The sequence below is a fragment of the Cynocephalus volans genome, chromosome 8, assembly GCF_027409185.1.
Source record: "Cynocephalus volans isolate mCynVol1 chromosome 8, mCynVol1.pri, whole genome shotgun sequence".
NCBI lineage: Eukaryota > Metazoa > Chordata > Mammalia > Dermoptera > Cynocephalidae > Cynocephalus > Cynocephalus volans.
Genome location: NC_084467.1, coordinates 78,515,242 through 78,659,420, shown reverse-complemented (window position 1 = coordinate 78,659,420; position 144,179 = coordinate 78,515,242). Strand labels below are relative to the sequence as shown.

The following is a 144,179-nucleotide window of genomic DNA, read 5'->3' as shown; positions in this document are numbered from 1 at the left end:
CTGTGGCGCACTTGGTAGAGTGCTGCGCTGGGAGCGCGGCGATGCTCCCGCCGCGGGTTCGGATCCCATATAGGAATGGCCAGTGCGCTCACTGGCTGAGTGCTGGTCACGAAAAAGACAAAAAAAAAAAAGTTCATGAAGGGCCGGCCCGTGGCTCACTCGGTAGAGTGCGGTGCTGATAACACCAAGGCCCCGGGTTCGGTTCCCATATACGGATGGCCGGTTCGCTCACTGGCTGAGTGTGGTGCTGACAACACCAAGTCAAGGGTTAAGATCCCCTTACCGGTCATCTTTAAAAAAATTTAAAAAAAAGAAAAAAAAAAGTTCATGAAAAGATTCATATTATCTTTTAATTTTATTTTTCCATGAACTTTTTGAGGTACCTACATATTGCATTTCACCCAGATAACAACACAATGACATAGGAACTTTCATTATCCCCATTTAACAGATGGGGAGCCTGAGGCACAGATAGGTAATGCCACTCTCCCAAAGTCACACCACTAGTAAGTGGCAGAGCCATGAGTGGAACCCAGACAGCCTGACTTTAAAGTCCATTCTCATATCACACCCTTTTTGTCTTATAACATCAGAATTTTAAAAACTGCTGAAAATGTCATTTGTTCTGGAATGCTAAAGAGAAACATAAATTATCTTGCTTTTCTGGAGTTTTATACCTAGATTATTATCTTCCCAGATGTAATGTTTTAGTTTTTATTTCTCTGTAATAAATATACAAGTATTTCAGGATGATTAAGGGTGAATTAGTGGCATCATTAGCCCATGTTGACTGCAAAGGGAGATTTTGTATAGCCCATTTTGAGAAGGGAGACATACATTCTAGTTAAGCCACCTTGAAATGTTCCACGTTAGGTTTTAATGTATCCCAAACTCCAAACATAAAATGCAGTTGAAAAATCTTTTAATAACCTAAAACAAATACACAATAGATATTGAGTGATTATCTTTAAGTCTGCATCCAAAGTAGAAGGAAAAAGCTAAAATATATATATATATATATTTTTTTTGTCTTTTTGTGACCGGTAAGGGGATCGCAACCCTTGGCTTGGTGTCGCCATTCCTATATAGGATCCGAACCCGCGGTGGGAGCGCCGCTGCACTCCCAAGGGCTGCATTCTCCCGAGTGTACCACGGGGCTGGCCCGCAAAAATATTTTTAAAGTTACTATTTCTTTACCTAAGCAAGTTCCCATTTTTCATGATCAGGAGGATGTTACTGCCAGCCCCCAAATTGCCCCCCAATTGCCATAGTCCCCCAATGGGCATATTGTGACTCTACCTTGACTAATAGGCACATCACAATGTTTCTCCTCAGGTCAGACTGGCAGCTCAGCCTGGTCCAGTATCTCAGGGAAGGTGGAGGTGGGGAATGGTGGGGGACTTCTGAGTCCTTTAAGGCAAAAAGAATTTTAAAAACCTTGGGTGACTATTTCTTAGGATGATGGGGAAATTATTTAATATACAGCATTTATAGAATGCTGTCAGCCTCTGAAACTCTAAAATGTTTTCTAAAACTAGTGATAGGAAAATTTCATACAAAACTCTCTGCAGTGTTAGATTTATTCAGTGTTCTGGCCTCTGAAGACAAAGAGTATCATGCAAATTTCAGATACAAAGGCAAGATGAACTTCTGGCATCTCCTACCACCATTTTCACAAGAAAATGAGTCATCATGGTCTTTGCTGAACGACTTTTGTGGAAATTGGTGGATACTTTTCTCTCTTCCTGTTAGGACCTTGAACAACAGAGTTGAGTGGAACTTTGTACCTTTGTTTCTCTAATCAAGAATGAATCTAGGGGTTGAAAAGAAGCAAGTATGAATCTATCTCCTGACCTTTGTGAGGCCTCAAGTATCTGGAAGGAAGTATTGAAATTCCTTAACTGAAAGTAGTTGGATCTATCTTTATTTTAACCTGTGCTAGCATGTTTTCATAACTTATATGTGATGACTGAATTCCTACAGACCTAATGTTTTGTGCCAAAACTACCTTCCTAAACTGCAGTTTTTCACTTTGAGGGACACTCTAATCAAATGTGCACATGGCTTTGCTGGGTTTATAGTTCTTTACAACCTCCTTGATTTTGCACATGTCTTAATATCATCTTCTAACTTCTTTTACATCCCTTTTCTCCTCATCTCTCCACTGTCTTTCTCTTCAAATTCCATCAGTTTCTAAATGTCCATTTCAGATTCTATATCCATAAAATTTTTTCTAACACTTTCTTTTCTGTAAACTTTTTGCTATGGTCTGAATGTTTGTGTGTCCTCAAAATTAATACGTTGAAACCTAATCTTCAATGTGGCGGTGTTAAGAGGTGGGGCCTTTGGGAAGTGATTAGGTCATGAGGGCTTCACTGTCATGAATAGGATTAGTTCCCTTATGAAAGAGGACTGAGGGAGTTTGTCCCTCCCTTTTGACATATGAGGACCCAGCAAGAAGGCACCATCTATGAGGCAGAGAATAAACCCTTACCAAACACTAAATCTGCCGGCACCTTGAGCTTGGACTTCCCAGATTCTAGAAGTGTGAGCAATAAAGTTCTGTTTTTTATAAATTACCAAGTCTAAGATATTCTGTCATAGGAGCGCAAAGGAACTGAGAAACTCTCATTCCTATTTATTACTATTAATTACCTATTTATACTAATTATCTACTATTTATACTGTTAATTATCATTTTAATCTTCTATAGCTATGAGAGCTAGTACAAGTTGCTTAACCTCTCTTTGAGCCTCAGTTTCCTCATAGATAGATGGGGGTAATTACAGTGTCTATAATACGGTTGTGAGGATTAGATGATTTAATACACATGAAGTATTACAACAGAGCCTGATACACTGTAACATAAGATAAATGTTAGTTTTTATTAGCATTTAACAACTAAATGCTTACTCTCTTTTAAAATACTTTATATTTTTTCATATTTCCCATATAGTACAGGTTAAAAAATTATTTGTTAATTTGATTTAATTATTTTAATATAATGCCAAAGGAGTCTTTCTTTTAAGTTTTTAAGTATATTGCCAAACATGAAGAGCTTCCAGTTGCCAGTTTTCTTAAGTCAATATACTGTAGCTTGATATATAATAAAAAATGTTTAAAAAATAAACACAAGTACTTATTAGCTAAATTAACTATATGTAATTTAAAAAACATTTTGTTTTTATTTCAATTTAACATATTAACCATAATACATTAAAATAATCATTTATCTTCCCCTCTGCCCAAATTTAAACCCATGAAATTTTTTTGAGAAATTCTTATCTAAAATTTATGTCATATTGCAGAATTTCTGTGGGTATGAATGATTCAATGTCCTAATTACTTTTGTGGAAAAGAAACACACAGAATTTTGAAACATGACATTTATTATTTACTGAAATCTGCATAAAGGAAGAAATAGCCAGTTTTAACATGATTTATACAGAGGCACATCCCAAGATTCCCCCCAAGCTCCTTTATAAATTTGTGATCTACGGGGGAGGGAGTGCCTTGTACTCTAAAGTGAACAAAGATTAAAAGGTTGTTTAAAAGATAATAATGAACATTAATTTAAAAATAGAAAAAGGTCAGTCATTTGAAGACAAAGGGAGTTAATGTTTTGTTCAGAAGAATCAATGGGAGTATGGTATGAAAGATCAGGACAGGGGTACTAAGATCTTTTCAGTTAGTTGAGTTTTTAGTGTTTAGGACACAAAGCTATGTAAATCACAGGGGAGCCACTTTCTTTCTCAATATTACTTGAATATTTTTAGAAAGTAGTTTTAGCTCTTCAAGCAGTTTTAACACTTCTATCCATTGTGTAATATTTTGTTATGGAGATAAAACTTTAAAGAAGTTGAAATGTTTCTTCAAAATCTCTCTCAAACCCTCCCTATACTCCCTTTCCCTGTCCATGTCTGCTCCTCCACTTTCTCTCATCACTTTATGCCTAAACAGTGGCCACTGCCTCTTTACCAGTCTCCCCCTGTCTTAGCTTCATCCAGACCACCCTCCATGCAATTGCCTGATCTATCTTCCAAAAGTTCTGCTTTCAGAACATATACTATGAATGGCTGGTCCATAGTAGCTGTTCAATAAATAATTCCCACTTGCTTTAAGTGACTCCCCACTGCCCAAAGGAAAAAGCTTAAACTCAAATCCCTGATAGTTTATAAATCTTAATAGGAGACTGTGTTATAATAAAGAACATATTTGGTCATTTTCCCTGATTCCTAGCACAGACCTCCTAAAACCCTCAGAATTTTCCAAGTGATAGGAGTGTCTATGTTATGCTAGTGAGGTTACTCACGGTGTGCTTCTGGACAGTTTCAGGATAGGGGCTGGTTAACAGAAAGACCAACCATGTGATTAGAGTGTTAGAACCTTAGACCAGCCAGACCTGAGTTAAAAACTCAAATGGGAGGAGGAGGGAGCTGAAAATTGAAGAGTTTAATGAGTTTAATTCTGTGGCAAATGATTTAACCAGTCATGTATATGTAATAAAAGCCCAGTGAAAACTCTGGACACTGAGGATCAGTGGAGCTTTCTGGTTGGTGAACAAATAAAAGTCCTGGGAGGGGGTTGTTCCCTGAGTCCCTGGTAGTGAAGTTGGGTATGGAAGCTCTGTGTTCTCTCCCTGACCTTGCTCTATATGTCTCTTCGTTTGGTTGCTCTTGAGATATATCCTTTATAATAAAGCTATAATCACAAGTACAGCGCTTTCTTGAGTTCTGAGTCATTCTAGTGAATTATTGAACTTGAGAGGGCCATAGAAACCTGTGAATTTGTAGCCAGTTGGGCAGAAGTATGGGTGACCTGGGGACCTCCTGAGACTTATGGCTGGCATCTGAAGTGAGGGCAGTCTCATGGAGGACTTTGCTTTTAAAGTGTGGAGTCTGTGCCAACTCTGAGTAGCTTGTTTCAGAATTAATTTTGGGTGGAAACAGAACAAAGACAGTATTAAGTAGTTATTACTGGAATCTATAGAAGAAGGTAAAGTAACCAGAGCACAATTTTTAATAGCATAGCTATAATGGAAAAACCGATTTACTAAAGGCCTCTCCAGGACCCCAAATGATAGTACTGCTTCCTCTAATCTGGTTTACATAGAACCTGATAGGATAGCCTCATGCTAATCATGCCCATGAGTCATTTGAAGACAAGAGGAGTCAAAATATTTTCACTAGCCTAGGGCAAGGCATTTGCAAATGCATTTGATGTGTGGTCTTAATTCCTCAAGGTCCCACTAATGGTTTGTTTTGGAAAAAGGCAACACGAGTATCCTTTTGCCACTTAGTTTCTCTGAAAAACATTCTCCCTAGGCAAGATAACCAAGCCTGGCTGATGAGTTTCAAGTAAATGGGTTTGTTATATGTGAAGATTTGTGTCCTCTGCTCTGTCTACATCCTAGATAGCAATTCTGAGAAGAATCAAGTTGCTGGTACTGGTAATAGTGGTGTGTGGGGAAGAAAGGGCACTGCCTTTTATTGCTCACTAAGCTGTTTCCAATTTTGGCAGTAAAACCTAGCAACACAGGGAAAGAAAAGAGAGGTCACAAGGCACTGAGCGCCTACTGCCTACCAGGCTTGGGATGAGAGCTTTTACTTATGTCAGCTTATTTAATCCTCATAACCTCCTTGAGGGATGGGTATTATCCTCACTTTGTAGACACTCAATCTGTGGCCCAGAATTCCCTGCGGTCTTATAACTAGTAAGTTAAAGAACAAACGTTAGCATTCAGGGTTGTCTGAATCCAAATTTAAACTCTCTGCTCCTTTTTACTGCCTAGTTTCCAGCTTTGGGCCTCACTATGGCATGCCTGAGTCACACTTTGGTTTAAGAAAGCAAAGAAAGGTTATCTTTCCTTTCTCAGCTTGCAAGATGGGGTGGGTTGGTATTTATCAACCCCCAAGTTAGGCTAGAGTCAGCTCCTGAACCAATTTTCCCCACACAAGTCAGAGATTTTCACTGGCAAGATAACAATGAAATCTTTTTGCAGCCTCCTCCCTCAAGATTATCTCTTTAAGGCAAATTGGTGCTAATTCTGGGGCAGGCAGGAACAGGTAATCATCACAGCCTCCTAGAGTTATCCTTGGCACAGTCACCCCAGGCACATTTGGCTATGTTTTATGAAACACTCTCCCAACACCCTCAATTAACTCTGGTTTTACATAGCCAGCAGTGACAATTCTAGCAAGAATCCTTGATGGTATCTCTCCTCTGTCCTCCAGAAGACCTGCTAGAGGGCTCTAAACATGCTGAAACTGCACTGGGAGGATGAGGCTGGGGGTCCTACGTTACTAAGTATCTATTTGTCATTAGTAAGAGGCCCACCCCAGTGTGGTTTGTTGAGGACCCAACATTGAGGGCCTGCAGTATAGCACCCAGCCCCCTGGTAGTGGAAGCTCAAAGAAGTAGGACATGACAACTGACCTTCTCAGTCTCACGTGGCCACCAGTGGGGGAGGAAGCCCAGGACAGCATCTCATCTGGGCCAAAATCTGGAACAGCCTGTGGACTGGGACCTGGGTTGCAGGCAGAGTGCATCTACTTGCCAGAGAACACCTCTGACTGAACATACTCTCCCTTTCATTTTGTAAGAATTCACAGCAGTTGATTTTCCATGGAAACAAGCAGAAGTCTGTTTCAATCATCTGGCATTTTTAGTTTCCTAATTTGTATGGGAATGTGGGGATACAGACATATGGTACATCCATTATCCCAGAAAGCTACAGCCGAAAGAAAAATAGTTAAAGCCAGTCTTAAAACTGGAGAGCTTCAGCAGATGCCTTCACATTACTTTCCCTAATCTCAGTGACTGTCAACAGTGCTGCCAAAATGTTGTTTCTGTTTCAGCTCAGTACTCCCAACAGGATTTACACTTGAACCTTGGTGTGTGCTTCCACCACAGCATGTCACAGCCTGCCAGCTCGGTGCTTGGATATCAGAGCCCCCCTTTTATCTCCTGAACCAGATTGAGAGAGTGGAATGAGCCCATGCTCAGGAGCCAAACAGACCTGAGTTCTAATCCTGACTCTTCACCTTATTAGCCCTGTGACCTTGGGCTAAAACTGAGCTTCCTCTTGCCTCATTTTCCTCATCTGAAAATCTCATTCATTCATTTACCAAATACTTTATTGAACATCTATTTTGTGCCAGGCACTGTTTTAGGAACTGGGGAGATAGCAATGAATAAGATAGGATTCCCACCTCTGTGGAATTTATATTCTATTTGGGGGAAGATAAATAATAAACAAATGAGTGGAAGACATAATATATCAGCTAGGCATGAGTGTTATGAAGAGCAATAAAGCAGAGGAAGGGAGTATTGGGGCAGAACAATGACAAATTTTTAAAAGCCTGGTCAGGGAAATCCTCACGAGAAGATGCAGTTGAGAAAAGGCCTAAAGGAGAGGTGAGAGTGGGCCAAATGGCCACTGGAGGAAAATCATTTTGGGTGGAGGCCCTGAGGTGGGAGACTACCTGGTGCTTTTGAGGAACACTAATGAGTCCAATATGGCTGGAGTCAGTGCGTGTGGGGCTTTGGGCACCACCCAAGAGAATAGACTGTGGCCGCTCTCGTACTGGTGGGTTTTGAGCAGAGGGGTGATATGATCTAAGTTGTACCATGGCTACTCTGGCTGCTGTGCTGACAGTAGACTGAAGGGGACAAACTTAGAGTGTTATCACAGTAATTGAAGGTAGACCCCATGATGGTCTGTGTCAGGGCAATTGGTGTTAAATGGTGAGAAGTGGCTGAATTCTGCCTAATACATTATTTTGAAGGGAGATCTGAAACTATACACTGACAGATTGGATGTGGGGGTGTGAAAGGAAGAGAGGAGCCAAGGGCTACTCCAAAGTTTTTAGCCTGGTTTCTGGGAAGAATGGAGTGTCCGTTTTCCAAGACAGAGAATACTGTAAGAAGAACAGATGGGAGGGGAAGGGAAATCTGGAATTCAGTTTTAAACATGTTAAGTTTGAGGTGCCAATTAGAAATCCAAATGGATAAAATGAAAATATATTACCATTCAAACAACAGATCAAATGCAATAAATCTAAAAGGACTACTGTTTTTGTCTTCAGAAAAAATAAGAGTAATCTCTGCTGATGCTATCTGGTGAGAAGCTGAGCTGGTTGAGAAGTAACTCAGTTTCTGAGCCTTTCTACCATGGCACTATTATCTCCTTGTAGTTCATGATCTAATAAACTTTCAAAGGTTCACAAATTATAAGGTCCTGGCACTGGAACATACAATGTAGAAAAACACACATCCACTCACCTACTTGACTTTTTTTTTTTTTTTTTTTTTTTAGGATAGTTACAGGCTAGAGTCAGAAAGAGTGTACTTATGACTAAGGGTGTAGAAAAGACCACAAGGAAGAGCATGCCTTTGCTCATACAAGTTTGAAGAAGCCCCAGCGGAGGAGGCCTTGAAGGCTAGAGGTGAGCTGAGTAGTAGAAATTATAATACTAGCCTGCAGGGATGCCCAGGGCTGGGCTCATAGTAGAGCTCAATGAATCTTAGGTTGCTTTCTTTTTTGTAAGGACAAGAACTCTGTATCCTTAGTTGTTACATAATAAATGTTCCTATTTCCAGACTTGAATTTAGTCACTTTATGTATTAATGTTACCAGAGACAGTACTATAGACATAAGGGTCAGGTCAAGGTAAAGTTTAGGCTTTAGAGCAGCACTCCCCAGTGGAATATAATGTGAGCCACATACATAATTTTAGGTTCTCTTGTATCCACATATTAAGAAGTAAAAAGAAAACAATAAAATTAATTGTAATAATATATATTATTTAAACCAATATAGCCAAGATATTATTCTTTCAACATATAATCAATATAAAATGTTGATATATTTTATTCTGCTTTTAACTAATTCTTTGAAATCCAATGTGTATTTTACACCTATCAAACATCTCCATTCAAACAAGCCACACTTTACGACCTTAATACCCACATGTGGCTAGTAGCAATCATATTGAACAGTGCAGTTCTAGAGGCATTAGAGAGGTATTTTCTTTTCTTGGTTTATATTTTTGTGAGCCTGACATTCGACCACAGAAACATGGTGTTTTCACTCAGTCAGGCTCAGATAGTACTTGTTTCTTTGCTTTATATAGTGAGCAGTTATGTAGTTGCTATTCCCAAACATGTTGGAGGCAGAGGGAGGATCTCAGACTTTTTCTGTGCTCCACATGCTCTTGCCTCCCACAGGTAGAAACACCACTCAATAAAAACCACAAAGCAAAGATCCAATAGTACCAATAATGTTGTACCCACAAACTTTGCTTGTGTAGATAGTCATGCCAACAGGTACATTTTTAAAATGTTACCTTTCTCTGATTGTTATGTTAAAAATCTCTCTCTGTGATGGAAAAGCATGAAAAGGGTGGGGAATGGGACACAAATAACTTGGAATTAGTGGCAGGAGGTCTTCTAGGAAGTGGCATATATGGAAAATAAAGCAAAGGGAGAAATATCTTGAAAAATGCAGAGCTTTTAGTCACAGAATAAATGGGACCTTACATTTCAGTTTATTAAAGTGACTTCATGTACTTTTGTTGACTCAATCATGTTTCTAACTTACAAAATGCCTCCCTGACTCCAGAATGTTAATGCTGGCACTTAGTGGGGAGGCTACCATACCAATACTGTTCTGAGCATTTTGTATGTATTAATTTATTTAATCCTTTTAACAGTCCCATGCCTCTTATAATAAACCTATAATACAACAGATTTGAATCTCAGCTCTGTCACTTGCTAGTTAGGAAACTCTCTGAGACTCCATTTTTTAATATGTAAAATACAGATAATAACATGATTCATCTTATAAGGTTGTTTTGAAAATTAACTTCAAGTAATTGTGAAGCTACATAGAACAATGCTTGACACATAGAAAGCTGTTGGTATATGTTACTACTATTATTGTTAACAAATAGTTACTTTGCACATCTCAAGGAAAGAGGTTATAAACATTCTATAACAAAGAGGCCACAGAGTTAGAACCTCCTCTTCTGGCTCTGACAGTGGTTTTCAGCATCAAGAACCACAATCCTCATGTATTAGAAAGTTCTGGAGGCTATACTAATCTTTAAGGCATTAGGGAACTCATACTGGAGTGCCTAAATCAAGAACTTACTACATCATCACTAATGTTTTTAAAGCAATTGATACTTGAATAGGAATACATGCACAAAAATAGAGTGTTACTAGTTTTCCGTGCGTCCACTAGAGATATTTTGCAAATATCCAAGCTCACACATACATACACACACACAAAAATCAAGTATTTTCAAATACCCAATTAGCAAAAATATTCAATGAGTCTTGTTTTTATTTATTTTTGGTGGCTGGCTGGCACAAGGAACTGAACACTTGACCTTAGCGTTACAAGGCTGCATTAAGCCAATTGTTTTTATTGAGATACCTCAAAGCTTCAAGCATTTGTAAAGACCTGGGTCAAGAGTTTGAGTTTAGGAACATTGACTAATGTTTCTCTAGGGACACATTGTTATAGGCTCACGTTAGCTACGGACTCTGTTAGTGATCACCTTACCAGAGGCTCCAGGGAGGGATCAATAATCAAGTATAGTGATTGAGAAGTGGGTAAGAAGAAGGATCAAGGAAAGGAAGGTGAAGCTGATGAGTACCTACTGGGTGTCAGATATGACTCTAAGAATTTTAAATGTGCTGTATTGTCTTAATTTTTCAACCACCCTGGATGATGGTTATTATTCTTCCCCATTGCCTTGGGTTGAATATCCCTGCCAAACAATTCCCACTGTAGTTGTTGATGGTGGGAAATTCTATTATGGTAATTGAAAGGTGGGGCCTTGAAGAGGTGATTAGATTGTAGGACCATGCCGTTGTGAATGAATTAATAATGGTGGTCAGGGCTTTAAAAATAGAGTGAGTGAGAAGTTTGCTCTCTCTGCTCCACCATTTTCTGAAATATGCGACCACTGGGTCACTGTCACCACCACCAAGACCCTCACATAATGTGTTCCCTGGATTTTGGACTTCCCAGCCTCCAAAACTGTAAGCAATAAATTTTGTTTTCTTTATAAATTACCTAATTCCATGTATTTTGTTTTAAGCAACAGAAATGGATTAGTACACCATTTTGTGACGAGAAAACGGAGGTGTAGAAAGGTTACTTAACTTGCCCAAGGTAACACAGCTGGAAAGTTGAGGAGGTGGGATTCAAACTTATGTCTGCCTGGTATGAAAATCCCAAGCCCAGTGATTTCCACCCTAGGGAAAGGACAAAGGGGATCAGGTACCCAGGAGGGTGGCTAAATTGCCAGTTGTTTTGAATGCTCTAGGAAGGGAAGGGAGATTAAATCCGAAAAATTAACATTTACAACATCTAAAGCAGTTCCCGATAGGCAAATCAACAGCACTTCTGTGTCTCAGCGGCTCCCCAGACATGCTGGCTCTTGACTAGGACATGTTTTAAATGTTCACAGAGGCCAGATCTAAGACAAGCACTCAGAGATGATAGTGCTTTGTTGGGGAAGGCAGACAATCTATGCCTGATGCTACCTTAGTCTATACAGGGAATCCTTACTTTGTGGCTAAGTGGAAATCAGTTAAAATTACTTGAGCATATCATGAGGATTTTCGTAAGTGAAAATTTCTAAAGAAAAAAATGAGATGGCACTACTGCCACAACCCGGACCATGAGCCAACACCCCCCCACCAACAACTCCGCCACCATGGAGGACATGAACAAGTACAGCAACATAGAGGAATTTGCAGAGTGATCCAAGATAAACTCGAGCAAGAATCAGCAGAATGACGGTAAAATGTTTATTGAAGGCTTGAGCTGGGATACAAGCAAGAAAGATCTGACTGAATATTTGTCTCAACTTGGGGAAGTTGTAGACTGCACAATTAAAACTGATCCAGTCACTGGAAGATCAAGAGGATTAGGATGTGTGTTTTTCAAAGATGCTGCTACTGTTGATAAGGTTTTGGAACTAAAAGAACACAAATTGGATGGCAAATTAGTAGACCCCAAAAGGGCCAAAGATTTAAAAGGGAAAGAACCCCCCAAAAAGGTTTTTGTGGGTGGATTGAGCCCAGATACTTCTGAAGAACAAATTAAAGAATATTTTGGAGCCTTTGGAGAGATTGAAAATATTGAACTTCCCATGGATACAAAAACAAAAGAAGAGGATTTTGTTTTATCACATACACAGATGAAGAACCAGTAAAGAAATTGTTAGAAAGAAGATATCATCAGATTGGTTCTGGGAAGTGTGAAATCAAAGTTGCCCAACCCAAAGAGGTATATAGGCAGCAACGGCAACAACAAAAAGGAGGATGAGGTACTGCAGCTGGTGGATGAGGAGGTACTAGGGGTCATGGCTGAGGTCAGGGCCAAAACTGGAAACAAGTATTTAATAACTATTATGATCAAGGATATGGAAATTACAACAGTGCCTGTGGTGGTGATCAAAACTGTAGTGGCTATGGTGGATATGATTATACTGGGTATAACTATGGGAACTATGGATATGGACAGGGATATGCAGACTACAGTGGCCAGCAGAGCCCTTATGGCAAGGCATCTCAAGGGGGTGGCAATCACCAAGACAATTACCAGCCATACTAAAGGAGGACACTGGAGAAAACAGGAGGAGATGCTAAAGTGACTCATCTTGCAGGACGACATTGAAGACTGGTCTTCTGTTGATCGAAGATGATTATGTTGTAAAAGACTTTCCTAGTGTAAAAGGCACAACTGTGTCCAACTGTATATAGCCACCAATTAGTTTTTCTTGTTTTTACTTTGTCCCTTGTGTTATGACTCTATGTGGATTTGTGTTTATATAAATTTTATTTGTATGATTTCATGTTAAACCTCAAATAAATGCTTCCTTATGTGATTGTTAAAAAAAAAAAAAGAGATGTTTTTCAGTTCTGGTGTTCTTAATAGTCCTTAGTTCAGGCTGTGATAACAAATGTAGACTGGGTGGCTTAACCAACACGTTTATTTCTCACAGTTCTAGAGCCTGGGAAGTCCAAGATCAAAATACTGGCAGATTCAATTTTTGGTGAGGGCCCTCTTCCTGGCTTATAGGAAACAGCCGACTTCTCGCTGTATTCTCACATGACAGAAAGAGACCTGTTAATCACTTCTGCTTATAAGGACACTAATTCCAACATAGGGGCTCCATCCTCATGACCTCATCTAAATGTAATTACCTCCCAATGCCCCATCTCCTAATACCATCACATTGTGGATTAGAGTTTTAATGTATGAATTTTGGGGTGACACAAACATTCAGCCCATAGCAGTAACAATAGTAAACAATGCATACTTACAGAGTTTAGTAGTTGGAGAAGTAAATTCACATGAATCACCTCATTTGAAACTCACAGTTGTTATCTGTGAGTGAGTTGTTTTTATCTTCCATTTTACAATAAGGAAGCTGAGTTGAGAAGCATTTGGTGATTTCCCCAGGGTCATACAACGGTAAGTGACAGTGGTGAAGTGCAAAGTCAGGTCTTCTAATTCCAGATCCTGTGCTCTTTCAGCTGCATCAGGAATCAGGCCATTCTGCCTCTAGTGTTAACAGCACCAATAACAAAATAGGAACAGCAACTGATGTTTATTTAACACTGTATTATGTGTCAGTCTCTTTGAAAATAATATCTCTTGGGGTACATACTAATATTCTTTCTACTTTACATCCCTGAGAAAACCTAAAATTATCAGGGTTAAGTAACTTTCCAAGATCACACAGTTAGTGTATGTCAGAGTACTTGAAGTATTTGAACCAGGTCTGGCTGAATGTAGAGATTATGTTCTTATTAACCACTCTGCCACAGTGGCCTTTGAAATGCTCTTTGAAAATATTCTGTTAGACGTACTTATTGAAATTTTAGTCAGAAATGGATTTCTTGCCCTTTAAAGCATTAGTGTTCTACAAAGTACCCTATTGAAAGTCCTATTTTTCAGGCACCACAGAAGACAGATGTTTCTTTATGCTCTGAAAGGTCCACTCTATGTAGCTGACTATAATGAGTTTGTATCTTGTTCTGAATGTTTCAGAAAAATGGCATTGGGCAGATCATTCCAAATGAAAGTCAAATCAAAGGAGTTATTGCGCAGATTTGACGGAAAACAAAACAACAACAACAAAACCAACAACCAAAACAACAGGATGTTATTCAGTGCTATGGGTGGGAACTTTTCATGTCAGAGTTCATTCTGAACCACACAGACATTTTCAGATGTGTTCCACCCTAAGATTCAGCCTGAAGTCAGAGACTTGTATGTATGACTGACTAAGACTTAAGTGATGGGGTGAGGCAGGGGTAGGAGGGAGTGCTACAGGTTTGGGGGAGGGAGTGCTACAGGTTTGGGTAATGCAGTGCTTAACTTGATTTCAGTGAGATTCAGAATTACCTGGAGATTGAGTGGACACTTTGCTGTGACTGAAGCAGACTACTCAGATAAATAGACGCTTTCTGTGAGTTCAGAAAAGTTATACTTTAATGCCTGAGCATATTTTAAATACTCATTTGGGAAGAACAATTAGACCCCTGAGATAATATTTCATAACTTTTGTTATGTGTTGGAGTCATGATTGCAACCCATGAAAAAGTTTTCCATGGCCAATACACAAGTGCACTTAGTTTTGACTGAGTTGAATTCTGGGTTAGGAAGTCCATTTGTATTCTACATGGACTCACAGCATCTCAGAGCCTAAAAGTGGCCTTAGAGTCACGCTAGCTCAACGTTCCTCATTTTACTGAAGAGGAAACTGAGGCACAGTGAGGTTTAGTGACATTCTGGAGTCAAACTTAACACAGCCAGGAGAGTGTTCTCTGAAGATCTAAAGGATCCCAATTCCATGTGGTGTTTGCAGATTTGACTGAGTTTTTGCACAGTATTTAAGAACACAAACTCTGAAATTAGATCTGGATTCTAAGCTAGATTCCTTTACTTATTAGCTGTGTGCCCTTTGCCAAATCACTTAATTTTCCCAAGTCTCAGTTTCCTCATCTATAGAATAGGTTTAAGACTTTTTTCCTTTAATCTCATCATACCCCACTATGCCTACAAAGAATGTACCCAAATTACTCCTTCCTCATGCCATTTCCTTGCCCACAAGTCTTGAGTGGCTTCTCATTGTTTCAACAGTCTGTCCATAAAAGTACCTGCTAGTAGTTTCTGGCACATGCACTTGCCCTTGGGCATTCTGGCTGACCCACTGTCCAGGACACACCTTGCCAATCCTGGAATTTCTGCCTTTCATTCGTTCTGCACCTACAATGTGCTAGGCACTATACTAGTTGAAGGGAATAAAAATATGAATAAGATTTGGTTTTTGTCCGTTTAGTGCGGAGAAAAATCCAAAAATAACCTTGCTATGTTCCCATAAGGGTTATGATTAAAAGCACCTAACTCCAATTTAGAGGAAGGCAAGTGGTCAGAGGCGTTACAGGTAAAGTGATAGTTCATCTTAGTCTTGAAGAATGTATTGAGATTTGACAGATATTTATATAAGGAAGGAAGGGACTTCTGGCTGAAGGAACAGTCTGAGCAAAGACATGAAGGATGGAAAGGCTTGGCATCAAGGACTGCCTTGTAGTTTCATATGGTGGACTTGCAGGAATGATGGGGGAAGTGCAGCTCTGAATTTTGGCCAAAGGAAAATCACTGGGGTCAGGTCACATTGCTGCTTTGTTAAGTCCCACAGGGCACAAAAGGGCAAAAGCATTCACATTTCCAGGGAGTCACATTTAAATGGCTGTGTGTTTGCCAAGATCTCATCCTCAAGGTACTGATGCTGGGGGCATCTTTCTCACGGGGTGACAGAGTGAAACATCAACATGGTTACATTTTTGCCGCTGATATCATTCCAGTCTTATGGCCTTGGCTTTCATTTTTCCAGGCTTTTACTATCTATGGTTCCCAGAGACAAGACCTCCTCCTTTCAGTCATGCCCCCTGGCTGGTGGGGAGAGCAGATGAGGATGTGACTGTGGTACACGGTATCAGAGAAGACCCTGGCTGTCCTGTTCTCAGCAGGCCGGCCCCTGAGTGGGTGCTGGGCAAGTGCTTATTAACACTGGGGAACCAAATGTGCCATCCTTTGTACCCTGACTTGGCCATCCCTTCTCTTCATGGTAGGAGAGAGAACAGAAGGAAGAAAGAAAGGACCTGTGCATTCCTGGTGGGCCAGATTCTTTTTTTCTGGTCCAGTGTAATTATCTCATTCAGAAAGGAACACCCCTTCAAATGTGAGCCAGTCAGCTGGTCAGATATTTATGGAGAATCTCAAAGCTGGGCACTGAGACTTCAGGTACACATGGATGCTGTCTACACCAAGTTTAAAATCTAGTCAGGAAAACAGATTAAACAAGTAGTGGGTACCAAAGTAATGAATACCTCAAATTATAGTGCCAGTTGCCATGAGAATGCACAACGGGGGACCTAAACTTGGACTTGGTCTGGGAAGTGCTACCTTGAGGAAGTGATCATTGATACTGAGAACCAAATGGACAGGAGTTAGCTAGTCCAAGGGAGCGAGGAAGAGCCTTCTAGGCAGAGAAATGCACGTGCACAGATCAAGGTGGGAAAGGGCATGCTTTTAAAGATTTTCAACCATCTTTGGAGGAAAACTCACTAGAACTAACAAATAGTGAGCACCCACTTTGGTCAGACAAGATGCTAAGCATACATTATCTCATGGAATCTTCCTAAGACCTTGTGAGGTTTATTTCTATGAGGGCAAGGCCCTTCTTGTCCCCACTGTCCTCCACTGTGTCCTCAATACTTAAGGTAGCACTTGGGTAGTAGCAAGCACAAAATATTTGTAAAGTTTACATTTTACAGAAGAGGAAACTGAGGCTCAGAGATATAAGGTTACTGAAGAGTTACTGGTGAAAACAGGACTCCAACCCACATTGTAGACAAGTGCTTGCCAGGCCACCCGATGACAGCCGGCTCTTTCCAGGACAACAGCCTTTCCTCTTCTTCTTCCAGATACAGCAGAGTCTATGCCTAGGCCTGGAGCAGTCCAGGGCTGGGCATGGAGCACAGAGGAGGTGCACAGCACACAGCTCCAGATGGCCCCTGCATATCAGGGAGCCTGATGGGCTCACAGTCTGTCCGTGGAACTGGCAACTGAGTGGGGCTGCCCCCTTGGTCCAGGCAGAAGCCGACACTTCTCAGCACATCCAAGCCTAGAAGTATGTCTCTCCAACCGGAGCCTGTTAGTTGACCTGACACTCAGGCCCAGAGCCCCATGGAACTTGAGAACTTAGAACTGGCAGGTATCTATTTGCCCCAGGTCACACTCTGGCTGGATGTCAATGGTAAAGGGTCAGCCTCAGCTTTCAAGCTTTGGCTTTAAAGCCCAAGAGGGCCAGGTACCTCCCAGGTCACATTTTATCTGTACAACCTCAGGACATTTCTCCTTACTGGGAACTGTAACCTGAGCATCGTGAAGGCCCTGCTGGGAACGTTCCTATCTGTGCTGCCCTAAATAGCTTCTCTTCACTGTAGCTCTGGCTCATCTGACGGGGAGGCACTGCAGAACAGCCCTTTAAGATAATTCTACCCACTTTCACTTGCTGTTATGCTTTAGGTTCTTTAGTGAATAAAAGTCTTGTTCATGTGTCATAAAATTGAATCATTTCAAAAGCTGAAAAAAGAAATGACATACTCAAGTGCTTAAGAAAATTACTCAGCTTTAACCCTGACCAACAATTCTTATTCACTCAGTATTTTACGTAGATCAGAATATTGGAATTGGAAGGTGCCCTGGGGAACATTTAGGCCAACTTGCTGCCTAGGCTCAGTTAGGCGGGACCCTGTGCACACAGATATATGGCAGATCGCAATGGAAATGGCAGGATTCCAAGGGCTGGCACTGAAGCCCAGAAGCTACAAGAACCCCATTTTCTTTTCCTCTGTTAGACAGCCTCCAGTATCTTCAACATCTCCAAATGCCCTGAGCCATGGCTCACCCTGAGAAGCACGATAATTTCCCCAGGCCCTTCCAGTTATCAGCTCAGCTGGGGCCCTCACTGGTTATCTGAGACAACACCCAAGCCATTTGGCTCACTTCCAGCCTTGCAAAACATTCTCTGTGGATACTCTGCTAGGCTGGAGGAATCACACTCACCACCAGAAAAAAAGAAAAAGGGAGAAGGGCCAATTTCTTTCATCTTCTAGAAGAAAAGACAGCTGATGTGATTGTGTAGAATCCTGGCAAAGTCACTTGGTAAGTCATCTTCCTTCCAGTAGCAGGCTCAGTGGAGGGGCAGGGGGACCTTGAGAGCTGCAGTCCCACTTGTGTGAGTGGGCCTTGGAGACAGCTGAGCTGGGTGACTTGCGGTGGGCCTGACATGCCACATATCTTGATGGGAGCATCCCGAAGAACCCAAGGGGAAATGCCAAGTGAACGAGCGCTATAAGGCAGTGGGTTCTTAGAGCTCGGGTTGAAGCTTTCTCATGCTTAGCAGTGCGTTCAGCCAGAAGGCAAAGCCAGGGTCACAGCATCATCTTGGGCGAGGAACACAGCTTCTTATCTGGAACATGGCATGAATTCAATAAGGACAGCATAACCCGTCCCTCCTCCTCACTCTCCAACTGTCTAAGTCAGCTAAGGAAGAATGAATGCAGCCCAGACTGTGATTGGAAGTCATTGTGCATGTCTAAACTGTCTGCCAGAATTTTCCTGTAATAAATCAGTACTCTAAAGAAATTAAATTTGAACTTCAGTTCTCTAATAAAACTCAAACTGTGAGCTTCATGTGCAACTTGAAACAAAAAACATAAAATATTAACTATTTTTAATAGGTTGGGGTCTTTGGCCAACAGTCACCTACAGGGTCAGAAATGCAGCATGACACTCCGGGAGCAAAGGTGCTCATAGATTTAGGTAAAATATTAAAGTAAAAACTATGCATTTTCAAAAATAACCATGAAGTTTAAAACTAAATTAGCCATTTGGACAAAATCATATCTAAAGTGTGTTTAAAACTATGTGTGTATGTGCATGCACATGTGTCTACATGTGTGTCAGAGTCTGCACATTATAAAGGACAGAATACTGGATTAGATGTCAAAATCCTAGGCTGTGCTCACAACCCACCTCTTACTAGCCATATAACCTTGGCAGTGTGCAGTACCAAGAATAAAAAGCAGAGCTTTGGTGCTTCAGAGTCTCCAGTTAAAAACCTGGCTCTACTATGTACTAGCTATATCATCTAATATATAATCCAGTGTGTTAATTAACCTTCCTGAACTTACTTTTCATCTATAAAATGGAGTTAAAGCCTACTTAATATGCTTTAAGCATTAGTGAAGTTTACAAAATCTATGGCAGGTGCTTTAGTAGTTCTCAGTAATACTAACTATTGAAGGTGTCTCTTTCAAAACCTAGAAATGGGGACAAAAGCCTTAAGTGCTCTGGGCACAGTAATGCACTGTGCACAAGGAGGGGTTATTTTTAAGATGCAGATCATAACTAAAATAAATGCAGTTTGTTAGAAAATGCCCAGTACTTGGAGTTAGGTAGGAGTCGTGAGTGCTAGTCTTGGCTCTTCTACGAGGATTTGGTTAAATGTAGATTATCTGTGTTCCTCAGAGCTGGCCCAGCAGAGCAAAAAGTACACTCAACACGGGGGTACCGTGTTAGTGGGGTTGTGAACTCTGACACGCCATTTTAACCTTCCCTTCTCAGAGAATTCTACCTGGTTCCTTCCCACTGGGAAGGTCTATGATTCCAGAATTACATTAGAGGACAAGGAAGAAAATAAATCATGTAAGAAGTGACTCATTGGCTGAGGAGACAGAAGCTGGGATGATAGACATGCAGCAGGAGGAAGCACTAGGCATAAAGCAGACTGGAGACTACCACTCAGCTCTGAAAACCAGAGTTTTCAAAACACCAAGGTGAGTACAAAAGACAAAGTTCTGATGTCAAATGTTCAGCTAAATCTTTGTAGAAACAGGATGTACTGATCTGTGTGTTGAATATGGTTTCTCTTCTGAACAGTTGTGAGACTTTGGGATGGTTATAATTCTTGTCTGCTTTCTCACCTGTAAAACTGGAATAACACATCAAATAGAGTTGTTGGATGGATTGAGATAGCACATGTAAAAAACCTAGTAGAGTACCTGGTATGTAGTAGGTGCTAAATAAATTATTGTTGTATCCCACTATGTATCTCCCTTCATCTCCTACAGTGATGGTCTCCAAGCTAAATGAACACGAACTATATGGCTACATATTTTCTTTCAATTTGAAGCCATCATGAAGTTTGTGGTATGCACTGTTCTACCCTGACATCACAGGCCCGGTAGATTTTCCTCAGGCCTCAATGTCAGCTCAATCGATGCTTCTTCATTTGTCTGCTTCTTTAGGCTTTCCCTTTTCACAGAGCAACTGAGAAATACTCGATTATGAAAAGGGAGCCTTGATGAACTTGGAAAAGTGACAGAGAACTGCTCTTTTCTCCTCTTGAGGATTTGGATCATTTCCCTATGTATTGTTATGGAGCTGACAAGGAGGATGCAAATCCAGCCCTAGTTCAGGGAAAGAGCCCGTGGCGCACTTGGTAGAGTGCTGCGCTGGCAGAGCGGTGACGCTCCCACCGCGGGTTCGGATCCTATATAGGACTGACCGGTCACGAAAAAACGACAAAAAAAAAAAAAAAAAAATAGTTCAGGGAAAGACTAAAAGGAAACTCTCTTCACACAGGTGGCACCCCCTAGTGGTCCAGTTTCAGAAACTCCAGGAGGGAAACCTTTCCCCCCGACTCCTTGATGACTGAGAAGCATTTCAAGAGGGAAACAGCATTGTATACCACAGTAGTAACTAGCTGACTCCTGTGGAGAAGAAAATCGTCATGGCCATTCACAAGGCACCCACATGCGAGCCTGAACTGAACTAAAGGTTAGGGCATTTAAACAGGTACTTCGGGTATTAATTTACAAGGAGCACCAAATGTCATTGTAATAACTGGAAATATGGGGCCAGTTAACTCAGGTTTCCACATGCAGTTTCTTAGATTACCAGCCTAAGGAATGAAAATGGGCCCTGCTCTCAATGAGCATACTGAATAAGGCTCTTATTTATGAATTTCAAAAGATAACAAGAAACTACCTTCTAGGAAGGGAGAATCTTGGAAACAGAAATACATATTTTGGTGAGCACAACCTAAAGTATCATCTTTGGAATAATAGGTATTTAATAATCGGTAAGGATTTGTAAGCTTGGAGTACATGGTTGGGGCAATGCTGAACAAGAGAGAGAGAGAGAGAGAGAGCGGTGGTGGTGGTGGGGTCAGAGGGAGTAGGGGTTGGGACAGTAGGGTGCTTTGAGGGGGGAAAAGTGAGGGGAGCCCCTGCAGCTGACAGGCTTGCTCAAAAGGCCTGGGAGAAGAGCTTGTGAACTGGGATGTTCGACAGAAATGCTATGAGCAGTGGGAACTCTCTTTCTCCCTACAGCCCCCATTCCCACCTATCTTTCTGCTCAATCATCTTTAAACTCTTCCTCACTTCTCACTAGAGTTTTGTTTTTAGAGAAGGGAATAAAAAGACAGTTGACTTAATGGTTCATGATTTTTACTAATAGAAAAAAACCAGTTTCCTCATCTCTACCAAATGCATGTTGAATAAATATTCAAAGCATGTTTTTTAAAAGGGGTGCCAAATTCCTACCTGCCCAGGCCACCCACTCATAGGGTCTGGTCCTGGTGCCAGGCTCTACATGGGGCTTTCTATGTGTATCTCATTTGAGATGAAGTCACTGAAATTGAGGGAGGGCCAAAGAATTCTCACAATCTTACCTTATGGGGCTGCATTTGATAAAGGCAGGGGAAGGCAAGGAGAAAGTCAGTGCAAGGAGTAGGAAACTGGGAGCTGTGGTGGTGTGGTTTAAGAGCAATATCAGAAAGGAGAGGCTGGGCTCCAAAATAGCTGTGCTAGTGCTGGGGACACTTCATAACTTCAGGCATTTTACACTGGAGTTGTGAGGCCCTCATTCCAAGGTTGGCCAAAAGAACTGCACATGCTGATAAACCACAGGAAAGCATTTTTCCTCTGCCTACAGAAGCTAGGACTGAGAAGTCACTGTACTTGACAAATAATTGGCAATCTGCTTAAAAGAAATTACCAAGAGGAGCAGAACCTGGGACATATGGAGAACTGGATAGAAGTGGGTTAAGAAGTGATTAGTCACTGAGGAAATGGAGCTGCCCGGGAGGTTTGGTGCTAAAGGAAAGCAGAGATAATCTGTTTTGGCTTGGCAGGTAAGTAAGGTAAGCATGTTATATTCCCCAAAGAAGTAACCTGGAGCTATATTTACTTAACGCACTTGGTATATGCGTCTGTTGGATTTATTCTCCTCTCAGCAGCAGAGGGAGATAGAGAGTAAAAAATGATGTGGGTTGAGCCCTACATGAACAATAGGCATATGCCAAGAGGCATACAAAATTTAAGGTATTTATTATAAGAAATAATTCAAAAATACCCTCAGTAGCAGACAGGCAACTGTATAGAATCAATGGTATTTAAGAGGCAAGAAGACGTATAACTTGAGTCTGCAGGAAGATAAGACAACATAGGGCAAAGAGAGAGATTTGTATTTTTAAAAGACTACACACATTAAAAAAGGACTTTTTTCGATCCTTCTTTGGCACATACCTATGTTCTTATGTAAATATGGGACTTGAGTTCTAGGTCTGACTTCACACCCTTTGGATAAACTTCTTTTCTCTAGACCTCAGAGATGAGGAGGACAGCAAACACCAGGCGGGGACAGTGTCCAGAGGAGAAGGAAGCAGAAACCAGAAGAAAAGCTGCAGCTCCAGAGAATGAAACCCTGCTTTCCACAGCACTTGCGTGGCTTCTCTCGTCCACAGTCAAGGCCTCAACATATTTTGGAAAAGCCATTCTGAAATGTGGAAGTGAATGTTGAAGTACACGAAGGTCACTGCCCTGCCCAGGACTCAAGCATCTCAAAGCACCTACTGGTTTCTGAAAGGCTGCTAATGCCTTAAGGCAGGTGCTTGCTTCATTTCCTCAATGTACTTCCCATTCCTAAGGCACTTAGAGATGGGGTAAAACCTTTCTTCTCTCATTTTCAGGCAACAATATGGCCAGAGAACAATTACTTTCCTTCATAATCTGGTTCAATGTATATGTATATAAATTCTAGCACAGAAAAGTTCTGGGTATCCGCTTTCTAATGTGGCCCTGAAACCGTGTGTGTGTGTGTGTGTGTGTGTGTGTGTGTGTGTGTGTGTGTGTGTGTGAGAGAGAGAGAGAGAGAGAGAGAGAGAGAGAGGGAGGGAGGGAGGGAGGGAGGAAGAAAGGGAGGGAGGGAGGGAGGGAGGAAGGTGAGGAGAGGGAGATATTAAGAAAAATTTTTGATCCAAAATGTCAAACTATTATGTGCATATTTTACCCATAATTCAATTTTTTTCTCCCTTTACTAAACCTTCTCAGAATTTCCTGTCAGTTCTTTAGTTCTATCTGTTCCACAACACAGTGTTAGTGTTAAACTAACGGTAAATGAAGAAACAGGTGCCAAGAAGGTGGGAGGGTGAGAGATGAGTTGGTTTGTGAACTTTTGTCTCTGAATAATTCCAAGGAAGAACACTATTGGACGGATGCGCCCCTCATGACAGGTTCCCCTCCCTCCCCAAACCTCGCAGTGTATTCTAGGATCAATCCAGCTCTTTTCAGGTGCTTGCTTTTTTGTGACCATTGTAGCATTTTTTGAAAACTCATACTACTGTTATGAGATTCAAACGTAAATCTAAAATCTATCATTTGTTAATAACCTAATAGCACAATGGCACAATGTCGCATGGGGAGAGGAAAGGAAGTACTTTTGGAACCTGGGCACTGTTGAGTGAACACAGGTAAAAATTAGTACAGTCAACTTCCAGCATTTAATCTGTTTTTATTCATTTATTATAAAAATTTAACCTTTATTTTACACAAAAAGTACTTTATTTTACACAAAAAAACAGTAAAGTTTACCAAAAGTTACTGAATCTGAGGCAAAGGGATTTACCACCAAAATGCAGATTTACATGGTAAACCTGAGGGCCACAACCAAAAACTTACATTTTCTAATAATGCATTACCAGTAGCAAAAATCAACAATATGTATTTCCAAATATATTTAACAAAGATAAAATAACAAACACTAGCCTTCACTGTGAGGTAACAAAAGAAAATGTCTCTACTGAGTATTGGCCCATTATTTCACTGAGATCAAAACATTTGAAGAATTTTTAAAAACTTCTCATAAATGTTAATATTTAGGCTTATACACAACATATATATGCACAAACACATCCATTCTAACTCTATAACCCTTTGTATTTTAAAAATTGTCCCATCTCTGTTAGAGATAATGTACAGCATGCAGAAGGCATTCATAATTGTTTTTCTCAGCAGTAGTGTTTTATACAAGTCAAATGAAAAACTTAAGTATGAAATCATGTTCAACTAGATGCCATCTCAGCTCAGTACTTTGTCTCATATATTCTATGCTAATACTTTAGTGTTAATGAAATTGTTCATATAAGAGAAGTGGAAGAAAATGTAATCCATTACCAAAGGTACTTAGCAGATAGCTCCCAGTGGATATAGAAGCAACGGACAAGAAACAGGAAGAAACCAATTAAATGGGATTGCAGTTTTTTCACTGCTTCAGCTTTTCACATCCAGCTGAAGGAAAAGAAATAATTATATCTAGGGCATTTTGCAACAGTTATTAGTTTATCCCATTTCATATATATAATGTCTTCATAACAAACCAGGATGCAAAATAACTCCTCCCCGTTCCCACCAATCTTCCTCTTGTTTCCAGATAAAATAAACGCAGATTCTGAGGCAATGTACAATGACTGAAAACAAAGGAGACCTACAGTTATATTCTCATACTTTTGGTAGGGATGAAGGATCGTAGGATCAGCTCTAAACACTGCAAGGATGGATAGAGTAGAACCACTCAATTAGGCATAATTATAGGCACTGGCTTCCCCCCAAATAAAAACATGCTCATGTATCACTGCAAATTTTCTAGCACAAATATACTCTGTTACTACACAAGTGCTGATCAAATTTAATGGAGTGGGTGAGTGGAGAAGGAAAACAAAATGCCTTATGTGAATAGGACAATGCTAAGAGGATGGTAAGATGGAAAGATGAAAAGAAAATTTTATTGAAAACAAAGAAATCATGTTAAGTCCACAGCATAATTGTTTGATTATTTTAATGGTTTCTGAACCTATCAATATTATGCAATATTTTAATTAAACATATAAAATTTGAATCACAAAACACTTGAAGAGCAGAAACAAGTATTTTCACTATCAAACAATAACATTATGCAAATAGATCACTGCCACACGCCACAGCACACCTGTAGGAGCTAGGCCACAGCACTGAGACCCTGAGGATCTCCACTTAACCTGTTTAACGTAAATGTTTTAAGTCTGACAGTGAAGTATAATGGCATACAGGGAAAAATATAACACTGAAGGTGAGGAATGAAAATATGGTATCTATGTTTCACACAGATGTACCCTAATACGGGTTAGGAAAAGAACATTCAATGATTACAAATGATGAATTTAAAAAGTTGCTATCCTAGTATTAACCTATAACCTCTTGCAATTTTGGAAAATACTAAAAAATTTGGAAAAAGTATCAAAAACTAAGTTACAATTTGCACACATGGGGTATGCGCATCTCTATGTGTGTCTGTGTCTATCTGTGTCTTTGTGTGTGTGCAAATAAAATGAACCAAGCCATGAACTTTGTTCTGAAGTAAGCCATAAACTTTGAAAAACGAAAATAAGCCATAAACTTTGTTCTGAAAACCTCCATATTTATTTTTTGGAAAGTGCATATACATTCTTGGAAATCAGATGCCAACTATAGTCTCATAAGAATAATTTAAATCATTTTCATTTAAAATTCCCTTAAATGAATATGAACACTTGTAAAATAAATATTTGCTCAACAGTGCAGTGAAGGTGGTATTAACACCACATTTCTGTACGTCAGTCTCCTTGTGCATCACATCAGTGTTACATTGTTTCAAAAGCTACCTAAACACTGGTGTATATGATTTAAATGGGAAAAAAGCTGAAAAACCAAAAAACCAAAACCAAAAAAAACTAAACTATGGCAGTAAGAGCAACACAGTTTGCACTAGTAACTGTACCCGAATGTAAGGAAAGCAGCTCACAATCTTCACAATATTCATTATTGGTCCTGCTAGTAAACTGCTTCCAGAAACTGATGTGGGTGATAAGGAAGATTTAGCAGATGACTTCTGCAGTTGAACTCAACCAGTCCCTAGCCACGGACAGGTTCTAGTTTGTCAGTTAAATGGTAGCAAATCTCATTTTTGTTTTCTAATTCTTCATATAGGAGACGGTGGGATTTTTCATACAAATTATGGCTCATGATGTGGCCAAAAACATTTAGACACTTCTCCATGTATCACATTCACATCCAAAAGTTTAGATAATTCTACCCAACACTGGAATCAGTACATGTGACAATTTTATTGTAAAACACTAAAATAACCATCAACTCACATTTAAAAAATGAAAATAACTAAATAAACCTGGATATAACCAGAATCTGTTTTCTGAAGTCCTAGAAGAAAGATTCATCAGTTATGCCTGGCTCCCTGAGAACTTGAATGTTCTGAAAAGAAGGCAAATTTTGGTAAGAAGTATATTTTTATACTGTTCCTTCCTACTCAGAATAAACAATAATGTGTTAGGCAGCATTTGGTATTCTATATTCTTTATAGCTAATACTCAAATTTCATTTGATGTGAATAATTATTTTCTGTGAACTTCAGTCCAGGGATGTGTGGCAGAAAAGAGAAGCTACATTTGCTGCTATACTTCAAAGACACACTTTCATCTTTTGGAACAAAACAAGAAAATACATACATCATACACCACAATTACATGTTTATAGTACTCTTTACCCATAGTGTTTTCTAGTTTTGTCTAGGTGCAATTAATAGATTACTTCATAGTTACATCCAAAATGAGGTGGCATCATAATGCCTAGACCCATTAAAGACATTAAAAATGTACATTTCCCCAAAATGAGTCAGTTGATTTTATTCATTTAACAATATGCATGATAATAAAAGGCCAAACACAAAGCTCTTTATAAATAGGAGCAAAATGTATTCCAGAAGAGTAGATAAAGGCATGAGATGAATTTCAGTTAAATGGATCTATTTCTTTGTGAGCTTTGAGAACTCATTTTAGACACTGAATAGAGGCTGAGTGTTTTACATTATAATCATATTTGGAGAACATGCAGATGGAGGAAAAACATTTTGCCCTAACTCTTACAAAATTTCTACAAAGTCCTTTAATATCAATTTTAAAATCCAAATCTTACCTCTCCCCGCCATCAGTTTTTGTTAGTAATTAGGAATTGAACCTGTACAATTGCACAAAGACCAGGGAAGAGAGAGGTAGACGATACAGCCATCCACTCACAAGGAAACGCCCAAATGCTTCAGAACATGAAACACAAGGCTTTTGTTATCTAAAAGTAATTAGTTACAGAGTTCAAAAACATTTTGGAGCAGAATGCACACAAACATGAGAATTATAAATAGCCAAAACCAAGTAGATTTTAGCAGTAAGTTCTTAAAGAAATGTGCATATTCTCTGTACCTTACAAAAATTATTCTCACAGATGCTGAATCCAAGATTACACAATAAAAAATATTTGTCTTATGTTTTTCATTTAATATAAACATTCTTAACCAATAAAAAAAGGCTTTGCTGATAGACAAGAAGAAATTTTAGAGAATACATTAATTTTCAGGATGCCCCAAGGATAGCACATCTTAAGTACCCTGCTCCTGTTCTAGGCAAAGGACAAAGGCAGGCATTTTCTCAGGGTTCGTCATTGTTTTTAATAGAAAACCAGATTAAAGAAGACTCAAGCAAGCTGGGAAAGGAAGTAAAAATTAAGCCAAAAAGGAATTCTGCCAAGCACAATACACCCTGCCTAGGAAAATTTAAGAACATAAATCAAAGACAGTGGTGAGTATACATCAAGGAAATTTACATTGATGAGTTTTATGGTCTCGATAAATATCAAAACAGGAAGTGAGTTAAAACAAGTGTGCAAATAAGTAATGGAGACCGGGGGAGGAAGAGGAAAGAATACCTATATAGTATGCAAGGTAAAAACTGCAAAGGTAGGGCTTCAGTAAGTTCATGCCCTCCACTCCACGCTTGACGTGTACGTCTTACAACATCTCAATAAGTTAGTTAATTCACAAAACTTCATTCAGTTCAGTGTCAACATTTTTTACCAGTTTAATTTAGGGCTAGACATTAAGTTGCTTTAATATGACATTTGGTTATGGTTCAACATAATCATCACCCATTTTTCACCTTTATAACTTAGAACATTTTATTTCTCAAAGCCCTGGGGCATACTTTAAAAAATAATTTTGAGACATGGGTCTCTTCTCTTTAGGTCAGCATTTATCTAAACATGTCTGCAAACGCTCTGTTACAGGGAGAGGAAGAGTACTGAGCAAATTCTCCTCGACAATCAGACAGCTCCGTTTTAGAGACTGACATCCTTCCAGTTCAGGAGGAAGTGTTTCCAGGTAATTACCAATGAGCTCCAGATGTGTAAGGTTCGACAGCTCACCCACAAGAGGGGACAGATTCATCAGGCTATTTTTCCCCAAAAGTAAACACTGCAGCTTTTTGCACTGAAATAGCCCATCTGGTAGCATCTCAATCTGGAAAGGGAGAAAAAAGAAGCCGGTAAAACGGTTTTTGATATCCTGTGATAATATGTTTATTTATTTATAAGACTAGCTCCTTTTTTCAAAAACATTTCTGGAGGTTTATAGGGATACATTTAACAATGATGATAAATTTGAAGTAATGAAAAAGACAAAGGAAAAATAAGGGTAGGAGTATCACATGGAGTCAGGCCTGAGGTTACCATGAACATCTGAACGCTTGCTGCATGTGGAGGGCAATACATTTGGCTCTAAACACTCTAACAAGCAATTCCTACAGAAAACGTAGTTATATACTCATCGTCCCTGTGATAAAAAACAAACCAGTAACTTAGGAGAATCATAATTATTCTTGAGTCCTAGATCAGAAACAAATTACTCTCAAGAGGCCTCATAAAAAGTTTACTGTGTAATGTAATAAGCAACATCCTTAAAAACATCCTGAGAACAGACACAAGGTTATTTCTTATACTGTTTCTCAGTACAGACTGAAAATTTTATTCAGTTTTTTAAAAGTCTACAGAAGAAGAGACAAAAAGATATTGCATTTTATACATGTATATGCATTCACCTCTACATACACACATACCTGAGAATTTACCTTTCTTTATTCTCTCTGGCATAGATTTGATTAAATAATTCATATAACACAGAGAAATAATTTTAAATATGATAAATAGCTCGCAAATTAGGTCAACTTCTACAGCTGCTCAACCTGACTGCACCCCTGTATGGTGGGTAGGTTGTATGTGAATTTCTATGACAGCCACAGTGTATACCTGAAATAAGATTTGTTGGAGAAAGACCTCCAGAGAAGTTGAGCACACACAATCCCTTCAACTCATCCCTCCACTAAGGACTGCACACACACCACCCTGTAATACTCTCTATATTGGCCGGGGACAGGGGATATCACTAGGATATAATGAAGGCTCCTTGGTTCAGAAAGTGGCTTTGTTAGAAACAAAAATGAAAGGGGCAATCGGGGGCTTGCCCTACGTACTCTGATGGGCTAACACAGACCCCTGAGCCAGCTCTGCTGGGAGAGGAGCTCCCAGGGCCATCCCGACTGTCTCTCCTCAAAGATAAATATTCCTTACATAAACTAAAAATTGACCAAATTACATTAAAAACACTTATTATGTTGGAACAAGTCCCCTTTCTTATGAGCACCCCCGCAACAATGCACACACATTCAGTGTTGAATATCCTTGAAAATAAATCTAATCATCATTCTTGCTAAGACTAATATTCAACACATCATTATTTTACACCACAACACTAGGTATAAGCAAAGGAAAAATATCTACCCCTCTATTTCACTCCCTTCTCAAGAGCAAATGCAGACAAACCCATACATATGTAGACTTCATGTGCATGAGAGATGAGACAGAAGAACTGTAATCCCTTTTCAAAGCAACCCCTTCAACACAGAGACCTCTGTGGTTCAGAAGGAGGATCAGTGGGGTAGGAGTGGAGGTACAAACCAGTCTGCATAGTGCTCAGGGATGAGAGGGCCTGCTGGTGCCTGAGCAATAACTTAGGCAAACCAGCTGCAAAGAAGGAAGGCTTGGCTCACTTGGATTCAGTAATCATGTGCTGAGAGCCTCCTTATGTGCCAGGCTCCCAGCTAGGTGTTGGGGATAAAGTGCTGAGCTAGATAGACGACTGTTAAGAACTTTAATCCCAGCTACCACGAACACCTCAACCTTGGCACTATTAATATTTTGGGTGGGACAATTTTTGTTGTGGGGGCTGTCCTGTGTGTTGTAAGATCTTGGCCTCTACCCACTGGCTGCCAGTGCCACTCCCCACCCCAGTTGTGAAAACCAAAAATGTCTGCAGACAAATGTCTCCTGGAGGGCAAAGTCACCCCCAGCTGAGAAGCACGGGTCTGATGGAAGAGAGAAACTATTACACAAATAATTAGTCTGTAATGGGTGGTATGATGAACAGTACCCTAACCTGAGCTGCATCAGGGAACCTCATGTTCCCCTTCTCAGCCAGTTTCAGATTCCCAGCAAATGCCTTGCTTATTAATTGGACTGATTTCCTGCAGGTGACTACCGGGAAGCCACTGCCCTCACTCTCTTGTCTGGCTATCAGCACTACCATGTTCTCAGGAATCTTCTTTCAAATCTCTGAATTTGTGATTTTAGCAGATTTCTCAGCTTCCACCAGAGGAGAGGGATTTCATAAAGCAGTGGGAGTGAGTGTCTGGGGCCTGCCCTTCAGCCAGATGCCCTGCACACTGCTCCTGTGAGAGTGAGACAAGGCAGTCACCCCTTCTGTGTGCCAAGTGTCCATCTCAAGGGTTTTCCCTCCACGTCAGAGCCTCACGGGACCTTAACTTACCTACTCTAATCCAATTTTCCTAATGGAGGCTGGGGAGCTTTGTTAGAGACCCAAGTCTTTAACAGCAATTTTATCCTGAAAAATCCACTTACAACTTTAAAAATAGTTTGTTTTTAAGTTTACAAGAACACCAAACACATTTTGCCTGGGCCAATAAATTTTATAAAAATGTTCGATAACATTTATTTATACCTAATTCTTTCAGCATGCCCTTTTTTAGACTGTATCACACATGAGCCAGAGAGGAAAAAAATTGCTCTGGTGGACCACTGATTTCAAAAACCAAATGAAAAGCCTACAGACTATTAGGGAGATGATAAACTTCAAAAACAGAATGGTTTTATAGGATAAACTGTAACATATAAAATATACATATATAATACAAGTTATATAATAAACTATTAAATAAACTGAAAAAATATATAGGAAAACTAAAGGTTACATTATCACTCTATATCCTAGAATTCTCTGTCAACCAAATGTCTTCAGCAAAATGGGTTGGAGGCCCCAGAACAGGATGGCTCTCTTTATCTGTTGTTGACACTGACAGTTAAAAACCCCACTGTTTCCCAGAGGCTCAAGGATTATTTCAGAATCCTTCTCAATGTCAGGTTTCCTTTTTTTCCTGGCCAGTGACACATGCTATCTGAGGACATGCTAACCAAACTCATAAAGTCCAATCATTTCAAAAGACAAAGCTGAACATTTCCATTTCTAAGTAGTGATGTCAAAAACAACAAGTGCTGTCACACAAATGATCTTCAGAGAGAATTTCTACATTATTCATCTGCTGGCTAAAGTCTTTCAGTTAATAAAGAAATAAATGAAGAACTTGGAAGCCCTGGGTGTAAACTGGAATGGTTTGCAAGATTTGAGCAAACCTACTTAAACCATTTCCAATACCTTCTACTTCTCCAACACAATCCCTGCCATCATACCCCAATCCCTTTTGGCACTGGGATGGGGATGGATCCTGCTGCTTCTCATACTTTCCACACCGTCCACACACACTACTGTTTCCTACGTAACGTCTCTTGGATTGGTGCATCTGAGATGTAATAGAAACAGCAGTAGGGTAAGAGTCGGAACACCTGGGTTCCATCCTAGCTCTATCACCAGGAAGCTTCAGACCTTAGGTGAGTTACTCGGAGCCTCAGTTTTAGTATTGGTGGCCCAGAGTAGGGGTTGGCAAAGTTTCTCTCTAAAGGACTGGAAGAGTAAATATTTAAGGCTTTGTGGGCCCATAGGCAAAACTGAAAATAGCATATAGGTACTTATATAGCAAAAGAGAAAAAAATTCCATACACTTTTAAGTGATGAAATTCAAAATATAACAGTTAAGTATGGAATTTATTCATGGGCACTGGAATTTGAATTTCATCTCATTTTCATGTGTCACAAAATATTATTTTGATCTTTTCCCCCAACCATTAAAAAATGTAAAAACTATTCTTGAGCCTTATAAAAACAGGCTGTGGGTAGATTTGACCTCAGGCCATATTTGCCGACGCTTGGACTAGATGATCCATAATATTCCTTTCAGATATAAAACTCTTTGCCTCTTGTTTTAAGTCTATATTCCTACTTCCAAATTATAACTTATTAAACCTTCCCATGGGGTTGTGTTTCTTGGGTGTCCTCTCCCAACCCTTCTATGTGCTATAGTCAGGGTCTCCTTTGAAGGTACCAGTTCAGGCTAACTAGCTCTTTCAAGCTCAAGTCTCACCCTAGTCACTATCCAATGAATCAAACATGAACTTGACTGGCAGACTTCCAGGCACTCGCCATTCTGACCCACCTTACTAAATGCTCTCATCTCTTATTGCATCTGGGCATGCTTACTGTAATCCTCTGTGAATAGCCTCTGTTATTTTACATTTCCCTAATCCAGTGTTCTCAGGGTGTGTTACATGGAACATTCCTCTCAGGAGTTACTAGGGAAAAAAAGGTGTCTTGCTCAAAGATGTTTGGCAAATGTAGCATACCATATCACCCTCTTTGAGAGGCACAATGCATATTCACTATGTTAAAGGCTCTGAGGAATCTTGAAGCAAAACTATGATTAAAAGAAACATTTATTTAATGTTTTTTGTGATAACACCTATAACCATTCTGTGAAAAAAACTCTGGAGTGCCCTCTCAGTGAATGCCTGTCACCTGCAGGACTGCCAACACTCTCCTATGTCTAAGGCATTCCCTACCATATGACTCTTGGGAAGCAGAGCTCACTTCTTACTGGAGAAACTAACACCACCAGATTCTAGTGTTCCCAGCTCCCTAGAGTGTGGGCATTCATAAGCTGTGCCAATCAGGTGCTCAGAATTGGAGCTAATGTCACAAAGAAGTGGAAACCACAAAGAACCTATGTGGGGGGAGGACGAGGGCTGCAGGAGCTACAGCATCAAGTTTTCGGGGGCAGAACTGTTGCCCACCGCTGGTATGATCAGGGTATCCTCGCTACTTTGCTTTTGTGCTATGATTCTGGCTATGGTCCTCTGACTCACTTTGTGCTTGACTGTTTTCCAAGCTTGGTTTTGCAGCCTTTTCAGCGGTAACATGAGATACCCAACATCCTTTCAATAAATGTCTTTTCTGCTAACTCAAGAGCTAGTATTTGTTGCCTCCATCTACAAATCTGATACACTGCCCAAGCCTAGAACAGAAGTTTAAAACTTTTTTTTAGGAAGCTTTACCAAACACCATTCCAAATGGACTAATTGGCTCAGGTTTCTGAGTGTATGCATATCTAAATATTTATGCATCCAATGTGATGTTTTATTTTCTAATTTTTATAAATATTTTGGCCTACTTCATAGAATCATGAGAATTGCAAGGTTAGAAGAAACCCTGAAATTAGTTAAATCCTCACATGAAACATGAATTCTCCAAATCCTTTTAACAACATTCCCCTCTGAATGGTTGGCAATCTGTGTCTGAACAGTTTTATTAATAAGAAAATAGCTTCTCTCTCCTCAAACACTCATTCAGATCTTCGGACAGCAATAAGGAAAAGATGTGAAACCTTCCTCTGCTTGTCCTAGTTCTAACACTTGTGACTATTCCCAAAAAGCTTTGTTCTCCATATAAATCTTCCAGACATCTGAAGACCAGTATTGTGGACTATCTCTGCACCCTCCCCGCCCCCATACTTCCCATCACAAGGCTAAACTGCTTCCTCCCATCACAGAGGAAGTTTGCATCTCCCTAGTGGCTGTCTTCTGAGTCAGTGCCATTTTCCTCATATTGTTGTTAAATAGATTCTTCACAGAACTTCTTTGCCCCTAAGTTCCTTACACCTGTAAAGGTGTCATGTTTATCAGTTTTGCTCTGAGGATGCTCAGCAACTTTTTCTTAGGTTTCTGAGACAAACCCACTCTAAGACACCATTCTACTCTGGCCATAAAGCACCTTCAGCATAAGACTTTTCATGTACTACAAAGTATAAGAGAGGATGTGTCTGATATTCACTGGCCTCTCTTTCAGATATGGTCAAGAAGTCAATAAACTTGGTGTCCAAAGTACCAATAATCTTAAGGTTTGATCACATTAATCTAGCAAAACATTAACCTGCTCATACATTTAAATAACATATGACCTGGTAACAATTCAATCTGCTGCAACTTTCAAAAATCCATGTTTTGATTTAAGTGTATAACAGCTTAGTGGAATCAGTGCCTTTCAAAGTAATTATGTACAGTGTTTATTACAGATTTAACATGGCAAAAAAGTGACCAAAATATTAATTTTAATCAACTACATAGTTAAATGGTACTAATGATAAACCTTTAGACCTGTGTTTTTTTTTTGATTTTTTTTTTTAAGATGACCGGTAAGGGGATCTTAACCCTTGGCTTGGTGTTGTCAGCACCACGCTCAGCCAGTGAGCGAACCGACCATCCCTATATAGGATCCGAACCCATGGCCTTGGTGTTATCAGCACTGCACTCTCCCGAGTAAGCTACGGGCCGGCCCTAGACCTGTGGTTTTCAAAGCATGGTCACTAGGCCAGTATCATCAGCTTCACTTGGGGACTTTTTAGAAATGCAAACTCCTGGGTTTTACACCCAACCTACTGAATCAGAATCCCTGGGAGGTGGGCCCAAAATCTGTGTTTTAACAAGCCATTCAGGTAAGCCTACATTGATCCTAAAGTAGTTTTAAAACCTCTTAATCCTTTAAGACCTGGAGATTTCTCACTTATCTTAGAATGGTCTCTTTTTTATACATGAGTAAAGTCTCAGAGTTATGCAATGAGCATGAATTTTGCTCTCACCCCCCAATTTCATGGTATTTCTCTAACATCCATGGTTTTCAAAAATAATGTCTGATGATTAATATGTTTATTAGCCAATACCCTCATAGCTATATTTAGCATGAAATATGAATTACAGAAAGTGTACAAGATAATGCATTTTAAGATGGGGTAGAAGAAAACAGCAATGTCCATTTTCAAGTAGAGGAAGATCAGTTTCATCCCTTGTCAGACCTGATTTCTGACAGTTTTCTCCCCACTTCTTCCCATATGGACATCACCCTCATTCTGTTGCCCTTCAGACTAGCATGGATTTTTTTTTTTCTTTTTCTTTTTCCTCCTCCTTCACATTTTAACTTAGGAAACTACTCATTTATTTTCTTTTTTCATGTTTCAGTGAAGTTAAGTTTCCCTTAACTTGGCTTTACTGTTGCAAATTATGGTTCATTTTTAAGCATGGATGCTGGAAAAAGCTTCTAAGAAGCCCTAGTGTTGCATTATAGAGGCAGGCCTTTCATCTTGAATTGTCTTTCTAAACATGCATGCAGATTAAGTCTTTTTTTACTGCATCACAAAAATGATTTATGAATAATTCATAATCTCAACTTTTATAAACAGAACATTATTCTATTATGACAGATTCTGAAAGCTGAAAAGTTTTACCAAACTTTCAAAGTACTTAAAAACTTTCCAAAACAAGAACTAAGTTCTACCATAACCAATTAATTAGTTTAAAACACTTTGTTATGTTTATGTAGGAAATAGGGAAAGAAAATAAAGGGAACATTTGTTGAGCAACTATTATATGCTAGGACCTGTGCCAAATGCTTATATATTTTTTCATAAAATTCCATGACAGCTTGTAAGTTAGATTAAAAACGGATGTTTAGTGTTTTGGTAATTTGTCCAAGATCACATGGGATTGGGCTTGGCTCACAGAATGCTTGGTATGACTTAAAGTCCACTTTCTTTCCCTACATTACACATTGCAAGCACAGCAGATAATCAAAGGACTGGCTGAATAAAGAAAAGAATGCATTTACTTACATTGTTGTTGGTCACAGCGAAGTACTGCAAATTACTCAGATACTGGATTTCTTCTGGAATGAAGGTCAGGTGGTTATAGCTTAGATCCAAATAGTGTAGTTTGGTGCATAGAAAAAGCTGCAAGGGCAGATTCTCAATATTATTATGGTCTAAAGAGAGCTGCTCTAGGTTAGATAATGCCCCAATCTGGGCAGGAATATAAGCAATGTTATTGTGCCACAACTTTAAGCAGGAAAGATTTTGAAGATGCTGAAAGCTAATGATCTCTTCCACAGTTTTAAGGTTATTTTCCTTTAAGTCTAACTCATGCAAATTGTTCAGGCTGAAAATGGAGTGTGGAATGCGTTCCAGGTCACAGCTGATCAGTTCTAGGCTTTTCAGATTGACCATCTTTTTCAAGTTGTTCAACACAACCAGTTTGCTTCCCTCGTTATCAAGGGACAATTTCTGTAGTGAAGGCAGGAGGTCTGTAATGACTTGTGGGATCCGGGACAGGCTGCTCTTCAGGTAGAGGGTCCTCAGGTTTTTTAAGTCCTGAAAGCCTTCCAACTGCATGGTACTCAACTGCTCAGGTAGAACACAGCCTGACAGATAAAGTTCCTTGAGATTCTTCAGGTGAAATACCCAGCGTGGGATTTTCCCCATTTCAGTAAATTTCAGGCGAAGGATTTTTAAGTTCTCTTCTAGGAAGGCCAGTGCAGGGTGGTCTACCACCAGAGACGAATGGTACACATGAAGCTCCCTGAGGTTGGCCAGCTGCGAGACTGTGGAGGGCAGTTTGACCTCTGGGATAAGCTCCAGGGTTAGCACTTCCATCTCAGTTAACTCAAAGACATTGTCCGGAAGACCGCTGAGCATAAAAAGATGCAGCTCTATCTTGTCCTGGGAATTTTTCACAAGCTTACTTTTCAGTTTCTCAACCGTCCATTCATTATTGAGGTTGATCTGTTTCAGTTTGTTCTCACTGACCTCTGACAGGAATATGGAGAAGCGTTTAGAATAAAGAGGGTCATACTGATCAGCCAGATGAAGGATGAAGGCAAAGTCATTCTTGACGTCAGGGATATCACTGTAGTTGCTTTTTTCTCTTAATGCCTCAAAGGAATATTGCTTCAGGGAACTCCTCAGCATCCACCACAAGCTATAGGAGGAGGTGAGACCGTAAAGTATAACCAAAATGACATAGAATGAAGCCAGGACCTTAAATATTTCTGCCAAGGAATAGACACACTGGTAGCGCTTATATCCTGTAAAAGCCTGTACATCAATCGAACAGTCGATTTCAAGAGTGATGTAGGTTAAAAAATAAGGAACATAAGTTATGATGAGGACAAACAAAATGACTTTGACTATTATCTGCTTCAGATACACCCTATAAATGATGTCCTTCTGCTCCACGTGCATGCGGAATCTTTTCACTTTTTCAAAGATGGCTTTGGCCTGTTCACCCTCCTTCTTGTCCAGGACACTAGAAGTTGAGCTTTCTATGCCAGCTGACTCCAGGCCTGGCTGCGGGTAGGGCAATGACTGCTTGTTGGAATCAATTTCAGCTGAACACCCTGAGGACGAAAGCAAAGTCTTGGACTTGGAGAGTTTCCGGGGCCGCACTGACTGCTCAGCCACTGTTTCTGATAGGGCGCGGGTGGTCCAAGGGGAGTCGAAGCACTTGTGAAGGATGGCCACAAAATGCTCCAGCCTGGAACTGGTGCTGGGGTAGTGAAGCCAAAAGTTGCTGCAGGCTGCAAAGATGAGCGTGTGCAAGAGCACCAAGTAGGGGAAAAACTTTGCAAACCAATGGAGTTGTTTCTCGTAACAGACAGCATCAATGTAGGAGTACTGCTGTCGGTGGAGGTCATTCTGGATTCGGAGGGGGAGTGGAAGCAGTGTCCCAGGATTAGAGGATGCATTCACGCTGGCTTTCAGAATGTCCCAAGGCACGGCACAGTGATTGTCGAATTCCACTTTGCATGGAAGACAGCACAGAACCCTGCTCTGTGTAAGCTGAAGAGCTCCAGCCAGCACAGCCACTAGCAGCATGATCAAAGTGATATAATACCAGAAGACATCCCACCATGGTTTTAAGATGTGATAAGATGACTGGGCATCTGCTAAACATTTTAGTTCTGTTAGTGTAATCATGACTTCCCCTTGTAGGAGTACAGAAACTAGAAGAGGAAAATAGAGAAACACCACTGAAGCAAGTACCCTGAACAGCGTTTATCTCTAATGGTTGTAAAGGAGTACTTTAAAATATTCATGTAAACATGGAATTAAAAGATAATATGAACCCTTCCATGAGCTTTTTGAAGACCCATCATATATACATACCCTACCCAAGTAGAATTTAGCTCAGAAGTAAGACATAAAAGCCAGGGCTGATCTTTAGGCACATGAGTCTTCTGCTTTCATTTGAAACTGTAGGCCATCCCAGCTCTGCACTGTAAAGTCCCTTAGATGGGGGACTATTTGCTGATAGCCAAACTGGGCTACTAAAAACCAGGAGCCAATTTTTCTTCAACTGACATTGGAACAACTTGTTCTTATGCTATTAATTTTTAACAGTCACATTTTAAACCCTGCAAAAGGTCTGAGTAAGCTCCTTTCCACGTCCTGCCCCATGTCTGGAGTACTGGTTACAGCCTAAGAGTTGTTTCAGTCACCACCAGGAACCTCTTTTGAGCAGGCTCTGCTTTATAAAATTACTCCTTAGGCTTAGAGAAATCTACTGATTTTATGCCCAAAACAAACTGTCCCTGAATGCATTATCTCCTTTCCCTCCTAACCTCTCCTTTATAATTTAAGTACATGGGTATTTAAAAACTTACAAGTATTTAAGTTAGAAAACAACAGTAGTGCCTTAACAAGGGAAAGGGAAAAAAAACCCTCTTAGAATATCATGGGGATTCCCTCTCATGTTTAATGTTGTGATGGCAAAGTGCTAAAGAAATACATGATTAAGGCATACTCTATTATTAATTAATTTTGCCTTCAGAAAAACAAGATGAATTTTATATTTTCATATTGAAAAGCAGTCAGACAACACTCCTGAGAATTTCTATGTTTAGCCTTACAGACATCAATTGTTTAAAAAATTGCTAATTAGTAAAATCCAGACCACCTATAAGATAGCACAGGGTAAGATAAAAGGAAATATCTGGATCTTATGAAGTATCCAATAAGAAAAAGAAGAAGAGAAAATAATGATGCCCTGGTCATCCTTTGCTGGTAGTTGAGCTCTAATGTATGCCCAAGGCTCCTACTGGACTTTCCTGAGTCTGAAGTCATATCTTCTTTCCTGGGCCTGAGTCTTTCTCTCTAGATACCCCGGTACTGGTAGCACCCCTAAGGAACCCTTTTTTGCTCTCATTAGTCCTCCTTCTGGAGACTGGTGTCTTGCCTTGAACCCTATAATCCCATCACAGAGGCTCCGCTCCCTGTTAATAAGTATCTTCTCTTTTGAGTGTTATCCTCAACCTATTCCTGACCATCTGATCCTGAACCCAATTCCTTCATGCTCTCCCACTTGTTAGGGCATCCCATGATCCCTGGTTTTAACTGCTGGACTGGAGCACCACTTACTGTCTGTATCCTCTCTGGACATCGTATTATATGGATTCAATTTTCTCCTAGGACCCAAGGCTTTACTATATAATTCCCAGGGTTTCTCTCCTATACTAGTTTAGTGGGTCTATTTCTAACTCTCAATTCCTCCCATCCTGCCTTGCCCCCTCTGTAGTTAACCATGATTGTGTGACAAGATGAGACAAAAACCAAAAATAAGAGGATTACATAAGACAAATCTAAAGTCCTGGACTTAGACCCCCAAATACCATAGACATGATGGGGCGGGGATGGTGGATTTTAGCAGAAAACATTCCTGAGCGAAAGAACATGTTAAAAAAAAAAAAAAACACCCTATGTATCTTAGTTGATACGTACACATACTTTTAGCTAATCATGTGATGGCTATTATGCTAAAATAGTGATTATAACTTTTGGCCCTATTAATAGATGAACCCAGATAAAGGGACTTCCATCTTTCTGTGCCTACTTGGTGAGATCACATCTGGAACCCAGTGCTCAGTTATAGGTTAAAGATGAAATAGGCAAGAAAATAATCAGGAGCCACTGTCTACAAACCATTTCCTACAGAGGAACACAGGGTATTGGATACTCAGCTGAGATAAAAGATGACTAGGGGAATGTGGTAATTCATCCTTAGATTTTTGCGCAACAACCTCATGGATGAAAGAATGAGTGGATTTGTTCCAGAGATAGAACTAGGTGGATGGCAATTTTAGAAAGTCATATTTTGATTGAATGTGTTGGTGGAATATTTAGAACTAGCTGTCTATGAAAGAGTTCAGCTCCCTGTCCCTAGCTGGGTCTAGATGAATAAAACGACCATCTATCAGGGATGTTGCAAAGGAGTTTCTTGTAATGGACAAAGAGAGTGAGCCGGATAATCTCTAAGGGCTCTTCCAGTTCTCAATTTATGATTTTATTTGTCTTCTTAAAGGTCCTGAGAGTTAAATTCACTTAAGACATGCAACTGAAATTGAAGAAGAATGAAAACACAAACAGCTCTAACAATGATAAGGGCATTTGACAGGGAGTGAATATTTATTCAAAAAAGAATACAAGTAAACATTAACCCACACAATGTACTTTAAATATTCATACTTACTATAATGAAAAAAGTGAATCAAGTAAATTAGCTATCCTTCAATCAGGAGGTCTACACCTTTTGAAGTTTCTTAGACACACCATCTCTGTGTTTGTCTTCATTCTATAAGAAAGCATAAATACCTTGAAATAGCTACCGTCATTCAAACAAACAAACAAACAACTGGAGTAAGCCATGATACAGTGAATAGACTTTCACAGGTCAGTTTCCTTTTCACACTGGGGCACATTCTGGCAAAGCTGTATATATAAAACTCTGCCTACATATCAGATCATACTCACTCCCTGAACTCCCTTTCATTTACAGAGAAGTTTCTACAGAAATTTGAATACAACATATTTTAAACTTCTGTATGTACAACACTTAGATGAACACGTAGCTTTCTCCAAATAGTCTATATATGTTAATTTCTTTCACTCAGCCCTCACACACAGTTGGTATTATTTGCATTACAGACAGCTTGTCAAATCATGTGATTTCTGCACCCTTATTTAAAACCGCCATCTCTTCAAATAAGAAGTCTCAGTGCTCCTAAAATTTATCCTACCAATTTCATTAGAAAAAATCAAAAGTTAATATACCTTTTCAGACACAGCTCCAAAATATGGCTGAAATTCCCTGATGTTGTTATTAAATATAGCTACCCTTCATATTAGATTTTTTTTTTTACTTTGTAGGTTAATAAAAGCCATTCTCAGCATCTACTTCAATAATTTGTGATAGTTAAATTACACATATTGATAAGTTACATATATATATATCACTGTGAGAAAATTCCAAAACTCTAGAATATTTTTTTAATTGAATATGAAAATTATATTTTTTAGCGCCTAAGGAATATCAAAAAAGTTGCTGAGAAAGTTTTTATATTTGCCCTGAAGATACAATCCTTTTTTCCCCCCACTTATTAAGTACTTGAAATCCACCTGAATACTGACCCCAAGTTGCATTTAAGTTATTTTTTTGCAATAATCTTGTGACCTTGTCACTTGAAAAATCAAAAAGTTGGGCATGTCTGAAATGTACTTTGGGTTTAGCAAGCCGTGTGCAAAGCCTGCTTTATAATTAATCACCATACAGCATCAAATTGCTTTGCAGGATAGAAAGCACAGTTAGTATGTATAACAACCTAGCTGCGCACTAATTCATAAGATGGCACCACTGGGGTATGAGTTTCTTGTTCACAATTCACAACCTTTTTAAAAGGCCTACAATATATAATATATGACTGCATTTATATTGTGCATCTGCTTTTATCAGATAAAGACATCTGACATGTGAAACAATTCACATATTCTTCCACAGCATCGGCATCTGTAATGTGCCAGAAAAGAATTTTTTGCATAATTTCAGAATGCTACTCAGCCATCGTAATACTTCTTATTATAACACAGTTTCCTTAAATATCACAAATATATTTTCTACTTTAAAAACAGTATCTTTATTAAAGAAGAGAGACATAAACCTCTGATAGTAATATTTAAAAATAAGCATAATGAGAAATGACTATGAACTAATCTGTCAGAGAACTACAATGAATACAGGTTTGCCTGTATTCATCCTAACTGAAAATTATTTGTAAATAACTCTTCCTGTTCGCCTTTTTAAAAACTATAAACTTTCCCTCTAATCATCTAATTCAGATTTCCTTTGATGAGTTCTTTGTCAATAAGAGAGCACATAAACCTAATATCTGCTTTTTTACTTTCAAAGCATATTTCATTTACATTAATTTGTTTCATGCATACAACAACCCATTGAGATAAATAGTATTACTCTTTACATTTTATAAACATGGAAAATAAGGCAGGCCCAAAGAATTTACCTTGCCCAAGGTAACAAAATCAGCAAGAAATAAAGTTACAAATGGAACCTAGGTCCTCGACTCAAATCCCAAGCTTTGTTCACACACCACATGGCCTCAGTCAATCCAATCAACTACGGCACAGTTTCAGTTCCCTCGAAAGCTGAAGAAAAAGCTATTTAGCTTTCTTCCCCAATTCAACCCAATATCTGCATTATAACTGGGTCGGTTCTATTATAATCTTTTGAACAAGGATGCAAATATAGTTTTCTGTAATGTTTTCAGTTACATACTATATAATTTACTTTCTCAGCTAATCATTTTTCTACTAAATATTTTCTACTAAGACTTACTATTTAAATATACAGTACCTGGATTTAAGGATACATGAAGTCTCAAGCACTCCCATATATTAAATGATGCTAATTTTTCTAACTGAAGTGCTTAACTGCAGAGTTAGAGCAAAGCTGTTCTTTGTCATTACCCCATTTAATACTGTTTGTCCAGAAAATTTTTTCCAGACCATATTTTAGCAAACAATGAGGATTCACTCCAAATGAGATCTCTACTTCTAATATACAAACGTACTAAATCAGCTCAAAGAAATAATATTAAGAGTAACAGATTTTATGATCTTAATCCCATTTCTTTAGCTTTTAAACCTCATTAAAAAGTCATAAAAGCTTCTCAAAGCACATGAATTCATTTGACAATTTCACCCCAGTCTCTTAAGAGTGGAAAACAACATTCAAGTCAGGCATCTTTAATTCCCACTAGTCCTTATTTTACTTTCAAAGCACTTCCAAAATAACCAGTGAAAAAATAAACAAATGATCAGATGGTATTTAGAGTCATTATAGGCTGAGAATTGGATGCTACTTCAAAGATCTCTGTCTCTGACCCCAGGCAGGGATTATAGCCAAACAATTCAAAATGGGGGTTCTCTACACTACTCTCACTGAAAACTGATTTAAAATGACCTTATATCTCTTCAAAATGTTCAGTAGTATTTCCCATCAAGATGTTTGTTGGGTCTGACATAATCTAACTGATATTTAAATTCACCTCTTCGAGTTCTATCTCTAGGAAACAAAGCATCAGTACCTCTGATTAATTTGCCCCTTTTCTTTACACTAAATAACCCCTGTAACCAATCTTCAGAGATCTGATGACAAGCATTTAGCATTCTTCAAGTACCTAAACAATCACTAGCAAGAACACTTGATATACCAGTTTCCTTATGTCCCTTACCAGTTCTTTCAGATCTTGTCAGTACAGTGACTTTCAAATAACAAACACCCTTTCCAAACTTAACTGTAGTTTTGAGACCCAGAAAAAAACTAAGAGATGTATGAGTATTTACTAGGATGTTTCTCTAATATTAATGTTTATAAAAATCACTGAGAGCTTATTAAAACACAAAGTAACAGGTCCCCCACTCAGAGTTCCTGAGTCATGTCTGCACATTTCTAACAAATTCCTAGCTAATGTTGATGCTGCTGGTCCAGGGACCACTTTTTGAGAATTACAAATCTGAGATAGCGGTTCTCAACCTTGGCTTCACATTAGAACCAGCTGGGGCATGTTTCAAAGAAACCTAAACCCAGGCCCCACTCCCACAAAGCAATTCAATTGATCAAGGTGAGGCCAGATTTTTTTATTTTTATTTTCCAAATCTCCCTAAGAGGAGAAAGCTCACAAGATAGATAGGCAATAAACTATCTGGAAAAAGTGCCTATCTTTTAAGTCTTCTTGGACATTGCACTAGACAGTCTAGGATGCTCCTTCCTCTCCAAAGACTACAAAGTAACAGCCACCATCCCCTCCTACAAGAACCTTTCAGAGACTCAGGTGTGTGAGGCAGAGAACAGTGAGTCACTGAGCTATAGAGATTTGCAGGATAGATTGAAGTAGGAGGGATTAGAAACAAGGGGGCTAGCTGAAAGGCTATTTCACTCATGTGAGTGAGACATAATAAGGGCAAATTTTCTAATATGTTTGAGAAGAAACCAAAGAATAAAATAGTCACTGTAAATTAAAATTCAATACCACAACATCAGATACAGAGGTCCACAGAGAAGCAGGAGTCAGACGGATTCAAATTTTGAACCCATGCTATTATAGCATCTTACACAGTTTCTAGCACAGGGTGCACAATAAACATTTACACAATAAATGAATGTACAAAAATGCAAAAGGCAGAAAGAAACATTCAGATGTTTAGGCAGGGTGTACTAAAGGTGATAGTGCCTTTCCAGAAGAAGCTGGAACTTAGCAGTATATAGATGGAAGGATTTTGGCTAACTATTCTGCATGTTCCAAACCTTAATGGCTTAAAAAAATTAAGGTTTTATTTTTCGAGACTCTGTTGAGGTTCTTTTACTTCACGGTGTTGGTTGGCACAAAGATGGATGGAAGGTCCAAAATGTCCTCACTCACTAGGCTGGCAGATAATGCTCACTGCTGGCTGGAAACTCCTTCATGTGAGCCCCCATGTGGCTCGTTGAGGGTCCTCACATAGCATGGTGGCTGGATTCTAAAACTATGCATTCCAAGCACAAAAATGAAAGCTGCAGATCTTCTAAGGCACAGCCCTTGAAGCTACATTGCACCACATCTGCCAAAATCTATTTGTCAGAGGAGTCACAGGTCCAGCCCAGATTCAAAGGGGGAGCAAGCAGACATCACCTCTTAATGGGAGGAGTGGCAAAGATTTTGCAGCCATGCCTGATTCACCACGGTCTACTCTCTGGCTACAAGTGATTTACAATCTTTCTACATGCAAAGCACTCTAACCGTCTCCGAAGCCACCCAAAAGCCACTATGTCATCAAATTCAGGCTTGAAGTCCAGGATCTTGTCATCTAAATCAGGTCTGGGATACTGTGGGACAACACCCTTGATATTCTTAGAAGCCCTTCCACCTAGCTGACAGGAGCTAGGAGACACTGCCTTAAATCTTTTTGAAGTTTTATACAGGGTCCTACAGCTGCACCCTTGTTTTTACTTTTACCTAGATACCAAGTTTTACTGGCAGAACTGCTCTGGATCTGATCTTTGGACCTGAGGCCATTTCTTTCTTTCTGTATCTTTTACTGGGTAGAGAAGCTGGGAATGAGAAACAGTTTTATTTACGACCCTAGAAAATTCTAGATTGAGATGCATGTGCCACCACTGCAGCTAGGGTTGAGCCACTGTGAAGAGGCTGTCGCGAGGGCTAGCTGGCAGGTGGCTGGTGCTTGGACCTGGGCTATAGTAGCAGGTCCCTCTCTATGTGCTTTTGGCAGCAACATGGAGCTGAAGGAGTTGAGGACCTGAGTGGAATGTGGCATGTTTGGGTGCATCGTCTCAGGAGAGTGGCCCATGCAGCTAGATGTTCCACATGTGATCACTCTGAGACTCGTGGGACTACAGCATCAGGGTCAAGAGAGTGCTGGTATCCTAACCAGTGATGGGAGTTCAGTGCCAACACTAAAAACATACAAGAAAATGGGTCTTGTAAATCACATCTTTACTGATGACAATTTGAAGAAATTATAAGTCTCAAATCCTGGAATTGGACACACAAGGTGTTGTCACTACAAAAAAGTGTGAATTAGAAAATTATCAGCCCTTTGTTGTTGAAACACTTCATGAGAAAACATTCTCACAAAAGAAGAGCTTATTGCTAATAAATCAGAACTGATCATCTTGCACAATATCTAGGAGCAAACAGTATTGTGTGTCTGTCACTAGAAGGACTGGTATCATCTGTACAAGAAGGGAACAATTTAAAAAACATAAAAAAGAATGAAATTCTGCCATTCACAGCAACATGGGTGAACTTAAGAAAATTATGTTAAGTGAAATAAGCCAGGGACAGAAAGAGAATTACCACGTCTTCATAAGTGGGAACTAAAAAACAATAAACAAAGAAAGAAAGAAGGATACAACAATCATAATAAGTCATTTAACTTGCAAAAAGGAGTCAACAGAACTGAGGGCACCAGAGGTGGGAAAGAGGGAGATGGAGGGAGGTTAGAGAGAGATTAGGTAAAGGGCCACAAAAACTGATTACATTGTGTAATGTTGAGTATACTAATTATCCTGGTTTGAGCATTAGGTATTGCACACAGGTACTGATATTCAATGCTGTACCCCACAGATATGTACAGTCAATTATGTTTCAATAAATAAAAAGAAGGAAAGTAGGAAAGCACAATATTATGAGTCAAGAAATGGAAATGGTCTGGAATGTTTTGAAAGGAAGGGTCATTGTACAAGCTTGTCTTGCTGAAAAATACCCTGTAGAACTGTAATTGGTAGCTGTTAGGGGCAGATACATCGCTTCAAGATATAAAGTTGGTCAAGAAGTTAGAGTGGTTACATTTTATCCATTTACTGTTACTCATTTGGTATAATATAAAAAGCCACATGCTTATGTTTACCTTTGTAAGTTTTTGAGATTTTTTTTTTTGGAAAGGGTATCAAAGAGCTATAATTGAACATTGTTAATTACATATAATACAACAATATGTAGTATTCTTTTCTTACACAAACATTGGCGAGCCTTTTTCACCTGGTCAGAGAAGGCAGGTTAAGTGGCATTTGCCAAGTTCATACTTTAAAGGGTTTGCAAGAGGTTAGACTAAGATAGAAGGCATGATGCAAACAGGAGAGTTAAATAAAACATTTAATGCAAAGTTTGAATCCATTATACCCTATAGGTGACTAGCCTCTATAGTTCTGCTGTAGCTTTGACCTTGGTTTTCCTGCCTAACCTTAGACAAATCTTAAAAAAATCCTACAATCTTTTGTACCTCAGTTTCCCCACCTGTGCAATGGGGTACTTATATTAATAAATAAAATAATTAATAGGAATGTAAGTAAGTATTATACTTTTGGTGGTTAGAGCCAACATTTCACCCCTAAATTTTAAGATAGTGCATGATTATTAGCTTTTGAAAAGCTAATGACTGTTAACTTTTTTGAAGTTGAAGTTAGTTTACAATTGAGATTTCATTATGATGGAGGGATGTACACAATTTGGCAGATTTCTGTGATCCGCTATTCAGATGCTTCAAGAATGGTTGTAAAAATCTGTTTGTGGAAGTTTCTAATTTGACTAGAAAGTGTGATCCACAATATTTACTGTCCTAATAGTATAAGACCAGCAATTAATCTAGTACATCTGAAATAAAAACCAAATTTTTAGATGTTAACAAACCCTTTATTTTTAATTTGATTATCATATGCTTTTTAAATGAGGCGATTAATCACTCACAAGTGTATATACATGTATATGCATATTCATATATATATAATTGCAATTAAGTGATCAAGTAGAAACATAGTAGGGACTAATTTTGTTTAAGGATAAAGGAAACAACTACTTTTTTGGAATTAGAATACCCATATCCAAGCAGTGGCTAAATAAATCTTAGAGAGAAGGAGTACACGAAAGGCAACCTCAGGTCCTTCTCCTATACCTCTCATTGTTTATAAAATAGAGCCAAAGCTGGTCCCTATGCAGTCTCTTGTGAGTCACACACACTCCTTTCCAATGACAGGTAGGTAGCAGAGATCACCTGTCCATTTGCTTTGTTGCAGGGAACCCTAAGCATTTTCTAATTGTTAAGCTTTCCCTTTTCCACTTGAGAAACTGTTTTAGACACTCTATGCTCCACTGTAGACTCAAGCCCCTGCCATTTACCCTGCTTGCTTCTTGGGCCCGCCCTCTATGAGATAACAGCAGTCTCACACCCCTCCCCCAGGGGCCAGAGGCAGATTAGGCTCCTAAAGTGACCAACAGACTGTGTCCCACAATCAGCCAATCCAAATTAGCAGGACAGCATCCCTCATTTACATAAGAGGACCTGAATGGGAACCTGGGAGGGAGAAGGGTGGGAATTTAGGCTGTATAAGGGGGTCTTTTCCTTTGTTCTGGGAGACTCTGGTTTAGGAGTTCTTGCTCCCCAGTGCTCTCCTTGCTTGAAAGCAAAAAGAGGCACCTGCTGTAACACTGAACAAAGAGCTGCAAACACTAAAATAAAGAGCTGTGAAACTACAGCACTGATGCCGGACTTGGAGTCCTCTGTGCGTTCGCCCCACAACAGCTTCTCCTCATTCTTCCACCTTTCACAAGGGCAGAATCATACAGACTATTTAATCCAGGAAGACATCATAGAAGGCAGAGACCATTCTTTATAAATAAGGAAACTGAAGTTCATAGAGTTTAAGTGGCTTCTCCAGGGTGATAAGGTAATAGAACATGGGCTCATGACAAGAGCCCTCACTTGAAAAGAACTGGGGGTTGGTAGCATTGATTCAGGCTAAATAATTCTTAGAGAGAAGGTGTAGTTAATAATAGGCCTTCCTAACAAAATAAACAGGAAGTTGCAAATATAGTCCAGAACATTTCCATAATTGTTTTTTAAAACTGTAAGTCAAAATGAGAGAGATATTTTGGCTGTGGGACAAACAAACCAGTATATGCTAGAAATACTAAAAAACATGATTAAGCCACTAATCTTAATCCTTTCTCTAAAGTTAACATTTATATACATTCAGTTATGGAGGCTAGGCACTATAAAGGCACACCAAGGAAATATGAGGCCTTGTTTCTGCTATCCCAGGATTTATAATCCCATTGTGGAGATTAGACATACATAGTTGAAAGTTGGCACCACCATCTTACACTGTCTTTTCATGGCCCAAATGAGGGAGATGATGGGCTAAACATAACAAATACTTCATTTGGTTCTATACAAACAAAATGGCCAAAGACAGTGGTGAAACATTACCAAACAGCAGCATTTGTCAAATAGAGGTCAGGATTTTAGTCTGTTCAGGCGACAAATATTTAGCATGCCTAGTACATGCCAGGCGGAGTTGTGTTAGGAAATACAGGTGTATGAGATAAACAAGATTTTTGCTCCTCTGGATTTGACTGTGTAGTGAGAGAAGAGAGACAATAAGCAAGTATTCAACATGGTAAGATCAGAAATAATGTGAAGAATATAAAGTCAGGGAAGGCCTCTTTAGAGGGGCTACCATTATAACAGAGATCTAAAATGGACTCAGACACAGGACAGTGCTGGGGAAGATCATTCCAGGCAGAAGTTGTAGCAAGTTTAGGATGTGGGAGGCCACTCTGGCTGGAATATCAGGAACCTGGGGAAAATGAAAGAGTGACAGAGGACCTGCAGCCAAAGTAAAGCATTTTGATAATAAATAGTCCAGGAGTGATGAAAAAGCCACCGTAGGGTCATAAATAAAGGAGTGGCAAAATCTGCTTTGAAAATTCAGTCAACTCAATGAATCAGCATAGAAATGTGGATATACCCAAGAAGTCAAAGGAGCTTCACTTTCATCTGTAAAAAGAAGGGTGTTCAGAAGGCAGTAGGTGACAGATCTACTGCTCTCACCACTGATTCACCTGAACTATATGTTCAGAGCTGGGTGACACTTTCAAGGCATATGCTGTATCCACAACACCAGACAGCTGTATTATTTAATACAGTGCACAAATTCAGCATTCATTATGTCAAAGTCAAAAGCTCTGCCACAGAGCTAACTTAAGATTAAATCTTCCACAATTATAAAAGAAGAATGATATTTGCAGGAAGCAACAGAGTACAGGCCTTGTTCATTTCTGACTTGCCTACTCAAGAAGGTAAGACCATCCTTTACTTACAGAAACTTGGCAAACTGATTCCATGCATAAAAAATGTTACCTTAAACAAAAATCAGGAAAATACAGACACAGACTCTAAGTCTCTTGTAGACATTTATTATATTCTTATATGCTAAAAAAATGACAAATATTAAACATACACACACATATACTTTGCTAATAAAACCCCACAAAAAAACAGGAAGATGACATTTCTACTATAATGTATAAGATTTAATTTTCTGTTTATTAACTGGTTTAAAAAACATCAAAAGGATTTTACTCAAAACATCTGTAAGAAAAATGATTTCTTTTTACATACTAAGTATTCAGTATTTATTTGCCCTAAGCTACCAATTTCATTGTAATTATCTTTACCATGTGTTCACAATTCAGAATGTTAATCTTACCCTATGAGTGCTGGTCAACTGGAAATCCTGCAATTAGTTTTGATTTGAAAAATTCCTAAAGAGAAATCATAAACATATTGTTATATTTTACATATTACAGGACTGTAAGATAATTTATCCACTTATGTGGACCTAAAACTTCCAATATATATGATAATTTTACAAAACATACAAAAGGTAACTTTTTTAAAAAAGCGAGTGCTGTTAAAGAGCTCACCTTCTGACCTCTCACAAAAGGTGTTAACTAATACCCAGGGAGAGAAATAAATCACTGTCCCAAGTTATACACTTAATCTCATCACCATGGTAATCTATACAAGGCACAAAATATGAACATTAAATTTTTAATGGAGAATGAGGTAAATTATCTCTGAGGCACTACTGAGTTTATAAATAAAAGATAAAAAAAAAATCTATGCCACTTAAATTAGGAAAACACTTGATATTTGGGATAGTTTTCTCCAACCTGTTTCTATTTTTTTTTTTTTGGCTGACCTGCTAGTTTGTCACAATTACACCATTGTAAAATTGAAAGGTGCAATTTAAGATCTACTTTTGCCTCTTATTATATATCATAGGCTTTCTTGATGTTGGTATAGTTTCTTTAAACACTGTTTTTAAAGGAAGCATAGTAGTTCATGAATATGTCATAGTTTACAAAATCATTCCCCTGTTGACTCTTAGATTTTCCTTTGTTATTACTAATAATGCTGTGAACATCTCTGTATTTCATTCATATGATTCTTTTGCATAGACTTCCAAAAATGAGAGTATTGGGTGAAAGAGCATGAACACTTTAAGGCCTCTGATACATAACATTTAATTATTTCCCCAAAAGCATATACTAATTTTCTTTCCTATAAACAGTATATGAGTAGCACCCTCAGCAGATTTAAAAATCATTAAACAAACAAACAAGACTTTGCTAATTCCATACAGAAAAATTACCTTATTGTTGCTGTGTTTGGCATTTCTCTGAGTTGGGTTGAGTATTTCCTAGCACACTTATGAATGAGTCTTATTCCTCTTTTCTATTTAACATTTACCTAAACCAGAGGAATATTTTGCTAAGAAGATATAAATGTAGAACTTAATGAAAGCTCTCTCATAATGACAATTTGTCATCTCAGGGTGAAGCCTCTGCTGTCGAATAAAAGAAGGAACAAAATGTAGCTCAGTTTCTTCATCCAGGCTAAAACTGAATCATTCGAATTAAGTTTAGAAACTGTAGCAAAAATTCTCACCTTTCTTCCTCCTCAGAACACAAAAGTACCACGTTGGACGAATGAAATGAGAAATACTAAATGGCAATCCTTCTTAGAATAAATAGTCCATATTAAGCAGGATAAAAAGAAAACAAAGATTGTCACAGCAATTCTGACAGACCCTGCTGCTTAATGAGTGTAACAAAACTAGCTTTTACCTACTCCCCCAAGAACATTTTCTCTCCCCAGAAGCAGGACACAGATATGTGCATTTTCACTTAAAAAGTCAGTTCCAAGATAACCTGAAAATGTATTCTGAAAGGTTTGGAGATGTGCATAATGCTGAGAATTCTCTTCTTCCTCAAACAAGAGCTCCATTCAAAAGGTTTCCAGTGGCGGACACATAGGGAAATACTCTTAAGGAATGATAGGTGACAATTGGCTTTCTGATAGAAAAAGAACCCAAGGCTTTTACTTTGAAAGTGGGTAAGTCTGGGTGCTCTTATTTCTTTCTGATCAGTAAAGATAGTGGAGATTGGCAATAAACTCCTCTGTAATAAAGAACTACTATACAATTCTGGAATTTGAGAATGGTTTTCCATTTGGGTAAATTTGTCTTTTAGTGATAAATAAAATCTTAAGAGGAAAGATCTAGCAAGAAGTCAAGAATCTCTGGTCAAAGAACCTGTATTGGGTAAATGCACAGTCCTAGCACCTCACTTTGCAAGTCAACTATAGCAGGAATCAGTGCAATATCATATTCATTCACCCTGCTTTGTACAATTCTATAGATTTAAGAGTTTAGGTTATGTAAACTTAACATATCCTATTTCATCAATTTGAAAAGTTCAAAACTATTAATAATAAGTGGGCTTAAAAGAGGAACATTCCAGATCATCATCTGTCCCACTGTGGGGATCATCTCCATGAGCCACCCTAATTGCCACAGGCTTAATTCACTGCACCTTCATCTGTGTTCCCAGTGTTGTGGAAAGAACTCGGCGAGGAAACAATTCTAGTCACTCAGAGAGATGATGAGTCAGGAAGTTTATTATGCTAGTGGGACAGGAACACTAGCGGGACCCAGGTGACTCATGTCCTAAGATCCTGGGACCCTGTACATGAGTTTGACAGGGTTTTTATAGGCCGTAGGCTTAAGTTTAAATATAACTTTAGACAAACAGCTGTTGGTTTTAGTTCCTTTTTGCCCATGTGACTTAGATGAACAAGCAAAATGAGAAAGGCAAGAGGCTAGCAAGGTTACAGAAGCAGAAATGCCTGCCAGCAGTTAATTATTAGCTAGGCTGAGTTCTGGGGGCCCTGGGAGATAAGCACATTTAGTTACAAAGACATCTTACAAGTTAGCCAAAATTTTAATTTTTGAATTCCCTCATTACCAAAACACTATGACTCACATTTCTCTTAAACTGTTTTATAGGGCCAGCCCCCTGGCTCACTCGGTAGAGTGCAGCACTGGTAGTGCCGAGGCCGCAGGTTCGGATCCTTTATAGGGATGGCCGGTGCGCTCACTGGCTGAGCGTGGCGCAGACCACACTGTGCTGAGGGTTGCGATCCCCTTACCAGTCAAAAAAGAAAAAAAAAAAAAGCTGTTTTATAGTATGTGTTAAGCTACGGGGCAGTCTCATATGTATCCTTATCCTGGGGATCTATCATAGTGTCTCCTTTGGGCTAGATTAAGGTTCTGAATTCTATGGCAGCTGCCACATATTGATTCAACAGTGGGGTGTTTAAAACATCTCTGGAAATTTAACTAGATTAAACAAAAATATTATCTACCAGCACTATTCTCAGAGAGAGTATTGAATGTGGTTGAAAGGAAAGATTAGGAATCTGACTGTTATTTCCTTCTGATCAATTCAGATTCAGGGAACTGGTAAAAGGGAGATCTGGAGGGGCTCTTTTGCTACTGTTTCATACAGTGCTTGGCTTCTCCTCTTAAAAATGTTGTGAGCAAATACTTAAAGAACAATCGTCTGATGCGGCATCAAGTCCTTAGGCTGCCCAGAGTAACAAGTGATTAGCCCACATATGCTGCCCCCATGTCTCGGTCTTGCCCCTGTCTGCACCACGAATATTCAGTAAATCATTGCTGAGTGAACAAATAATACCAGGTCAGGTTTCACCACTCAGTTAGGAACCAAGGGTAAGCAGAAGGCAGCTTGGCTCTTGGAAAGATCTGTGAACACCATGGGTGCACACACATGATGGGTCTGGAAATGTGGCAAAGAGAGTGGTGGAAACAGAGCCTCCAGCCCTTCCATCACCCCATGGCAGGTACACAGATCCAGAAGCAGAGGCTAAGCCTTCATCCTTCAGGGAAAAAAAGAGAAAAATTCATACTTGCCAATTTATCCACTAAACATGACATCTCACAAATCTAAATGGAGAACTGCTGTCAAATTCAGCATGACTGGCTGCATTATAATGACTGCAAGTCATTTTGAATCAGTGATGGACCACTGGATAAATGTCACAGCATTCCTAAATGACCTTAATATCTTATCAAATTATGATTTCACAATTATTATTTTGCACAAGTTAACCTCAGTATAATGCAACCAGAATGCTGGGACCAACAAGATTATGAAATTATCACCCTATGATATTAGGTTATGTATATTTAAGTTTTCATCCACAGTTCCTGGCTTGTTCTAACCTTCCCCTGCCTTTGTCTTGGAGCGCCATAAAGAAATTCTCTAACCTACCTTATCTGATTGTAGGTCATAAAATCCCTATTTGAGAAGGGGTCTTGTCCCATAACTATGATAAAGGAATGCTGCACAGAGAGGTCAAGAAGAATCTGAACAAACAGGCATTGCTGGGTTTTCCCACCTAGTCTATTAGTGTTAGATTATACCCTTTCTGTCCAATCAGACTTTTACATGGCTCTCCATGCTTCAGTCATGCCTACATAATGAAGCTTCCATAAAAACCCAAGAACACAGGGTTTGTGAAGTTTCTGGACAGCTGAATTCATCACATGCTGGCAAGGTGGCATACCCCAACTCCATGGAAGCAGAAGCTCCTGTGTTTGGGACCCTTCCAGACCTCACCCTATATATCTCTTCATATGGCTGTTTATTTGTATACTTTAAAGTATCCTTTGCAATAAAATGGTAAGCCTTAAGAGTTTCCCTGAGTTCTGTGAGCTGCTCTAGCAAACTAATCGAAACCCAGGAGGGAGTTGTGGGAATCCTGATTTATAGCTCGTCAGGCAGAAGTTCCAGAAGCCTGAGTTTGTGATTGGCATCTGAAGTGGGGGGAGGGGCTGTCTTGGGACCTGAGCCCTCAACCTGTGGGATCTGAAGAAATTCTGGGAGGGTAAGGACTTTTCTTGTCTCCTGAGAGCCTGCCACATATTAGGTGCTCCATAAATATTGTAATTCCACAACCCTGTGAGGTATGATCAAACTGACAGTACTGTATGTCCTTGGATAGTTTCAGTCTCATAAAACCAAGAACTTCTGACAGTGATCACTGTAAACAATGATACATCTGCTATAACGTACTCTTAATCCAATGACAAAAACAAATTGCCATGGATTGCAAATCATCATAGTGTTTAGCTTAAGCTAATTTCTGACCACAAAATACAAAGGTTTAATGTTCAAGTATTAAATGACCATTAAACACAAAAGATGTTTAACATGAACACTGCTACCCCACTCGCCCCCTCAAAACAAGTAGTTACTCTGTACTGCATGCTTCTTTGGAGTACTGATACTTGCATACTTCTTAGGGAGTACTAATAGTTCTATTATACTTCTATTAAATTGCATCACAAATATCTGATTAGATGCCTTCCTGCCTCAGCCTTTGAGCCCTTAGAAGAGTTGAGTGAGCAGGACAGGACCTGACACACAACAGATTCTCAACAATTACCTGTGGAATGGAAAGGGGTGGTAGGAGATGGAAAGAGAAAGGCTAACAATTACTGTGTGCTTGATGAGGTAGGTATTATCATCTCAACTCTAAAGGTGACAAAGCTGAGGATCAGAGAAACTAAGAAACTTGCTCAAGCTCACAGGCAAACTCAGAATTCACACCAGTTCTAACAGTCATCTGCTACACGGCCTCTCCAAAGAGCTATCTATATAAAAAGGAGTTTTATATAGAATACGACATCTCTCTTCTCTTTTCGGATCTACAATCTATCTTTTAGAGAAACTAAAAGAGATAATTCAAAAATGAGATCTACATTGTTTTCCTTGCTCATTACTCAGTATTTCACCTAGTGAAACAGAATCAACAAGTGCTTCCTCCACCCTGCCTGCCTATTCAATAATTAAGATTGACATGACAGCCAGAGCAAGGATGCTTCCTGCTTGCACAAACTCTTACAGAGAAACAGTTACCCACCAATTTAATAAGAGAATAAACCAAGTTTAATCTGTATTTAAATGATAATGTTTTACATGGTTTTTCTTCCTGGCATTCCTATTAAAATGTGCTTAAAATAAATTAATACCATAGAACTTAAATGTGACCTCCTTTTTGAATGACTTAAAGGAGTATCACATGCCTTCAATATGTTAATTACTCTGTAAGGCTTAGTTCTTATTCTGAAACTTTGATAAAAATTTGAGACTTGGGAGGGAGAGTGGCAGAATGGCTAAGATCAAATTCTCACTTTGTCATTTATCACCTGCTTGATCTTAGATAAACTAGGTATCAATTTTCTCATCTGTAAAATAGGGATAATAATGGTTTCAACCTAATAGAATTGTTTTAAGTAAGGTAACTATAAATCAAATGCTTAGCACAGCCACAGGTACAAAGTAACTCCTCAAAAATAGTAATTTATTAACAGAGTAGTAGCTTTGTTTAAAGTTAATCTTTTGAAGGTTGGCTTTAATGTATTATCTTGTAAACAGAAACCAGATTTGATATAGAGGGTCTGATTTTCCACCTAAGTTCATTTCCATGCCAGATTTTGCAATGTATCATATGACTACTGTTACAAAAGTGTTGTGAAATATGATTTAACTTTCCTCAATTATTCACTATATGGCCCATAGGGAAGACTGTGTTGTGAGGTCAACCAATATACCACGAAGCAATATACCATGATGCAATATTTTTAAAAAGTTAACTGGTGTAAGTAATCTCCTTACTTTACTGTGCAATGTCTATCATCCCAGTCAAGATTCATGCTGAAGACAAGTCAGATATGACCAATGTCACCCAAGCATAGGGCCATGTCTTAAAATCTATATTCATGGTTGTACAGCAACGTGAATGCCTTAATGCCAAAGAAATGTACACTTAAAAACTGTTAAAATACTAAATTTTACGTATATTTTACCACACAAGAAATCTATACTCATGTAAAACAGGAAAACTGCTTTTATTGCTTTAAAACGAACATAAATGGATTACCCAAATTAAATATACAGTGTGTCTCAACATACTAGAAAACATACCAACACACAAAAGTATAATTTTAATGTGTTAAATTTGCTTTGTCCATGATTCATAGGTTACTATAATCAATACTAACAGTTTTGTTTGTTACCTTGAATTAGAAGGATTTGCGTGGGAGAGATAACATTGTCCCCCAAATTTGTCCAGAAAAGTCTTCTTTACTAGATAAACAGCAATATGTGAAGCTAAGGCATTCAAAAATCTTCTAGTGACTTCAGGTGAGTGCACATGAGATCATTTTTTCCTTCTAAAATAACCATTGAAACAGCCATGTTTACAAAATTCACTATCTTTAGATGGATTCACAAAGTATTTGATCCTCTTGTTAATCTTCCTTTATTAAGTTGTCAATCCATCAGAAGGCATCAAAAACAGTCTAATTGGGTAGATGAAGTGGGGAGCAGGAGGGGGTGGTAAAGGAGAGAAACTGGATGACAGTGTAGGGTGGGTGCTAGTGCAGAGAGACTGTGCGTTTGCGTGTTGGGAAGTGGTAAAAAGTCAGCAATCATAATCCTTGACCTCAGTGATAGCAGACATATTTATTGGGTGCTTACATGAAATCTGTAGCAACCCAATCAATCAATAAACGAAAATCAATTCCTGAGACTTTCATAATAAACAAACTCCTTTTTGAATCATTGCCTTGTCACTTCCTTAGGCTCTGGATATGTGAGGTTCAAATGCCCACTCAAAGCATGAATGGATGAATGGAGTGAGCCATACCAAATAAGACCAGGAATGCTGGGGTTTGACCCTAAAAGGCAGGGCAGACCAGATTACATATTCTGTGATCACTGATTACTTGAGAATAGCTGGGATAGGAAGACAGGATGCTTCACCATGTGACTTGCTGTGGGCATTACTCAGCCTCATGAGTTAGGTGTGGTCTCACTTCATCATGCTGCCTGTGTCATGGATTCACATACAGTTTGGATCACTGCTGTGAAGATAAAGGACCTTTAAAGACTGTAGTTCTATTGCTTTCTGCATGTCACTGGCGTCTATGTTTGCAGACACTGGGCATTTTTACAGAAGTTTTCTTTACTTCCTGGTTAGCAGCAGTCATTGCAATGACAGTCAGGTCTGGGTGTATAGAGAGACTGCTCTACTTGCTGATCTGTTGCTCTGTAACTGTTCTGGAGCTGCTTTAGATAAGTGCAAACTGCCTCATTTTTATTTACTTATACCTCTTGTTCCCCAAGCCCTAGGGGCCTTGTTGTTGACTGAATGCAGTCTCACTATGCTTCTCTGCTCCCCCCAATCCCCCCGAGACTAGGGCGACTGAGAGGCAGGGGCTGGTTTTCCTTGGTGGCAGTGTGGAAAATGTGCACTGGACTCAGTACCAGGCCTATCTCCACCAACATCTGCATGGGCTTAAACCACTTACTCAATCTAGGCTTCCCTCTTCTCAGCTTTAAAATACAATCATATTGGCCTGAGTAAGAGTTGATATAAGGAAAACGAAAAATGGTCAGGCTCCTTCAGCTGTTCAGAATCTTGCCAAGCATGACCTATCCTGTTTGATGTAAATATGTTAACCGTGCATGTGCGCCCAGGTGTTCCTTTGTTATCTTACTTAAGTATAAAGGACAAACGGCTCTGATCCACAGTGCGCCCAGGACACGCACCAGGCCGCCACTGCTGCTGGATCTGCTGTATGCTGCTGCTGCTGCTGCTGAGGAGGCTGGGAGCTGAGCTCGTGTCCGAACCTTGCCAACAGCTCCCAGGATCTTTCCAATTACCTAGCTCGTGACCTGCATATGAGGGGTCTGTGACCCAGCCTGCATGTGAGGGGTCTTTGAACCAGTCTGCACAATGGGTTTGAAGCGTCTGTGACCCTGCCTGACAAGTGGTTAAACCCCCCCCGCCCCATGGAACCACCTTGAAATCATTAAAGCGGCATAAATGCAAAGGGGAACTCTTAAGGAAAGCCAATTTTTTTGCTGGTAAAGTAATTTGAAAAGAGGATGCTTCTGGCTTTGGGACATTATCTTAGATTGAAACAAAATTTCCCAGGAAGTGAGCTTTATTTATACCATTTGGTTCCAGGGAAACAAAACAGCAAGTGTTGCAAGGTTACCCCATAACATTTAAGTCTTCCTACAAAGTCAAAAAGAACTTTTCAAAAAGGCCTAGGGGCCCGGGGTCCAGATAGAAATATGTGTCCCAAACACAGACCATCAGTAATTTCTTTCACTGTGATAAAACCAGCTGAGCAGAAAATGCTTCTCCAAATCTCCCTTGCAATAATGGGCCATCAATGGACTGATAACAGACCACTTGCGGTTTGTAAATTGGGGATTTGGGGCAAAAAACCCAACCATCCAACAATTTCTGGCTCACGTGCCACGAAGTACAGCCGTGTCTGTCTACACGCACTTCTGTAGAGAGAGGCCTCTTAAAACATTCCAGGTCAGCCAACAACTCTTCCAGATCCTACTTTCCTGGGAAGAAGGTGTGGGAAGTGAAGCACTGGGCAAGAGCATTAAGAGAGAAACAGGTCAGTTTTGAAAGAGCAAGCTCCTATGTCACTTATGTTTCAGGTAAAATGCCCACTTTCACCTTGGTGTTAAATCGATGCTTCATATTTGTAACTTGGTTAACAGATACTGGTGGTCAAAATCACTTGTTGCTATTTGCTCATCAGATGGAGCAGAAAACATCTGGTTTTACATTTAAGGTAAACACAGTGAGATGTCTTTTCTTCTAATACCACTTTCTCCAACACCAACTGGGTGTCCCACGATTCAATCCTATTCTAATACTTACTACGGGAAATTAGCATCAGACTCCACAGGTTTCAGGGCTCAGTTCCCCAAGACTGCCCTTGCTCCAGACACCACTTGCCAGACCCAGGAATCTAATCTACCGCACTTCTGTTTGACTTGGCTATACCTTTGGGGGTTTCCACAACCCCCTCCCTCAAGTTTGATAATTCACAAGAAGACTCACAGAACCTGGGAAAACACTTTACTTACGTATTATAAAGGACACAACTCAGGAAGAGCCAAATGCTTCAAGAGATGCATGAGGAAAGGTATTTTGGGGTGGGGGAATGGAGCTTCCGTGTCCTCTCCAAGACTGCCAGCCTCCCAGCACTTTGATGTGTTCACCAACCTGGAAGCTACCTGAACCCTGTTGTTTAGGGGTTTCTATGGAAGTTTCATTACAAAGGCATTAAGTCATTAAGTCATTGGCCTTTGGTGACTGAAAATCTTTAGCTCGTCTCCCCTCTTCCCTCTGGGGTTGGGGGAAAGACTGGAAGTTACAACCCTAGGGCCATATAGCTAATTCCTCTGATGACCAGTCCCACCCTGAAAGCTATTTACAGGCCCACCATGAGATACCTCCTTAGCACAAACTCAGGTATGTTTGAAAGGTGCTTGCTATGAATAACAAACGACACTTCTATTGGGAAATTCCAAGAGTTTTAGGAGTCCTGTGCCATGAATTAGGGGAAAGACCAAATATGTATTTCTCATACCCCACAGAGCATGGTGCTGCATAAGAACAGTCTCACGGGAGGGCTCATTCTTACTCGAAATGGCTACAATTTGAAATAGTGCCAAGTAGTACACTTGGAAGGTCAAGCTCACTTTCAAGGCCAAAACAGGCAGTCATGTAAGTCCTTAAGTCAGTGACTTATAAAGTTACTTCCTAAGGGACACCTTCCTGACACCCTGACCAGGTCCCTTCGCAACATGCTCTTGTCATTTTTATCACTTCCTTTCCATTTGTCACACACCTACAAGTAATTGTTCGATAAAAGGTTTCTTTCCCACTAAACCATAACCTTTTTGAGGTCTGGTCTACCTGTATTATGCTCATCATTGGGCTTAGCATGCAGAAGATGCTATTAAATATTAATTGAACAGCTAAAAGAGTTAAAATTAGACCCTCTTGCTTGGAGCAAAAACCACAACAGCTTCTTATACTCTTCATATCATCTCGCCTTCAATTTACCAAATTCCATGTGACAAGCAAAGGCCCCTGAATGCTTTAGCAGAGACTGAAGCCTCCACTTGAATCCCATCAGCAGAGAAGAGGGATTTACTAGCAATGCCATTAAGAATAATTTGGGGGTAGTCTGGGCACACTGAGGAGTGATAGATCAAGGTGAGGATTCTAAAAGAACCCACATATTACTAACAGGAATCAGGTAAAATGCCCATATTCCAAAGAAGGCAATGGGTAGAGTTTCTGCACATTAGGTTGGTTTTGGGCTTCACACTCAGCAGGATTCTGCAGCTTCATTTTAGAGTTTTGATTGCTTTCTAGGAGACAGAAGCCACATTCCTCACCTGGAAGTTTAACACATGACTTGTAAATTAGGGTGGGCTTTGTCATGGCTCAGTGACAAATTCAGCTGCACAACATGCCTAGTCTCTGATCAGTGACCTAAGTTGCACAACATGCCTAGTCTCTGGTCAGTGACCTAAGTTTCTCCTTTGTGCACGGCAGATGAATCTATGGTTATTTCTTAGCAACCAAATTTAAAAGGCAGAAGATTGTGCCAAGAAAGCTAATGGTGTGGTTGTTTTCTGGTCTTTTTTTCCCCTCACCCCCACATGAGAAATAATATTTTTCTATTTATATTTGACAACACCACCTGTTCTTATTGTGGAAAGTCTTATGTACTCAAGGAAGTCAACAACTTAGTCACTGTTAGTTGAACAGAGGTAGAAGTGGAGAGGGTTCGATGTATCACCAACTTGTGTCACAGCCAGAGATAGGCCACCAAGAGAAGGCATTGGAGAATGCTACACTTTTCATCCACTCTGACACCAGGTATAATCAATATTTATGCCCAGGCTTCTGCTGGGTGCTATGCACTGTTCCAGATGATGAAGGAGACAAGAAAGGTGTCAGATTCAGACATGACCCTCAAAAGGAGCTTGTGATTTGGTGAAAGAAGGCATGAATATAAGAAAGATCAAACAAATGGGTTTTACAGTTACGTCTTAAGGCAATATACACTGAAGGAATAATAGTCATGGCACAGGAGTTACAACTTGGACCAAGAAAGATGCGTGGGATTTGTATAGGTGGGGCATGAAAGGGAAGAAAGGATACAAGGGAAAGGGGTTAATGACAGGGCACATGATCTTTTATGTGGAGAAATAGAACAACAAAAAAAAGAAGGTAGGAGAAAGCCAAAGTGAATATCAGCAGTTAGTGAAGAGATATATGGATGGAGTGGAATTCTTTTTTTTTTTTTTTTTTTTTGTCTTTTTGTGACTGGTAAGGGGATCGCAACCCTTGGCTTGGTGTCGCCCGCACCACGCTCAGCCAGTGAGCACACCGGCCATTCCTATATAGGATCCAAACCCGCGGAGGGAGCACCGCACGCTGGCCCGATGGAGTGGAATTCTTGAGAAAGAAATGGAGATAAGAGTGGAAAGTAGATTAGAGTCAAATACTAAATAAAGTCTAAAATGTCAGGCTAAGAATTTTTCAAGGCATAAGTTAGGCCCAGAACATAACAAGCACCTGAGAAATTATTGCTTTGAAGGTAAAAATACCACTTACGGAATTAATAGTCAAATATTTTTATGAGCAGAAAGAAATTTAGACTTGATCATACAAGCAGAAGGAAGTCACTGAAGGTTCCTAAGCCAAGGAATGATGGAAAAAATACATTTGTTATTTGAGGAAATTAATTTGATAGCATCAGGAAGAATTCATTCATTGGAGGGAGTCTGAGATTGAGAGCTGGAAGCCTAATTTTACAGTAGGGTATATATACGATTACCTTATGAAATAAAACAAATGAACTTCAAAATTAAAATCCCAAGTAGAAAAGTAGTTATGCTTTAAAAAATTTAATTTTTGGATTAGCCCATAAAATGACACAACTAGATAAAGCAATTAGATTTGAGGAAGGAGGCTTTTCCTGAAAGTCTTAACTGACTTTTTCAAAAAGAAATGGACTTGATTAGTGCTTTTTCAGACTAGATGGCACCTAAGTACTTTGGTGAAATTAAATGTTTTATGGTAAAAATACCAGTTTCAGAATCAAGAGCCAAATATTTCGTGCAGTGTCATGACACAAAAGCATACAGATATATTACTGGCCATGTTAAACATGCTCTAAGCAAACCATCAACTTAATATACTTCGCCCTTAATCATTGGAAAAATCATTAGGCATTATGTCGCTCACCATGCAATCAAAGCTCTGTTTAAAATCAAATTATAATTAGTCTAATTATGAATCAACATTTCATTTGTTTCACAACTGGTACCTAATCAAACAGTTCTGTAGAAGAGATGATTTTACCACAAGGTAACTTAATTAATTTCAGTGCCAAAGTAGTTTTTTTTTTTTTTTTTGTAAGCGACTGATTTACCAGTTTAGGTGTCAGAAATTTTATTTCTACAAAAATTACTACATGAACTGTGTCTAAATCAAACCAAAATGCTTTCATCCATTATGAAACAATATTCTTCTCTCATAATCACTTTATTTAAATATTTTACAGCAAGAGGCTTGTGTGAACAAACCAGGAAGTGAAACCAAATATGATCATATTGTGAAAGCCCCAGTAAAATGAAAAAATACATTTGGAATTAGCTGAGACACTATTAAAATTTCACTTAAAAATCCATCCCCTTGGAAACATCAATTTAATAAAAGGAGGAACCGAGGAATTTCAAAAACATAAGTCTTCATTCTATTGTTTGGCAATTTCCCCAGTCTCCTATGCAAATGTCTCTCCTGCAGCCAGGCTGGCTCCTCTGCAACGGGAGCACTCACGCAGCAGGCCTGGTGAACAAGGTTAAGCTATTGTTTGCATGCTAGTAAATCCACTCTGATACAAAACAATCACAATCTTTAATGACTTGCTTTGGAGAAAATGTATCTTTTGCTTCCTAGGTAACAAGCAAATCTTATTTTTCCTAATTATTTTGCTGAGGTTACTGTCATTTCCTTTATTCTACTGTAAATTATAAACTCCCTAAAAATAAGAACTGTATTTGATTATTTAATTAGTTTGTTTTTTATCTAAGACTCAATGACATAGGCATAGTAGGATTTATAATAGATACCTAAGGATCATTCTTTTTGTCCAAGAATAGCACTATCAAAACCTGCTACTGTGGACTGTTTCCTTCTAAGATAGATACTAAGCAGAATCATCAACTCCTGGGCTCCACTACCCTATCCCTTATTCCTAGGAGGATGGGTGTGGGAGAGAGGGCTAGAAGACACCCATGTAAAAATAAAATACATTTCTCATTTAATGATTATTTTTTTTATTTTTAAAACAGGATTTGAATAAGTTTAATATTACATACAGTGCAAAATTTTTATGAACAGTTCTTAACAATCTAAATAAATAAAAAAGAAGTTTCTTAACTACCCATGACATCTGCAAGTAATCAGGTAGTCCCTATCAGACACTGCACAAACACAGTGCAAATGTAAATTTGAATGCTATTCTGCAGACATGCTGCTGTTATGTATAAGAATGAAATTTAAAAGGAAAAAAATTACAATATAAGCAGTAGACAAATCCATTGGCATGTATATGTGTGTATAAACATATACCTATGTAATATGCAAAGCATGTGGTTAGTGAATACAATAAATATTTGAGAGCCTATTCTGTGTCAAGAACAGTGTCACTCCTAAGAAAGTGAGACAATCTATTGCCAATGAGTAATCTGGTGAATTTTGTTCTTTAATTTTGAATCAGGGCTAATTTTGAATCAGGCTAATTATATCAAGGTTCTATACCTTTATTAAAGGTTTGTCATAGCTAAGTTTTGATGGACTTCTGCTCTCAAAAGTGAACCTAGTGTGAAAGCTGAAGAAGGTGAGCTGAAAAAGGCCACTTAGGTCCAGATCATAAAGGGACACAGATACCATGCTATGGAACCAACAGTACTTATGCAAGGGAGTAACATGATCTGGTCAGTGAAATTTTAAAAAATTTAGAATGTGCCACTTTGGTAGAAGCATGGAGGACTCATTAGAAAGGGAAAATGTACATAAGGAGGACACCAGATAGATCAATAGTCCAAGGGATAAACAAGAATGAAGGCTTGAACTGAGATGTCACAGTGTGAAGAGAGGATAAAAGCAACAAACTACTATCACTTTTAAGCACTTTCAAGCAGGCGCTCTGCTAAACAGCTTATGGGCATGGATTCTAGGATTCCTTAGGTATTCATCAGAAGGACTTGGTGGCAGTTTAGATGTTAAGGTGAGCCAGAACTCAAGGACAAGTGACCAACCTAGCTTTGGCCACAGGATCAATGGTGGAGGAGGGTAATGAGTGTGATTTTTAAAACACTGAGTTTGCAGTACCTGTGAGTCATCTAGGTGGTAAAGTCTAGTAGATGGTTGCATATACAAACTGGAACCCTGGGGGAAGGAGAAAATATGAATGAGTTTGTTAGGTTGTTCATTTTTGCCAAAGCCTCTGGCCAATGTTGGGTTTAAAGACCTGCACTTGGTAATTGGAAAAAAGTAAGTTATTTAAAATAAAGAGCTAAACACAGCCTTGGTCCATCTCTCATGTGAAGAAATTCATTTACTATCTTTCTTTCATAATATTTCCATTTAACGATGGGACAATTTAATTTTTAACAATGACAAACGAGTGCTAAGATATAAAGTTTTTATGTTATTAAAAAAACATGCACATACGCATGCACACAACTACAAAACTCCTCTTTGAGTGGCTTCTACTTGACTGCCCAATTAGAGGTAAACAGGATTGGAAGCAATCAAAGACATTTTGTTTCAAGATAACTCCCAGCCTCTTTATTGAAGGTGCTCATTGCCTTCCTGATCATGAACTGCCAACTCCCTAACAAAGCATGTAAGGGCATAGTTTTCACTATACTTCAGTATAAAAAAGCTGCTACTGCTCTCAAGATAACTTCAGCTCTAATTTGTGCTCTAAACTACTGGTTGTAGAAATAGTAAATATATTTAGCTAATCCATCGGGTTAATAGATACATGAAGGATTTTTGGATGTGATATGTTTTATATTTTTATAAATATCAATCTCCTTTCTTTGCTAGCTTTGATAGAGTTGGAAAATGTATCCTTGGGGAATCTAATTCTGAAGAATTCTCCTTGGTTTTTTTCCTACATAATTTATCTCCATTAAATATACTATATACTTATTTATCTATTGTCTGTCTCTACTCACTAAGCAGTAAGCTCCAAGAACACAGGGCTTCTACCTGTAGGGTTCACCAAGGTATCCCCAGCACCTAGCTCAGATAGTAGGGGCTCAGTAAATACTTGTTGAGTGAATAATCACAGTCCTCTGATTATTTCATTTCAAGGACTTAACATGTGCTTTTCCTTAGCAATCGTGTCTCAATCTGTGCTCTAACTTAAATATGACATGTGCAGGACCTATACTGTTGTGGGATCCTATAGGGCATTGAAGGTTATTGGTACAAAGAATTAACATGGGGAAATTTGCAGCCAAGTGTCAGCCAGAGCTCCCGGGTTCTCCAGGTGGTTTCTTAGTCCAGCTCTGTCTTATGAGGAGGAGTTGTAATGACTCTTCTCCTAACAACCCCATTCTGACTTCTGGTTTCCCTGATCTCAATTCCTGTTTGCAATATCTGTTTCAGTCTAGGTTTCTGTTTGGTATTTTGACCCCAGGTTACCTGAGTTTGACATCTGTTGTTTTCATTGCTTGAAAGAAACTCTGTGTGTGTGTGTGTGTGTGTGTGTGTGTGTAGTTGAACTTAGAGAATGGTCTAAGCCTGTATTTCTACACAAACCAGAGACTCACATAACTTAAAATTACAAGACATTATAGACGACTTTCCCCTCAAGGTTCATCTTGTGCTTCTCTGTCCCCATTATAAAACCTAATAATTTCCTCACCATCCTGTTTGATGGAACAGTCACAGTGACCAACTGCATTAATTACACAACATACATTTTTTTCTGGTCAACTGGATTTAGTTTGTACAAATTATTATTCAATCAAATCCAAGAAGAAACTATTACCATACTCCAAATTTATACTACGAATGAAATTAAAACTTCAAACTTAGAAAAAAAGAGATGTATTCTAAGTAATTAATGCTACAACATTTTCATTTGATCTCTATATGTTAAGAAAATATATTGTGCTTTTGCACTCTTTGTGAAATGTAGTTGGTATAAAATCTAGGCTATAACTTTTTAAGTCATTGGATTGGAACTAATTAAATTCATAGGCCAATAATTCCAAACACATCAATTGCATCAGCAAGGCAATATTTAGAAAGGTTCTCATCATCTGCACAGAAGACAATGCACTTGACAGCACTCCTTTCTTGAGCAATGACTCAAATCAGCTAGACTGAAAATAAATCTAAAGGGTACACAGCTGTCATGTAGCCGCAAGTAGCCTTCTGAGCAATAACTTGATTCATTTCTCTGTATTTATACATCTGGTTTTGCAAGCAGGACTGCAATCCAATAAATGCATTTTCTACCCACTGTGAAGAGAGAGCTTTTTAGTGTCCTATGGAGAGGCTTCCTTTGTCCTTATGGGTATGATAAACTGCACATAGTAATTTCTTGATTTTATTTAATGAGGAACAGTTTAGTTAAACTCAATGATCTATGTGAGCTATTTACAAAATAAGAGTTCCAAAATTTGACAATAAGATTTTGTCAAATAAACATTGGCACCAAAGTCTGAGGAACAGACAGGTATCAGGCTGGATTTCTACCTATGTCTACTGGGTATAGGCAACTTATTTATCTTCATCATAACATTCCTTATTGTTTCAATTTTACCATGGCAAATTTCAAACATTCACAGAAGCCCATGAAGCCCATGTACCCATCACTCTGATACAACAATCACAGTACATACTCTCATTGAATTATCAGCACCGCACTCTCCCGAGTGAGCCACGGGCCGGCCCTCTCTCATTGAATTATTTGAAACAAATTCTAGATATCACATTTTATCTGTTTTATTTCAGTATGTATCTCTAAAACAAAAAAATCTTTAAAAAATATACCCACAGTATCATAATCATACCCAGTAGTATGCTAGTAGATATCCAACAACCAATTCTCTCTCAAGCGAACAAACCGAAAAACAAAACAAAAACAAAAACAAAAGGCCCTGATTTGTAGTCTTTACCATTTTCCATGGTGGAAATGTTTCTACTATGGCCAATTTAAAACTACCAATATGCTGCCACTGAACAACGAGTTGAGATGTGTAGCACACCATTATATAGTAATTTCACTCTGAAGATACATTAGACATAAATAACCTGAAGAGCATAGATATATAGTAGCAAAATAAAGTAAAATAATTAGGGAGTATTACTTTCAATACTTTAACTGTGTTTGTGCAATTTAATTTTGTAATAGCTGTGTTAAATAACTGGCTTGCAAAATTCCTAAAAATATAAAAATCAGTTTTCACAAGTCTATGTGTGTTAGCTCTAGTGTACCACTGAATTACATTCAAATAATTAACAGTTCCTTAATATTATCAACTATCCATATTTCTCAGACATCTGTTTTTTCTTTTTTTTAATTGACCCATGATAATTGTATGTATTTATGGAGTACAATATGATATTTGAGTACAGTCATACTGTGGTGCGATGATCAAGTCAGGGTGTTTAGCATACCCATCATCTCATATATCTGTCACCTCTTTGAGTTGGGAACATTTGCCTTTTTTCCTCAGAAGTAGAGAAATATTTTAAGAAAGAAGGAAGAGGGAACTTTGCTTCAGAAAGCTACACCAGTGCTAGGCTTTCCAAATGGTTCAACGCTTCTTTCTGAGTATAAACTCAGGCTGTTGTTCAAGTCTGTTTTTAGGAGGTTAAATTAGATGCCGTCATGAATATGTACCTTCATATCACTGGGGAATCACAGTAATGTTTCTATTTTGCTTTTTTGCCCATTCTCAGGCTCCAAAGACAAAAAAAAAAAGTTTAAAAAGGAACAGGAAGAGACTTGAAAAAGGGAAAATATGTCCATCCCAGGTAGACAGCCATAGTTGATGAATTTTAAGAGGAAAAAGATTGCTAAGAAAATGTGAGATACTCTTCTGTGCCTGATATATTCTACCACTGACACTTGGTTTGCAAAAAGCCCTCTTTAAATGTGCCTTCTGGAACTAAATACAGCACATCAGATATGGTAGTATCCAAGCAGACGGTAAAGTGTGGTTACTGCTACCCTAGACGAAGATGTGTGCTGGACTGCAACTCCACCTTGAACTCACAGTCAGATAAAACTCTTAAGTCCAGTCAATGAACCAGTGTGTCTACCAGTTCTCACCCAGACTCTACAGTGTACACTCCTAAGCCCCCTCCCACCACCAAATGTAGTCCCAGACTGCCTTCCCACCATCATTTCCCATCATATCTTTGAACATGCCCTCTATTCCAGACAGGCTCGCCTACCCACTGTCCAAAAAACACTTAATATACCATTTTTATCTTAAACTTTTTTATTACAAAAATCTTCTAACACAAAAATTAGATAATACTAATTTTTCCATGAACTTTTTGAAGTACTTTCATATAAAAGTATAAACAATAATAGTACAAGGATCCCCCATATACCCTTTACCCAGCTCCAACAATGATCAACTCATATCACACCCATGCCCAGGTTTATTTTGAAGCAAATCCTGGATGTATCATTTTATACACAATAATTTCAGTTCTGCATATGTTCTTTCTTACACGCCTCTTCTCAAACATTTCCCTTCCACCCCCATCTTATTTCCAAATCCTACCTCATCCTGCAAGGCTCACCTCCTACATTGTTTCCATTGCACTTGTCACTGAGTCATATGTCTCCCTGGGACATCTATCTTACTGCTGTCCTGCTGTTCATACCTCTTAATTTGGACACTCAATGTCACTGGCCTAGAAAGCAGGAAACCTCTCCCACTACACATGCAGTGCAATAATTCATGCTTAATAGGAAAAGAACTAAAGAATAACAACTTAGCTTTATAAAGCTTAATAAAATTTCATGAAACAATTTTACATAGCATATTGACCAAATTCATGATGTGGGAAAAGGCAGAGGCAGACACAGTATGACAAGGTGGAAAGAACACAGAACATAAACTTAAAAAGGCCAGAATTCTTGTACCTGCCATCCTATTTTGGCTATTTTGTGACTTCTCTGAGCCCACCCATAAAATAGGAATTAACTGCAGTCATTCTTCCTCTCTCTATCACCAAATTGTCAGAATCAAATGTGATTATATATGTAAAGATGGTTTTGTAACTGACAAAACACATCGCCAATGTACATCATTACCTGTAAATGCAGAAATGACTATATCACTAAACAACAAGGAACCCTACAGGTTTGGCTCCTGAAAGTATGAGGAGAATAAATTTTAACTCTCAACAGGAAAAAAGGGAAGTAGTATAAAGTAATCAGAATGAGATTAAGAACCAACCAAACTAACCCTGGGAGGAATGTAAGAGCACACCCAGTGTCTTTCTCAGACTTTAGCAATCATGTCTCAATCTCCATGCTCCAACTTAATTAAGCCACCGCCTTTTAATTAAAACAGACAAATTGAGGGACCTCTAAAAAAGGGATTGCAAAGAAAGCAATATATACTTTTACCTATGTAAGAAAAATTCCTTTACATGGGACAATTACATGAAAGGGCAATATTCAACATCTGATTTCCTTGTTAAATAAAATTGCGGAATTACTGTTGGTCTTTCATATCTGCAGGTTCTGCATCTGAGTACTTGACTAACTGCATATCAAAAAACTGGAGAAAAAATGAAAATAAAAAGTAACAATACAATAATAAAAATAATACAAATAAAAACAGTATAACAACTATTCACGTACTATTTACATTGTAATTTGTATTCTAAGTAATCTAGAGATGATTTAAAGTATACAAGGGGATGTGTGCAGGTTATATGCAAATACTATGCCATTTTACATCAGGTACTTGAGCATCCCTTTTGGTATCCAAGGGGAGGGTCCTGGAACCAATTCCCCATGGATACCGAGGGTGACTACGTATAATAAAAAGATTATAATTCTGAGTTTATGCTCTCCAAGGACAATCTCAAAGTCTTTGACTTCTCAGTTTTGCATTCTGCTTTGCCAGAGAACAATCGTTAATATCAAACATCAATCATATCACAAGAAACACTACTTAAATTACAATGGAACTGAGGTCCCTCCTTTCTCCAGTAGAAAAGAGGATAAATGGATTTAACTATAAAATACTCTTCTACAAAACATACTGCAAATTTCGTTACCATCCTGTGAGAGATCTGCAAATAGGCTTAGCCTGTCCAAAGTACCCTATGGGAGACTATTAATATTATTGTAAGTTTTCTTATAAGTAAATAAAAATTACAGGGATTGAGAAAAATGCTTAAATTTTATAAAATTCTGAATCATCTGGGCCAACACAGGAAAAAGGGTTTTTCAACTTTGGACATTAATACAATTTAGCAACAGTTGGTAAAAACAACATCTGCAGAGCCTGGTAAATCAAAATGAGATTATTAGGTCAAAATCACAGAAATACACAGACAACAATTCAAAATTCCCAGCACACTGAAAATAAAGCACCAAAATGGAATCTCATTAGGGAAGAAGACATTCTATTTAGAAAGACCTTTTTTTAAAAAAAAAATATGACTTCCCCATAAATAACATCTCTGAGATGTTACTGGAGAAGAAAAACACGATAAGAATAAAGATTGTAAACTACAGAACAATAATTTCCTTCCTTCTACTCCTTTCCACCTCATGAAACCTCACTGCACTCACCATGTAACTATGTATCCTTAACTTTTTCTTCTCCATACACACATTTTATAGAGATTTAAAAAATTATGGTTTGTTTTTCTAAAATGAGATATTAGAATATACTTTCTTTTGTATAGATTGCTTTAGAATAAGGAAACCACCAGAGTCACAGATTTTGTTACCATCATGCACAACAGGAAGTAGAAAATAGAACTGTGGCACTAGCAGTTGGGAAGGGGAGGGGGGATTTGAGAGGTTGGTTAATGGACACAAAATTACAGCTAGATATGGAAAATAAGTTCTGACAGTACACACTAATGTTAGGCATCTATAACAATAATTTGCTGTATGTTATCAAATGGCTAGAAGAGAGATCAAATGTTCTCATTGCAAAGAAATGATTAAGTTTTGCAATGATGAATATGCTAATTACCCTGACTTGATCACACATTGTATACATGTATTGAAATATAACTCTGTACCCCATAAATATGTACAATCAACATGTTTCAAAAATTTTCTTTTAAAAAGTTCTAAGACTTTTTAAAAATAAAAATGAGGATTCATACCTTCTAAACTTGTGTTACTTTGAATACTTTGAGTATTGTTATCCAGGATGACAAATAGCATAAAAGAATTTTAAAGGTTATAGACTACAAACCTCAAAATATGCATTAAAAATGTGATGGGGCTAAGAGAATCCTAGCTGGACCTAAATAGATTTCATTTCTTTTTTTTTTTTTAAATGAAAAATTAAGTACTGCATTTTATTTTAATAAAGTACAATAGTGAATCTGCAATATGCACAGAATATATGCTAATATTTACCACCTTTTATGAGGCTCATAAGGATATCAATCACAAGACATGAGAAGAAAAAGAAACTATAGATTTCATTTTTAACCATCAAATTCTGCATGTAATCATAATTATACCAAGTCATCTTTGATTCCTTGACCTAATAATTTTTTTCTCCCTTCTTTGGGCCTCTTAAAAAAAAAAAAATGTGAAAGACCATAGGTTTTTTTACTTGTCCATTTGCTGAATAATGTCAAATTTCAAAGAATGTGAAGACTGAACAAATTTCAGGCTGAAACCAAAATTTAGAGGTTTTTCTGATCTAGTCTTGGGACAACCATAATTTCTTCTAATTTGTCTGTGGTGTTTCTATTAGATCAACAATTATGTGAGCCTAATTTTTCAGAATTAAAAAACATCTACAAATGCTCCTCAACTTTCCATGGGTTAGCCAGATGAAACCCCATGGCAAGTGGAAGAGCATACTAAATGCATATTGCTTTCACACCATTGTAAAGTCAAAAAATCTTAAGTAGAGCCATCAAGTAGGAAACCTCTGTACTCTAAAAATAAAGTCAATTTAAGCCTACTTATGTGAACAGACAAATTTAAAAAATCATCAAAAGATAAATCAGGTGCAGCTTGCCCTAATAGTTGCTCCCAGGGAGATAAGACAAATGTTTTCTACTAAGTAGCTGGTAAGAGGCTGAGTTTGTCAAATATGCTAAGTACAACAACCATGGAAGCTGATGCTCATCAACAGATTATCATATGTTAAATATTCTAAGTGCTTTATATCAATTAACTTATTTAATGCTCCCAATGACCCCCTGACATTTTCATTCCATTGATCTGTTAAGATGAGATAAATGAGACAGTTTTGTGACCTAAGCCTGAACAATTAGTACTCATAATAGTTAAAATTAGCATCAATGTGAATAATCTTCAGACATCTTTGAGGCAAATGAAAAGTAGCTTAGATCAATGGGATCAATAACAGACTAAATACACACGCATGCATTAATTCCCTCATTCATTAAGTATTTATTGGCTATTACATGGTAAAATGGCATTGGAGAACTAACATGGTAAACAAAGTCAATGATGTTCCCAAACAGTTGCCATCCTTACCTTGTGCAATTTATAGTCTGGTGATAGACACAAAGATTAAACAAATAGTAACTCAATTATTTTTTCACAATCATAATAAGAGCTCCAGACGGAGAAGGGAAGGTAGAGGGACCACCCTGAAAACCCCGAGGCTCGCAGGAGCTACAAAGGAGGCAGGTGCTGGGTCACTGTGAGGACTACACCGGAGAATTCAAAGCCTGCCCTGTCCTACCAGATGACACTCCTGTCTAGTCCCTCCCCTAAAGATGGGTATAAGTTCAAGAAATAAAAAATAACTAGAAAGTCATGAAAGCCAGATATGTTTAGGGCCAGGAGGTCTTTGTCTAGTTCCATCTTTCTGGTACATAAGAGTAACCTAGGTTTTGTGTTCAAGTTTCAAATGCTCTCAGAATTTTAACCCCTCTTAATAGTAAAATTCATACTTCACATTAAAAAATTTTAATGTACAAATTTAAATAATATAATTGATACTATCAAGAGTGCAGTTGCTAAAATTGTCAGAAAAATTTGGATCTTGGTATAGCCAATCCTTTCTGTTCAAAAGAGTGTCTGAAGTTGGCTACTTCAGCCACATGGCATAGTAAAAAAAGTCAGCAAAAAGAGTGACCTATCCTGCCTACCATTTGCCTTAACTTTATCCAAGTTACACAGCCTCTCAGAATGCCAGCTTCTTAACTGGTAAAAAAAGAAATAATTCAACCTGGCCTACTTTCTACCTTCACACTGATGATAATATCAAAAGTGATGGAAACTACTTCTACCCAGGAGGTACTGGAGAACAGCAGTCTATGAAAGAGTAAACGCCTCACAAACACAATCTCTGTTCTCCCCCGGCCATGAAACCTATCAATGTGCCCAGTTTTCGAGCTTTCTGGAAGACAATGAGCTGTCCTGAATAGAAGGACTACCCGGTTTCAGCAAACCTCCCCTGTGCAAATGTCATATTCTTCCTGGACGATGACTAGGTAGAATATGACTAAATAGAACAAACACAACTTCTCCCAAATCTTTTCTCATTTCCAGTCAGAAGACATTCATATTTAGAAGCTGTGATTTTTAAAGTTGTGCTAATATCATGTATACTAACTGGTAACCTGAAATTTGAGGATGTGGGAGGCCCAATAAACATTTGGTTGAGAATTTAATCCATTCCTTCTCTGAAAAATGGTCAAAAAGTTAGAAGTTACAGTAGAACTAGTAAAACATCAGTAAGCATAGTTTGATTTAATTACCATATGATCCTTGTGATAAAAGGAAATGGAATATTTAATCTTATGACTTTTTTCTTCAAATTTTTTTCATATTAGTCTCCTCTACTCAATCCCACTAATCTTCTTGGTCTCCCAATATGATCTCTCATCTACAACACACCCTCCATACAGATGCTTGCTTTAGTTCCCAAAATGGATCTGATATCACCTTCTGCTTAAAAACCTTCTTTGTGGCTCCTGGGCTCGTGCTGGTGAAGCTGTGTGCTGTTTACAGGGTTAAAAAATGCACTTCCATGCTCATCCTAGCAGCAGCAGCAGTGGCTGAGCCAGAGTCTGCACTGGGCGTTCCAGTCCCTACTCCATTGTTCTTGTTCTTTCATTCATGCCACAAAGCGGAACAGCTGACTTTAGTGGAGAGGGGTACACTATACAGGTATTTTAAAAACTCAAAGTGTAGGGTTGATTCCAAGTATACTTTCACATCAGTGTTAGAGCCATCACAGCAGTTAGCAAGACTGACAAAGTTCAGCCTCATCACACAAAAATAAAGGAAACTCATGGGCAGAGAAACAAAAATTTAGAGCTAGAGGGAAGTTCTGGCCCTCATGCCACAATGCAATAGGCACATGGATCAATCAGCATATTTAGCTCCAAAAATTTGATTGGGAACCACAATTCTATGTTCTAAAACTTTGTGTTACATTATTTTAAATTGTACATGCTCTCTAAAAATAGAAAATACAAACACAAAAAGCTTAAATAATAAAATTTAAAATAATTGTCCATTAAATGGAATTGAGTAAATGAAATATTTTATTTAATCACTGGGTAATTCATTAAGGATATTTAGGTACATGATACATAAAGATATATGAAAGAATGAACATCCATGTAGAAGGGGACAACTTGTCCTGGTTAGTATGGAAGTCACTAATTTTCACAGTATCTAGAGAATACTTAATTGTAATTCTAAAACAAACAAAAAATAAGCATCCATTAGTTGTTTAACTACTTATTTTTTTAAAAAATTCAATGGCCAAAAGCAAATACTGCAAACTACTAGTAATCAGGATTGATTTATATTTAATTTTTTAAAATATCAAATACAGGCTAAGTACCCTGAAGAGGGGAAAACCTAAGCTGTTAAATCACCTCTACTGAAAGATTAAGTTGAACAATGCAAAATCAAGAAATAGGATTATTGACTGGTAAACACTAACACTGTCCCAAAATACCCTCCCATGTAATATACTTCAGCAGAAGTACTTGTCCTTGGCAATGGATTGACTATTTCTGTGGCACTGATTTCTGTGCCACATCCTGTCCACAGGCTCCCACTGGTCTTTCTTCGCCTTCATGACTACTGGGTAGAATAAGGGCTGGTGACATGCATGACAATGAGAATAGTAGTGTCCAAATCAATCCATAACCCCAGCACCCCTTCCTAGCTGGGCTAGTCCAATTCTGCCACCAATAAAGAACAAGCCATGCCTGAAAAAGCTGGATCCTTTTTAGCACTGTAAACCATGTAGGAGATGCTTACTACATCTGCTTTGTTCTCTATTTCTATGGTGCCTATCACCATAGTAACAAGGCACACAAATGAAAAAGTAGATTAGAAATTCCAAAAAATGGGGGTGGGACTGAGGAGAGGAATATGGGGGAAAGGGCCTTTTATCAGTTAAGAGAGAAAGGGCTAGAATTTCTTCTGCAGGTTGAGTATCCCTTATCCAAAATACTTTGGATCAGAAGTGTTTTTCAGATTTTGAATTTTTTGGGATTTTGGAATATTTGCACATACATGAAATATCTTGGGTATAGGACCCAAGTCTAAACACAAAATTCATATATATGTCATAAACATCTTCTACACATAGCCTGAAGGTAATTTTATACAATATTTTTAATAATTTTGTGCATAAAACACACTTCCCCATCACATGAGGCCAGGTGTGAAATTTTCCACTTGTGGCATCATGTCAGGGCTTAAAAGTTTCAGATTTTGGAGCATTTTGGATTTCAGATTTTCAGATTAGGGATGCTTAGCCTGTATCAGAGCTGTCAACACATTAAGGAGCAATTCTAACTGAAAAAGTATATTTTCTTTGTCTTTAAGAGAGCAACAATAAGAAAGCATCCTAAAAATTCAATAAATGTCAACATTTATAGGAGGTAGTCTTGCTAGGCTTCTAAGATTTTAAAGCCACATGTATTTTATTAGAAAAATCTTCAAAATGCAAATTAAAACCTTTAAACAGCATCTGCTTTTGGAATTCATGCACTCATTCCACAATGTGGATGATAATTACTTAAATTTGGGGGTTATTTTGTAGAAGTAAAAGTTGAGACAACTGTTAAGGAAATGTGGTTGCGCCGATAAGTTACTACGATGAATATTTTCCTAAAAGTGACAAGTTTATCTTCCAAGTTTCTGCATAAAATGTCCCTGGAGGAAATCACTGGGTGGGGGATGGGAGTGACCCTTGTTTCACCCTAAGGGACTCACTTTCCCTTTTGAAAGAGGGACAAGACCTTTCCCATCTCTAGCTCTTCTGCTGTCTGTACATTCAGAGACCTTCAAAGGTACTATCTAGTCCCTATCCGTTCCTTAAAACCATGATGTGCCGGGCTGAGCCCGTGGCGCACTCGGTAGAGTGCTGCGCTGGGAGCGCGGCAACGCTCCCGCCGTGGGTTGGGATCCTACATAGGAATGACCGGAGTGCACTCACTGGCTGAGTGCCGGTCACGGAAAAAAAAAAAAAAAAAACCCATGATGTGCCAAAGTTTGAGCTGTAAGGAAAGAGAAATCTTCCCATTTCAAGATGATTTCTTTTTTTGCTTTTTTCTTTCTTGCCACCAGCCTGAGTCCCCCTTGCTCATAATTTTCTAGGACATTTTGAGTATTTGGGAAGTTATTTATGCTGTGCTGGTTAGGAAATAGGAAAAGGAACAATACCAGCCACATAAACTACATGGGGAGGTTTTACTCTACATAAATAAAAGTGGTGCAAGTTTAGCTTATAAACAACAAACATTATTTCTCAGAGTTCTTGAGAAAGTCCAACATCAAGGAACTGGTGGTATCAGGTGAGGACCCGTTCCTCATACCTAATGCCTTCTTGCTGTGTCCTCCCGTGGCAGATGAGGCAAACAAGCTCCCTCGGGCCTCTTTTACAAGGGCATCTATCCCATTTGTGAGGGCTCCACCCTCACAATCCAATCACCTCCCACAGGCTCCGCCTTTCAATACCATCACCTTGGGGGTTAGAGATTTCAACACATGACTCCTGGAACACAAACATTCAGACTATGGCAGTGTATATACAAAAAGAAAAAGAAAAAACAAGAGATGCTTTATGGATTAAAGCTTTTTCTCATTTGTGGCTATCAGTGACTTTGACCTTTAGAGAATAGCCTTTAGAGAATTTAACGATCTGGCTATGTACAGATTTTAATGGAAAAAGCAAAGGACAACTTTGTGGGAATCTTAGGTCCTTAAGTTAGCCACTAACTAGTTGTGACCCTACAGACAATTTCTACTTCTTTTCTCACCTTAATGTCTCATCAGTAAAAAGTAATTACTGAAATAGAACGGGGAAATTGTATTAGTCTGTTTTTGTTGCTTATAACAAAAATTCACGGAACTGAGTATTTTATAAAGAAAAAGAAATTTATTGCTTACAGTTTCTGAGGCTGGGAAGTCCAAAGTCCATCTGGTGGTGGTGACAGTGACTCGGGGGTCTCACATTGCAATATAGTGGAAGCAGAGAAAGCAGAGAGATAAAGACTCTCCTTTTCTTTTAAAACCCTCAGAACCACGCCCCTGACCACCATTTTTAATTCATTCACTAGGCATTGTCCTACAATCTAGTCACCTCTTCAAGGCCCCACCTTACAATTACCATAATAGGAGTTCCCACCCTGTTTACAGTCACAGTGGGGGGGGGTAAGTTTCTAATACATAAAACTTGGGGGATACAATTTAAGCTTCATTGAGTTTGGGGGGATATAATTCAATTCACTACAAATATGAACTTGAGGGGGTTCTAAAGGATTTCAAAGCATGTTAAAATGTTATGCATATGAGCATGTGTGTATTCTGGGAAGGATCCTCAAGGATATCTATACTGTATAAATGTTAAAAATCAATAGATATTCTCTAAGGTCTTTTCTACACAACTTCCGCATACCAAGACTTGAATCAACTTACCCAAATAAACTCAAGGCCTTGAACTCAGATTCACTTGAGTCCCCATTCAGGACCTATCAAAAGCACCCATCCCAGGAAAGCCATCCCTGACCACCATATCTAATTCCCACAACTTATCACTCTCTAGCCTTCACTCTGCTTCATTTTTCTTCATAGTACTTATTCCATGATATTAGACTCTGCATTTGCTTATTGTCTATCTCCTTCTCTCTATGATGTGCGCTCCACGCACAAAGGGTTTTTTTCTGTTTTGTTGTTATTCCCCGGGTGTGGCATGATGTTGGACACATACTAAGTGCTCAAAAAACAATCTTTTGAATGAATTAACTTTTTAACATCTATAAAATGAAGTATGTCAGGACAAAACTCAAACACATAGTTTTTCTTGGTTTAAAAATCTAAGTCCTGCTATGAGCTGCACACTCTTCTAAGCATTTTATGAGTATATCTGTCTTACTTAACCTTCACACTATCACTTTAAAGCAAGTTTCTTAATCCATAAAGCCTTTTCTAAAATAATAACAGCTGTGAAAAGGAGCCAGGCAATATATTGCAGAAAAAGTAGTGTGATCTGGATTCGAGTGTCAAATCTGCCACTGACTGCAGTTCACTCAGACAGGCCACATAAACCCCCAAGGAACTCAATTTCCATATTTGTATCATGGGGATAATGCTTGCCCCAACTACTGCAGGTCATCAGGAGAATAAATTTGACTATAAATGCTGTAATATGTTACAAGTGACTTACAAATGTATGATGTAGTAAGTGATATGGTGGAGGTTCTTGTCAAGGGTTTAAGAAGAGATTTGCTGTAAGAGAGATTTGCCTTGGGAGACGGCAAGAGAGTAGGAGACAGCTAGCTGTACAGTTTCCTCTCACACAGGACCAGAGCATCCAGACATGCAGGAATAAGGAGGGCCCCAGTAGTGGCTCCCAACTCAACAGGATGATAGCCAGGCCCAACTTCCAACTACCCTCAACTTCTCTCTCTGCAGATTGCATTATTCCATTTTTTTTTTTTTTTTTAATTTTCTTTTGTCGATATACATTGTGGCTGATTATTGCTCCCCATCACCAAAACCTCCCTCCCTCCTCCCTCCCCCCAACAATGTCCTTTCTGTTTGCTTGTCATATCAACTTCAAGTAATTGTGGTTGTTATAGCATTATTCCATTTAAAAAAATTAAAAAGCCCCAAATCTAGCCTAGGACCAAACCATTTTGCATATTATAATTCGCAACCTTCTTCTGGGAAGAAATTAGCATTCTTGATAAAATACTTAAGCATTTTTTTTTCAATAAGGTTAAGACTTGTTCTTAGAAACCTTTCACCCACTGAACCAGCTGTGAGTTAAGTATCTGGTAATCCTTAACTGGTTTTCTTTTTGTATTGCCTAACAATGGGCCTCAAAAAAATTATGTATAATTTCTAACTGTTCTAGGAGAGTTTGCTCCTGTGTAAGATGAATGATGGTGATTAAACCACGTTGGTATCAAATTAGCTTCCATTGGGTACATTTAAGAGTGACATGTTCTAACCAAGCTCTTTCCCTATTGAATGTCCCTGCATACCAAGAGGAAATCTTGAAATTGGCTTCCTAGGGGCCTTTTCTCTTAGAGATAGCTATTTTGACTTAAAAGTTTCCTTTAGCACCCAAACTACTGATCTTCAAACTGGGATAAGGGGTCTGGGAGCCTCCTTTTTTTGGTGAGGGAGGGATACTCAGGTGGAATCTATTTCCAGATCATCAATTAACCCTTGCCTAAAAGAATCTCCTTTGAAACACCTGATGTCCTGCCGGTGCTTCCCAGCCATGTTCTCCTTTCTCTTTTCAAACTCGTCCTTTCTCTACATTACAAAAGAAAGACAAGCACCTCACTTCTCAGGGCTCTGCTTAGGGCGCACTGCATTGGGGCGTAAAAATATCCAGGAGACCTAAGCAGAGAGCCATTTTGAAAAGGGTTGTAGATGCTGAGAAAGTGAAAGACTTTGATGACTGAGAAACAAATCCCTTTGGGAGTCAAGGGAAAGTTTCCATTTCTTTGCTTAGAACAACAGTGGAGGAGGACCGTATCAAGTTGTCAGGCAATAGGATGCTGAACATCATTTTTGTGATCAATCCCTAGATGACTTTCGGCATACAACTCAGTAGTATAAAAGACAGAATGGAATTATACTGCTTTCATTCCCATATATTTATGTGGCAAGATTCCTGAAACACATTAAAGAGATAGCACTTGATTCAATTATGGAGTCTATTTTATTCTAGCAATAATATTTACTTACACATAAACTATTTTTAAGCCCCATGCATCTCATTATGAGATGATTTTTCCAATAAAATTTCACCTATGCTTAATAATTATTCATCACAATTTTAATATATGCCTTGTTCTGTTCAATTGTGTACTAATAAAAATCATAAATCAATCTAAAAGAAATTTTTTTTTTAACATTTAGAGGCTTATTGTTACAAGAACTTAAAAAAAATAGATATAATTATACTACGTGTGTGTATCACAAAAGCATAATAGGGTAATCAATGAAACACTTTCAAACATTCAGAACATTACATTGGGATTAAGTATTATAGAAGAGGAATGAAATGAGTCCCATGAGGAAAAAGATCTATGTAAAATTTCTGACTTTTCTAGAAAAGCTTGTTGATGTGTTTCTTAAATGGATGATGAAGGGTATCAAATGACTTTGGTTTTAATTTAGCTTCTAATGGGTACATTTTAAAAAGTTAGTTTTAAAAAATCAATATTTATAATATCATAAATGTCATCTTTTGCAACTATTTAAAATTATGACAAAAATTTTAGATTTTAACTTTAAAAATGCATGAGGAGAGCACACAGTTAAAACCCTTTTAGAGGGTAGTCAGAGAAAAACATTCAGGGACACTGTTCAAAACCATCGATAAGCCAAGAGCCTGTCTTACCTATCTAAAATGTTGACTCCTAATAGGAAGACAAAGCCAGTATTATTTCATTAAGGGGCAAAAGCTATCTCAAGTAACCTCTGCAAATTGCCAAATCTGGAACTCTGAACACAGTAAATGTTCAATAAACACTAGCTCTTTGCCAAAATATTTTGGCTATCTGTTAATAGTATATATGTTAATGTATCTTACACATTGCATATATGTACTAGCACATATATACATATACATATATTGTACCTTATTACTTCTAGCCTTCAAGGAAATATTCTTTAAAATTTTAGTCAAATACTAAAGTGTGTTATTGAAATGAAACCCTGGACTAGGTAATAATTATGGTGAATTTTATTTCCTAATTCTCTTCTGGATATATATTTATTGTGTGTCCACAGTATGCCAGGTAATGATGTCTGGCCCAGGAAGCCCAGGAGATGAACAAAATATATTTTTATCATGAAGGAGCACCCAGGAGGAGGCGGGGTATTCCCTGGCACAGGTATTATGATAGGTGTACGAGGCTAAGAGGCAGCATGGAGGAGGGAGTGAGGGTAGGGGTAGGCAGAGGGAAGTCATCAGGAATGGTCTTTCAAAAGAGGTATGCTTAAATTGAGTCCTGAAAGATGGGCATGCGTTTGTCAAGAGGAACCCAGATAAGAGAAGGAAAAAAAGCCATGCAGTGAAGCCATCGGCTACCTGGAACCCTCCTCTCTGTAGTGCAAATAGTTCAGGATGGCTGGCGTATGGGCATGTGACTGTGCACACTGTATGGTGCATGCACTTGGGGTGTAGTCACGGCAGAGCAGCAAAAGTTGAAGCTGAAGAGTTGAAAACGCCAAAGCAATACTTTATGACATGGTACACCAAGGTGTTTGGACTTGATCCTGTGGAGAAGGGAGCCATTAAAGGGTTATGAGGCAGTGGTGGAAAGAGACTTGACTTCTAGAAAGATTACTTTCCTGCAGTATGGACAATGAATTTGGGGGGTTGGGGTAGAATATAAGCAAGACTACAAAATACTAGTTAGAAGACAACTAGTGCTGCTCCTGGAAAAGACTCAGGGCAGTAAAGGAGCTGTAGAGAAAGGGTGCTGGTGGAGGGCACCTTAAGGATATGGCTTCTAGACAGACTGGTTACCCACTGTCTAAGCAGAAATATAGGAGGGAATGAAGCAAGGAGAAGCCCGGAATGAGTTCTAGGTTTCTCAGGGTTATATCATTGGGTAAATAGTATTGCCGTTTGCAAAAATATGAATCTAAAGGTGAATAGCAAGTTTGGGGAAAAGTATCTTCAGTCCACTAACTCCAGGTTCTCATTTGTTCTGTGAGGTAGGTGGCCCAGGTATTATTTTTCCCATTTTATGTTCAATGGGGTAAAATTATTTGCCCACTATCACATGCAGCAGTTTTGGGAAATTTACTATACGCCAGGCTTAAGAGCAGATAAACAAGGGAGACAAAGTCCTTACTTTCACAGAATTTATATTCTGGTGAGGGTGAGGGAAATAGAACAGAAACAATCAAGCAAACAAGAAACCAAGGTACGAAAGACTATGATAGCGCATAGGTAGGGTACTTTACCTAAGGTGGTCAAGGAAGGTATCTCTGAGGGCACATTTGAGCTGACCCTCCAATGAGAAGGAAGTAGTCACGCAAATTCATAAGGGACGAATATTCCAGGCAGAGAGACAACTGAGAAGCCCCTGAAGTAGGAAGGAGCTTAATGTGCCACTGAGGGAGAAATTCCAAATACCAGGGCAAATGCAGAGCAAAAGGAAGTCCAAGTTACATGGCATTCCTGGGAGGGTGAAGGTGAAAGTCTTCTGGCACCTTTGGTCAACAATGGCACAACATAAACTCTCTTGGGGTACCCTGTGAACCTGGTGATCATGCACAACACCGTGTCTCTGATAAACCGCTATGACTCACAAATGCTTCTGGAAGACAAGTCACTGCTCAGTCGAGAACTGCCTATTTTGGCACTGAAATGGGGCCAGGAACAAACTCATTTAGTTTTGCCTAGAGAGATGAACTTAAAAATCCTTAGATGCACAGAACTCATCTTAAATTTATCCACTCACAGCAAGAAACAACTTGCAGTCTGATGGCTGACGGCTCTGCCCCTGCGGCTCAGTCATGCCACACCACGATAAGTGGAAGCAGAGCCTCCTCTGCCATCCTCCGAGTCTGTTACAGGGATGAGAGAGGCAATGTTTTCCCACAGGCTTCCCCATTAGCTCAGCTGGACAGGGCAGGGAGAATTGGTACGCCCCCCCCCCCCCCCCCGCCAAGCTGGGGTCCTGTCTGTGTTAAAAAAAAAAAAAAAAAAAAAGGCCACGGAGGGACTGGGTGATGGGTTGCCCACTGGCCCTGAGATAGGCTGTCCCAGGCACAGCCAGCTCTCTGGAACACACTGCCCACGCCTCCCATCCTGTGGTCATTTTCCATTGCTGCTTTACGGGTTACTGATTCTTTTGCAAGGTCTTTCAGCAGTCTTTCCCCATTCTGCCGTATGGCTTCAAATTCTACTTGCTAAGGTGATGCAGATCAATGCTCTGATCTTCTCTAAAAAGATCCTACTTACAGCCCCTTTTCTCAGATGCATATGCTAGGTGTATCAAAAAAAGTATCTGTATTTAAAGTTTGCCAGTATAACAAAAATAAATTGTAGAATTAAATTATTACTGAATTATGTAGCCCTTTTGAGAGTATCACACTGAGAAGTAATATATTATATACGCTTAAAGATGGCTCCAAGGGCCGGCCCGTGGCTCACTCGGTAGAGTGCAGTGCTGATAACACCAAGGCCCCGGGTTCGGTTCCCATATACGGATGGCCGGTTCGCTCACTGGCTGAGTGTGGTGCTGACAACACCAAGTCAAGGGTTAAGATCCCCTTACCGGTCATCTTTTAAAAAAATAAATAAATAAATAAAGATGGCTCCAAACATCATTATGAAATGTCTCTTTTGGAATGGTGCTGGAAACCTGTGGAACATTCTGGTTCCTGCCTAGGGGCACGCTCATCTCAGTCTGAGCTTATTTCAACCCACATTCTTCCTTCTTTCATTGCTTCAGCTCACCAGCCAACTTTTTGTTACTAAAGTCACCACTCAGCCTCCAACCACAAGACACTTGCACATGCTTTCACAGCACCTGTCCATCTCTTTCCTAGTAACTTTTGCAATGGCAATTTTTCTCTTGTTTGCAGTGATTGATTCACCTATCTCCCCAAATAACCTGCAACCTCCGAGGGCAGGGATCATGTGCATTTTTGCTTAACGTTGCATCGCCAGAACCTAGCATAGTGTCTGGCACACAACAGCTACATAATAAATAGCTACTAAAAACTACTATGAAATATATTCAGGAGTGGTAATGTTTAGCTTCTGAGAGTGGACCAGCAAAAAATCATTCAAATCAAGGTTGAGGAAGGTTAAAGATTTGCTACTCTGTTTATACTTAAAAGATACAGAAAAAAATTTTGCTGCTATTTGGGTTATAAACTGATTTTGGAAACAATTCTAAAACATTTGACTAACAAGTTAAAAACATTCATTTGGATGTGAATGGAAGTAACCAATTTTAAAACATCTTTTTATCTTTTTTTTTTTAAAAAATAGATAAGAGCTGATTTTTGATAAAGTTCACCCAAGTTAGGCCAAATTAAAAAAGAAATGCTGCCACTTATTATATCAGACACAGTATTAAGCACTTCATACATAGGGTACTTCAAAAAGTTCATGGGGAAAAAAAAGGTTGACGGAAGAATTCATATCTTTTAATTCTATCTTTCCACAAGCTTTTTGAAGTACACTCATATATTTCTTCATTTAATCCCCATATCCGATTATTACCCCCTGCTTTACAGTTAAGAACATTGAGAGTTAGAGAGGCTATGGCTGTGTTCTGAGTAAGTGGTAAAGCCAGGATTTGTATTCAGGTCTATTGGATTTCATGAGCCATGTGTTTAATCTAAGCTATGTTTTTAAACACTGTCACTGAGTCATAATGTGTTGCTCCCTACCACTCGAACGCCCCCTTCTCCCTCCCATGACAAGGTACAACACAGCAGTCTGGTACCACCAGTCAGGGCAAATGCCCAAAGAATTTAAAATAAGATTTGAAGGCCAGTGACATAGCAGCAGGGAAACTAGACAATTCATGGAAAAGAAACAAGGAGGATTATGAACTAGCATTTACTGAAAGCTTGTTTTATGCCAGATACTATATTAGGTGAGTTAATATATAATATTTCTTTTAATCCTAAGAATCCTGTGAGATAGGTAATATTAGCCAAGAAAAAAGAAGTTTAGAATAAGTGTGGTGTTTGAATACCCCAATGTTTATTCCCCTATTTTTTCCTAAAGTGAAACCCCAACTTTTTAGCTGGCAGTAAGACTGTCTGGAAAAAGGACATTTCCCAGTCTTTAGTCCAGCTAGGTGAGGTCATGTCACCAAGTTCCGGGCAATAAGATGTAACAAGTATGTGGCAGCTTCCAGGAAATTTCCTTAAGAGAAAATAGGCTCTTGCCTTTCCCCTCCTCCCTTTCTCTTCCTTCTTTCTTCCTTTCTGCTACTTGGAACTTGGATTTCATGGCGGAAGCTCTATCCTGGATCATGAGTTTGAGGGCCTCATCTTAAGTATGGTAGGTACAAAAGGTGAAAACAGCCTAGTTCAGAGAAGTCTGTGGAACCATTATAACAGCCCTAGATTGTCTCCTTATAAACTTTTTTTTTTTAATGTGAAAGAGAAACAAACATCACTTTGATTAAACCATTGTTCTTTGCAGTCTCTGAAACTGGCAGCTAATCTTAACTAATCCAGCAACCCATCCAAAATGATAGCACAGAGTTCAAACCCAGGCCCATCAGTCTGCAAAGTTCACACTCTTAGGTAAAAGCCTAAAAAACTCTTGCTTGTAGTTTGCAATAGATTTGGGGGGGGGGGGGGGCGGGTGGAAGTGATTCAAAATGCTGAAAAAGAATTTGACAATATGAAAGGTTCAAACATGTCTCAAATCTGCATATGTAAGAAAGAATCAAAAGGAAGTGCTAGTTGATAGTAAAACATCTAGTCTCCATCAAAGATGGGCAAAGGAAGATCTCAGTCACCTGCATGGAACTGGAAACAGAAGAGAAGTAGACACTGTGCAGGTGGCAGTTCTGTGAAAGATGTTGTTAGTTGAACAGTAGGCATTGCAGAATGGAGCGTTAGAAATGACCACGGAATGAGACAGACAAGAAGAAAGAATTTAAAGGGACTGTGGAATCAAAGAAGCAGCAGATGAAGTTCAAATACATGCACCCTGGAAAGGAACAAACAGAACCATGTGATCCATATCAAAAACAGCATAAACGTTAAAAGGGAAAAAGGAAAGGTCAAGGTTGAAGCCTGACAACTCATTTTTATTCATTTCCTTTACTCAGGTTCACACAGCACTGAAGGAGTAAATTTAAACTGTTGCAATTGAGTAAAGTCCTAAATGAAAGGAAGTCATAGAACAGGGAGTTTATTATTGCCATTTTGTTCCAATTTCTAAATGAACAGCAATGATAAGAACCTGGGAGAGAGATTCAGTGATTGAAGTTAGGCCCAATTGGACTCAAAATCAATCTTAATGATCAGAAAAAGTAAAATAGGTTTTTATGTCTGCCAAAGGCATTATTTTAAACACCAGAGAAAATAAGTCATAATAAAGGCATGTAGGAAGTTTAGAAAATACAGATGGGAAATAACATGAAAGTAGGCAACAGCAATAAAAGGCAACAATATTAAAACAGACATGACACAAATTGGAAGGCATTTTACAATTGGTTAAATAAATTGTATGCTATAATTGGGTCTCCCAAATTCCTTATGGGTTGCCACAAGTCTAAATTTTTTGCTGCTGCATCCAGTACTCTGGGAGTCAGGACAGTAGTGAGGGACATGCTATATAGAAGGCAATGCAAACCATTCTACAAAGTGTGGAGTAACATGACAAAATCAGAATGGATTAGTTTCTGATATCACTGCATAGGAGAAGGATGCTAGAAAGAAAAAATAAAAATAAAATTTGGAAATTCAACTTGAGAGACACTAAATGAAAATCAGGGATTGGATTAAACATGCTATTCTTATTTGTATAGTAAAAAATCAAAAAGGAACAAAAAGTACTGAGATATCATTAAAAAGAATTTGAAAAATTTTTAAAAATCCCACCTTGTTTACAAGTAAAATCTTGGCTAAAGAATCTTCTAAATTTTAAAATACTCCCCCCTGTCAACTTCAGAAAACAAAACAAAAAATGACAAATTTCAGGTCTCTGCAGGAAAATACCCACGTAGATCAGTCTAAAAAAAAAAAATAATAATAAAATAAAATAAAATAAATTGGAGGACGTGCCATCCTTTTCAAATGAAAAGGGCCCTATTCAATAAAACTTGAGAAGGATACTGGGAGATGGTCATAATTGTAGGGAAGAGGCTTTAAAAAGCAAATCTAAACTAGTCCAATAAAATCGCTCAAAATGTGAAAATATTCATGTTAGGCTGTACCTGCTGGAACACCTTTCCAATTGAAGAAAAACAGAACAAGTTTCAAAGAACAGTAAACTTAATTGTAACACGTAGATTTAAAAATTTTTTTTGGATACCAGGTAGAAGAAAAGTGCCATGACTCCATTGTGCACTCAATGACAATTTAGTCCCCAGTCTCTACCTGAACTAAAAGTCCTCTTTTTAGATGACAGAAATATCAGACGTGTTAGCGTTTATATTCTTAAATCACAGTCCCAATTACCTGGGGGATTAGCTGTCATTTTATATTCTCTTGGAGAGTGGAAGTGCTGACTAGGAAAACCAGGGGCAAAAGAAAGTCACCTCAAAGAACATTTTGGGTTTTCAGGAGGTGTAACTTGTAGAGGGCACTGGAATCGTTAAATAATTATACTGCAGTTTTTCTTTTCCATGCTTCAGCCCTACACTTATTTAGGAGACAAAACAGTCCGATAAAGACACATGCCGTTTAATTTCTTAATATATGCTCAACAAATTGCCTATTTTAAGTTGGGTACAAATTTACAATTTAAAATTTTCATACTGATATTTTTCTACAGAGCAGTTAAGTTTTTAGGCAAGATGAATATATTCAAGGAAGTTCACACATTGGTTTTTGCTTTTAAATTTAGGTTCGTCCTTTGCGGGGGAGGGAAGTGTTGGGAGGGAGTCTTTCTGACCACAAAGAAAAGTCTTTCACAAATGTCATTTGACTAAAGGCAACCTATGGACTTTGGGAAGTCAGTCGAGGACACAGATTAATGAGCCCACACTGAGCTTCCTCCCTTCTGACCTCTCAGCACCTGCTCAACTGCAGCCCGGGAGAAGGAAGCTCTTGAGCCTCCCTCTTTAAATGGACATCGGTTGCCCACTTCTCCCTCAAACAAATGAACGCCTAACACCACTTCCAAATTGGAAGCGAACGAATGTCCAAGAGCATAAAATGTTTGCCAACAATCGGCTCCAGGGCAGGGGGCAAACCAGAGCGACCAAATGGGGACGCCCTCGGGGGAGTTCCGCTCACCTGGGGCGACTCTAGCCCGGGGAAACAACCCCTTTTCCCTCCCCTCCGCAAGGATTCATACTCAGGTGCGGCGACGAGGTTGCTGGGGTAAGACCTGGTCCACCCACTCCTCGTACCCCAGATGACCCCAGCACCCAGGGCAGGTTCCCTCAGGCAAGGGAGCAGCGAGGCCGCCCCTCTCTCTTCGGCCGCGCCACCTGCCCGCAGCCCGGCTCGCAGGTGAAACGTGGACAGGTAACAGCACCTGCCCGGCCAACCCCACCTGCTGCGTCCCCTGACTCCGCGCTCCTCCTCCACTACCTCGGTGCTCGGCTCCACCCCCGCCAGCCCCGGTGTCACGCTCCGACCTACCTGCGCGACTCCGGCCCCAGGCGCCGGCGCTCCCAGCCGTGTGCGCCCTGCGCCGCTCCGGGCGCACCCGCGGCGGCCCCGCGCCCGCACTTTCCCGGGCTGCGGACTCAGCGGGAAGCCCCGGCGCTGCCCGGCTCGCCGCCTCCGACCGGCTCCATTGTGACGCGGCGCGTTCCGCCGGCCAATGGGCGCGCGGCGGCGCGAACCGCTGACTAAGTTCGCGGGTGGAGGAGGAGGGGACGGGGCCGACGCAGGGGGAGGAGGCGGTGGCCGCGGCGGCGGCGGCGGCAGGGGCGGAGGAGGAGTAGGAAGAGGAGGAAGAGACCGCAGCCCCTTCGGTAGCTGCTCGTGCTGTGAGATTTTTAGCTGCTGGGACCCGAGTGTTGGCCCAGCTTTGCGACTGCGGGGGCCGGTGACTCACCCCTCGCTACTGGAAACAAAGCGCAGCTGCCATCTCCCCGAGCGCGCCATGTGGCCGCCCCGGCCCCCGCGTGCACAGCCACACATCTCTCCGGGGAGCTGCCAGAGCGGGTGATCTTTTCCAGAGACAGGAGAAAGAGGGCTCAGGGCTGTCCCCAAGCGCGCCACGCAAGTGACTTTGGCAGTACACCGTGTATGTGTGGGGCCTCCGCCTTCTCCCGCGTGCACCCCTGAGTAACTTGTCATTTACATAACGCGTGTTGGGCCTGAGGGAGGGCTGGGGTGCAGCACGCAGGAACCTGCCTCTTACGCACAGAAGTCCCTTCACCTTTCTTTACCCTGCCGGCTTGGAAAGGTCGCAGGGCTGAGCCGTTGTGAGGGAAGGTTTACAGTTGTACCAAACTAAGAGGCTTAAGTTAGATTGTGGGCCTCCAGTACCATCAGCCTCTCTCCAGTGTCCTTATCCTCGGAATGGAGAGGGGGACAAAACGGTAGAGGGGCCATACCTATGCTCATAACTAGCGTTTCACTGCTAGTTCTCTGCAGTTCCATCCACCCTATCTACTGCCCAGCCGCTTCCCTCTGCAGCTAAGTGGCCCTGCATTTGAACAACGTGCCCTACAAACAAACAAAAAATTAATAGAAACCCAGGAATTAGAGGGACTTAACATTTTTATCCTCCTCGTCCACCCCTCGTTCTCACGCCCATCCCTGTTTTAACTGTCTGCCCTATTATCTCTAGCACAATGATTCAATTAGGCAAAAGTTGTATCTTTTAGTTGCTATGGTGAGTACATCCCCATAAGGAAACAAACTAACAAACACAACTTTTACAGGGACCTCCCAAAGGAATAAAATGAAGAGTATAAAAGACTTAGCATTGGGGGCATCTGATCAATTTTTGTGTATGGGAGTGTAGAAAACGCACTGCTGAGTTACAGGAGACCGAGTTGTGTCCCACAGAGACAGTTCAGATTAGGATACAATTCGAATCACCCTGAAAGGGAGTAGGAGAGCTGACTTTGTTTCACTGCTTTGTTATTTCCTTGTCCACTCCATTCTGGATTGGCAGCTGTCTTTTTCCTGAATCTTGGAAGAAAAGCTGAAAGAACATTCCTTCATTTGGTGATGTAACAAATTTGTATTGAGTTTATGTGTGTGAGACACTGTGTATGCAAAGATCTACCAGGCTAATTTAGATTTGGGTTTCGTCCTCAAACAGTTTACCACCTGGAGAGAGAGAAAAAAATACATACAATAATGAAATAAGGGGAAAAGTGAGTGCTATAAGAGATACAGATTGTATACTCATGACATTAAAACTTGGAAATATTCAATTTTGCATCCGTATCTTTGAATCTATCTGTATATATCTTTCCTTTGGAAAGGAATATTCTCTTGCCTTCCAAATCCATAAAAAGATAATCCCTTTTATCACACCTGTGTGGGTAGTTACTTAACCTCCTTGGAGTCAGTGTCTTTATGTATAAAATGAGAGATTATAAACTGGATGATATCTTAAAATTCTAATTTCAATGATGATATGAATAAAAAAGTGACTTCAATGCTTGGTAACCCAAGTAACCATTAGTAGGAAGTTAAAGTGATCAAGTTCTTTCAAGCTGTATTAGCTCTGGGTAAACCTCAGATATGTAGCTTATGAATGTGCTTATCATTATTATATTCTAATTCCCATTAACAAGATCACCTTCCATGGTGACATTTATTACTGACACTGGAGATAGAGGAATTGTGAATTTATGACATTGTATCCAAGAATCCCTCTGATATGTAAGCATCAAATAGATGTTTCTCTTGTTTCTTCTTCCTTCTTTTCTCTTCACTTGCATTACAGTGAAGAGAAAGATGAAAATCCTCAAATACTATTCTTGGAGAATTTTTTTTAATACAATGCCTATGATATGGTCCCATAAGGAGAGAGTATTTAGTGACTAGACGTTTTGGGCATCCCAGGGTGGGCCTTGTAATGAGAAATGTAAATACTGTTTGACTTTTTATGCCTGTGCCTAGTGTTTCCACTACATTGCGATCTCTTTGAAAACAGTACCCAGGGAGTCTTGGAATATGTTCACTTCTTACAGGAGTATCTGAGATTCTCACAGGGACTCTGTTATCAATTTATTTTGGTAAAAAAAAAAAAAAAAATTCTAACGGCTCGGCCACTATTTCTACATGCAAATTTGCTCAAGTCTAAAGTAGTGATTAAAAATTCCATCATGGATATTAAGCACTTATGTGCCCATCACTGTGCTAGACACCAGGGATGATACCAAAGAAGGGTGAAATTTGATCCCTGACCTTAGCAGCCCGCAACTTAGATGAACACAGAAAACAATCAAGTGCTTCTTATGCTCAGATGAAGAAAAGATAGAACAGTGCAGGTGGGAGTAGTTAGAAAAAGCCTTAGCAAGAAAGAGAAATTAAGTTTTGAAAGAGGAGCAGGATTTAGAAGGACTATACCTATACTTTTGTCTTATCTACCCCAAACATCTTAAAATGACCAATCCACCCTCAGGCTCTTTCTGGCAAGCAGAGAATCTAGAGAAGAAGCTAAAGTATAAATAATCCACTTTCTACACCTTCAGAATAGCTGGTTGTATGGTCTTTACATTCATGTGATAAAGGGGACAAGTACGAACAGCAGTTGTGGCCAATTCCTCCATCCAATGAAACAAGCAAAGTCACAAATAACAGAAATGAAACAATCACTACAATTTGGTCTTCTGGCAGTTGAATTCCATGACACACATGAAGTAATTGCCTAACTTTTGTGTTTGGTAGTTCCCTTCTAAGCTGATTCCCTGAAAAAGTCTCTGAGTGACATTAAGCTCTGCTGTATGTGGCTGCGTTTATGAGAGTTTAGTTTTCTCTGAGTCTCGAGAAAATTTTTATGATTAATGAAAGACAGAATATTATCCAATATTAAACAGGATTTTTTTTTTCCAATTGAGTATTCTAAAAATTATGACAAAGAGAAATCCTCTATTTCTTTAAATTAAACATTGAATGCCTACAATGTACACAAGAAAGCACTGGGGATCTGACAGAGGTGAGGGAGATTATCAAGATAATTATAATAATTCCTTTTCTTAAAGATACTGTACTGTGGTTGGGAACGTATATCCAGAGAGCATGTAACCTAAAGTGGAGGTAAGGTTGGTGGGCACTATAGGATTGAAGGAGAATCATACTGAACACGGGTCCGAGGAAGTTTAGCTAGCTTCAGGGTTCTAAATTGGAATATTACTCTAATGGTGCATATGACTTTCAAGTCTTGCCTCAGCGTCATCGCTCAAATTTATTAATTCTGATGAAGTGTCAGATCAAAAGGAGAGAGCAAAAGTCTGTGAGTGAAAGCCACTCGTAATTTTGCATCCTCAGGAAGCTTGCCAGAATCCCCCTGGTTCAGCTGTGTGTGATTGAGCACATTGTCAGTGATGAAGGACTCTTATTTGTTTCTTTTTGGCCAAATAGTTTACCATGCTTTCTTGACCTTTTCAATTTCCTGCTTGCAGAGATTTAAATTGAGCTTTCCTTGGATCTGGGGCAAATTCTGAGAATGACCCCTGAGAACGAGCTCAGTGGAGAGAATTCTGAGATGGGATGAATTGGATACTGCACATGTATTTGGAATAAGGTCACTTGACCTAGAAATCCAAACTGCAGTTGTGCAAGTCTGGCTGTACACTTCTGTGTGAGCTGATCCCCTACCATGGTCTTAGTCTGAAATAGTCACAACTGGTTACACTGTGTTCTCACCACCCTCTGTGCTGCCTGCCCCCTGTGCCTTAACTATACACTGCCACTCCTTAACAGACAAGTGCTGTGAAATTGACCTTTGAGCCCTGTCTCCTAAGGAAAAACACCAATTCCTACAGCAGGATGCTTGACATCCTCAGTTGATCTGTCTTCTGGGAAGATGTCCAAAAATTTCTTTGAAAATTTCCCATGCATCCCATTTAAAGAAAGAATACAGGCTGTCATCTGGGTCACATATTGGAATTTACCATACAGCAGCCAGGCAGTTATTGACTCTTGTCCTTTTCCTATCCATAAAAAGGAAGTGACTTCTAAGAAAATATTTGCAATGAAGCCAGGCTGAAAGCCCCAAATTAAAGCGGAACTTGTGTTTCTCTGTTTCTGCAAAGTGGTCTTAAAAAAGCCCTGATGAACTCTGCCAGTGACTGAGACAATGTTTGCTGGGATCCCAGAGAGGATTCAATCTGTGCTCCCCGATCCATTTTGAAATCTGGGCAAGAGGTTTTCTGGTGCTGTCCAAGTGTCTGGCTTCTGAGGTTCCTCACGGTGAATGAAGCCTTCCATTTCTTGAGTTTGAGGTAATCCATTTCTGACACCAGCCAAACCTTGATTTCCCCTTCTTTCCTCATGAGCTCTGTGTGTGTGTGTGTGTGTGTGTGTGTGTTTCTTGGCTTTATATAAGGCCATCTATTCATTATAATACATATTGAATACTAGACATCATTATCAACTAATTCTCTCAAAATCAGAGCTGATATGTCTCTGTGGTTTGATAAGAATTTGAAAAAAAAATCAAAATAAGTTGTAAAAGAACAAGAATCAGAACATTTTAGAGCTGGAGAAGGGAGCGATGTGTGCTAGAAAAAACACTGAACTTGGAATCTTCTCTTGGATTCTATTGGTGGCGATTCAGCCATGAGACCTCAGGCGAGTCACTAAAACTCTATGCAAGAGTTTCCCTTTTCTAATGTGTTTTATATACCTGTCCTGGACTATATAACAAGATGGGTATAGTCCATGTTTCAGAATTTTCAGATTTCATTTTGTTTTACTCATTCATTTACCATCCAGTAAATATTCTGTGGCTTATGTGATGGATATGACTTTACCCTCCTGAAGCCCGCAGTGTTACAGCATTCCTCCAGAGGGTGTTAGAGTTGGACATGATAAATCAATAAATATTGTAACTAACCAGACTCCCAGTCTGTTCCACAACACTATCCTCTTTGTCTTTGTCTCCTGAATCTTACATGCCCACATGCAGAAACACCTTCCAGTCCTTCTTCCCCTCCAATTCATTATCTCTACCAAATTTCTGCTTTTGAAGAATAAAAGGGCAATAGGACACTTGCCCTCAAAAAGGTCAAAAATTTTAAATCTTAAAAAATAGAGGCAAATATGTAGCCAGATATGTGAGCTAATATGGGGTCCCATAGAGTCTCTTAACAAGGTGTTTACATGGCTTAGAGAGTACAACAAACATGTGCTTTATAATAGCTGAATATAATGTGGTTACCTTATGATAAAGGGCAGTAAAATAATAAATAAGCTGTTTTGTACCTCATTATAAAATTGAGGGGCATGAGTAGTTCGGTCTTATGTTGATAGAGAAGAGAGTAAGTAAAAGTGGGGAAAATTTTTTAGAGAAATTGAGACCTGCTGAGTGAATCAACGAATTTAGGGGCTTCATAGGAAGCCTGTTTGAGAGAGTAGAACAGATTTTGGTGGCTGACAAAGGCCTCAGTCTCAGTGTAAGTGGGGAAGTTACAGATAGCTTGATTACAAAGAAGGATGAAGAGGAATAATACTGAAGGATGAAAACAGATAAGTAGGTGGTGAAAACTTTACAATTTTGTCTTTATCTTTGAGTGAACTCAGTTGTCAAAATTCCAGGATTTACTTAATTTACTAATTAATTCAATAATCAGAATATTTGCTATTTGGAATTTCCGAGGACAAAAAGTATGTGTGCGTTCTGACAAATACAATCACAAAACAAATAATTTGTATTTATAAACTGTAGTTCCTACAAATCGCTCAAATAATGTATTATAGCCATTTCTTAGCAATGTGCTCCTACCTCTATGGTCTGTATACCTAAGAGTGATAAAATCTATTAGCAGTCCCTAGCCTTGCTGAGTCATTCTATTAAAGCTTCTGCAGCTCAGGCCTCATTCAGAGGCACACTAGGTTGAAGGATGACGATTGCTTAACTGCAGATCTCTTACATCCTCTAGTGGAATGCTGCAAGACTGTGTGTGTCAAGAGGGCAAAGGCACATCCATCACATGCTAGTACATCTCTAGCAACTGGTATGGTGTTTTGCACCTTGTGGGCAAAGAATAAATATTTGTCCCATGATAAATGAATGAATGAAATGAAGTGAGGTCCGAGACTTCTGAAATATGCTTCTTCTCTGTCTTGAATATCCTGGGGTCGTCTCAGTATTTAACCCCCTGCTGTGTCCACTTTAGATCTGACAGTTTAACCTGTTCTTACTTTATTGAAGAATTACATATATAAAAGACCAATGTTTGAAGGTTGGAGGGAGTATATGGGGGGATCAGACATAATGTGGGAATGATATACAAATGGCAACAATAGCCAAAGTTAGCTAAGATAAATTACTTGTTGTTACAAAATTTTGTATATTTGCCATGGCTTTAGATGTCTTCATCTTCTCCTTCTGGTAACATCTATAATCCACATTGCCATTGGATCACTCTTTCCAACTTGGATGTCTGGTGACTTTGAAGTGTCATAATACCTTGAGATTTCTTTGATAATTCTTGCCCAGAGGATTGAGTTTGGAGATGAAAGAAATCATGAAGATTAGCATAAAATAATAGGCCAGTGTGTCAGAAAATTGTGACTACCTTTAGAAATAGCTACCTAAACATAGCATAGATTCTGGGGCAAGACTACCTGGGTTCAAATCTTGGCTTTGCCTTTATGAACTGTTTGGTCTTTGTCATGTTACTTAACTTCTTTGTTCCTTAGTTTATTACTTGAAAAATAGGTTGTGGTGAGGATTGAATGAATAATAGGGAATGAATAACAATGAATACAACATAGTAAGTCCCATATTAGTAGTAGCTGTGATAATCATCTTAGGTAATTCACTTACTCACTCTGGGTTTAGAGTTTCCATCTATAAAATGAGAGCCTTTGACTGGATTATCTCTAAAGCCCTCCTGAACCTACAGTTTTTAAATAACGACAGTCGATCTATGCATTTTTCTACATACATGTGTTACTAAATGCTTTCCTTGATTGGAGGAAGAAGAAGGGATATTGGGAGATCGAGGCAAGATTCTTCATTAGGCTCTAAATTCCTCAAGTATGTCTTTTTCCCTTTGGTATCCCAAGGCCTAACATGGTACTTGGGGGTAGTTGGTGGTCAATAAAATGTCACTTAACACGGAGTAAATGCCTTTGTGTCTTATGTTCCCCAGTGTGTGGAGATGGGAAAGGGTGGTGACTGCTTCCTAAGCCTTTTCCAGGTTTAAAGCTACTAACACATAATATTTCAAAAACATTAGTGCTCTCCAGTGAAGATGATCATATTGCAGGAATTTTAGTTGATTGGTGTTTCATAGCAGATCCTGATTTGTGTTCAGAAGGTCTGAATTTTAGAAATAGCATATGACAAATAGACATATTTTGCTGTGTTGCAAGTGCAGGTTTGATGTTATGGCATTGAAGATGATATGATTTGCACTCATATGCCAAGTCTCAATTCTTTGTCTTGTACTTCTGCCCTTCCTTCAGAGTCCTGCATCTACACATTTGTACAGATGTGGTATTCTTTCCTATAGACAGACAGCATTAATTAAAATATCAGAGTTAAGAAAGCAAAAAGACAAGGCACAGAATGATAGAAAATATTTGCAAATCATATATCTGATGTTGGAGTTGTATCCAAACTGTAGAAAAACACAACTAAACAATAAGAAGATGAATAACCCAATTAAAAAATGGACAAAGGGAGAGGATTCTGGGAAGATGGTAGATAGGAAGCATCAGGAATCTGTCTTCCAACCTAGACAACAATAGCACTGGCAGAATCTGTCTGATACAACTATTTTGGAACTCTGGAGTCAACTGAATGCTTGCAATTTCCAGAAGAAGGCTTGGATTATAAATTGTGGTTAATTTCAGTCATTTCACTCTTAGCATAATAGCATCCACATCATCCCCACTGCCACCTTACCTACCCCATGGCAAGTAACTATGCATGTGTTCTAGGAGCAGCTTACACACACCCAGTAGGAACCTAGGTAGGCAAAAAGAACCCGGTCCTCCAAATATTGGCTATTTGTGGCCTGATCCCTGATTGGTACATCTAACAACAAAGGTACAGAAAAAGAGTCAGGTGGCTATGGTGTTACATCGCCTTTCATTATTGCTAGCCCCTCCCCTCTAGCCAAAGTAAATTGCAGAGCCAGTATCCTTTTCCCCCTTCATTTGTCTCTTTTTCCCCTTTTAAGACCTAGATATTAAAGGCTAGGACATTTAAAAGCAACTGAAAAATAGAAAGTGATTTTTCTATTCTCTTGGGTTTGTTTTAGGTTTTCTATCTCATTATTATTATTTCCATTTTGTTCATCCATCATTTTCTTGATTTTCTTCCCATCTTCCTGTACTTCTTTGAGTCTCTCTACACAGTTGTTTTAAAGTCATTGTCTAGTAGAAAAATTACAGAAAAAGTACAGAAAAATTAGAAAAATTATAAAGTGACTGCACATGCCCAAGGAAAGGCACAGGCTGGGAAAAGAACCAAGAAGACCTTAAGCTTACCCCTCAGCCTGATCCTTGGTTTAGAGATAGCCTACAGTAACACAAAAGCAAAAACAATAAACAAACACGATAAAAAAAACAACAAATCCTAGAGAAGGCAGAAATTTGATTTCCAAAATGACCACATTATTAGATTCAAACGTCCAGTTTTCAACAACAACAACAAAAAAATCACAAGGCATACAAAGAAATGGGGAAGCATGGCCAGTTTGAAAAAATAAATTAACCAAAAGAATTTTTCCTGGAAAAGACCTGATGATGGAAGATCTACTAGACAATGACTTTAAAACAACTGTGTAAAGAGACTCAAAGAAGTACAGGAAAATGGGAAGAAAATCAAGAAAATGATGGATGAACAAAATGGAAATAATAATAATGAGATAGAAAACCTAAAAGAAACCCAAGAGAAATTTTGGAGCTGAAAAGTACAATAACTGAAATAAAAAATTCACTAGAGGGATTCAAAGGCAAATTTAAGTGGACAGAAGCAAACTTGAAGATAGGATAATGGAACTTACTGAGTGTGCAGAACAGAAAGAAAAATAATTTTAAAAAGGTGAACAGAGCCTAAGGAACCTGTGGGACAGCATTAACTAAACCAACATATACATTGTGGGAGTGTTATAATGAGAAGAGAGAGAAAGCGTGAAGAGAATACTTTAAAAAATAATGACTGAAAGCTTCACAAATTTGAAAAAAGATATGAATATAAACATACTTGAGGCTCAACAAATTCCTAGTAAGATAAACTCAAAGAGATCCACACTGAGACACATTATATCAAACTTTTGAAAGCCAAAGACAGAATCTTTAAACCAGCAAGAGAGAAGTGACTCTTTACATACAAGGGATCCCTATTAAGAGTAAAAACATATTTTTTTCATTGGAAATTTGGAGGCTGGAAGGTAATAGGTTGATATATTCAGAGTGTTAAAAGAAAAAAACTGTCAACCAAGAATCCTATATTTCGTAAAACTGATCTTCAAAAAGCAAGGAAGAAATTAAGACATTCTCAGATTAACAGGAACTGAAGAAGTTTGTTGCCACTAGACCTTCCCTACAGGAAATGCTCAAGGGAGCCTGAGAGTAAAATGAAAGGTCACAAGATAGTAACTTGAAGCTGTATGAAGAAATAAAGACCTAAATAAGGGTAAATACATGGGCAACTATAAAAGCTAGTATAATTGTGACTATGATTTGTAACTGTATGTCTCTAATCTACATAATTTGAGACTAATATATTTAAAAAAATTATTGGTCCCAAACCTAGTATAATTGTAACTTTGGCTTGTAACTCCACATTTTGTTGTCCACATAATTTAAGAGAGTAATGCATTTCAAAAAATTATTAGTTCATGTTTTTGGGTACACAATGTATAAAGATATAATTTTGTGGCATCAACAATGAAAAGGGATGAGAACAGAGCTGTTAAAGGAGCAGAATTTTTGCATGTTATTAAAATTATCTTTATTTGAACATCACATATTGCACACAAATATTAATATTCAACTCTGTACCCCACAGATATGTGCAATCAACTATGTTTCAATTAAAAAAAAAGGAAAAAACCACAAATGTATAAAAGATCAGACTTCTAAAAAATGTGCTCAGTGTCCTCATTAAATAAAGTTATTTTTGGAATATAAAGTTAAGATATCTTAGTATTAAGATATTTAATACTTTAAAAATAAGTAAATAAAAAATAAAATAAAATTATCCTACTTTAAATTCAAACTAGAGCATTATAACTGTAAGAAGTTAAATGTAACCACCATTGTAATCACAAAAAGTAGCTATAGACTATGTACAAAAGGGAACTACAAAGGAATTTAATATTTTACTACAAAAAATCAACTAAATACAAAAGAAGACAGTAATGCAGTAATTCTATATCAGGCATATAGAAAACAAATAGAAAAATGACAGAGGGAAGTCCCTCCTAATTAATGATTTCTTTAAATGTAAATGGAATAAACTCCAACCAAAAGACAGATATTGGCAGAATGGATTAAAAACAGCATCCAAATATACACTGTCTGCAAGAGACTCACTTTAGATTTAAAAACACAGATTGAAAGTGAAAGGTGGACTAAGATAATCTATGCATATAATAACAAAAAGATACCAAGCATGGCTATTACAATATGAGACAAAATAGACTTTAAATTAAAAAAGATTACAGGGATGTTATATATTAATGAAATATTCAATACAGCAAGAAGAGATGATAATTATAAACATTTATGCACTAATAGCAGACCATCCAAATATGTGAAGCAAAACCTGACAGAACTAAAGGGAAAAATAGACAATTCACAATACTAGTTGGAGACTTCAATACTCCAGTCTCAATAAGAGAAAAAACAGACAGGAAGTTGAGTAAGGAAATGGAGGAGTTGAACAATGAAATAAATCAATTCTTCTGAAACTTTTCCAAAAAAATGAATAGGAGGGAACATTTTAAAACTTATTCGATGATGTCAGTATTATACTGATACCAAAGCCAAAGACACTACAGGAAAACTACAGACCAACATCTCTTATTGACAATGATGTAAATATCTTTAACAAAATACTAGCAAACTGAATTCAGCAGCATATTAAAAGGATTACATGAGTGTACTTCAAAAAGTTTGCAAAAAAATAGAATTGAGAGATGGTATGAATTTTTCCATGAACTTTTTGAAGTACCCTTGTACACCATGACCAAGTAGAATTTACTCCTGGGGCCGGCCCCATGGCTCACTTGGGAGAGTGCAGCGCTGGTAGCGCTGAGGCCGTGGGTTTGGATCCTATATAGGGATGGCCGGTGCGCTCACTGGCTGAGCGTGGTGCGGACCATACCGTGCTGAGGGTTACGACCCCCTTACCAGTCAGAAAAAAAAAAAAGGAATTTACTCCTGGAGTGCAAGAATGGTTTGACATAAGAAAATTAGTCATTGTAATACAACAATGTATTACAATGTAAGACAACATTACTAGACTAAAGGAAAAAAAATCTACACGATCATTTCAATTGATATAGAAAAAGCATTTGACAAAATTCAATACTTTTTCATGATAAAAACACTTAACTAAAAAGGAATAGAAAGAAATTCCATTATAATAAAAGCCATGTATGGAAATCCACAGCAAATGTCATACTCAATGGTGAAGGACTAAAAACTTTTCCTTGAAGATCAGGACCAAAACAAGGATACCCATTGTATTAATTGGGGTTCTTCAGAAAGACAAAACCAAAGGATACATGAGAGGGGAATTGGCTCACATGATTACAGAAATGTAGAAGTCCCACAACAGGTTATCTGCAAACTGGTGAACACAGAGGAGTGTGGCTCAGTCCAAGTCCAGAGCCTCAGAATCAGGGAAGCCAGCAGTGGAGCTCCCAGTGCAAGGCCAAAGGCATGAGCTCCCGAAAGGCCATTGGTGCAAGTTCTTGAGTCCAAAGGCAGAAGAACCTGGGAACAAAAATAAATGCTGGACAGGGTCTAAGGATGATGTGGAGCGGGAACTTAAAGAAATATATGTATATATATATATAACAATTTTATTGAAATATAATTCATATACCATAAATTCATGCATATGTATATACAATTCTGTGGTAGAGTCACAGATCAGCTGCAGCCATCAGAACAGTCAATTTTAGAACACTTTCATCTCTCAAAGAAACCCTGAATTCTTTAGATACCAGCCCCACCATCCCTTCATTATCTTCAGCTCTAAGCAATACTAATCTACCTAACATGATTATAGATTTGCCTTTTCAGTATATTTTATATAAATAGAATTACATAGTATGTTTTTCTGACTGGCCCAATGTTTCCAAGATTCATTCCTGTAGCACTTATCAGCACTTAATTCTTACTCAGGAATGGATATTATTCCATTATATGGATATACCACCTTTTGTTTATTCATTCATCAGTTGATAAATATTTGGGGTGTTTCCACCTTTCACTTATTATGAATAATGCTGTTATAAGCATTCATGTACAAGTTTTTTATTTTGGGGTGTTTTTCTTTTGTTTGTTTGTTTTGGTGGCTGGCTGGGAAGGGGATCCAAATCCTTGACCTTAGTGTTATAACGTGTACAAGTTTTTGTGTGGATATATGTTTTCATTACTCTCGGGTGTGTAACTAGAAGTGGACTTGCTGGTTCACATGGTAACACTATATTTTACCATTTGAGGAACTGCCAAAGTATTTTCAAAAGTGGCTGTACCATTTTCATCCCCACCAGCAAGTTCTGAGTTCTGAGTTCTCAACATTCTTGCCAACACTTATTATTCCTGCCCCCTGTGCCCACCCACCACCTCGCCTTTTAAATTTTAGTAATCCTTGTGGGTGTGAAGTGATATGTCATTGTGGTTTTAATTTGCATTTCTCTGGTGAGTAACGATGTTGAGCATCTTTTCATGTGCTTATTGTTCATTTGTATATCTTCTTTTGAGAAATGTCTGTCTGTATCCTATATTAGTCCATTTCCGTTGCTTATAACAAAATACTTGGAACTGGGTAATTTATAAGAAAATGAAATTTATTCCTTACAGTTTCAGAGGCTGGGAAGTCCAAAGTCCAGGGAACACATCTGGTGAGGGTCTTCTTCGGTGGTGGATTTACAGCAATGCAGGGGTCTAAAATGGGAGAAAATGGTTGAGCAGAGAGAGAGAGAGGGAGTTCCTCATGTCCTTTCCCATCTTCTAATTGAGTTGTCTTTTTATGATCGAGTTGTAAGAATTCTTTATATGAGTATACCTAGATATGTGTCCCTTATCAGTTGTACGGATTTCAAATACTTTCTCCTAATTTGTGTGTTGTCTTTTCACTTTCTTGATATTTGAAGTATAGAAGTTTTTAATTTTGATGAAGTTTGATGTACCTATTTTTTCTTTTGCTTATGCTTTTGGCATCCTCTAAGACTTAATTGCAAAATCTGAGGTCATGTAAATATACGAGTACACCTATGTTTTCTTCTATGCGTTTTATACTTTTTGCTCTTACATTTAGGTCTTTCATCCTGTTTGAGTTAATTTTTGCATATGGTGTGAGGTAAGGTCCAACTTTATTCTTTTGCATGTGGCTATCCACTTGTTCCAGAATCATTTGTTGAAAAAAATATTATTTCCCTCATTGACATACTCTTTGAATATCAGTTGACCATATGTAATACAGTTTTACTTTTGGACCCTTAATTGTATTCTATTGATCTATATGTCTATACATATGCTAGTACCACAGTGCCTTCATAACTGTTATTTTGCAGTAAGTTTTGTAATTGGGAAGTGCAAGCCTTTCCACTTTGTTCTTCTTCAAGGTTGTTTTAATCTTCTCTGGGTCCCTTGCAATTCTGTATGAATTTTAGTACGAAACCTTTTAGGTTGCTCGCAGGGGCACATCCTTAGTTGTGCCCACAGTCACCCTGAGATGACAGTGGTTTTCTCAGGGTTCTATGTGTCTGGTTACCTGGCCATATCCATTTGTGAAACTCCACTAACTTTTGGCTGATTGCTATATTGTTTGCAATAATGTTATGGAGCATAGATTACTCCAAATACTAATTCAATCAAATTCAGGCTCCTTTAAAGGGATAGTTCCTGTGATCAGTGTTTGAGGTTTATTCAGACTCTAGGAGGGCTCTTCCAGCTGTTTCTTTCCTCATTTTTCTCTAGCAGCTAGTGAACTTACACTTTATCCTATACTCCCCATAAATCTATTTATCAATCTCCTCCTAATAGCCTTTCACCAATACTTCTTCTGTTTTCAGAACACCCTCAGGCTTAAACTTCATACTCTGTTGTAAACAAAGTAGATTTCTTTGGGGAGGAATTTCAAACTTTCTGTTCTATGGCCTGCTTCTCCTCCCAGGCAAAATATTTGACCCATAGTTCTTGTGCTAGGGGAGGGACAATAGTGTATTTCTCTCTGAGCAACACCCATTTTTGGAACCAAGTGCTCAGTGGTTGCAGGTGTCCATAGCTTGTTCCTCTTAACTTAGAACCTCTGCTCCATGAGCTAGGGTGAAGGCAATTGGGACCCCAGTGTTCTAAGTGGCACTGTGCCCAGGGTAGAGTCTTTATTCCATGAGTGGGAGGTGGGTGGAAGAATGGAGCTCTCACCTCTTGGTTGTACTTGCCAGGAATATTGTGTTCTTGGCTGTACCAGTCTGAGTGAAGTTTCCATCATACTGAGCTGGGAGTGCAGAGGGAAGGTGTTGATCTTGAGAGTGTTGCAGGTGGATTCATTTTTAACTCAATGTGCTGAAATCATTTGGTTTAGAATGGGGTAGGGCTGTTCCCTCAAAGCAAGAATCCCCTGTAGGTTAATACTCTCCTTCAAGCTAAGTGGCAGTGGAGAGACTTCCAGTGGTACTACATTCCCCATAAGTCCCATTGCAGTTCAAGTGCTAAATAACTAGGTGCTACATGAACATCAAGTTAAACTGCATCCTGCAGTGATATCTTTAGAAGAAGCTATATTTTGTGAGTAGAATATGCACCTTGTCTCTCTGTATTAAGTGACAATGCGATCTACTTAATAAGAAGAAAATGAAGGAGTATTTACAGACCAAGCCATACCGGTTGCTAGGTGTAATAAGCATTTGTTTTCTTCTTTCACTGAAGGTGTTTGGCAAAGTAGATCCTAGAGACCATTTCAAACTTTTGCTAGTTTAGATTAGGTTAAAGAGAAATTGCTGTTCAGTAAGAACAAGATTCCACTGGAGTGAAAAGTTAGGCACCTATGTAAATTGATATATGCCAGTGAACGTGTAGTTTGAATTAGAAATCCCTTGCTCACTTTGTCTTGCTCATTAGCAATACATTACCAAATAGGTAACTCTCTCAAAGTAGTTTTCAATAAATAACACCCATGACTCCAAATGACATGCCCTTTGAACATCAAGGAAACATTTTGGAAGCAGTAGTTTTAATCATAAAACAGTAACATTCTACTAAAACAAAAGTTATGATTTCAGACTCAGAAAAACAGTGCCATCTGACAAGTTAATAACTCCAACAACAAAACCACAAGGAGCGCATTAGCATATAAGTATTGTGGAAGTTATAACAAAGACATTCGAGAAAAATTCAGATCTATTGTACTCAAATGGAATACTTTCTAAAGTTTCCTCTAACATCTGCTTTCTCAATGCCAGCCAAAGAATGGTGATATGATTGAACCATAGATTTAATCTCCTGGGACTCACATTGTTTAAATTTGTCATGCCAGAATATTTTTTAGCAGATGGCATTTCAATTCTTGTTTAAGGTTTCTTAGAGCATTTTCTAGGAGAGCTTAAAACTAAATTGTCCTTAGGAAGAAGTATCTGTACTAGTGGAGTTATCTGTACTAGTGGAAATAGATTCAGCAATCACGGCTGGCTCAAGAAGAACAAGAGAAGCAACTGTACTAATGACTGGTATCTTCTGCTAGATGAAAACTTACTGATGTTTAATTCCTTGCAGAATAACTCTAACCTATAGTTTACTGTTATTTTTATTATTATTTTGATTTTATGTTGCAACTAGGACATTCTAACCTACACTTTGTATATACCAATTTGTAATAGTTCTATGTGTTTTCTCTCAGATGTATCTCATTTGCAGTGAATTTTATTTTCAATTGCCCTCTCTTCCCCTTCAATGTCCCCATAACTCTACACAAAGTCATCTCTAAATGGAAAATTGAAAGCCCTCTCTATGCCTTCATCTTAGTTTCTTTGGCTAACCCTTGGGACTCTGCCCCAGTTAATTAGTTCAAAAAGTGTCAGTGGCTGATAATATCTTATTAGTTGTTAAAATCAACAAATAGCTACAAAATGTCACCAAGCATCCACTATGTACTGGATGGGGTATATGCTTATATCCCATGTTATCTCTCTCTCTCTCTCTCTCTCTCTCTCTCACACACACACACACACACACAACCCAGGTAGGCCTGTCCATGAAAGATTGGAAGGTAACAATGGCCTCATGATTCTGAATAAATCAGATCTTATTATCTTCCTGAGAACAGTTTGTTTTTATACATGAAATATAATAAGCATTATACAATATGCTTTTTCAAAGTGTACTGGCATTGATGTATAAATATATAATTATTGGCTTACAAAAAATGAAATGGAGATGTACCCATTTTAGGCGCACTATTATAAGAGCCAAAAGCCCAATATTACAAAACAGGCTACTTAAGAGTGGTTATTTACTCTATGAAGAGTAATTCACAGAATACTTTTAAATTGTGAACTCTGATTTAAACATTATTATTAATAATTAGATTTTTAAAATTTGATTTGTGCACTAGCTTTGGGGTATATCTGTAACAAATATAGCTTCATAGATTTATCTTTCTGAGCTACTTGCTGAAAAATGCATTTATTTGGATAAATTTAGGTCAAATTACTTTTTAAAATTAAAAACATTGCATTTTATTTTCTTGGAACATTGAGGATAGAGAAAAAAATGCACAGGTAACTTATATTTATTTAATAATTAGTTTTTCTGGGCTCTTTGCTAAGTGCCCTCTCTCAGCATCCCAAATAGTCTCAGAACGATTTTTGAGATGGGTGTTCCTATCTTTACTTTGCAGATCAAAAATAAAAACTTTAGCAGATCAAGGAGCAGCTATAGATTATACAGCTAGTATGCACTGGAAAGAAGTTTAGAATCCAGGTCCATATGACTTCTAGTTTCAGGCTTTTTTTCTTTTCTTTATAAACGATCTTATCAACCATAAAAAAAAATGCAACTAACCAAACCCTTGCTTTTTAAAGGAAATAATAAATAAATATCTTTTGAGGTTAAAGGGCCAGATTGTTACACTTCAATTACATGTAATTTAGTTTTTCTTTTCTAGTTACTAGCTTTTAAAGTAAAACAATTTACACCCTTCCAAATTGTGGATTTAGCCTTTTGAAAAATGCTGAAAATATACAGAAAAAACAATTTAGTGTACCAGTTTACTGGCATATTAAGTGCTCAATTTTTATGAGTAAACTATGTCAAACAAAGAGTCATTTTAGCCATTGAAGTCTGTCTTTATGTAAATAGACGTCTGCAGTCAGCGGTGCTATCCCCAGCAATACAGATGGGCTATTTGTTGCATGGTGCCAGGCTGTAGGAAGATCTTAGAGTGCCACAGCTTGGTTTGATGTTTGAGTTGGATTTGAACCAACTACTGTAGGATGACTGCAGTCATCTATTTTGATTGTCAGTTCTCTTTATTATCATTTATTTCTGCTCTGGGGATTCAGCCCCTACACACATCGTGGATTTCTGAAAGCACCTGGTTTCCTCCTTCCATATCACTGGCTATGGATATTTTCTTAATTGTAGTGTGCAGTTGGCATTGTTTCGTGGTTCCAAATACTCTTCAAATGTCATCAGTATGAATAGTTCTTTGTTTCTTGTTTATTAAAGGATCAGAGGGTTCAAAATCTCTGGCCCATTATGATGCTGCATTTCATTTCATTCTCGAAATGGAGCCAGCATGACAAATCTCTTAGAATGTGGTGAAAGATTTTTGCCATATGACTACATTTTTCTTGTATGATTTCATTATATGCTGACTTTTCTTTAATCCACCCTGCTGATTCCCAGCACTCCTTCTATTGCTCCTCTACAACTCTCAATTCTTTTTCAAAGTAATAGATTTCACATCTATGCCACTTCAGCTTTCATATGTCTATATTCAGGTAATGCCCTTTACCACCCTTTTACTACAGCTTGAATATGATTAGTCAGGCAACTGAGGGATCTAGGCCATGGAATAACTGGTTTATATTTTTCTTAACCCACTCCACCTCCAGAGTAAGAGTAAAGCCTAGAAAAATACTCATGAGACATATGAAAGTTCTGAAGTGGCAGAGATGTGACATCTATTACTTTGAATGAACCCTATATGCTAAAGAAAAGCATTAGAGCATCTTACAGCATCCCAATGTGTTGGCAGCAGCTCAGATTCTGCCTCAGAGCCTGCAAGACCTGCAAGTCCCATGAGACACAGAGAATGATGGAACTTTGGACAATACTTCAGGTGGCAGCAGATATGCTGCGCTCTCTTGTGCAAGCAACTATATTCTGGTCCTTGAGATGTAGTCACTAGAATTTATCCATTCTTTGTTTTACTCCTTTCCTCATTCAGCAAATATTTGTTGATTGCCTGTTATGTGCCAGGAACTCTGCTAGGAGCCAGGAATATAGCAGTTTAAAAAAACATAATTAGACTACCTACCCATAAAGAGCTCACAATCTTTTTCTTGGCATCACAATTGTCTTTCTTATAGTCCCCCGACAAATCGCAACGGTACAATTGTTAAGTATTTTCCAAGCATTTATGCTGTGCTAGGCACTGTGGTGGTTAATTACATAAGCATTTATTGTCCTCCTTATCATCTCATATGATAGGTACTAATATTCCCATTTTATAACTGAGGAAAGTGAGACAGATAAAATAGTTGATCCTTTCAAAGTAAATGGTAGAGCCAGGATTCTGTGCATCCCAGTCCCACTGGACTCCCAGCTCAGCTATGCTACACTTTCTTTTCTCATGAGGTAGTGGAAAACCCTCCTGGGCAGACAGTTAAAGTGCTCAGCATGCAAGTCTGACAGCTTCTCACAACTCTCTTGAGCAGTTCCAGCTTTCATCCAACTTGGACTGAGTTCAGGCATCCTTCCCTTTCCAGGATTTTGGAAACCACAGGTCGTTCCCCAGAAACCTTTTTCTCTTGTGCCTCTCGCCAAATTTGGCCACTTTCCAACTCAGCATATTCAATTTTTCTCTTTCTTTCTCTCTTTAAATTTTATTTTTAATTGACACATAATAGTTGTATATATACATGGGGTACAATGTGGTATTCGGATACATGTATACAATGTGTAGTTTTTCTCGTTGTAGCTCTTCTCACCTTTAACAGATTTAAAGTCATTTGTTCTCACCTATCCTTTTTCTAATGTTCATTTACCTTTCCATCCATAAATGGTTTAAGTTTTTCACTGTCATTTCCTGAATCAGTTTAATGCTTTTTCTCCTGGTGAATGTGTATGCAATAAGTTAGAGTTATACTAGAAATTTCTACATGGCTGTGTCAAGTGTGGTCTCTACTACTTAGAAGCAATTAATATTGGGCAAGTTATATAACCAATTAGTGCTTCAATTTCCTCACTTGTAAAAGGCAATAGTGCCTACCTCATAGGGTTGTTGTAAGAACCAAATAAATATAATACTTCAAGCAGTGACCAGAACTGAGTAATTTATTAATAAATGTTAACTCATTATTACTGGGATTTGATAAAGCAAGTAGGCTATTTCCATCAGAACAGGCTAATTACATAAACTCCCACAGGGGAGCTGGAACTGGATGCATGTGCTGGGGTGGATATTTAGGTTGGCAGAAAAGCAAAATATCAAAGGGCTACAGACAAATTCAACCAGGCAACAAGCTGGTAACAGAATTGGAGATGAAGTAGCAGGGAGTTCAGGCATTTGGACAAGACGCAGCAATAAAGATTGAGGAGGATTTGTGAAGGGATATGAAGGCTCAGTTCCCTAGGCTGACATCCAGGACAGGCCTCCAACTGGGCAGAAGTGACCTATAATGTGTCCTGGGAAGGAATTGGAATATAGGCATATAATCAAGAACTAGGGAATGAGCTGAAGCCAACTGTAAGCTGGGGAGGTAGATGCCAAAACTTGGTGATGCAATGAAGGCCACATATCCAAAGCAAGGTCTCAAACAGGGTCAGATTAAGAACAGAGGGAACAAAATGGAGCTCTGGGCTGTCGGCTGGGCAGTTCCAGGCCAGGCCTAGGGACCGAGCCAGCCGGTGAGGACCCGGATCCAGATCAAGTAATTCTGGATTGGGAAAAATCTAGAAGTGAAGAACCAGGCTGAGCTGGATCCAGGCTGAGCTGGATCCTAGGCCCCTTGTAAATCTAATATTTTATTAGTCTACATTAGATTCAGAACCATGGGAGTTTAGTCAGCTATACATATACTGGTCTTTTGATGTGGTGCTTAATATCATATTCCGTTACTACTGAGAAGTGTTATAGAGATAATACAAAAAGGAAGGTGATTTTCAAGTCTTCAAGTATTTTTTATAAAAGCTTTTTAGATGTAAGGCATTGTGGCTATTATTTATAGTCATGTTTTTTCATAATAGCAAAGCAATGTTCCATTTAAATTCTTATTTCTAGTCACGTGATAACCTGAATAATATTTCCATTTATGTAAATGTAGCTGGTATATTGAATAAGCATGGTTTGAGAAATGTAATAAAAGCAATTTTAATTTTTGCTTCCAATTGTCACTTTAAAGTGTATTCAGTAGGATAAATGTTTTACCGTTGCTGGATAAAAGCTCAAGGAAACTTGACAGAAAGTCCCATGATTGCTTTAACTTGCAAGACAGAGCTTGATTCAGAAATTAGAATGTGCAGTCTAACTTTTAATCTTCATGTAAAGGAAAGACTTCCTTCCCTCTCCTGCCCTCATCTATCCCTAGCTGTTTCCTAGCCTGCTTTGGCAGGGAGGGGCTGTGTGTTGATTCTCCCACCTATGCAGCCTCAGGTTCTTCCTAGGATAGAGCTCAGGGAGGACATGGGGAGAGGGACCAGAACGTTCTTACTTGACTGGCACTTTCACTCTGTCTTTTTCCTCTCTGGGCCTGGCTGATGTTTATAGGTGACTTTTTCTCTCTGAGGCCATTCTGGATTCTTTCGCAGCTCACCAGCTGGGCCCCTCTGACCACACCTTCTTTAATGTGGGCAGTGCCCCTCACTCTGCTGACCACTGCCTCTCCCCCTTAGCTTCTGGATTTGCAGACTCTGTTGGGGTCCTCTTTCACTCTGGCCATAGCCCTGCTTGAGCAGGCAGGATTGCCATTAAAATTATTCCAGGGAGAGATTCTCTCAGCTCTCATTTTCTTTTGAAGAGCCAATAGCAGCAAATCTCTTAGATGTCTCTGTCCTGATCCTTCAGGCCAACACACAACATCCTCCATGCCCTTCTCAGACTTCTGTCCCTACCAGCTCAGTGTGCTCCCTGCCTGCAGAGAATTATTATGGTGTACAAGGGTTTCCTAAAATATTTCATTGCCTCATTTGAAGAAGGATGAGGCTCTTTTCAATATTAAAATTTTGTTTTAATTCCACCCACGAAGTCCACGATCAACTATTTAGATTATCAAAATGGATGAAGGGTTTTAAAGGTATCAAAACTTGTTCTCATAATTTTATTTGTTAATTTACATATAGTCTGTCATCTCACTTTGAAACTAAGTATCTACTGTATCTAGATACATGAGAAAAAAATTCTTATTTGATATCCTACCATACAACAAAATGCATCAGTCAAAAAGGTTCTCATAAATAAAAGAGAATTAGGATATAGGTAATTTAGAGTTCATTGAGATGCAAAATGAATAGATGAAATAAGAATCCTGATTTGTCACTAAAAACTCAAGCCCAGGTAGCATCTCTGATCATAAGAGAATAGGGTACATGCTCTTCCTTTTGGCTTCCACTCTACTTGTTATATGGCAATTCTTGTAGCTCTTAGCACTTTTAAATATACTATATTTTTAGCTCCCAGAGAATAAGAACACGTACTTGTTTTTCTTCATATTTCCTGTGGAATATTAGGGAAACAATAAATGTTTATTAAACTAAATTAAAGAGATATGAATTTCTACTTGGACTTTGATGATGACTGGTGGCTTGGAAATATAGTACTATTCCTGTTTCCCAGGCTCCTGATTAGAAAAAGGGAAAAATACCATTACTCTAATTAATAAAGATAAAAACCAGTAAAATGGTTTAAAAGCCACTTTTAAAACAAAGTGTCTTATAAATGCTGGTCATTAATTGTGTCATGCTCCATGTCTGCAGTACCATCTCCCCAGATGACCTAGAATCATACATTTGCCCAGCCTGTTAGATAGGGAGGTGAGCTCTGTGTTCCTCTACAGGATTTATTATCCTCATAGTCCTTGACAAGTCTTAATTTATTATGTGAATAAAACTAAGAAATTAAGCTAGTAAAATATAACGAATTTTGAATTGAATTATACCTTTGTTTTGTTAGCCACGAAAGGTCATAGAGTGACAGCAGCAGTGGTGGAAAAACCATGTGGTCTGTTTTTGTAACACCTTTTTGTTAAAAACCTGAAAAATCAAGAGGAGCTCAGCCTGTTGTTCCTTTATGCTTCTACAAAGTTCTCCCATCAAATTTAGTATATGTAAATGTATTCGTCTATTGCTGCATAAAAAATTACTTTAAAACTTAACAGCTGAACACAAAAAATTGTTCATTTTTGTTTTATTTATTTATTATTATTGTTTTATTTGTTTGTAATATGTATTTTCTTGCAATTTCTGTGCACCTGGGATCTGTGAGAGGCATGGGTGGGGGGCTGTGGTTCAAGGTTTCTCAGATGGACTCGGTGAAGGTGTCTGCCAGGGCCAGAGTCATCTGAGTCTTCACTGCATCTGGAGGATCTGCCTGAGTGACAGCAATGGCTGTGGGCAGGAGGCTTCAGCAATTCCTCACGCAGGCCTCTCCACAAGGCCTCCCATGACATGGCTTCTCTAAGTAAGAGATCAAGGACAGAGAAAGCACATTCCCAAGGCAAAAGCGCAGCTTTTTTATACTCTAATTTCAGAAGTAAACACTATGACTTTTGGTGTATTCAAATCACTAGAAATTAGTGCTTAAAACAGACCTACAATCAAGGGGAGGGAAATTAGTTTTACCTCTTGGAGGGAGAAGAGTCAAAGAATTTGTGACACACTTTTAAAACCACCACAGGCAACATGCTAACAGGAAGTAGAGATAGTTTTAACTTCTTTTTCTTTCAGTTGTCTCACTTTAAGATGTAAAATATCTTGGTAAAATATCTAAAAATGACCCCACCCCCCAAAAAAGTGAAGGCTTAACTAATATTAACTATATAAAGGCAGTAAAGCAGGGAGTCATTAAATTTCACAGTGTAGCTTAGTCAGAAAGAAAAGGAAAAAAATCTTGTATCTGTGTGAAATTTTAACAAGCATGTTTTTGCATTAACAGTGAAAATGGACTACTACTGATGATGGCTTTATCTTGTGGCTTATTGAGATTTGTGGTTAAATAATATGTGGTCAAAAGGTTTTCGTCACCTACTAAATACTTTCTTTTTACTGACTTCTAGTTAACTTTGAACAGTCAATCCATTCCAACCTAAATAAGTCTTTTATAGAGAAAATTTATGAGTTTCAAAAAGATATATAAAATGATATAAAAGCCACAACTAAATATTATTACAAACATGGTATAGACATACTATATTTGCACCTCTTAGAGAGGTAGATAATTGTTATAGAACCTTGCCAAGTGTAATTTTCATTTACATTTTTCTTTTTTCTGTGTAGATGTAGAGTAGTGTAATGTCAGTCCAGCGAGTACAGGTAACATTCAATAATGGTAAAAGGTCGGAATGGTTTTAGACAACTCTGTTGTCATACGTTGTTCTGATAGGAACTGGAGTTTACTAGGAGAATTGAGGGTAGGAAAAAATATCTTATTCCAGTTTTCCCTAATATATCCACACGGGCAGTTTGAACTGAGTATTCAACATCACGGTCCCACCGAAGAAAAAGAGGATTTTCTATTGAGGAAAGTCGACAAACAGGAAAAGTATTGTTTCTTATTTCCTCTTTCTCTTAATTTACCCTCCTTTGCCCAGAGCAGAAAATTGTACGGGATGTGGAATGGATGCAGTTAGTGATGAAGGTGTATATTACGGGCCAGCCCCGAGGGAGAGTGCTGCGCTGGTAGCGTGAGGCCGCGGGTTCGGATCCTATATAGGGATGGCAGGTGCGCTCACTGGCTGAGCCTGGTGCGGACGGCACCGTGCCAAGGGTTGCGATCCCCTTACCAGTCAAAAAAAAAAAACCAAAAAAAAAAAACAAAAACGCTGTATATTACTATTCCTCTTGCAGGTCTGGGTGGCCATAGATCTGAAAGTCCTGCAACCAGTGTGCTCTGCACCTCACAGCGCCCTCCTGTGGCCAGAACTCAATCTTATAGACTTCCTCCCCCGTTTCTCACGGATCTCTTTCAGAAAAAATAGTTAACGTAAAAAATAAATGATTATTACTCACTGCTTACTTACTCCTACAACCAAATCATTAGAAGTGGGGCCTAATTATTATAAATTCATCTGCTTTATGTTTTCAACAGTAGTCGAAGTCAAGATACCTTTGTCAGCACCAAGTGGGGGAGATTGTTACTATTGCTTTCTTGTACGTGAGCTCGTGAAAGAATTCAAGGCTTGTTCTCTTTTCCTTTTTCCCCAACACATGATAGTTTCAAACAGAAATTTAAGAAACCCATATATATATGCAATATATATATATTGCATATAGCAAATGCATATATACAAACTTATAACCTTGTAGGAGATATTAACATTAATAAAATCTCAACAATTTTCAAGAATTATTCAGTTATCATGATATCACGATATTGGGGTGTAACAACTTGTACCTATCAGAAGTTAAAGATGTCAGCAGAAAAGTTAACATATCTGATGGTTGTAATAATAACGAAAGAGGAATTTCCTAAGCATCAAACTGAAAAGTTTTAATGTGCTCATTTGCTGATAGGTTTCTAAGATTATCACAGCAGATGCTGCATATCATCATTCAGCTTTTGTCAACTAAAAATAATTTTTGCAAACTCATACTTTCCACTGTAGAACTATACTAGGTAAAAGTAATGTTTTTTCCGTATTTCTATTTTTTAAATTAAGAAATTAGAATTAAGTATGAGAATTCAGAGGAATGAACAAATTATAAGTGTTCAGTTCAATAAACTATCACCTGTGTAATCACCACCCAAGTCAAGAAACAGAATATTGCCTTCCTTCCTCTTTCAATCAATGCCTCCTTTCTTATCCTGACTTATTGCACCATTTTGGCTGTTTTAAATCTTTATATGAAAGGAAGCACACAGTATGTATTCTTCAGTATTTGGCTTCTTTTGCTCAAAATTATGTTCGGCAGATTCATCTATGTTGTGGTGAGCTGCAGTTCTTTAATTTTAATTGCTATATATTATTGCATTTTATGAATATTACACGAATTATTTACTCAATGTTGGTAGACATTTGAATTATTTCACTTTACGGCTACTAGAAATAATGATGTTATGGATATTTTCGAACATACCTTTTGGTGCACATATGCATGCATTTGTGTTGGCTAGGCTATAAATCTAGGATTGCGTCTGCTAGGCGGGGCTGGTTTCATAGGTGGGCAACCCATGCAGGTGTGCAGGGCCCTGTGCTCAAAAGGGCCCCAAACTTGGCTTAAGGCTCTGCTGTTGCTGTCTTGAAATTCTTTATCTTGAAACTTGTGTTTTGTAATTCAAGTCTGATGGAATAATGAGCAAGTTCATAAGCAGAGGAGAAAGGCACAATAAGAGTGTTTGCAATTTCTGGTGGCTTCATTTGCAAATAGCATATGCCTCAAAGCACTGAATTTTTGTTGATCCACTATTCATGGGAGTTCAAGGAGACACAAAGCAAATTTAAGATAAGCATGCTACAGCTATAGACCAAGTAAGCGAGGCACTGAGCTTTGAGAGACCAGCTTTCATTCAAATCAGAACTCACATCAAATGCAGAAAAACATCAATGCATTCTATGAAACATGACTTTCCTTTAATAGCCAACTGTTAATGCTGAAAATGATGACATAGAAGGAAAAGGAAAGACAGGACAAACTTTAGTTTCTTTCCTTTAATCCTTCCTTACTCATCATTAACAGATGGTAGAGAATGTGGATAGAATGTGAGCATACAGAGAAGTGAAACAAAAACAGGAGAATTTGTTTTGTGCACTGTTTTTGTAGAATAAATTAAATGTGCATATCCTACCTATAAAATACAAATTGTGTATTTCAGTGATCCTACATACAAGTTCAATTCTCTTATATTTGCACTTAAAACTGGACTGCACAGTACAGAGATCAATAGTAAAATTCATGCTAATAATCATATAGTAAATAAACAGCATCATGATAAGTTACCTAGAGAAAGGAAAAATCTTTATATTTTACTTCCTTTAACAACACTTTCCCACTGCTTCCTGAACAACAGGTTGTGTTTTTATTTTATATTGGACCTGCAAATTATGTAGCTGGCTCTGCTACATAGGGTCATAAGGTATGCTTGACTATTTCAGTAAACAGTTTTTCAAAGTGGTTGTACTAATTTGTACTCCCCCTGAAGTGGATAAAATTTCCTGTTGTGCTATATCCTTGTCAGCACTTGATATTGTCAGTCTTTTTAACTTTAAATATTCTGGGGGTGGTGGTGTCACATTTCCTTGATGACCTATGAGGTTGAGGGCCTGTTCATATATTTATTGGCCATTTGGATATTTTCTTTTGTGAAGAGTCTGATTAAAGGAGCCATTTTCTAATTGAATTACTTCTATTTTTGAATCAATTTGTAGAGTTCTTAAAATATTTTGGATGTGCACTCTTTTTGTTTTTCTGTGTTGAAAATATCTTCTCCCACTTTTTATTACCTTAATGGAGTCTTTTTATTAATTTAAATTCATAATTCCAATCAAAGTCCAATTTATTTTTTTATTTTTATTTTATTTTTTGTCTTTTTCGTGACCTGCACTCAGCCAGTGAGTGCACCAGCCATTCCCATATAGGATCTGAACCCGCAGCGGGAGCGTCACCGTGCTCCCAGTGCCGCACTCTCCTGAGTGCGCCATGGGCTCGGCCCAAAGTCCAATTTATTAATATTTTCCTTTATGATTTTTGTTTTTTGGATACTGTTTATGATATCTTTCTCTGTCCCGAAATCCTGATATTTGCTCATGATATCTTATGGATATCATGCTATTTTATTGTTTTATACTTCACATTTAAATCTGCAATCTACTTGGAATTGAATTTTGCTTATAGTGTGAGGCAGAGATAATACAATTCTTTCCACATCAATATTTAAGTAATCGAGCACTAGGCTTTCCCAGATTCTCTCTCTGTCGTGCTACCTTTTTAACAAAACAAATGTTCATGTGTACATGAGAGTTTTGTGTGCCCTTCATTTTGTTCCACTGGTCTGTTTATCCTTGTTCCCGTATCATTTTACCATAGTATCTTAGTTACTGTGGCTTTATAAAAAATAATTCCTGATATCTGATATAGCACATCCTCCCAGTTGTTCTTCCAAAGTGGCTTGGCTACTCTTGGCTTTTCTTATTCTGATAACAAACTTTAGAATCCATTTGAAAATTAATGTACATAAAAAAATCTGCTGTGATTTTTATTTGGATTGCAATTACTTTATAGGTCACTGAGGCTTTTAACTTTACAACTTTGAGGCTTTCAACTCTGTAATATTATATATATATATAGTTTAATTTCTCTCTATACTTTTTCATAGTTTTCTAAGTAGATATCTTGAACATTTAAAATACATCAAATTAAATTAAATTAATTCCTAATCATTTGATGTTTATGCCCATATAAGTAATGTCTTCTTTAATTTTAATTTCTAATTTTTTGTGAATAGAAATGCAATTGACTTTTGTAATATTGACTTTGTTTATGTGAACTTGTTAAAAGCACTTATTAATTTAAGTGATTTTTCTGTAGTTTTTATATATATTTTATATCATTTATGAACATGCCAAGTTTCTAATTATTAATCATTTCATTTATTTTACTGGTTAGGATCTCCAAATGTGTGGAATAGAAGTAGTTTTGTGGTACCCTTATCTCATTTTTATTATTGAAGAAATAATTCTTGGCATTTAATTATTAGGTATGATGTTTCTGTAGACCTTTTGTAGGTATCCTTTGGAAATTAAGGAAGGTACCCTCTCTTTATAGTTTGCTATATTACATTAAATTATGAATGTGTTGAAATTTCTGCATTTATGGAGATGATCATATAGTTTTCTTTTTTATTTTGTTAATGTGAAAAGTTGTATTAATTGATTTTAGGATGTTAAACAATTTTTCTTTCTTCAAATAATCTCAAATTGGTTGTGATACATTATCCTTTGTACATATTGCTATATTCTTTTTGCTCTTATTTTGTTTGGTATATTTGCATCGATGGTCATCAATAAGAAAGACCTGTATTTTTCCTTTCCTGTAGTATGTTAGTAGAATTTGCTTTTTGTAACCCTTTGGGCCTGAAGATTTCTTTATGGAAAGTGTTTAATTAAAGACTCAATTTCTTTAATTATTATATGACTACTTATATTTTCTATTTCTTCTTGTGTCAGTTTTAGAGAGTTATGTTTTTCTAAAGCAATGTATTGATTGCACTAAATTTTCAAATTTATTTGAATAGTATTCTTCATAATGTTCTTATAGAATATGTCTAATATCTTTATAATACATAATGATGTCACCTTTTAAATTACTAATACTATTTATTTTATCCCTCATCTCTCTCTCTTTTTTAAAATCAGTTTTGCCAGGGATCAATTAGTACATTTAAACTTTTCAAATAATAAGTTTTAGGCTTTGCCAATCATCCTTTACTGTATGTTTGTTTTCCATTTTATTTGCTTATACTTTTTCTTGTAATTTCTTTGGATTTAATTTATTGTTCTTTTTCTAACTTTTGCAATTGAGTTTCACTCCTTAATTTTTGACATTTCTTTTTTCTAACATAGGCCTCTTAAGGCTATAAAAGCTTGACTTTAGTTGCAGCCTAAAAGTTTTGGTACTTACTATTTTCATTTTCATTGTGTCAAAATATTTTATAATTTGTATTACAGTTTCCTTTTTGACTTATGAATTATTTATAAAATATATTTCTTAATTTCCAAATACTTGAGCATTTTCACTTTATCTTTGCAGTATTGATTTCTAGGTTAATTCCTTCATGGTGAAAGAATATGCTATGTATAATTACAACCTTTAAAATTTGTCACTTGGTTTATGGCCCAGCAAGTTTTCAAAGAAAGTATAATAGTAGGTGTTAAGGGCTGTGTTTCGTATATCAATTAGGTCATTCTTATTTGTGTTGTTCAAAACTTCTTTAGACTTACTAATATTTTTGTTTGATTATTCTTGTTAATGAAAGACGCATGCTAAAGTTTTCCACTATGCTTATGGATTCAAGTATTTCTCCTTGAAGTATGGTGAATTTTTGCTCTATATCTTTTGAGGCTATATTATTGTTAGATATAAAGATTTAGAATTATTATAATTTTTTGGAGAATCAAAATTTTTATCATTAAATGGCCCTCTTTATCAATATAAATGCTTTCTGTTTTAAAGCCTACTTTCTGATATTAATGTAGCTATACCAGTTTTATTTTGGTTAGAGTTTTTTTAGTATGTCATTTTTCTATCATTTTGACTTATACCTTTCCTTATTCTTATATTTTAGAATGTGTCTCTTGTAAACAGAATCTAGTTGAGTTTTTAATTTTATTATCCATTATGATAATCTTTGTCCTTTATTTGGAGCACTTAATCCACTTATATTAATGTAATTACTATTATATTTAGATTATAGTCTTTCATTTTTTTTCTTTCTGTTATTCCCATCGACACTATGTTCTTTTTTTCTCCTTTCTTACCATTACTTAAGATTAATTTAATAAAAAATCAACATTAAACTCACCCTGTCTCCAGCTATTATAATATTATAAAATGATTTCTCATTTTTTTGTTTTCTTATTCTCCTTTTCAAACTCTCCAGCTTCAGTAAATTCATTTTATGATGTTTTAAGCTAAATAAACTAAAAAAGACTTTGAGAGGAGTAATTTGCTTATGTATCCCAGTTTTTAAATCATATCTCTCAAAAGACTCAGGTTTTTTAAAGAATTTATTTTTATTTTGTTAATTTTTTTTTATCATAACCTTTTAAAAGCTGGTATATTACCCCAGAGTGATAAATGGAATGTTTGCCCCAAACCCTGCAATTTTCAAATTTGAACGGCATAAATAAATCACTACTGGCATTATATTAACAAAAGATTTATAGTCACCACTAAGCTACAAGTAATAAAAAGTTGTTATTTAGCTTCAACTTTATTTAAAAACTGAGCAAGTCATACATTCATGACTTTTGCTTCTATTGCTCAATGTTATATTTTATGTGTGAACCAGTTTTCTAGATGTTTCAGTTACCTGTTGTTTATGGTTTGCAGTGGTTTGTTACACATCGATAGGTAACTGAAATGACAGTTAACAACTATAAAAGTATTCATTTTCTCATGATTTGCAATCTGGGCTGAGCTTGTCAGGGATGGCTTTTCTTTGCTTTATGTGGTGTTGGCTGAGGTGGTTCTACTGTTGCTGGAAGGTCCACAAACTTCATTTACGTGTCTGGTGCCTCACCTGGGATGGCTGGATCAGCTGGGGATTGGCTGAGCCTTCCTATTTTACTTCACTCTTTCTTACATTCCAGAGTGTCTCTCTATACACTTGGTATCTGTCGATCTGTCTATATCTGTACATCCGTCCATCCATCCATCCATCCATCCATCCATCCATCCATCCACATGTCTGCTCTCTCTAACATGGTGGTTGAACATCTTTATACAAATGTCCTCCAGAAGAGCAAAAACAGGAACTACCATGTTTCTTAAGACCTAGACCTGGAATTGTCACAGTCCCTTCTGGCACATGATCTTTGTCAAAGTAAGTCACAAGGACAGCCCAGATTCAAAGGGAGGAAAAGTGGACTCTTTCTCTTCAGGGTGAAGTGTCCTGGGTGTCCAGGGATGAGAGGGTGGTGGCCATCTCTGGAAACAAGTTACTATATCAAGACAGCAAGGTAGCAAGAGGTGGCTATTAAATTATACCTTTAATGAGTATCTTTACTCCTAAAAAGAAATTGGCTCACTCCTTAAAATGTGTCACTTTATGGAATCTGACCTCTTTAATCTTTATCTAATTATCATCAATATACACAGAACATTTTTTGTATTTTTCACATCACAGATTAAAAATCTAAATTTGCCTTTCTTATTACATTCTTGTAACGGCTACACAAACTTTCATAAACAACACACACACACACACACACACACACACACACACATATTTAATCCTAGTTTTTTCACACCTAGCTGTGTGGTCTTGGGCAAGCTACAGAAACTCTGGTTCTGTTTCCTCACTTGAAAATTGGGTTGATAGAAATATCTATTTTACAGCATTGTTCTAAAGCCTACATGAGATAAGCAGTGTCAGATATATAAGCCTTGAATCTTTGTGAACTATTATTATATCTTCCCTTATGATTTCAAGCTCATTTATAAAATAATGTTGGATTTAATTCTTATTTTCCCAGGTTTCCTGTAGTATGAACTATCAGGCTGATAGTGGTGCCCTTGACTGAAGTAGGAAAGAATGAGACAAGAATATGTAAGAAATTATCGCAGAGGCTTTTAAGATGATATATGAACATGTACTCAATTGTGCAAATGTATTCATGTACACATGCATAGATTTAAATGTATGCAGATACATAGCAAGACATGGACTGAGAGACAGAGGGAGAGACAGAGACAGAGAAGGGGCAAATAATATGGATCCAATTATCCCAACGTATTTATGATGATGCATAAATAAGAACATTCATTTCTCTTTTCTCTGGAAGGTAGAAATTTTACCTTATTCATATTTCTAGTCTCCATAACATTATCTATCACCTCTATGTGCTTGAGTATTCATAATTTTTTACTGAATTGTATTAACACATTCCCTCTAGAGTTAGCTTAGGAAATAATCTGGAGACAATTTTTAAAGCTTCTCATTATTTCACAGATTCAGTTATCCCAGGTTATATCATGCCTTTCATTTACTGAGTGTTTTAAATACCTTTCTTTGCTTCCGCAATATGGTAATAGAATGGGGAAAAACTTACAATGTGAATATTCTCTGTCTTCTAAGGCCAATAACTTCTATTAGAATTTGAAACAAACAAATCTGTTTTGTTATTAATATTCGATACTAATCAACATAATTCATAAACCATTTTTGCAGTCATTACAGAATTTGATAAAAATAAACCTTTGAGGTATCATCATCATTCCCATATGACAGGTAAGAAGTCATGCTCAGAGGGTTTAAGCAAGCAGCTAGCACACGGCAGAACTAGGACTCCAACGCATGTCTTCCAACTCCAGAAAGTACATGACGAGAAAAGCCTTGATAATTTGGCTCTAAACAGAGTAACATTAATAGACTGACATCATTTTTTTGGTTTCTGGCTACATATAAGTTATAGAAGCTATGCTGTATAAAATAGGATTATTCATAAGTTCTGCTCATTCACCCCCTCTGAGGCAACAGACTATATAGTACAATATAGCACAATGCCTTAGTATTGTGGATGTTGGAGATGTAGCAAAAAAATTGTGCTTTCTCTAGCCATCCAGTTTTGAGACAACCCTAATACAAAGCACCTCTCTCATAAAATTGGTTATATTTGGGCAAATGATGTCAAATTACATCATAGGGATGCACAGAACAGGAGCCTTAACACTCTTATCTTCACATTAAATTACCTAAGTGTTTAAGTCCCTGGACCCTTGTATTAAAATGTGTTTTTCAAATAGGAAAATACTCTTCATTTTTCTAAAAAAAAAAAAAAATGTGAGAAAAGGCTTAATAGAAGAAGCAACTTTTGGGATGTATATGAATTTAAATTAATTCCATTCCCCTAAATAATTTGAAATGACTTTACATATTTCATAATTTCTCATTAAAATATTTTGGTAACATCCTTTTAAAATGCACCATCTGTGATTCTTCAGCAACTGTTCATGGTGTCTTTCTGGTTTATTTTAAATACATAGGTTATTAATGCATAATCAAAGTGAATTGCAATGCTAGTCTAAGAAATTCACCAATCTATCATTAAAGAAAAAAAATTTTAAAGTTGTTCTTTTTTGCTAATTATTAATAAGATTTTGAAATTAAAATCATTCCAATTAGAGTAAGCTGACACTTAATAAATGAGGGCACTTCAAACAGTGCATGGAAAGATGCACTCCATCTTTTAATTCTGTTTTTCCACAAACTTTTTGAAGTACCCTCATATACCAGGTTGAGAAACTATTCTGATTACAATGTGTCTTTACTCGAAACTCTTGTGTTGGCATACAGAAAACTGCATTAAAGAGACATTTTTCCCTTCAACAATTGATAACCATGGCACAAAGCTGGAATAAAGTGGTCAAATCTATTTTTTTCTTCCACTGTTACTTAAAAATATAAACCTGGCTTCTAGCGAACAAAAACTAACTTGAGACAGAGTGGGAGGTTATTAATATTAAGCAAATGGAGGTTCAATCCTGATTCTCGCAATGTGTTTCTATACAGCAGAGAGTTTCTTTCGGTGTGAAAGTACCATACTGGATTTTTCCAGCTGAGCAGAAATATGCCCAGCATTTTAGAGAGCAAAAAATAAACCCAGAAACTGTCACTCAAATTAAGAAATCATATACACATTTGTTATTGCAAAGAAGAGTTCAAAATATTTTATAATTCTCATTGTGGCTTCTTTTTGATCCATGGGTTATTTAAAATATATGGATATTTTTCCAGTTCCCTTGCATTTTTGACTTTTAGTGTAATTTATTGTGGCCAAAGATATACTCTGTATGATTTCAACCCTCTGAAGTTTGTTGAAAATTAATTTTGAAGCTCTGTTATTGCATGCATAAAAATTTAGTAATATGACATCTTTGTCTTGAATTAAAACTTTTATCATTGTGAACGGATCCTGCCTTCTTTCTCTTCTCCTGCCCTATCTTCTCCCCCTCCTCTGCTACTTCTTTCCTCTCCTCTCCCCCCTCTTCTCCTTCCACATACTATACATACATTGCTCTCAACAAAACAAAGAAGTTGCCTTTTACCAAAATAATTAATCCAATTGCTTTGAAAGAAAATGTAATGATTTACAAAAACCAGGTCAATCTCATGAAAACAAACCCCAGCTTATATCTCACATGACTCCACATGCTGGGTCCATTCAGGCAGTAGGAACTTGCTGGTAGGGCTGGTTTGCCATTACACACAGCTCTTCCTTTGCGGTTGATAATAGGGCTGCTAACCACATAATATCTTCATTTACCAATATGGCAGGAGAAACCACTTTGTATGAACTGTCCTAGCACAAGAATTTTTCTGTTAATTTGGTGTAGGTTTTTCACAGCAGGTTCAATATTATACTGAACTTCATTCTTGGCAAATGGTTACTTCCCTAGCATTGAAATGCAGTGACATGGTCTTATGGATTCTACACCAGTTAATGGATGGCTACTGCCCTAGATGCTTTTATTGATGACATGAGCTAGGATTGTCTTTCTTTTTTTTTTTTTTTTTGTCTTTTTCGTGACCGGTACTCAGCCAGTGAGGGCACCGGCCATTCCTATATAGGATCCGAACCTGCGGCGGGAGAGTCGCCACTCTCCCGAGTGTGCCACGGACTCGGCCCTAGGATTGTCTTTCTGAACAGCTACTGATTAGTGGTTCTGCTCTATCAATAAAAGGCATGTTTACTGAGCTCTGAGCCTGTGCCAGGCATTGTAAAATTGTATTTCATCACAGTAATTTTGTCTGAACTTTTAAGGAAGGAAATAAATTGGAGGACACAAATAGTCATTGCTCAGGGAAGCAAAAACACGTATGCCGTTTGTATACTTATAAAAGCTTGCAAAATACTTTCTAAGGCTTATCTAACCCTCAGGATGACGGGGGCAGGTATTATAACTGAGATTTTATAGTAGAGGGAATTGACGTTTAGAGATGGTAAGTCACTTGTCCAAGGTCCCTTTTGTGGTGGCAGAGTAGGGTACTTGTACATAGTGGAAAGAGCATGGTGTCAGAGAGATCTGAACTCAAGTTCCACCGTCTCTGCCATTTCCTAATGCTGTGACCTTGGACGACAGGTTTCTTAAATATATCTGAGCCTGTTTCCTCCTCTGCCTTAGCTTTGTTGCAGGGTTACTGACAGCACTGAATGAACGAGAGGGCATGGAAGTGTCCATAACCTTAAAAGTGTTGTGTAATGTAAGCATGAGTCACTCCTATTTAACCTTGGGGAGGAGGTGGCACAGGCTTGTAGACCACAACAAAGCTGGTTCTAACTAGCACATGCTGCACGCTCTCGAGTGTGTTACTTGAGATCTTTGGGTCTCTGCCTCCTCACTTGTAAAATATGTATCATAACATGACTGTGTATCACGAGTATTGACCAACATGACAGAGGTGAAGTACGGAGCACAGCAATGCTTGCAGGTGGCACTTGGCGGACATCAAGTCTCCTCTTTCAAGCTTGGCCTGGGGTCTGTGTTAGGACAGTACTGTCTCTATAGAAGAGCACTGAATGATTCAGTGTAGCGTGGGAGAGCCATCTTGGACTAAGCACGTCATTCCATGGATGAGGAATTGGAGACCCAAAGAGCTTAACCAACTTACCCAGGTCACAAAGCTAATGGCAGAGTTGGAAGCTGAACCCAATTCTGATGTCAACTCTGGTACTCCCCCCCACTATATCACAGTATTCGTAGCATTGTTTGTACCTGTTCTAACCTTGTGAAAATATTTTTATTAAGAACCCATTAGTGCATGTAGATAGCATTGCTAGTGCAGTTGAATTACACCGGAACAGTTCTATCACAAATAGCCAGGTATGGGCCTTCAAGCATAGAAAAATTTCTTTGCGTGTCTTGGGTTAGTCTCTGTGGAAGAACCACAGAAATTATTTGGTCTCTGTGCCTAGTATTCAAACCTGTGCTCCCTTAGAAACAATTTACCGGCTTTTAATATCTACCTTATACTTGATTTCAAATTCCCTGTTGCTATTACTAGAGATGTACATATGCTGGCTGCAAGGCGTGGTGGAAAGAGCCTCGCACTGAGGCATCAAGAGACCCAGATTCTAGTTCCACATTTGGTATTAATTAGTTTTTGGATCTTATTCAAATCATATCTACTACTTCTATGATAGCTCCAAAGATCTTGAAGTAAGTATGAAATATTGCTAGGTATATTAATTTCCTATTGCTACTGTAACAAATTACCACCCACTTTCTGGCTTAAAACAACACAAATTTATTCTTTTACAGTATCGGAGGTCAGAAGTCTGAAATGGCTCTTAAGGGGCTAAAATCAAAGTGTTGATTCTGTCCAGAGACTTCACGGGCAAATCCATTTCCTTGCCCTTTTTGGCTTCTAGAGGCCACCTGCATTCCTTGGCTCATAGTCCTTTCCTGGCATCATTCCCACCTCTTGTTTCTGTCATCTCATCTCCTGCCAAGATAACAGAGATGCCGTTTTATATTTCCTTCTATTGGCTTGACATTTTCCTTCATTCTTTTAGTTCCCTAGTCTTTCTAAAATCACCTTTATATATGATATGAAGAAGAGATCCAACTTGATTATCTCCTATGCAATAACCAGTTTTCTTAATTTTATCTCACGAACAACACATCCTTTCTCCACTCTCTTGTGTCATCTCCATCACATGGCAAGTCTCCCTATGCATGTAGATTTATTTCTGAACTCAACATTTAATTCCATTGGTCTATTTGTCTTTTCCTATACCAACACCATGTGTTTTAAAAATTACTATGGATATATAGTATGTCTTAATTTCTAATAGGCAGAGTTCTCCTCTTTCTTGTACTTAAAAAATAATTTTAGGTATTCATGAACATTCACTTTTCCACATCCTGAATTTGCTAATGTTCCCTAAAAGTTCTACTGTAATTTTGATTGAAATCCAATGAAGATGACGTATGTAATCATTGGCTCTTGGCACTTCATGATATATGAAGAGTAATGTCTATATATGCTAGAGAGCCATTTTTAGCATTTACTATAAATTATAAAGGGATAAATAGTGCATTTATGTATAGGGACTGGGTAACATATTTGAAATACCAAATGAGGTTTTTTGTTAAATTTACAATTACAGCAAAATGTGCAGTGCTGTGAGAATATTTCCATGGTCATAAAATAATAGAATTTACACAATACTTTATGGTTTACAAAGTCTTTCCATGTGCAGACACAATTGCCAATAGAAGCTCCCAACTTCAGAGATTCTGTGGTCTCTGACCTTTCCTACATTACATAGCCCTGTTGTGTTTTCAGTCTTTCTGATGTGTTTTTAGTTTAAATCCTTAATTCTGGAGAAGAAGACTAAATGTAAGAAGACTAAACTTTCTTGGGTTGTATATCTATAGTTATTTAAACACTTATTTTGTGATGGAGCCTTAGTTATTTAAATATTAATGTGCACACAAGCTCTTTGCCTATCTCACAGAGGCAGATCTGTATCTCTAGGAACAAACATTCTGCAGAAAGCAACCATAATGAGGGGCCATCCAGAGGATATGTCATCCTAGTCTAAAACGGTTTGGTCTGACACAATTTTCAGTAGTCCTGCCTGCCTTCAGAACCCATCCTTTTATATAATTTGTGTTCATTTCCCATTTAGGTGCTCGCTCTCCCAGTCTTCCCATGTTCTTGGTCTTTCCTGCCCTTGTCAGTTGGCTCTCAGGAGATAATCTGAAACTCACCTAGATCAATAGGGTTTAATTGATTATTCTCCCAGTGATATGATATTTGCATTCACCTTTAACTAACGCTGTGTACCTATAAGCTGGGCAGTGATCCCTTTCGGAACCCCTAAGCTTGCAATTTGTATTCCATTTATGCACAATCTCAGCTTTAGAAGTAAGGAAAGGACTTCAACAAAACCAGAAAATTTGGTTAGGTATACCTGTCATTAATTATTTTAAAAGTACTGTTACCAGTTTGCCTCTAGTGAGTACAAAATTCACTGCAATTGTTGTCCCATTGCTTTAGCCCCAACAGGCGGTCTCTGCTGTGAGACTTTTGATGATAAGTGGGAAGGTGGTGATCTATCTTCACCTTCCTCCCCTCCAGGACTCCTGCAGGAGAGGAGGTACCTGAGAGCGGAGGAAAGTCCCCAGAAGGCTGCATAACCCACCAGTGCATGTCCTGCCTTGCTTGCCAAAGCCCATCTAAGACTAAGACATGGGAACTTTGAAGGTCATGCCCTTGGATTTGGCCAAGGTAGTTACAACAGCCTATAAAATACTTTCCTCTGGGAGGTATCCAGCATTCTCAAAGGAAAATATGGTCTTATCTGGCTTTTCTGAAAGGTAACCAATGCAAAAGAGGTTCATTCCAGCTAAATCAGCAAATACAGAGGAAGCATCATTTGACTGAGACTACTATAACTGTCCAATTGTAAAGAACATGATGGTTGTTTGGGTTAAATTTTACTTAAAATGATTCAACTTAAACTTTGAAAAAAAGCTTAGGTCAACGATTAGTCAGCACCTAGTTTCTGCCAAGTGTGGACTGAACTTTCCAAAGCCATGTTGGAGTTGGAAAGAACCAATGGGAAAAATGAAGCAAGGGTCATCCTGAGTTCAGCTCAGGATTTGGGGAGTGCTTTCCAACACTGCTGTCCTGGACTGCCCACAGAACAAGCGGACAAAATGATTAACACTACCGTATGTACTGGGGACACATTCAGCCATTTCAAAACTGTCCTGATTGTGACAAGAATGCATCTGTCAACCATGGATCAAGAGGAAAATGATCACACTTTGTAGCAGATTTTGGACATTCACTGCTTGCTTATGGTGAAAGTCTCAGAAAGTTACTTGTGAAGCGGAATGACTTCTACTCTGCCCTTCCTAGTTACCTTGAACCTCTTTAAAGACAATGTCTTACTTGTTTGACTCCCCAATACGCAGCAGAATACCCAATGCACAATAAATGCTTAATTAATATTTGTTAAGTGGTAGGATAATCAGCAGACTAAAGCAGGGAGCAGCTTCATCATCTGACTATGCTATGAAGCCCCTCAGTCTGACTGGTCACGCAGACATGAGATCATGGGAAAAAAAAGAAAAAAGTCTTCTAACTTATAAAAACCAGAGGAGAGTGCGGTATGTAAATGTAGCTTTTTTTTTTTTTTTTTTACCTTCTCTCTTCCTCTGTTTCCCTCCTCCCCTCTCTCTGTGTCTCTGTGTCTCAGTTCCTAAAGAGTATGTCAACTCTTTAAAAAGCCCTCTGCTGCCCTCTTGTGGATCTCTGTTGGTAAGCAGGCATGCTCCTCAGAGGTAATGGAATCTGGGGCTGGCAAAATGGTTCACAAGAGGGAATGGGTGCGATTATCACCTGACTCCCACCAGTGCGCTCTCTGGAGGCAGCCAAGACATTGACCTACAGTCACAGCCATGCTAGTTCTTTGATTTAATTTGATAGACTCAGCTAGTTTTCTGTTGCTGGTAGCATATGACTAATTTTTCCTCTTTTCTTATCTGAGTCTCAAGGTTTGGAGTCAAGGCAGAAAGCAAAAGCATTTTGTTCATTAAAATGTATGAAGCTGCTCCATGGAGTCGACTCCTCACTTTGGAAAGGGGTGGCCTGCCCCCTGCTGGACTGACACTAGGTGGGATCAGAATGGTCCTTCTCCGTCGTCCAAATTGACCTTCATTCTGGGCACCAGGGCCTTACTGTGGCCTACTTCTGTTTCTCTCCCCCTACACCCACAAGGCTGGGCATACAATTTAAAAAATTATAATAGTAACACATTTTTATTTGTACATACTTTAGAAAAAGCAGGTAGTAAAAAGAAAGATAATAAAATCACCTATGAATCTAAACATGCTGTCACAATGTTAGTGGTTTGCACCGCATCATCTTATATGTATATACATCTCTGAGACATTGTGTCCTGTGGCAGAAGTATTTTATGTCACTCTTTTCACACAACGGCATATCGCAAGTGTTTTTCTATGCGATGATATGCAGCACATCATTTTTTAAAATGCTGTGCCGCCTTTCTCATGCTCACATTAGTGCCTTGGCATTCGGGTTTCCCTTTGTGAGGACAGGAAAACTTGAGAGGTGTCTTTCTGGTGGACACCCTGTTGTCATTAAAGCCTCAGCTCAAATACTGCCACCTCAACGTGGCTTTCCCTAGCCCCAACCTAAGGAGTCTCCTCTGTCACTTGTCATTTCCTTCATGCCACTAGTCACTGGCTCTCTGAAACTATCTTGTTCATTTATTTGTTTGCTTGTTTTGAGGTCTTCCTGGAGTAGAATGTAGGCTTCCTGAGGGCTGAGACCTTCTCTGTCTCCATCACCCTCTCCTCAGGGCTAAGAATAGGATCCTGTTCAGAGTATTTGCTCAGTTAATATTTTTTCACTCCCTGACTGAATCCATTCAATGTCTAGGCCAATGTACCAAATGCATTCAAGCAATTTCTTATTGCAGAGCTCTCGATCATACCCAGTTTTTAATATTTTCACCATTATAAGAATGTCCTCGTGCCCTTGGATGGTTCTTTGCTCCCTCTCAGCCTTTTAAATGCAAAAATATTAAACATACAGAAAAGAAGAAAGCATTCAGCAATGAACACCTATATGTCACCTCTCACAGAGTGACGGAGATGCAAAAGATTACTCAGAGCCCAGGTATTCAGAGCAATGAGAAGCCCGAAGGGACTGCACCAAGGGAAAAATCCTTCAAGAGAGGAGAGCCCAGGCACAGCCCTGAGTCAGTATTTGCTTTAGTTTTTATTGTAAAGACAAGAAAGTTACAGAAGAAAAACAAATGGTTAATCAATCCTAGTGAAAACATAAACAAGCTGGTTACATGACAGTCTTCATTAAAGTATGTGTAACTTAAAATAGTTCAAGCAATTTACCATTACCATGAAAAGGAGTCATAAAACTAAGCTATGTGATGTATGAAAAGAAACAATGAGATAATCACCAAAGTGCCTAACTCCCTAAGAAATGCAAAGAAACAGCTTAGGGCAAGATATGGAACATCCCCCAAGCACCAACTAGCAGAATATCCTTGAAGATTTTAGCTCAAATACTTTCCCATCATTTAGGCTTAGCTGCACCAAGGGCAACTGCCCCCAGAGCAATCACTTTTCACTGTGTTTCAATTCTCTTATCTACATCAAAGATTTTAGTCCTGTGAAAGTTTTCTGGTCTTTCTTAATCTTAGCATTTCTATGTGTTTTCCTAAGGGGTTGGGCTTTGGCCCCCTAAACTAGAGGCTTTGGCCTCCTATATTAAGGACTTTGGTCTTCTAAACTACAGGCTTTGGCCTTCTACATTAAAGACTTTGGTCCTCTAAACTACATGTGTTTTATTTCTATCTCATTAATAACTTCTTAGTCAATATCATATACACCTACATGTCTTTTATTAAGATGAAAAAAATTGTTAATTTTGTAACCCATTTAGTTTCTCTCTCTCTACTTATTTTCTTTGCTAAACCATTAGAAAGTAATTTGTAGACTTTATGATACTTCACCATTAAATACTTCAGCATGTATCTTCTTTTTTTTTTTTTTTTTTCCGTGACCGGCACTCAGCCAGTGAGTGCAGCGGTCCGTCCTATATAGGATCCGAACCCGCGGTGGGAGCGTTGCCGCGCTGCCAGCGCAGCACTCTACCAACTGCGCCACGGGCTCGGCCAGCATGTATCTTCTAAGTACATTCTCCTAAATAAACACAGTGCTATCAGCACACCTAGGAAACATCATAATAATTAGTAATAATTCTCTAATGTAATCTGGTAATCTTCACATATTTAAATTTCTCCAATTGCCTCCAAAATATTTCTATAGCTGTTTTATTTATTTATATTTTTGAGCCAGGATAAAGCCAAGTTTCATACCTTGTATTTGTATATCTGTTTAGATTCAATCTAGAATAGCTGCCCTGTTTTAAAAATTTATTATTCTTTTTTTTATCACATTAACATTTTGAAGAATTCACATCAGTTTTCTTATAGTATGCCCCTCTGGATCTGCCTACTTATTTCCTCATGGTATAGTTAGCTTGTTCTTTCCCCTGCATTTCTCATATACTGGAAGCTAGATGTAGATACTTGCTCACATTATGTGATTATAATCACTTACAGTCCCAGATTTGTCCACGAGATACCCCTTTAAGCTAGCTTCTGTACCTTTTTTGTATGACCCTGTTAATCTTAGAGTGTATTTTTGCTTCCTGGCACAAAAGTATGTCATGACCACACTTGTGTTTTCCCTCTACACCTGGCACCTGGAATCTGAGCTTTCTCCAGAGAGTACTGCTTTTTCTTTCTTTCTTCTTCTTTTTTTTTGGTAAAAATTATTTGCAAACAAAAATCTGGGTGCTGGATTTGTTCATTACTATTAGGGTGATATTGCTTCAAAGACCTTTTAGACATCTAAACTTATATATATATATATATATATATACACACACACATATATATACATATATATATACATATATATAAGGGTACCTCAAAAGTCACGGAAAGATTTGTATTACCTTTCAATTCTATTTTACCATGAACTTTGTGAAGTACCCTCAGGTATATGTATGCATATTTTCAATTCAAATTTATATAACAAGGTTTTTTCTTAACTTATCTTATTTTATATTTGTATCTTAAGCATTCACTTACCAAAATGCATGGAGAGAAAAGATCTACTTGGCCTATTGCAGCAAGGGAGAATACATACCACAGAGGACCATGGGCATCTCAAAAGTGAGGAGTTAGGGAGTGTACAGGGTTTGGGGATCAGACACAGGATGGTTTTGGCAAAGATTGGTCAGAATTTATAAACTAGATATATTGCTGACATAGTGGTTTTACTTGTAGAACTCATGGGTCCCTGATGAGTTGCTATTAGATCAGTAGATGTGTGGTCTCTTCTAGAACTTGTGGGGCTGAATGAGCTGGTGCTAAAAGAGTTTGATCTTAGATAGTTTGTCTTGCATGTTGTGATTTGGTACAGTTTATCTATTTCTTGAATCATAGTAGTTTTGCAAGTTGTGTTTTATATGTTAATGATCAATTTCCCCATCTGGACCTAGCTGCCAATAGGATTATTTATTTATTTTTTAAACACCATTATTGAGGTGTTATTCATATGCAAAAAACCTACACATTTGTTATATACAATTTTATGGGTTGTACATATGCATATACCCATGAAATACTCACCACAATCAAGGCAATAGACATATTCACCATCTCCAAAAGTTTCCTTGTGCCTCTTTTATTGTTGTTTTCAGTTTTTAGTTTTTTGTTTCATAATGACACCTAACTACCCTCTTAACAAATTTTTAAGTGTATTTTTAAGTGTATGTTCATTACAGCCATGTATTTAGATTACTAATACTTAGATTAAAACACACATTGTAGGGCCAGCCACGTGGTGCGCTTGGGAGAGTGCAGCGCTTGGGAGCACAGCGGAGCTCCCGCCGCGGGTTCGGATCCTATATAGGGCTGGCTCATGGTGCGGGTGACACCAAGCCAAGGGTTGTGATCCCCTTACCGGTCACAAAAAGGACAAAAAAACAAAACAAAACAAAAAAAACCCCCACACATTGTACAGCTGTAGAAAATATTCTTTTTTATATCATTTTTTCTGTAAGCTTTTTTCTATTAAAAACTTTTCTTTTACTTTTTAAATTTTTGTTAAAAACAAAGGGAAAGCACACACATTGGGCTAGGCCTACACAGAGTCAGGATCATCAATAGCACTGTCTTCCTCCTCCATATCTTGTCCCACTGGAATGTCTTCAGAGGCAGTAACATGTATGGAGCTGTCATCTATGATAACAATGCCTTCTTCTGCAAAACCTCCTGAAGGACCTACCTGAGGCTCTTCATCAGGAGACATCACTCTTTTCAGAAATATGTCCATGATGGTTTGATTGGTTTGTTTCCTTTTTTCATCATAGATTTGCTTGTAAGAAGATAATACACCATGAACATTCCTCAAACTCCTTGTTCTCAGGAATCACCTCTAGGAGCTCCTCAAGTACATCCTCATCCATGCCCAAGTTAGAATTTTTTGCCATTTCAACTACAGCTTTGTTGATTTTTACAACCTTCTTGTCCTTGGCACATCCTTTAAAGTCATGGAGAAACCTCTTGGTGTTTTACTAGTCAGGGTTCTTCTGAGGGACAGAATCAATAGGTTATGTTATAAATATATTAAAGGTGATTTATTAGGGAAATTAGCTCATGCAATTGTGAAGTCCCACGACAGGCTGTCTGCAAACTGGATGCCGGTAGCATGGCTCAGGCCAAGTCCAAAGGCCTCAAAACCAGGGAAGCTGATGATGTCCTTGGCAGTAAGTCCTGGAACCCAAAAGCTGAGTCTTGAGCTCTGATGTCCATGGACAGGAGAGAAGAGTGTATCCCAGCTCCAGCAGATAGAGAGTGCGATTAACATTCTTCTCTTTTGTTCTCCCCTGGCCCCCAAAAGGATTGGATGATTCCTGCCCATATTGAGGGCACATCTTTTCCACCCAGTCCACTCAGGCTCTCATGCTAACCTCTTCTGGAAACACCCTAATGGACACACCTAAAAAGATAGCTTTATCAGGTTTCTTGGCACTCCTTAATTAAACCAAGTTGACACCTAGAATTAACCTTCACAAGTCCACCCTTTGGCAACTTGGTGTCCAGACTTATCTCCTTAAATAACACTTAATCTTCAAGTGGGACAATAACATAATAGTTTCATCTAACATGATGCAACTATCCTGCATACAACCGGAAATGCATTAATTCCTTTCCCAGAAGAGGTGGAGTCCTTAGATGATATTTACCCTTCTCCCCACATCCCATGCCTTAAATGCAAATACTATGGTGTAAAGCTAACAATATTTAAATGCTGATATAAAGTCAGTAAGTCTCATGGTATATGATAAGGAATAACAGGAACAAAACCAAAGATAATTGCTTACTATATGTACAGTATATATACATAGAGACATATTCTTGACACAATAGGGAAGACAATTACAATCCTTGTTTCTGTAACTGGTCACATGGTCGAGATTGGTATTTATAACTACCTTCTTCTACTGCGAATTCTGTATTGCCTTTGCCCTCAGCAAGCACCTCAGGTGGTCATGGTTCTTTACCTGGTGGAGTGACCCAAACCCTCAACCCTGAAGAGTCTGGGCCATTCGTAGTCTTGCCTGGATTGGGTTGTTGTAATTTTCATTGACCTTAATCACAGGGCGTGGTAGTACTAAGAGATGCCTTAAAGGATCTTCTGTATTTCAGACATAATCTTCCTTACCTCCACTGTGAAGTAGTAGTCCAACTTCCTCTTGGTAGTGTAAGTCAATCGCCCTAGCCAACACAGTATCTCCTTTTTTAGCCTGTTGACTCAGAGGCATGAGGAGCCCTAAAGTGGCCAGATGGCAGCCTTAACTTCCAGTTCATTGAGATCATTTTTGAGTTTCCTGATGGGGATGGAACGAATGTATTTGTATGTGAAAAGGACATGAGTTTGGGGGGGCCAAAGGCAGAATGTTATGGATTGAATCGTGTCCTCCCCAAAGTTTAATATGTTGGAGTCTTGGTCTCCACTGTGACAGTGTTAAGAGGGTGAGAAATCCTATTGTGGTAGTTGAAAGGTGGGGCCTCGGAGAGGTGATTGGATTGTGAGGACTGCACTATCATGAATTGATTGATCCATTCTTGGAATAGTGGGCGTGGTTCTGAGGGATTTAAAAGAAGAGCCCATGAGAAGTTCTCTCTCTCTGCTCTGCCATTCTGCCTTGTGACACTCTGCATTGCTGTAGGGTCACCTCACCAAATGTGTTCCCCGGACTTTGGACTTCCCGGATTCAGAAACTGTAAGCAATAAATTTTAATTTCTTATGAAGTATCCAGTTCCAGGTAATTTGTTATAAGCAATAGAAACTAATACAGGTGTCTTCTTCCAGATGCTATTCATACCTTCCTTGGTGATACCATCCCAAGTCTGAACAAGATTCCGGATGTGGACATAGATGTAATCCTTCCAGAATTGCACCAGCATCTTCTCAGTGTCTTCCTCAGTTGCAACAATAGCCTTGGCAAAGGTTCTCCTCAGATAGTAGGACTTAAAATCTGCTTATAACTCCTTGATCCATTGGTTGGATCCAAGAGGTGATATCTGGAGGAAGCAACACTCCTTTGATAAAAGGAGAATATGTGGTGGCATTATCAACAATAAGCAAAATCTTGAAAGGTATGTTATTCTCCAAAAAATACTTCTCTATCTTGCTGGTATAGCAATTCAGGAGGGCATCTTGGAAAAGTAGCTGGCTTATCCATGACTTCTTACTGCTCATGCAGTATGCTGGCAGTGTGTGTTTATTGATATATTTGAAGGCTCTGGGGTTCTCACTGTGCCAGATCACAAAGGGTTCTAATTTGTAGCCTGCAACATTACCCCCAAGCAAGGCCGTTTTCCTGTCCTAAAAAGCGTTGAAACCTGGCATTGATTTGGCCTCCTTATGAATGAAAATACTTCAGGCTTCCATTTCCAGAATAAGGAGGTTTCATCCATATTAAAGATTTGCTCTGGCAAGTAATTTTCCTCCACAATAAGTTTCTCTAGAGTTACCAAACATTCTTCAGTTGCCTTCACATCAGTACTCACAGACTCACCACTCACTTTCACATCATGTGATTGCTGTAGATTGGACTCCCCCCTACCCCCATCTCATTGAGGCTTAATCCCTATTGGAACTGTTGAGGGTGGCAAATCCTATTATTATTGCTGTAATTGAAAGGTGGGGCCTTGAAGAGGTGATTACATTATAGGACCATTCCACAGTGAATGGATTAATAATGGTGGTTAGGGGCATCCTTCTGAGGGCTTTAAAAAGGAGAGTGCATGAGGAACTATCCCTCTCTCTGCTCACCATTTCGCAATGTGACACCCTGCCATCAGTGTCACCACCACCATGACTCTCACCAGATGTGTTCCCTGGACTTTGGACTTCCAGCCTCTGAAATTGTAAGCAATAAATTTAATTTTCTTTATTTTGTTAAAAGCAGCAGAAATGGACTAATAGAGTAATGAATAATGATTCTTGAATTGTTTAAACCACCCAGAGCTAACAATAAACTCAACACAGATCCAGCTTTTTCTTTCAACATCACAAACATTTTGCTTTGGACATAATCGTCATGATGCTGAGAGGGATGTGCTTCTGTGTCTGGTCTTAATCTAGGCTATTAGAAGTTTCTCCATATCTGATTCAAACTCTTCTCAAATTTTTATTAGTCTCGTTGCCTTAAATGAAGCAGATCCTTGAACGGATCTTTTCTGTTTCTTAGTTTTTGTCCTTTAAGATTGTAGCTATGGTGCCATGGGACATGCCTGACTGGTGAGCAATAACCATCACTGACTTTCTATCTTTGTAGGCCTTAATCACTTGTAATTTTATTTCCAGATTGATCACTCGATGTAGCTTCTTACTGGCAACATTAGTAGTAAATTTTGTAAACTTACGAGCCATAATGAACAAAAAACCCACAAGACTAAGTTAAGAACAAGAGAAAAAGATGTGAGTAAGAGACACAATAAACACAAGATGTGTAAGGCTGCCTTCAGCACCACACAACATACTGTTTTATGTAAACTTAAAAAAAAATAAGTAGAAGGAGTACACTCTAAAGTAATGATAAAAAGTATAGAGTAGCATAGTAAATATGTAGATCAGTAATATAGTTGTTTATTATCATTATCAAGTACTGTGCATTATTGTACGTGCTATACTTTTCTATGACTGGCACCACAGTAGGTCTGTTTACAGCAGCATCACCACAAACACGTGAGTAATGCATTGTGCTATGATGTGATGACAGCTGCAGCGTCATTAGGCAGCAGGAATCTTTCAGCTCTATTATAATCTTACGGGACTGCCTTCATATATGTGGTCCACGGTTGACTGAAACGTCATTATGCGTCTCACAACTGTAACTCATCAGAATATTCACGTTGGGATTGACTTTCAGTTGTCCATAATGGGAACCAACTCAATAAGTCACCTTTTTGGCTTTTTCATTTTACCTGTTTTACTCTCCCTTTCTCTGGCTTCCTGTTCTCGCTTCCCAAATAAACTATACGTGTCCATGTATCTATGTTCTGGAGGGAGGACCCACATAAAAACACATTATCACATAGAAGCTTAAGACTTTACCACTTCTCTCATCATTTCAGTTCATCTTTAAAGGCCTATATTATAGCCAGTGTTTATTTTAGAAAATTTATACAGGCAACATTATCATTGTGTGCATATGATATATTTATCTGTGGAGATTTATAAAATTTATATTTTATCATAATTTAAATATATATAATGACATACTTATTAATATATTAATAAATATTTATTTCACAATATTTTATAGATATTTAATAATTAATACTTATTATTTATAATATGAAATAGTAAATATGTAATAAATAACAAAACATATTTATAACAAATATTTATTTTATAACAAAATTTTGTAATGTACATTAATATTATAATCCAAATATAATTTAAATAAATTATATGTAAATATCATTTACATTTTATCATAATGTATGATAAATTTTTGTAGGTTTTATTTTAATATCAATACATTTCTGTAAATTCTTTATTGATATCAATAGGTCACTTTTCACAGAAAAATTCAACCATTCATATATTACCAAACAAATTATGATTTTTGGTTACCACATGACAGCAGTGCTTGCAAAGCTTGAATGTCTTAGGTACAGACCTCTGATGCATCCACGGCAACTGTATGGTTTCTTAATCTGTGCTTTAGGTAGACAGGCCATGTCTAGCAAATGCAAACAGAAATGCTCCTGCAAAGTCTGTATTTACTACCTTTGCCATTGCCCACTCCACTCAGGGTAGCTAGAGTCACCATGCCATGCACCCAAATAGTAGGTTTCCTTGTGCACTCACAGAAGCCTGCAGACCTGGGCAGGTGTCCCTCCAACCAGATGAGCCTCTTCCTCCTTTCCACGGATTATGTTACATCCCTACATATTTGTCTTTGGCTCATCTAAGAGTTATGGGCAGTGCTGTTTTTGGAAGTTACATGATTAATTGTAAAGACATGTGAATGCATGGCCCAGGAACCCAGGCAGGAATTCTTTTGGGTGATACTCAGATAGAAGGGGTAAGTATATTGTTTTTTAATATCTCTACTCCAAAAAATAATGTTTTTTACATGACTTATGACACTTCAAATGACCCTAGAAGTAGACACACTGGCATTCTGGAATTGGTTCATTAGCTTGTAAGACAATGATACTAGAGGTGGTGATATCCATTGCATGTATAGCATTACATTTACCTAAACCAGGGGTCGGCACACTATGGCCCATAGGCCAAATCTGTCTCACTGCCTATTTTTGTAAGTAGAGTTTTATTGAAATACAGCCACACTTATTTGTTACCTATTGTCTATGGATGCTCTAGATGGATAGTAGTGACAGACACCCTATTGCCTTCAAATCCTAAACTATTACTGGCTGGCCTTTTATGAAAAAGTGTGCATAGATAGGGAGGGTGGTAGGGTAAGTGGAGGAAAAGAAGCGAGAGAAGGAGCACTCCTTCTGTTCCCACGCAGCCCAGCTTCCTCAGGCATTTCCCTACTTCACCTATCATTTTCCTACTATACACTTGATTCATTGCATTCTCCACAAACATGCACACTCCATTCCTTTCTTATCTGACTGAAGAAGCTCCATTGAAACTAAGCCAATTGGCTAAATTTTTGTAAAAAAGGGGATACCTATGTTAGGAGAGGGTCTGTGTATTGGGAAAGCATAAGAATATTGATCAAAATGTCAATAGCGAGCATTTCTGGATAAAACAATTAAGGATTATTCTTTTTTTTTTTTTTTAATGTGACCAGTAAGGGGATCGCAACCCTCGGCTTGGTGTTGCCTGCACCGCGCTCAACCAGTGAGTGCACCGGCCATCCCTATATAAGATCCGAACCTGCGGCGGGAGAGCTGCCACGCTCCCAGCGCTGCACTCTCCTGAGTGAGCCACAGGGCCAGCCCAAGGATTATTCATTTTTATCTTTACTTATATTTACTTTGTAATTATTTTATTGTGAAAATGATTACTTGTTTAGCTAGACATACATACATACATATACACATATATATGTCTAGTTTAACATACATAGAATATTAAAAGCTGTTAAAGTAAACTAAAATTTAGCCTGAGAAAGTCACCATACTTGCATACTTGAGTTCTTATGTACAAACAGAAACCTGACTTAGTATGTAAGCAATTGAACACCTAGCTTAGAAGTATGCTTCCGTAACAATAGCTGAGTCTCAGCCAATCTCAGCAGACAAACTTTAACCACTCACAGGTGGCCAACTGTTCAGACCGTGTTCAAATAAGGCAAATGTCAAGCTGTACCCAAATCTAGTTGTTTCTGTACATTGCTTTCTGTGCATTGCTTTCTATTTTCTGTCTATAAATCTTACCCAACCATGTGGCAGCCCCAGAGTTTCTCTGAATCTGTTCTGATTCTGGGGCCTGTCCAATTTGTAATTTTTTTTTCTCAATCAAACTCTGCTAAATTTAATTTGTCTAAAGTTTTTCTTTTATTGTATTTGGTGTCAGAATTGAGGATCTGATGTAAAACTTCACTGATCTCCAGGAACCCCAGGCAAACAGGCAAGGCATCCATGAAGCCAATTGTGTCTCTGCTCTCCTGTTTGTAACAGAAGGTCGTGGATGAGTTCTGTCTGGTATTATGAACTTCACTAATTTGTGTTGTGAGCTCCCCAAGTTTATCTGAGCAATATTTAAACGGGACTGGGTCCAACCAAGATCTGATTGGATTTGATAATTAAATGAATTTGATTCAGTTAGAAGCCTTGGTCCTTGGTCCAGTTCTTTTCAATCCATGTAGTCTGGGACTCAACCTTTTGGAACTCCAGTTAATTTTATGTATAAAAATTACAAGCCTGGAACATGTGCATTTACAAAAAAAAAAAAAAATTAACCTTACTAGAGATAACTTGGTATTAAGATGTCCATAATGGGGAAGTTTTAATTTGGATAAAATTGTTTATTTGTGAGGTATATTAGAAAAAAAGGATCAAAACCCCTACTAAAACAATGGAACGTACTGTTTAACTGGGATACAGAGGTATCTAAAAGACTAAACACATCAAAAATTGTCTCCTTGATGGATGGTTTGCGAAAAGCTTATGCAACAGACTAGGCCACAACAAAAGAGGACCGCACTCTGATTGAACTAATCCCAACTGTTTCTCCTCTTTATCTGTCTCTATAGAAATGCGTCAAGATCACTAACTTTTTTGCTAAATTACAGTTTCACCCTGAAGATATGAAAAAGAGATGTTAGGTGCCTAACAGTGTAAAACCTTCTGATGAGCCAGGCCTTTTTTGCTATAACCACCTTTACTCCATGGTCTAAAACTGAGCGTAAAGCCATTGCAAAGGACTTCCCTAACCCAAGGGAAAATCCTCAAAAACTTACTGAAATTTAGAATTCTCAGAAGAGCTTACAATGGGGACTCGCTGACCTTTCCAGTTTATTCATGTGGTATTGGGGCCTGGTGAAGTTCAAAAACGGATGGCAGCAGAGAAGTGGGGCAAACCTGAGGAGGACATTAAAGACCCTCCAAAAGCTCCTCACAAGGAAGGCCAAAAGAATCTAGAAAAGTTGCTGAAAATCATTTAAATTCAATTCCAAAAATTTTTTTCACAAAAAATCAATTGGTTTGTCATACAAGAGTGTATACAAAATGAGGATACACCAGTTTCAGATTATGGAACTCACTTCAAAACACTGTTTGTGAAACATTTGGAGCTCAAAATAGAGCTAAGAGTTTTCCTGCAAGGACTGAAGCAGAATTAACTGTGCTATTTATAAATGGACTTTGTCCTGAACTTAGTTCAATTAAAAAGCATAATAAGCTGGGATGGGAATTTACAAATATGACTGAATTGGTGGCCTTAGCTGAACATTTTGAGATCACTCTACAGCAAGAAAAAGCCCCAAATCCATCTAAGTATATGTTTCTCCAATAACAACAGTTGCAGTAGCTGAGACCAAAGGGACTTTCTCATTTTTATTTTAAATCACAACCAAGAGGCTTTAGAACAAGAAATTCTTTACCCTGAGATATCTGCCTTCACTGCAAACAACCAGGACACTGGAAGAGAGTTTATCAGTGTTAATGTCAGCCCACCAGTAAGCCTCCTCCCTTTAGACCAAACTGTTCCCCACTAGAGGGAGCCAAAGAAATTTTATCTCTCGTGATGATAACCCACATTGACAAGGATTCCAGTTCATTCTTCGCTCAGTCGCTCCCTGTAATACCCCTAAATAAACGTGGAGAAACAACAGTTAAAATTAATGGGGAATCTTGTACAATCCTGGTGGATTAGAATCCAGAGAGCCACCCTATTTACCATAAAATTCACTCTAATTAAATTCAACAAATCCTTCAGAGTCTGTGGTGAGGGTTTTAATCAAGTTCAAGAGGTTCCTGTGTCTGAACCCATCCATTTTCAAAAAAAAAAAAAAAAAACATTTCTTTTTACTATGGGAGACTGCTCCAGTAAACTTGCTAGAGAAAGACTTACTTTGAAAGCTGAAAGGGCATATAAAATTCTCCTC

The 144,179-nt window shown here is 38.3% G+C and overlaps 1 protein-coding gene and 1 pseudogene across 3 annotated transcripts; one reads left to right on the top strand and one right to left on the bottom strand.

The window, feature by feature from the left end:
• Positions 1-11,693: 11,693 nt before the first annotated feature.
• Positions 11,694-12,636, top strand: LOC134384829 (heterogeneous nuclear ribonucleoprotein D-like; annotated as a pseudogene).
• Positions 12,637-23,944: 11,308 nt separating this feature from the next.
• Positions 23,945-91,020, bottom strand: LRRC8B (leucine rich repeat containing 8 VRAC subunit B). 3 transcript variants are annotated; one of them, XM_063104236.1, is made up of 6 exons: positions 90,646-91,020; positions 65,997-66,053; positions 51,034-51,088; positions 41,167-41,268; positions 36,480-38,644; positions 23,945-28,819 (listed from the first exon to the last, which is right to left on the bottom strand). In XM_063104236.1, exons 5-6 carry the CDS (start codon positions 38,616-38,618, stop codon positions 28,547-28,549), a joined length of 2,412 nt encoding a protein of 803 aa, XP_062960306.1. In that variant the 5' UTR covers positions 38,619-38,644; positions 41,167-41,268; positions 51,034-51,088; positions 65,997-66,053; positions 90,646-91,020; the 3' UTR covers positions 23,945-28,546. The 3 variants fall into 3 exon arrangements, with proteins under 3 accessions (XP_062960306.1, XP_062960305.1, XP_062960307.1); XM_063104235.1 differs by lacking the exon at positions 65,997-66,053; XM_063104237.1 differs by lacking the exons at positions 51,034-51,088; positions 65,997-66,053.
• Between the last annotated feature and the right edge of the window lie 53,159 nt (positions 91,021-144,179).

Excerpts from the sequence above, each read along its gene's own strand:
- LRRC8B (XM_063104236.1), bottom strand. The coding sequence starts at position 38,618 with ATGATTACACTAACAGAACTAAAATGTTTAGCAGATGCCCAGTCATCT. Across the intron at positions 28,820-36,479 it reads TCGCTGTGACCAACAACAAT|ATTGAGATGCTACCAGATGG; the intron begins GTAAGTAAATGC and ends CTCCCTTTCCAG.